The 122,614-nt window shown below is 38.1% G+C and overlaps 3 protein-coding genes and 1 pseudogene across 5 annotated transcripts; 1 reads left to right on the top strand and 3 right to left on the bottom strand.

Moving 5' to 3' along the window:
* Positions 1 to 11,348: 11,348 nt before the first annotated feature.
* Positions 11,349 to 28,771, bottom strand: LOC133773894 (prostaglandin-E(2) 9-reductase-like). The gene is made up of 9 exons (XM_062211439.1): positions 28,601 to 28,771; positions 26,066 to 26,233; positions 25,208 to 25,324; positions 24,378 to 24,455; positions 23,517 to 23,639; positions 18,262 to 18,371; positions 17,329 to 17,494; positions 14,366 to 14,448; positions 11,349 to 12,084 (listed from the first exon to the last, which is right to left on the bottom strand). Exons 1-9 carry the CDS (start codon positions 28,682 to 28,684, stop codon positions 12,042 to 12,044), a joined length of 972 nt encoding a protein of 323 aa, XP_062067423.1. The 5' UTR covers positions 28,685 to 28,771; the 3' UTR covers positions 11,349 to 12,041.
* Positions 28,772 to 37,452: 8,681 nt separating this feature from the next.
* Positions 37,453 to 75,582, bottom strand: LOC133773584 (prostaglandin-E(2) 9-reductase-like). Its single transcript, XM_062211007.1, has 10 exons — positions 75,498 to 75,582; positions 56,746 to 56,875; positions 54,123 to 54,290; positions 48,874 to 48,990; positions 48,111 to 48,188; positions 47,568 to 47,690; positions 44,525 to 44,634; positions 44,102 to 44,267; positions 41,483 to 41,565; positions 37,453 to 37,712 (listed from the first exon to the last, which is right to left on the bottom strand). Exons 2-10 carry the CDS (start codon positions 56,827 to 56,829, stop codon positions 37,670 to 37,672), a joined length of 972 nt encoding a protein of 323 aa, XP_062066991.1. The 5' UTR covers positions 56,830 to 56,875; positions 75,498 to 75,582; the 3' UTR covers positions 37,453 to 37,669.
* LOC133773468 (leucine-rich repeat-containing protein 46-like) lies at positions 57,349 to 60,348 on the top strand (annotated as a pseudogene).
* A 3,829-nt stretch (positions 75,583 to 79,411) lies between the features above and the next one.
* LOC133773585 (prostaglandin-E(2) 9-reductase-like) lies at positions 79,412 to 96,254 on the bottom strand. 3 transcript variants are annotated; one of them, XM_062211009.1, is made up of 7 exons: positions 96,172 to 96,254; positions 95,372 to 95,501; positions 86,619 to 86,786; positions 85,282 to 85,398; positions 84,092 to 84,169; positions 83,417 to 83,539; positions 79,412 to 79,551 (listed from the first exon to the last, which is right to left on the bottom strand). In XM_062211009.1, exons 2-7 carry the CDS (start codon positions 95,453 to 95,455, stop codon positions 79,438 to 79,440), a joined length of 684 nt encoding a protein of 227 aa, XP_062066993.1. In that variant the 5' UTR covers positions 95,456 to 95,501; positions 96,172 to 96,254; the 3' UTR covers positions 79,412 to 79,437. The 3 variants fall into 3 exon arrangements, with proteins under 3 accessions (XP_062066993.1, XP_062066994.1, XP_062066992.1); XM_062211010.1 differs by having other exon boundaries at positions 96,177 to 96,221; XM_062211008.1 differs by lacking the exon at positions 96,172 to 96,254 and having other exon boundaries at positions 95,372 to 95,630.
* Between the last annotated feature and the right edge of the window lie 26,360 nt (positions 96,255 to 122,614).

The following is a 122,614-nucleotide window of genomic DNA, read 5'->3' on the forward strand; positions in this document are numbered from 1 at the left end:
TATCAAAACATAATAACAAGAAATAGGAAGATTGTAGAGAAAACAGTACCCTAACACTGTTCTTGGGAGTGAAATTAATATAATCATCATGGAAAACATATGGAGAATTCCTCCAAAAACTACAGATGGGTCCACCATATGATGCAGCTAATGAACTTATGTTTCAGTGAGACCAGTTTTACCACATCCACGAGGAAATCACTTGTCTCTTAGCTCTCTGAATCAGCAATGTCAGGCATTCCTGAATTTCAACTACAAATTCAGTATGTAACATGTCAGCACAAGCCTTTATTTTCTTGAAATCCATTGTTTTGGAATTATGTTAACATTGGTCATTCTTGGTAATCTTCTATCTCAAAGGTAACAATCAAGGTCTTGAGTGGTACCTATGGTCCCCTGGTCTCTGTTTCCACTGGAACACCTACTTCCTCAAATTGTTTGGACCATTCAGGTTCACCTGTTATGCATGAGCATAATTGTCACTCCAGCTCTGAAGTTGGCACAAGGCAGAACACAGCCATCTCCTACCTTCAGATCTCTGTGCCTACATAAGGTTATAGAAGAGCAAGAAATTTGAAACAGCATTATCATAACTGCCTGAATGTATAGGCATGAATAAAAAATACATTTTACAATGAAAATCAAAAGACACTACCATTATCTGACTCTTGCTGCTTTCCACATTCTGTAAAACTTTCTCTTAGACAGTGATTGGAAGATGTCAGAGCACAGCATGAAAGTTTTAGCTTTTTTTAAAAAAAAATGTATTTATTTCTTTGAAAGTCAGAGTTACAGAGTCAGAGGCTGAGACAGAGAGTCTTCCACCACTGGTTCACTACCCAATCAGCATCAGCCAGAGCTGCACCAATCCAAAGCAAGGAGCCATGAACTTCATTCTTTCTCCCTCATGGGTGCCAGGGCTCAAGGACTTGGGCCATCTTCCACTGCCTTCCCAGGCACAATCGCAGGGGGCTGAATCAGAAGTGGGGCAGCCAGGTCTCTACTGGTGCCCATGTGGTAGGTAGCTTTACCTGCTATGCAGCATTGCCTGTCCCAGAAAACACTGGCTTTATAACACAAAGTGGTAAGGGACAGCAGTTCAGATGAATTGAAGTTTGTGTATAACTTATTTTACCATAAGCTTTTGAAGTTGCTGCAGCAAAAACAGTCATCTGAATAGACCTGTGACATGAATGGGATTGAATCAGTAACCAAAAATCCTAGAGCAGAAACACCGTGGACTTGCTACATTTCCTGTGGTTCTACCAAATACTTGAATAAATAACACCACTTCGCTTCATCGCATTGGAAATGAAATAGAAGGAAACAAACCTAACTCATTCTGTGGGACCAAGATTAATTTGACACTAAAGTCAAGAATCTCTATTAGAAATTATTGTTATTCTCTTAAAACTACATATATTAAATACATGGAATTTGGTCCCTCTGCTTAAATGGAAAAGTAAATAGAAAAGAAAGAACTGAAAACTACAGACTGATACTCTTTATGAATTAGTGATAATTCTCAAAAAAGTGTTAGCTCATCAAATTCAAGAACATATTTAAAAATTATACAGAACACCAAGTTGGACTTAATTCCTGATTTCAAATGTGGTTTAATACATTAGTTCAATCCACATAATAAACCACATTAAAAAGTGACAGCAAGAGAAAAATCCATATGATCATTTCAACTGATGCAGAGGAAGCATCTGACAACCTCAACATCTTTCCACAACTAAAACAACTCTGAGAAAACTAAGAGAGAGTGAAAGGCCATAGGTCAAATACCCAGGAATAATATGATAGTATGACATTGGTTATTAGGGACAAATATTCTCTTCTAAGCAGACTTAATCATCTTGATGAAGAAGTTCTTCATCACTGAGTAGGCTCTGTGTATTTGTTGAAACAATGAATGTAAAAGGGCAACACAGTTCTCACCATAACCATTCCTATGATCTAAGAGCTGTGGCCACAACTGAGATTCAGTTGACCATAACATTTTAACTACAATTCTTACACACAGATTTTTTAATCTAAAGAAAATTGCATTTTACTCTCATTATACATATAATTTATTATAAGATTGGGCTTGCCTGAACGGTTTTGTGCATGATCAAGCAATTGCATATTCATATTCTGGGATAGGAGTCAAGACCTGGTTATAATTCTAGACATTTTAGACTATCATAACAGTATCTTCTTTGATAACCTGTCTATCTAAAATTTTACCAATCCATGCTCCCCAATACTACCTATTACATATCCCTGCTTTTTATGTCAAGGTCAAAAATCATGAAATTATTAAAATTTTACTCAAACTATTTAACAGCAGAACTCGTCATTCATGGATTCTTTTAGATGTCATGAAATGTCTGAGTCAGGCAAGCTTATTAATAAAAATATTTGCAGCCAAAGTTACAGTATTGTGTCATTCTTTGTGAGACAAAATCCAGAATTGGATGGGTGCACTGGAGATTGCACATGCAGGTAGTAGAGATTTAGGAGAAAATCTTTGATATCAGGACACCTAATTTTTTTTAACATTTTTATTAAATAATGAAAAGAGATTTCATGGCATTCACAGGTACATTTCTAAGGAGAAAAACATACTTCCCTTCCTCCCCCCTCACTCTCCAAACCATCTTCTCACCTTCCATTTTTTCATTTCATTATTTTTGTGAAGATGTAATCTTAATCCGCTGTATACTCACAGTCTTAATTCACCAGGAACCATACAATCAAAAATTAAAAGCAGAAAGATCACAGTGCCAAAAACTATAAACAAGGGCTAAATATGACAATTATATCATAAGATGTCCATTTCATTCATTCCTATACATATTTTGTGTTCTATAATAACTGCCACATATCAGAGAAAATATATGACATTTGTCTTTTTGAGATTGGCTGATTTCACTAAGCATAATGATTTCCAGTGGCATCAATTTTGCTTCAAATGATTTCGAAGGATTTCACTGTGTAGTATTCCATGGTGTATATACACCACATTTGCTGTCTCCAATCATCAGTCGATGGATATGAGTGATTTCATATCTTAGTCATGGTAAATTGAGCTGCAATAAACACGGGAGTGTAACTCTTCATATGCTGATTTCATTTCTTTGAGAAAATTCCTACAAGTGGAATGGCTGGATCATATGATAGATCTATTTTCAGATCTCTGAGGAATCTCCTTACTGTCTTCCATAACCATTACATTCCCACCAACAGTGCATTAGGGTACTTCTCTTCTACATCCTCACCAGCATTTATTGTTTTTTGATTTGTGGATGATAGCCATTCTGTCTGGAGTGAGGTGATACCTCACTGTGATTTTTATTTACATTCCTCTGATGACTAATGATCTTGATCATTTTTTCATTTGTCTGTTAGAAATTTGTTCTCATCGTTTGAAAATTACCTGTTCATGTCTTTTACTCTATTTTTTAACTGGACTCTTGTTGTATTCTTGCTGAGTTTCTTGAGCTCTTTATTGATCCTGGCTATCATTGCATAGTTTGCAAATATGTTCTGCCACTATGTTGGTTGTCTCATCACTTCATCGAGAGTTTCTACTACAGTGCAGAAGCTTCTAGGTTGTATGTATTCCCATTTGTCTCTTTTTATTTTTATTGCCTGTGCTTCTGGTCTTATCTAAGAAGTCTGTGCCTATGCTAATGTATTACAGAATTTCTTTGATATTTTCTTCTAGTAATTTGATAGCATAAGATTGATCATAGATTTAGATCCTTGATCCATTCTGAATTCACTTTTGTATAAGGTTTAAGATAAGGGTCTTGCTTCATACTTATGCATGTGTAGATCTAATTTTGCCAGCATGATTTTTGAAAAGGCCATCTTTTCTCCAAGGACTGATTTTAGCTCATTTATCAAACATGAGTTTGTTGTTTCTCATGGATTAATTTCTGTGATTTCTATTCTGTCCTGTTAGTCTACATGTCTATTTTTGTGCCAATACCAGGCTGTCTTGATCATAACTGCCCTGTAGTATGTCTACCTCTGGCTTTGTTTTTGTTATTTTAGGTTGCTTTAGCTGATGGAACAAGGACCATTGTAGGTTCTTGCCAGAAAGCAGATAAAAGCCAATTTTATCCCTTATCTCTGCCTTCTTTCAAGAGACCAGTTCAGTCTCACATTCCACCTGCTACATTCTTTTTCAGGTTTGAAAGCCTGCAGGCTACCTGAAAAACCTGTGTGGAGAATCTCATCTCCCGCTATTGCTCCCACCCCACCTTCTGACACTTAGCGCACTCTAAGATCTATAAGGCCCGGTCCACTGAGTACTGTACCCTCTGCCATGTATTTGGTAGTGTGCATGCCAGCAGTTGGTCACCCAGCTCTGTGAATTTATTTTTCTTGAATGCATTCATTCCGATTTGAATTCGTATCCTACCTCTTTCTGTGTCCCTGTTTTCTGTGTCCCTTTTGCTTACATTATATTCAGGTCTCTTGTATTTCAATATGAAATTTAGCATCATTTTCTAGATCTGAGAACAATGTCATTGATATTTTGATTGTGATTTCATTGATTCTATAAATTGCTTTCAGTAGTATGGACCTTTTGATGATATTAGTTCCTCCAATCCATGAACACAGAGAATTTTTTAAAATTATTTTATGTCTTTTTCTATTTCTTTCTTTAATGTTTTGTAATTTTCATTGTATGTATCTTTTACCTCCTGGGTTAAATTTATTCCAAAGTATTTTTAAAAATTTTTGTAGCTATTGTGAATGGGATTGATCTTAAAAGCCATGGCATTGTTGGGGTATACAGAGCCTATTCATTTCTGTGTGTTGATTTTATATCATGCAACTTTACCCAACTCTCTTATGAGTTTCAGTAGACTATTAATGGAGTTTTGTTTTGTTCTGTTTTGTTTTGCCTACATATAGGATACTGCCATCTGCAAATGAATAATTTGACTTACTCCTTTCCAATTTGTATCCATTTGATTTCTTTTTCTTGGCTAATGGCTCTGGCTAAAATGTTCAAAGCTATATGTAATAGCAATAATGAAAGTGTGCACCCTTGTCTGGTTCCCCATCTTACTGGATGTGCTTACAGCATTTCCCCATTCAATATGATGCTGGCTGTGGGTTTGTCAGATATTGCCTTGATCATGTTGAGGAATATTCCTCTGTTCCCAATTTGCTTAAGGTTTTTATTTTGAAAAGATAGGATGTTGTCTTTTATTGAATTTGTTGTGCCCATCTATTGAGACAATTACATGATTTGTATTCTTCAATTTGTTAATGTGATTTTATCATATTTATTTATTGGGATGTGTGTGTGTGATGAACCATCCCTACATACCAGGGATAAATCTCACTTGATCCCTGTGACTGAGCTTTCTGATGTGCTGTTTGAGTTGATTAGATAGTATTTTCTTGAGGATTTTTGCAACTAAGTTTATCAGTGATATTGCTCTACAGTTCTGTTTCTTTTTGTATCTTTTTCTGGCTTTGGAATGAATCTGATGCTGGCCTAATGCAAACAGTTTGAGAGGTTTCCCTCCCTTACAATTGTTTTCAATATTTTGTGAATTGCAATGAATTTTTCAAAAGTTTGGTAGATTTCAAGAGTGAAGCCATCTGACCATAGACTTTTCTTTTTCGGGGTTGTCTTTATAACTGATTCAATCTCCAAACCGATTATTGGTTGATTTAGGTGTTCTATGTCTTCATGACTCTATTTTTGTAGATTGTATGTATCCAGATATCTATTCATACCAATTTGTTGACAATAGGGCTTTTTGTAGCAATTCCTGATGATTCTTTTTATTCCTGTGCTATCTTTTGTAATATCTCCTTAATCATATCTAATTTTATTAATTCGGGTTTTATTTTTTGATTAGTTGGGCCAATGGTATATTTTGTTTATTTTTTCAAGAAAAACAGCTCTTCATTTCACTGATCTTTTACGCTTTTGTGTTTCATTTTTATTTATTTTTTCTCTAATTTTAGTTATTACTTTAAAAGGCAGTAACATGACTATCATTTTACAGAATGCAGGAATTACATTATTTATTGGATAGTAAAAAGATACCTTACATATTCTTGGAGGGAGCTACCTTCTCTATCTTTCAAGGCTATGTGTTACTAAATCTTCTGAGAAAAGTAGGTTGGAATCAGTGCCTCTGTTTATCAATTTTCTGGAATGCTTCTAAAGCATGGAGATAGCCACCATGTCAACAGGTTAAATGAACATGAAACTGCAGCATGTGTTCTTTGCTTTAGCTGAAATCATCCATGTAAATACCCCCAGAGAAATGGGTTCTGATGTGTCAGATTTGTCCTAAGTTATTGATACAAGGATCGTACATACCCTCAGGATTACATCTGCATGTGGAAGAAGGAAGAGCCAAGAAGAAATGAGAGATGTTCTAGTCTTCACTGGACACTATCGAGAGTGTGTTCTTGTCCTAAACTTCTTATTACCAGGTGCCAAAAAAAGGAAAATTAAAGATGAATGTTTGACACAGAGATTACGATACTACTTGAAATACCAACGTCCCTTATCAGATGCTTGGGTTCAAGTCCTGACTTCGCTAGATTCTAGCTTCCTGCTAATGTGTAATCTGGTAGGCAGCAAGTGAGTTGCTGCCACTCAAATGAGAGAACTGGATTGAGTTTCTAGCTCTTGATTTGTCCTGGCCTGACCCCAAGAGTTGTGGACATATGGGTATGAATCGCTGCATGGGAGATCTCTCTCTCTCTCTCTCTCTCTCTCTCTCTCTCTCTCTCTCACTACCTCTCTCTCTCTCTCATCTCTATCTATCTATCTCTACCTCCACCTCTAACTCTATTTCTATCATCTCTCTGACTTCAAATAAATGAAAAGATAAAATGCAACTGAGGAGTTCTTGGGAAAACTGACATCATGCAAGTGTGCAGCTGAACTCTGGAGTTGAGCAATTTTGAATATTCCCACCTGAGTACACACAGACCTTGTGAACTAAATTGCAGTTTTATTGCTCTCAAACAATTCACTAGCCTCTCCAAGAGTTTTCTGCAAAATTTCCCTTGATGCCTGAAACTCAATTCAATCTTTTTTCACATGATCTTTAATCAGCAATCATAATTACTGTAACTAGGAAATGTAATTAACCACCACTCCCCTTGTAGTTTGGGCTAGAAAATCAGACAATATTTTCTGAAACCTTGGGCACGTTTACAAGGCTGATTGGATTCTATATCTCTAGGATTGCAGCCCAAGTAAATGCAATTATTCTTTGTTATTAAGAAGGGTTGGGGCTGGCGCCGCAGTTCAATAGGCTAATCCTCCGCCTGTGGCACTGGCACACCGGGTTCTACTCCTGGCGGGGGCACTGGATTCTGTCCCGGTTGCCCCTCTTCTAGTCCAGTTCTCTGCTGTGGCCCGGGAGTGCAGTGGAGGATGGCCCAAGTGCTTGGGCCCTGCACCCCATGGGATACTAGGAGAAGTACCTGGCTCCTGGCTTCGGATCAGCGTGGTGAACCAGCCATAGCACGCCAGCCACGGTGGCCATTGGAGGGTGAACCAATGCTAAAGGAAGACCTTTCTCTCTGTCTCTCTCTCTCACTGTCCACTCTGCCTGTCAAAAAATAAAATAAAAAAAAGGTGTTGGAAAACATCTCATGGAATTTAAGCTAATCTGCTTATATTTTTTAAAATTTTATTTATCTTATACAAGTTTTATGTCCTTCATTTATACAGATTTAGAAATATAATGACACTTCTCCTATTCTCCTCCCTCCCACCCACCCTCCAACTCTTCCTCCTTCTCCCTCTCGTATTCCCACTTTTAATTTTCACAAAGATCTAGTCTCAGCTTATTTAAAGATAGGTTAGTTAACCCTATAAAGAGTTCATCCAAATGAAGAGAGGGCCGGCGCTGTGGCTCGATAGGCTAATCCTCTGCCTGCAGCTAGGGCACATCAGGTTCTAGTCCCGGTGGGAGTGCCAGATTCTGTCCCGGTTGCCCCTCTTCCTGTCCAGCTCTCTGATGTGGCCCGGGAGTGAAGTGGAGGATGGCTCAAGTCCTTGGGCCCTGCACCAGCATGGGAGACCAGGAGAAGTGCCCGGCTCCTGCCTTGGGATCAGCTTGGTGTGCTGACCCCAGCTTGCAGGCCGCGGCCATTGGGGGGTTGAGTCAATGGAAAAATGAAGACATTTCTGTCTCTTTCACTGTCCACTCTGCCTGTCAAAAAAAAAATATATATATATATATATATGAAGAGAAAAATATATGCTGTTCCTCAACAGAAAACACAAGGGCTGTAAAATATCATCAAATCTCAAAATGTCTACTTGACTCTAATACAGGTACTCCATTAGTTCCTTCGGATCAGGGAAATTATATATCTGTCTTTCTGGTGACTGGCATTGACCCATCCCTATATTAATGAAAACAACCATCAAAGCTAATAATATTTTCTTTACAATCTTTCCCCCTTTGCATATTGTGCATATCCAGAAACGTTCTAAATCTAGTAAAACATTGTGTCATCACTCAAGACCACAGACCCAGTGCATGTAAGGGCTGATCCTAGTCTTCTGTGATAAGAAAGACAAATAATGCCGAACATCAGGGAAGTCACAAAGTGCCTCCATTGTCTCTTTGAGCATTTGGAGGGTACATTAAGCCACAGTGTCTTCACCCAAGAATATACCCCATGAATCAAGGGTGATCGAGGTGGGTTTACTGAAAATTCCATCAGGTTGTGAATTTCATGTAATACCATAATTAACACCTCGTAAGAATCCTCAGGAACAGCGCTGCTATTTCCCTCAAATTCCTCGCAGGGAAAAAACAGTGATTTGTCTCCCACCTACCCATATTTATATCCCATATCTTTCTTTCCTATGCCTCCTGTCATGCAGCTTATAACATCAGTCCCCTAGTCTTGACCACCAATTTTCAGCTCAGGTTCAAGTGTTCACTTGTTCATGTCACCTCCTGCAAGATCTCTCTATTCCTGTTACTTAAATTTGGTATGTTGTTGAATAGTAGTGTTAAAGTGGACATTATTGGTTATTCAACAACGGGAAATATCTATTGAGTTTTTGACACCAACAATTATGGTGATAGTGGGTTTTGTAATTGTGGACATAATTAAGTTGAGAAAGACTATTTTTCTTTCTAGTTTGTTTCAAGTTTTGAACACGAATGAATGTTGAAGTTTTCCAAATGCTTTTTCTGCTTGAATTGAGATATTCTGGAGGTTTTTCCTTCATCTTACTAACGTGTCATGGTGATTGACTGATGTTTGTGTGCTGGATAACCCTTATAGTGCAGGAATGAAAGGTCATGATTTTATTCTGTATTATACCACTGAATTTGGCTTGCTAGTATTTAGTAGGGAATATATGCATTAGTAGTGACTAGGATACTTACCTGCATTTTTTCTTTGATCATGTCTTTGCCTTACTTTCGTGGTTGGTAATGTTGGCTTTGTAGGATGCCTTAGGAATTGTTTCTTCCTTTGCAATTTTTGGGGAGATTTTGAAAAGAATTGATATTAACTCTCCTCTGAATTTTTGGTAGAATTCACTCGTGAAGACTCTGGTTATGGTTTTTCTTTTATTGGTTTGAGGGTGGGGTTTGTGCTTTGTTTCAATATCCTTGCCAGATAGAGGTCTTTGCAGGTTTTGTATTTCTTCATTTTCAGTCTTCAATATTGTATGTTTCTAGAAATTTGATTATTTGCTCTAGATTATTTAATTGTTGTCATATAATTGTTTAGGATGCTCTTTTTTTCTATGTACACATTGATCTACTACTTGTTCTAACAATTAGTATAAGTTGGATGTTGATATTTCTAGCTAGTATTGTAGTGATCCCTTTTTCTTCTTGCAGTTCTCTCAATACTTCATAAATACTTCATAAATTTTGGAGCTATGGTATTTGGTGCATGTTTGTTTTTACTTAGCTACATGTATCTCAATGGATTGACAAATTTTTCAACATGTAAGACTTGTATTTATTGTCACAGTTTTTAAAATAAATTATATTTACTTTGACATTAGTACACCTAACACAGTTCTCTTTTTATTACTAGTTGCATGAGCTATCTTTCCATTTCAGGTACAAACTATTGTGGCTTTAGATCTAAAGTGAATCTCTTAAAAACCAAGTAGTTGAATCCTGTAGCTGTCTATTCACTCTGTTGTTTTATCTTCCGTTTGATTTATAAGTTAAAGTCACTTACAATTAAAGTAACTACTGATAGTATTAAAGTTGACATTTATTTTTAAACTAGAAAAAAGTGATGGACATAGAGCTGATATTTGTGGCAATTCAGCAAGTCAATACATTTTGCTGTTCTTTTGCTATGTTTTGTTTTTGTTTTGACATTCTGGACCCCAAAAGCCAAGTAAGATCCCTGGATTTCCTGAAAATCGTAATTGAAGAATCTGACACTCAGCTCTGGCTCATCAATTAACTATGAAAACTCTTCTTTGATATTCAGGATACGATTATTGAAAGACCAATTATCAATATTTCGAAACATAGATGTGCTCAGTTCCATATTCGACACATTTTTCTCAGTCTAAAAGTAAATATAAATTTATAAAATTTATCCTCTTAAATGTTTTAAATAGAAAATAATGCAAACTTACAAATATGTGTGCAAGACACAAAACAGCCTTCTCTTCAACTTCCCCTGTGTCTAGTTCCTAGTCAACTAACCAAGTTGGCTCACATTCATTTCCCTAACCAAATTCAATATGGAAGGAATTGAAAAACATCACATTTAGTGAAATAAGCCAGTCCCCAAAAGACAAATACCAGATGTTCTCCCTGATCTGTGTCCTAAAAGGCAATCTATACGCGTGAAATTGACACTTTGCAATGTGGTGGTTTAATAGCCCTTGTCTTGACTTTTGAGGACCATTGTTTTGTTTTGTTTTTCCTTCATTCTATTTGTTAAACTTTTTACTAGGCATAGGATTAATCTTAAGAGTATAAAGTTAACTGAAATAGGTCTTTGTAAAAAATAAAAATTAGTTGGCTGGGGTTGTGGCACAATGGGTTAAAGCCCCAGCCTGCAGAACCGGCATTCCATATGTGTACCCGCTCCAGTTGCAACTGTCCACTTCTGATCCGGCTCTGCGGTAATGTGCCTGGGAATGCAAGAGGATGGCCCAAATTCTCAGGCCCCTGCACACATGTGAAGATGCAGAAGAAGCTCCTGGTTCCTGGCTTCGAATCAGTTCAGCTCCATTCCTTGTAGCCATTTGAGGAGTGAACCAGCAGATGAAAGACCACTCTCTCTATCTACCTCTCTCACTAACTCTGTCTTTCATATAATCTTAAAGAATATTGGAATAGCAGAGGGAGGAGGAATAAGGGTGGGAGTGTGGGTGAGAGGGATGCTGGGTAGAAAGTATAACTATGCTCCTAACTCTGTATATTTGAAGTACATGAAATTTGCATACCTTAAATAAAAGTTTTTAAAAAGAAGGTTTAAAAAATAAAAGAAAGAAAAAGAGAATATCTGTTTCCCCAGTTTCTGCACCTCTCATGCTTGAGCCTCTCAAAGGCACCCGTGGGTTCTTGGTCATCCTTGTAGTATTGCCTTACCTTCCAGGGTCTTTGCAGTGAGTTTTACTTTTCCTTGAAGCATTGGTTAAAAATTGACTGAAAAATGCCTACTAGCGGTTACTTCCCTACAGGTCAACAATTCTGCTTGCTTCTACTTCAGAAAGGTCAATGGAATGGCTGGAAACTCCCACCAATGGTTTTCAAACTTCCAGGAAAATCAGTTTGGGGAATAAGGCAGTCAAAGGAAAGAAATCATGTAAGTCAGAATCTTTAAAGAAGAAGTCAACATCAATTGTTTTAAAAAAGTGACAAAAATTCAGTGCACATGCTTCCTGTCCTGTGGATTTAATTCTAGCTTATTGTGAGGCGTTTAGCAGCATGGATTATCCAGAAGAGAGGTCTCTTATCATCAGCGTGTGAGATGTCTGCCATATCACAAGATGCGTGCAGGAGCTTCTGGTAGAAGTCATGATGAAGATCTCCATGCTAATATTCAGCAGAGAATGGGTAATTAGGGTGGCCATTCAAACTAAAATGAGAAAAAAATGCATAATCTGAATTTAATAACTCTACATACATGGTAATTACAAAGTGATTTATATGGAACTGGCATTAGGGACATTAATCATTGTATATTCTTATTGGTTAAAGATTCTGCATTTCTTACTCTCATGATGACTGCCTTATAATAAATACTTTTATAAGTATAACAAAAGTATTCAAATTACTTTTTCCTGGAATTTAACAAACAACACAGAGTCAAAATTCAAACATACTTCTCTCCCTAAGCCAGATTTGCCAATAAAGCCAAGTGATGTCAAGTGTTAACATTTACAAATTCAAGTTGATGTTAGAAAATTCTCTTCAATAAGAACATATTGGGGCCGGCACCTTGGCTCAACAGGCTAATCATCCGCCTTGCGGCGCCGGCACACCGGGTTCTAGTCTCGTTCAGGGCGCCAGATTCTGTCCTGGTTGCCCTTTTCCATGCCAGCTCTCTGATGTGGCCCGGGAGTGCAGTGGAGGATGGCCCAAGTGTTTGGGCCCTGCACCCCATGGGAGACCGGGATAGGCACCTGGCTCCTGGCTTCGGATCAGCGCGGTGTGCGGGCCGCAGCGCGCCAGCCATGGCAGCCATTGGAGGGTGAACCAACGGCAAAGGAAGACCTTTCTCTCTATCTCTCTCTCTCACTGTCCACTCTGCCTGTCAAAAAAAAAAAAAAAACATATTGGCCTGCGCCGCAGCTCTATAGGCTAATCCTCCGCCTTACGGCACCTGCACACCGGGTTCTAGTCACGGATGGGGCCCCGGATTCTGTCCCGGTTGCCCCTTTTCCAGTCCAGCTCTCTGCTGTGGCCAGGGAGTGCAGTGGAGGATGGCCCAAGTGCTTGGGCCCTGCACCCCATGGGAGACCAGGAGAAGCACCTGGCTCCTGCCTTCTGATCAGCACGGGGCACCAGCTGCAGCACGCCGGCTGCGGCTGCCATTGGTGAGTGAACCAACGGCAAAGGAAGACCTTTCTCTCTTTCTCTCTCTCTCTCTCACTGTCCACTCTGCCTGTCAAAAACAAACAAACAAAAAAACATATTAATTTTACTGACTGTCTACCTTATATACAATACCATGATAGATTCAGAATTACAAAGAATGTAATTTATAAGGGAGAGTTTCATGCCTATGGAGTTTACAGTATGTTTTTGATATGTTCATATTTGATAGCAACAACACAGTTAGAGCAAAAATATGACCAACATGACCAATAAATGCTACCAGTTAAAGAGGTAGTAGTATTACAAATGGTTATCTCTCTTTGTTTACATTCTGTCTCTAATGTTTCTTAATTTTTCTCTATAATAATGAAACTTCCAGCCTTGACAACCAAATATCCACAAATTTTCAGTACAATCAATTTTACACTATGCTAATGTCATTTCATAAATCATCCTTTTTTTCTATTATAAATCAAAATGACTACAGACAGAAAGAATACATATTAGTGCTTACCGTCAATAACAGTATATTCGTTTCCTCATATTCTATCATGTTCAATCTTGAAGAGTAAGTAACAATTTTTTGACTACAAAATCTTTCCATTTATGACTCTTTTGGTTATGTACTCTTCCATTCATTGTCAAATCTTCCCCATAACTTATCTACTAATTTAAGGTCTCTATACTTCACAGAATAAAACAAAGGGCTCCATTGACCAAATCAAGACCAACCTTTCTGCAGGCAATGAAGATATTTGGGGTCTTGATTGAGAATACAATGAAACCAAAGAGAAATATGACAATATTCAAAACATTAAATGGATAGATTCCAATCAATGATTACATAGGAGGAAAATGGGAATTTCAGGCATGGAGTACAGTGGTAATATAAATGCTTTCAATCTGTGAAAGAATTCATCAGGTTCCTCGAAGGTGCTATAAACTGGATTCTGAAAATACTGAAGAAGCCTCATTGATAATATCCATAGTGTATGCCTACAAAATCATTTTAGATTACAGAGATTTTTATGGAGATGTTGATTCAAGCATGGTGTTTCCTGATCTGAAAAGTTCCACGGAATGAGAAGCACAGCGGGGGATGTATAAAAGTCCACACTGACATGGACTCTCTCAGCTGGTTTCTGTGTCAGTAACTGGAGCTCTATTGAGAAACTGAGAAGACAATCCAGAAAGTTCCTGACTCACACCAGGCTCCTTGTTCAACTCTAGCTTTCCGATGTTGAAGTAACTTCCAACACTCATTCTACATTCCTGCTCAAAAAATAAGTTGTGGCAAGATATAAGCCAAAGGCACTTACAAACTCGCAGAAACATATCGAATATTTCTGTTCAGACCATCTAGGACTCTCATGTTCTCAGGAGTCAAGTGGAATTCAAAAACCTATCAAAAAGTAAATTTTTTAAATTATTTCTTCTGTGTCTTACTAAGATAGAAAATCCAGAGGAATTACATTGAATGGTGTAAGGACAATGCATAAATATCTCAGAAGTTTCCCAAACTTATTAAAGACATCAATAAAACATTAATGTGATTAATGAATATCAGCTAAAAGTAAATAGAAATCAATACCTAGATTTAGTTAATTTCAACTGCACAAAACTACAGATGAAAGATCCCAAAACAAGCTGAAGATGAATCAAAGCTGACAACGTACAAAGATAAATGGACCGTGTATCACAGAATCTAGAAAAATCTAGGAGAATACTTTTGAAATATGTAAGATATTTTAGCAAGTTGCATGGAGATAGTTGGATTTCTGTACTCCATCTATTAACATGTATAACATCAAAAATATTCTCTCAAGATAATTCAAATGCAGTGACATCAGGTGCAAAGGCTAGGAGAACATCCTTGGGATATGATTGTCTAAATTGGGGGTACTTTAAAGATCAAAAATATTGTCACTAATTCATAACATATTAAAACAAATGGCTGCCTGACAGGTTGTTTGTTAAGACCCTAACTTGAGGATCCAGAGAGAGAGAGAGACAGAGATAACTGAAATGTCAGAAGCTGAAAATTAAAAGAATCTAGCAAATAGACTTTCATTACTTTATTACTGAATCTCTTTTGCATATTTAAAATTCTCCTCTTAGCCTTTTTTGTTAGTTTTTGGAAATTTTTTTTTGTTTCATATTGCTTTTAAATTTACAAAACAAAAAATGTAGACTTGTACATATACTTCCCATATTACTCACATCCACCTGATATTAGTATGTGGTCACAATTCATAAAACCGTACCAAATTCAAATTTCCCTATTTTGTAATCCAAACTCCCCATATTCTTTCTGTTTCTGCAGGCTCTAGTAATCAACATCCGGTGTTCTTATTTAACTCTCCTAAGTTTTGTAGAACATGCAGCATATGTCTTTTTGTACATGACTTATCAACTAACATGGTATATTCTGGTTCCAGCCATTTTGGTGCAAATAATAGGATTTCATGGTGAAAACATACCACATTTTTTTTATAAATTAACCTACTCATGGACACTTAGGATCCACAGTATTGTCAATCAGAAACCAGTTCTTCCAAATAGATTGACAATCTCAATACACCCACCTAAGGACTTTAGGTGGAAATTGATAAACTCATTGTAAATTTTATATCACTGAATAGTCAGTGAAGAATAGCCCAGATATTCCTCAAAAAGATAATACAGAGGCTTGTTTTGTGGCACAGGAGGTTAAGCTGCCACTTGTGATACCACATCCCATTCTGGATGGTTCGGTTACAGTCTGAGCTGCTCCACATCTGAACCAACCTCCTGCTAATGTGCAAGGGAAGGCAGCACTCTCTCACTCTGCCTTCAAATCAAATAAGTAAATCTTTTTAAAAATAAATAAAAGGATATAGGAGAAAATTACCACTCTTCACAATATAATGTATTTTTCAATATAATTAAGATAGTACAGAAAAGTAAGTCAGCACACTGAAGAGAAGCAGAGTCCAGAAATGTTGTTGTTGTGAAGTATATCTGCTATTCATTTAGTAAACATATAGGTATATTTGTCTCATTATTCCAAGTAATATATAAATTCCAATGGAGTGAAAGTCTAAATTTGGAAGGAAAGACAACAACAATTTTGTAAGCTAATTTAGTATAATCCTACACATTTCCCATATAGGTCAAAACATGACACTTATTAACCACAAAAAAGGCATGAATAATTTGATGACACAGAGAAGTAACTTTTGTTCATAAAAATAGACTGTATAGAGAATGAAAACTAAGGCACATCTTGGAATAAAATGCGTCAACAAATACATCTGAGTCTAAAAAATGGTATACAGAATATATCAATGTGAAAGGCAGTTTATAGTAATGTCACTCAAAATTGCACACATCCCAGCATCCTTGCTCTTGTTACATGAAGCTGGCCCATCTTATAACTCACATTTAGGATAGTATTTAAAGAAGTAATCGTGCATCTGTTCCCAGGAGGCTTTGCAAATATGCACAGAATACCTTAGAATTCTGTAATGGGATGATATAAAGCCTGATAGAATTTACTGAAAGGGGAACAACCGTATGGGGAGAAGTGAAGTAGAACAGAGAGTGTCTCAATAAAAACTCTGAGTCAGAGCTCACGCACTGTCCAGCAAAGGCAGCAGAGACTCAATGAGAAATACATGAAGGTTGCAGACAAGAAGAGAAGCAGAGGACTGAGTGCAAATGGTCAAAGTTAACTGTCAAACTACAAAGCTGCGAATCATAATAAAACTTTTAAAATTAAATCTCTACTTTGGGAAGATTGTATTTTACAAATACGATAGCTACTTGTATTATAGTTGTCTCCTGTTTTAAAATAAAATACAATTCATTTAAGTAAGACTTGGGTAGATGCCAGACTAAAGAGATAAAACAGAGTGAAAAGCTATATAAATTTTAAACTACATGAGAACTAAGGGAAACACAAAATAAATCATAAATATTGTAGGCAGAATAATAGCCAATTCAACTACCTTATTTAAAGAATTTTTGAAAAATAGTTGCCAGATGACAGGACTACCCAAGAAATTTCAGAATTCATGCTGAAACACAAACCTCAGAATTCTGCACCCTTGCTAATTCAATCCAGGCATGTAGGCTTCCCTGCTCTACAGCAAAAGAAAACACTTACAAATGGGCAATAAGAAGAAACACACAGGAGATGACAGGGACACCCAGATACCACAAAGGTATCCTGAGTGCCTACAAAGAAGACACACATGATGGATACTGTAGGAGCCCCAGTGCCCAAAGCCCCACTCATCACCTGCAAATTCTCTTTGATTCGCTTCTCATTGAAACTCTTGGCCAAAACCACAAGCCCACGCTGTAGCAAGTAACGAAGAGCAATCAGTGCTGGACTTCGCTTGTGCTTTTTTGCCAGGGCACCAAGAACTGGATCATCTAAGAGAACTGGAGTGTTCTGATCCACCCTAGGAGGAAAGGCAAAAATGTTGAATTTCTGAGTTCATGTATTTGGTTTGTTAGGAGGATTCCAAAACAGACTACAGTGCCTACTCTAGACCAGTGCTACTCAAATGTGATCTCAGGAAGCAGAACCACAGTCATCTGTGATTTATAGAATGAAAAACTACTCATCCATCCAAAGCAATGAAATCCTTCTTTTGCAACCAAATGGATGTAGCTGAAAATCATTATACTTAATGACATAAGCCATTCCCAAAAAAGACAAATAGCATGCATTTTCCCTGTTCTGTGGTAACTAATAGAGTACAAAAAACATGTAATGTGTATGCACAAAATTGATATTTTGAGATCTCTTGATTGTTTAGAGCCCTTGTCCCTACAGTTGAAGGGCAGTGCTATTTTCTGCTTACTACTTATTGAATTATTTACTTATTTAGTAAATTTAGTCTTATGAGTATAAAATAAACCAAAAGTAGGTCATTGTAAAAATTAAAAGAAAGAATAAAAAAGGAAGGAGGAGAGGGTGCCAGTGTAGACGGGAAGGAGGGTAGCATGAGAAGTATCCCTATGCTCCAAAATCTATATTTGTAGAATTCACGAAATTTGCTCACGTTAATAGTGAGTAAATTATTTTTAAAAAAAGAAAAGAAATGCTAATTCTCCCCTTGTACTGCAATATTTCAGAGTTAATGCCAGAAAAGTGGTTATGCTATGAATACAAATGTTTCAACAGCAAAGGTGTTTTAGGTAAGTTTGCTAGTGTCTTCATTACCATTCTCCATATTTTTGACTTCCCAGAACACCATAGGCAACCAGAACAATGTCTTTTGACTTGCAGAAATCCAGTAGTTTGCTCTGGTTGAGATACAGATGACATTCCACCTGTAGATAGACAACACAGAGAATTTAAGATTACTGGATGTACAAATACTGATGTGAAGGAGAAATATTAAAATTGAAAAGAAACCAAAAAAAAACCTGAGTAACAAAATTTAAATTGACATTAATGACCTCCAGTGATGATATTTTTAAAAGATGTTTTTCTTCCGCAGACTCATAGTATGACAGATGTCCTAAATAGCACTCTGTCCTCAGAATCAGCCCTTAAGGCATTTGGATCTGGCTGAAGAGCCTATGAGAGTATTTTAGGCATGGAAAGCCAAGACACTCTGGGAAAAAAAAGATGAAGAAGAAGAAGAAAACCTAAATGAAGGATCTCAGCGAGTGTGATCCCAGTGGAAAGAATGGGGCCATCAAAGTAGGAGGTGCCTTTCTCTGAAGGTAGGAGAGAACTTCCACTTTGACTATGGCCCTGTCGGAATAGGATCGAAGTCGGCTTCCATAGCCTTGGCTACTCATGGCTAGAGCCTAGGGAGATTACTGATGCCATAAACAAGAGTGTTAAATTGTTAAATCAACATCAGGAGTCACTGTGTACTTACGTCCCATGTGGGATCTGTCCTTAATAGGTTGTCCAAGGTGAAGTAATGATATAGCTAGTACTGAAACAGTATTTCTACACTTTGTGTTTCTGTGTGGGTGCAAACTGATGAAATCTTTACTTAGTACATACTGAAGTGATCTTCTGTATATAAAGATAATTGAAAATGAAAACAACAACAACAACAACAACAAAAAAAACCTTGGTGTTAAATTGGAAATTACATAGAAATTAATCAATCTTTTTTAAAAAATATCATGCAGGATCTGTGTCATTAATGTGATGTACACTGTTTTTTAATGCTATAACTAGTACTCCAACAGTATTTTTTCACTTTCTGTTGCTATGTGAGGGCAAACTGTCAAAATCCTTATATATACTAAACTGATTTTCTGTATACAAAGAGAATTGAAAATGAATCTTGATGGGAATGGAAGGGGAGAGCGAGTGGGAAAGGGGAGGGTTGAGGGTGGGGGGGGTTGTGGGAGGAGAAGCCTTTGTAATCCATGAGCTATACTTTGGAAATTTATATTCATTAAATAAAAAAAATAAAGATGTGTTTCTTGTAAGCAGCAAAAAAGATGGGTATTGCTCCTTAACCCAATCAGCCAATCAGTGTCTTTTAACTGGACAGTTCAGGCCATTAACATTCAATGTGACTATTGATAAGTAATGACTTTGCCTTGCCATTTTCCCAAAGATATTTTCTAATATATACTTTGAGTTTCCTGTGATCTTTTGCTGTGAGGTTTCCTTCCTCTACCTTCTTTCATATTGATGGCCGTGTTTCTGTGTTTCTGTATGTAACACATCTTTAAGCATTTTTTGCAGGGCTGGACGAGTGGCAACAAATTCTTTCAATTTCTGTTTGCTATGAAAGGTCTTTATTTCACCTTCATTCACAAATGAGAGCTTTGCAGGATATAATATTCTGGGCTGGCAGTTTTTCTCTCTTAGTACCTGGGCTATGTCTCGCCATTCTCTCCTAGCTTGTAGGGTTTCTGATGAGAAGTCTGCTGTGAGTCTAATTGGAGATCCTCTGAGAGTAATCTGACGTTTCTCTCTTGCACATTTTAGAATCTTTTCTTTATGTTTCACTGTGGTGAGTTTGATTATGATGTGTCGTGGTGAGGATCTCTTTTGGTCATGTTTATTAGGGGTTCTGTGAGCTTCCTGTACTAGGATGTCTCTGTCCTTCTCCAAACCTGGGAAGTTCTCTGCAAGCATCTCACTAAAAAGTCCTTCTAATCCTTCTCTCTCTCACCATGCCTTCAGGGACTCCTAGAACCCGAATGTCGGGTTTTTTAGTAGTATCCTGTAGATTCCCAACAATATTTTTTAGATTTCTAATTTCCTCTTCTTTTCTTTGGTTTGACTGTGTACTTTCCTGCACTATATCTTCTAAGTCTGATATTCTCTCTTCTGCTTCACTGACTCTGTTTTTAAGGCTCTCTAATGTGTTTGTCATTTGATCTATTGAGTTCTTCATTTCATTTTGATTTCTCTTCACTATCACACTTTCCTGTTCTACTAGTTTCTGCGTTTCATTTTGATTCCTCCTTAGGATTTCATTTTCTCAAAGGAGATTTTCTATCCTGTCCAGTAAGGAATTCCATAGCTCAAGCATTTGTTTTTGAACTCTTCTAATTGTTCTTATCATAAATTTTTTGAAATCCGTATCTTGCATTTCTTCCATCTCATCATCTTCATAATCTTGGCTTGGGGTGTCTTGTTCATTTGGGGGTGTCATAATGTCTTCCTTGTTCTTGTTACCTTGGTTTCTGAATTCGTTGCTTGGCATTGTAGAGATATTCTTTAGATTTTCCTTCCCTTGCTGTGGTGTTTTTTTCTTGTTATACTATGACTGTATTAAGTGGACTGTCTGCTTTTGATGGAGCCTTAGAGGCTTGAGATGGGTGTGGCCTGAGAGCTCTGTTTGGTTCCTCAGGGTTAAGGTTGCGTCAAAGGTGACACTCCCAGGTGAGGCATGGTAAATCAATCTCTCTCTCTCTCTCTTTCTTTTTTGTTTTTCATTCAGAAGGGAAGTAATTCCACACAGCTGAGCTGAATTGAAGGTAGTTAGCAGGCGAATGAATACCCACAGGAGCGAGAGATTGGAAGCTCTTTCTCAAGGACCACACAGGGAATCTATGCTGCCCTCAGTGTGGGCTCAAATTCTCCTGCAGTCTCCCACTGGGTTGCCAAGGTTACTGAATTGTAGTGTCTCTGGAGAGTACTCAAGTGAATTCCATGAGTTCTCTCAATCACTATCTCTTTTTTTCACAGTCTCAGTTCATTAGCACCACACATTCACTAGGTCCTAATCTCCTGTTATTTCACCACCACCACCCCCAGAGTCAGGTTTTTCTGCTTGGCTGAGGGCAGGTGCAGTCCTGAGGTCACCCCGCTTATGACGTATGTCCAAAATGGCGCCTGCTCTTTGTCTTGCTTGCCTTTGAGAGGTGAGTGGAGAGAGAAATACTTGTGTACGTAGCAGACACTTTTTTTCCCCTCTCTCTTCTAGTTAGCTTGGTGAACTTTTCCCCACGGGGTTTCAAGTCTCGTTCCCTCTAGTCTCCTCTTTCCACTTTCCTGCCAGTGTCTTGGACTGTTGAGGTTCGGCTCACCTCATGTTCCAGCGTTGGTGCATTGATTCAGCCACTGGTGTCCCGAACCGTAGGCTCCCATGCCCTCCACGCAGGTCCACTGTGAATCACTAGTTCCTGAAGAGTTTCCTCTGCTGTTTCTTCCCCTACTCTTCCTTGAACCTGTAGTATCTCCACTTTTATTAAACTGTCTCTTCCAGGACTATCAGTGTGCTCCCTTCCTATTCTGCCATCTTGCCCCATATCAGAATGCCTAGGTTTGTTTCCTAAAAGCTCCAACTTTTAATTCTAATTTACTGCCAGTGCAGCTGTTGAGAAGCAGCAGGGACTTGGATTCTTGCCACAGGATGGGAGTTTTTGTTTGACTTTCCAGCACCTTGCTTTGTCCCAGTCTGGTACTGGACATTGTGGGTAAATGAAGAATCGAACAGTAGAGGAAGCCATGGGAAAACACCAGAAAATTTAAATGTGACTGTATTGTAAATGATATCAGATGACAATTATCACATTTCTTAAATCTGACATGGAAACGTAACATTGGGGGATAATCTATACATTCTTAGATGTTTTGGAGGTCTGTAGGGATGAGTAGTCATGTCTCCCAATTATTTTGAATGAGTTCAGTAAATTATTGTGCATATTTCTAAAATCTGCATTTATTTACACACATTTGACAACCTGGAAAAATGTCAACAATTTATCTATAAACAGGGAAATATGAATTTTCTCAAAATTGCTTCAAAACGTATGACTGCTTGAAAGCTTTTATAATAAAAGTGGAGTGGTAATAATATAAAAACATTTAATATATTATGCACATTTTTGAGATTTTTGTATTTATTTGAAAAGCAGAAATACAGAGAGAGAGAGAGGAGAGAGAAAGAGAGTGGGGGAAAGAGATATCTTCCATCTGCTTGTTCACTCCTCAAATGGCTTAAACAGCCAGGGCTAAGCCAGGATAAAGCCAGGATTCAGGAGCTTAATCCTGATGTCTCACATGGGTGCAAGTGCCCATCTGCTTGCGCCATCTACCAGTTTCCCAGATGCATTAACAGGGAGCTAGGCAGAAATGGAGGAACTCAAATTGGAGACCATATGGGATGCCAGTACTGAAGGTGGAGGCCTAATCTTCTAAGCCACAACACCAGCCATTAATATTATATTTTAAATCACCATCAGTAAATATAAAATTTATAATTTTTCCAAGCTATATTTTTTAAATTTGGAATCCTTACAACAGAGCTACCAGATCTTAAAAAGTAAGTTAGGGCACAGAATCAGAAACAAAATCGATGAGCTGGAAGAGATACTTGATGGCAAAAACAAGGGAGGGGGTACAAATTTAGATAGAGTCAGGCATAGGATTGGCTCTGGTTCTACTAAAAGTATGTGAGTATTCATGCACCACTGGTACCACCATAAACAGATTCACATTCTACCTCTAACCTGCATGAGTTTTTCAGTTTCTAGTTCACATGTCATGGATCTGTGACTGTGAGACATCTAAAAGCAGATGTCAAAAGAAAAACTCAGGCATTTGAATCACACACAAACCCTTCTGATTTCTCTACCTAATACTATTTTCAGTGTCTCCTAATTACTGACTATTCCAGGCATTTATCATCTTCCTTTCCCTCCACATCACATGCACACACCTGAACTCTGGTCATGCTTAATAACACAAGGGTAAGTCCACCCTCCCCAGAAGCTCACATTAAGAACTGCTAGCTTCCTTAACCATTTCACCTCCACGGATTCTTACACAAATTCCCATCTAAAGCTCTCCCAAAGTTTCAATATAGGTCTTCATCATGTAGAGACCCAAGGGAAGGTCCTATATTCCCTTCTAAATAGAGACATTGCTCTTAGAATCTGTCATTCCACAAATGTATAAAAAGGGGAGAGTAGAAATGAACACCAGGCCCTAGAACAGGAAGCACAGAATGAGAAACACAAAGAGAGGAGGCTGAAGGCCCTCACCTGGTTGCAAACAGGTTTATACTTGAGCCCTGGCTTGTTCAGGATCATCTCCAGCTGCCTGCGGTTGAAGATAGACACCCCAATGGACTTAGCCAGCCCTGCATCCTTACATTTCTCCATGGCCTGTAAAAGTGAAGAAGGATTGAAGAGGTTTTACAAATGCGAAGTGTTGTTAATAAGAACATTGTTGAATGTTGACAAGATAACTAACATAGAACATCCTGAAGAGAAAACTAATAAAAAAGGGGAGAGGGAGGAACAAGATGGGCAGTGTAAAAAAAATATTAGTATGTCCTCCTTATAAAACAGAGAAGTTGTGGCCGCTGCTGTGGTGCAGTGAGTTAACGCCCTGGCCTGAAGCGCCAGCATCCCATATGAGCACTGGGTTGACATCCGGCTGCTCCACTTCTCATCCAGCTCTCTGCTATGGCCTGGGATAGCAGTAGAAAATGGCCCAAGTCCTTGAGCAGCTGCAGCCACATGGAAGACCCGGAAGAAGCTCCTGGCTTCTGGCTTTGGATCAGCTCAGCACCGGCTGTTGCGGCCACTGGGGAGTGAACCATCGGATGGAAGACCTCTCTCTCTCTCCCTCTTGTCTCTGTGTAACTCTGACTTTCAAATAAATAAATAAATCTTTAAAAAAACTGAGAGAAGTGCAGATGGAGGAAAACATATGCTTAATCTTGATTTCCATTTCTTACTATTATATCACGGTAGTGTATTCCTTGCCAACACACAGCAAAACAGTCACTTTCAAAATCAGGAATTTCTTTTCCAGAATTGTGGATATCATTCAAAAGGTGGAAAATGACATGACTCTCCTTCCCCAGCATTCTCTTCTGTGTATCTCCTCAAACTCACCTCCCATGTGGCACAGAGATCCACAGTGTCATACATTACTTTTCCATTTTCATCTTTTGGAATTCGCTCTTTACTTGGCTGGAATAGAAGCAGTCCTTAAAGTGATGGTTAGAAACGCAAGTTTCCACCCATAAAATACTGCTGGGTATGCCTAGGATGAGACACTAAACCTTGTAAAGTAGATGCAACAACATCCCCTACACACACATTTAAAATATTTAATGTCTTTTGATGACAGATTTCCTCTATTCTCTCAGAAGTGTGTGTGTGTGTGTGTTTGTGTGTGTGTACTGTTTTCTAGAGCCTAATAATGTCTCCTGGCTGACTTGTTACTTTGCTTATTTCATCTCAGGAACTGTGTCTCTCTCACTAGGAAATAAGTTACATAGCCTTGATCCTCATTTATTCCAAGGACAAGTACATGACAAAACCACGGTCAATGAAGGTGCCATAAAAGATTAATTTTGATGCCGTAAGATTTAGAGAAGCTACCAAGAACCAATGTCCATGAGCCTTGAATATCTCAATGCCAAATTTTCCATCAATTTAAAAGGCTTTGTCACACTTGTGGTAATGCAGAAGCAAGGAATTGATATAAACAAAGTCATTTCTGAAGACTACTTCAAACCATGGTTTGGACTCAATAATCACAAAATCCAGTAAGCTCTTTTAATGGGATGTCTTGAGTAGTTTCTGTAAATTACATGAATTAAGCTCTCACACATTTATATCATTTTAATTTAATCATCGCTAAAAATGAGGGCTCATTACTGATAACTATCCATGCCAATAGCTGAAGTGCAATAGATTTATTTATTCAAATTGCCTACCTTCAAAGCCATTGGGAAATGAATAATGTAGAGGTCCACATAGTCCAGTTGAACTTTTCTCAATGTTTCTTTCAAGCTTTGCTGAACTAGCTCTGGTCGATGGAAAGTACACCAAAGCTGCAAAGGTTAATGTTTGAAAGCCATGCTGGATTAATACATTAATCAAATTTATTTTTCATTTCACCTGATATTAGGACATGAATCTATTAGAGACTGACCAGCACAGTGAAAAAATACTCTCTTCTGTATTGAATATCCTTTTATCTGATCTATTCAAGTGACATTACAATGCATACATTTGATTATTAATAATCAACGGAATAATTACTGAACAGATAAAAAATTTCACAAGGTAATACAATATCCACTTTTGAAAAATGTTGGATAGAATTTACAAAGTAATTAAATAGTTTTGCTCTTCCTTCTTTTTTACTATTTGGCAAAGAATTATTGTCAATATTATTTACATGACTGAGGGGGGAATGATTTGAATATTTAAACATGTGTTAAACACAATTACAAAGCACTTAGCAAAATCATGTTTAAATCTCAAAGAATTCTCTGATAGTGCTTGCTTTTATTGATACAGATGAAAATTTGCGTTCAGAATAATGAATTGAGGAAAGAAGATAAGGAGAGTCATAATCTGATGTTAGCTCTCTTATTCTGTGGACCTTTGTTAAATCATACTGCTATGAAGTAAGGCTCAGAAAAATAAGGGGACATCACTTTAAAGATTCAAAACTGCGCACATCTCTTATCAAACTGGATGTTATGTTATTATGTGTGAATGAATTTATGTGAGATTTAATTAAAACATTAATTACTACACACTTGAACAGCATATACAAAATATACCTTTGAAGTGTAGAATATGTCTTTTCTTTCCACAATGCCCTCTGCAATCTTGCTCCTGATGGCCTGTCCTATCTCTTCTTCATTATGGTACACAGAAGCAGAATCAAAATGGCGGTACCCAGCATCAATAGCTAATCTGGTGGCCTCTAGACCCTCACTTTTAGGAACCTAGGGAGAAACAAAAAATAGTATGTGGCTATCCAGGCATGAGAAGTGCCTCAATCAGACAGTGGTGAGGACTTCTCTAAGAAGCAGTTTTTCTCAAACTTTGAATTATTTCTACAATTGGGGTCAGTAATCCACTTCAGTTTGTCTGGATCTTTTGTCCTTTTTTTAAAAAAAATATTTATTTATTTATTTGAAACGCAGAGTTACAGAGAGGCAGAGGCAGAGAGAAAGAGATCTTCCATCCACTAGTTCACTCCCCAGTTGACTACAATGGCCCAGAGCTGCACTGATTCAAAGCCAGGAGCCAGGAGCTTCTTCTGGGTCTCCCACACTGGTGCAGGGGCCCAAGGACTTGGGCCATCTTCCACTGCTTTCCCAGGCCATAGCAGAGAGCTGGATTGGAAGTGGAGCTTGAACCAGCACACATATGGGATGCTAGCACAGCAGGCGTTGGCTGTATCCACTATGCCACAGCACTGGCCCATCTTTTGTCCTAATAGAAAGAGCTGGTCAACCCAGGAAACTTATCAGATTCAGGCAATACCTGACTGATAACTTATATCTCAGGTTTGCAGATTTGCTGGAAGAACTCAGAGAATTTTCATGTCGTTACTATTTACATGGTGAGATTACAAAGTAAAATTAGCACAGCAAAAATGCATATGGAAGGAAGTACAGAAGAACCATGGTACAAGCTTCTATGAGCTCCCTTACAGTGTAGTCGTACAAAACACCACATTCCTCCACCACGAAATTATGACAACACATAAGGATTGCTGCTTCAATGAGGTCTTGAGATTTAACTTAATTATTCACTGGAGACAGGTTATGTAGGCCTTCTGAACCAACCAAAATACCACTCTCCCACGGGAAAGCACAGCAACCAAAGTACCACTCTCCCACGGGAAAGCAGTTACACTTAAAACTCATTTCTCAAAGGAGTTCTGGTGCAACAACAACCTTATCAGTTAAGGAATGGGGTAAACTATGTCCACTAATCCTACCCAGGAACCACTATGATAATAATCAATTCAAGAGACAACAGTCATTTACGTTAAATATTTTCTACACAGACACTCCGTTTGCATGAAAACACTAAACATTAAGCATTATGCATAATCCTATCCTATACATTTATGTGTAAGAACTTAGCCATATCACACAAGAGTTGTTTAAACTAGGTGTCAGTCTTCAAATAAAAGGCACTTGTTTTAGGGTAGCTATAATTAGGACAAAATCAAAAAAATTTGGTTACATCTACAAAATTTCAATAAGGATTTGACAGTGTATTGGTTAAAGATCAGAAATGAAATCAGGCTTCATACCATTTGCTGTAAGAATTTGAGAAATTAATTACTTTTAATGAAATCCTAATGAACTAGATACTGGATGCCACTGTTCTCTCCTGACACCAATCCGGTGCTGACCTGGGGTTAGGGCAAAGAAATGAACTAAGGCTAAAGGTCTACTGGTGTCCTTCCTTATCCACGCCCTTCATGACACATTGCCCTGAAAATAACCAAGTCTTGTCACATGTCTCCAAAATGGCCCCTTTAAGATTTCCTTTTATCAAAGACATGAGAAAATGGGGACTTCAATTCTGAAGTAATTGGTCCTTTGTTACACAATTTCAGGACCTAGGGATGATATTAGTGCTAAAAAATTCTCCTCAGTCTAATAAATTATCTGCTATACTGACTTTCATTTAGGAGAGCCCCAGATACCATTTTCTTAAAAAGAGCATACATTAATCAGGACCAGTAATTTAGACATACTCTTATTATGTTCCAATTATCCTCTAACACATTATCTTTTCCTTTCTAGTATCTTCCCAGGTAAGACAGTAGTACTACATGAGAAAATCTGCTTAACCCCTGTCCGCTATTTGCAGCGTGATTCTCAGGGTTGCCCCAGAGCAGTTGAGTGTTCATGCCCTCTATCCCAGTAGTTTATCCACAGAAATGTCCATCTATGTAGTCTACTTGGAAGGAGAAAAAAATTCTTCAGCCATGAAATGGAAAAGAAACCACTCCCATGGCTGTCAACCTTTAAAAAGACAGCTTCTTGACTTGACTTTCATCTTTTCTGCCAAACTGGGAAACATTAAAAAGGGGGGAATCCAGTACTGGTGAGAAAAATCAATAGGTGATCAAGAGATCAGAACCCGATGCAGAACTATGTCTAAGTACCCTCTGTCTTGTGCTCCAGGCTGGTGAAACTTAGAACAAACCATCCCCCACCCCTGCTCAGAGACACTGGAAAACAGGTCTTTAAATGCAGAACTAAGTAACTCCAATACTGACGTTGGTTTCCACTAATATACATTCTATTTCATTTTACATTCAATCCTAAGAACACTATGTTTACCTCTATAGGTGCAGCAGTGCCAAATCCCAGTAGAGGTATGATGTTACCATCATTTAATTCCATAACGTAACGTCTGGGATCCATTGTCTCCTCTCGGTGACTGCACAGTTCCTTCTGTCTTCTCAGTGTAGCCAGTCACGCGTCTTGACTTCTTAGGCCTTCAGAAGATGGTACCAGTAAGTGAATGACCTAATACTTGTGCAATCATTAACCAATGGCATGTGGACGGAATGGAGCTAAAACAAATTCAACACTGTGGACAGTATTTCAATGAGTTAGTGGTTTTTTTTTTTTTTTTTTAAATAGAAGAAGGTTTTTTCTTAAATGAACTACATGGAAATAAGGAAAACACACATTTTCAATGAAATTTCTGTTTATAATATCGTACCTAGTATTGAAAATAATTAATAGTTTTAATAATTGCAGGCTATTGATTATACTAGAAAATTCTGGATATGTGAACCCTAAGTGACAGCAGATCATGGCTCAAGTACTTGGGTTCCAGACACCTATGTGGAAGACCCAGATTGACTTCTAAGCTCCTGGGTCATCCTGACCAACCTCTGTTGCAAAGATTCAAGGTATGAACTAGCGCACAGAAGATATATCGCTCTCTAGATCTCTGTGTATATGTCACATTTTTTTCTGTGTTTCTTTTAATAAAATGAAAACAAATTAAATAAATATAAAACATGTCTTCAGTCAAAGCCAAATTCCTCACTTAGAATCTCTCATCATGCAGTTTAGAGAATGATAATATAATCTATAATATGCATAATTTTCCCAGTATTTCCTGCATTTCAATTTGCTGTTGCCTAAATTATGATACTTTTATGTCTTTGGTGCGATTCTAGTAATTTTCATGACTTCACCTTTTAACTAGGTGTCTTGCACAGATTGGGCAATGGAACGCTAATCTTTTGTACTTGAAAATGACAGCCTTAACTGTTCCTGTTAGTCACAAATCTAGGATGTGCTGTCTTGTTGTATGTGAACTTTTCACAGATTTTTAAAAATATGAGCATCGGGGCCAGCCCTGTGAAGCAGTGGGTTAATGCCCTGGCCTGAAGCACCAGCATCCCATATGGGTGCTGGTTCAAGACCTGGCTGCACCGCTTCTGATCCGGCTCTATGTTATGGCCTAGGAAAGCAGTAGAAGATGGCCCAAGTCCTTGGCCCCTGCACCCATGTGGGAGATCCAGAGTAAGCTCCTGGCTCCTGACTTCTGTTGCAGCCAGTTGGAAAGTGAGCCATAGGATAGAAGACCTCTCTCTCTCTTCTCTGCCTCTCCTCTTTCTGTGTAATGCTGACTTTCAAATAGATGAATAAATCTTAAAAAAAATATAAGCATCATCTTCCCTTGAGGAGTGGAGAGTCTACTGGAGAACCAGTCTGGAACTTTCTCCATGAACTGCTCAATAGATATCATTTTTTTCCATGTGGTGGTGGTTCCCATTAATTATTATGGCATTAAAGTGCTCAAATGGAATATTACATGGAACTTTCCCATTTAAATTTGATCTAATGTTTTAAATAGAATTGAAAAAATGTATAAGTCAATCAACATATTAGCTAAGTTTTCCAACACATGGTATAATGGGATGAAGATAGCAAAGTATTATATATTTCCAACTTGCCTTTGGAGATTTGATGTGATTTTTTTTTTCAATTTCACATATCTGAAACCATTCATAAATACACAACTGATCAAAAAGACAGGGTATGTGTCAAGAGATTTCACAAATAAGGCCAGTGTAAGCAAATAATGAAGGATAGAATTAAAAGGGAGAGAATGATCCTGAGGGGGAAGCAGGACACACAGCAGACTCATAGAATGGCAAACGCCCAAAACAGCACTCCTGCCTCAGAATCAACCCTTGGGACATTCGGATCTGGCTAAAAGGTCCATGAGAGTCTCACAGGCATGGAAAGCCATGACACGGTGGCAAAAAACAATCTAAATGAAAGATCCTGGTGAACAAGACCCCAGCAGAAGGAACAGGCCAACAAGCATTAATTGATGCCACCTTTGATTCTTGGCTGGGCCTCTGTTTCCTCATCTTTCAAAAGTGGGAGGAACAACACGATTTCCAGTGTTTCCCATTTATCAACTCTTAGGGTTTTCTTCCTTCTTATTCACTATAATCATTATTGGACATTAGCCTTTTGGTTTCACATTCTTGAGTTGGTAAAAATCATATATTTTATCATCAGGACCCGGAAATGTTTGTATCATCTGAACCTGAGGTGCCTTAGGTACTTTGTTGATCATGATGGGCTCTCAAGTTTCCCAACAATTATTAAAAGCATTTTAATTGCTTTGGTTCTTTGTTACTGCTGTTTTTGTAAAATCCTTCTGGCCACATAACTAAAAACTAAGGATTTGTTTTCTTTAGAAGCAGGTTGAACAGAAATTGCTGTATTTTCAGAAGCATGTCTTCATTAAAAACTTAGATTTCAAGAGAAACTCAAACGATCCACTGACACGATTATTTCAAACTAGCAAACCTAGGAAATAAAATACTTCAAAAATACTTTATTGATTTAATTTTGCTAGGGAACACAAACACATTGCATCAAATAAGGTCATTCATGAATTAACTAAAAATGTGTTTAAGTTGTGTTGCATTAGAATTTTATAATTTTTAAAAATTTTTCTGGGATCTGTGAAATCTTACAGAATTAATTGCTCCCTTATACTCTTATTCTATTTCTACGGCTTCATTGTAGGTTAGTGCATATTGAATTATCATGTGTCCAATAAGCACAGGTTGAATTAATTCTCTTTGTTAATAATCATCTTAGTTAATTTACTGCAAATTGCTTTCATTTGACTTTTTAAGCATTACTTTTCAATATCAAATTAAACACTGTTTTGGTTGTTACTTTTGAGTAATTGTTACCTTACTATGTCCCTTCTTAACACGTGGTTACAAAAAATAATATGCATAGCTCAAAAATGCATCAATCTTCTTTTTTATTTCCCCATCCACAATGAAACTCTACCAATTTGATATTATGAGACAGATATTTAAGTCCTTGTGTACCTTGGCTTAACCTGGTTTGTGTTTCCAGGGCATTATATCCTTCTCTCAACTCTCCTGAGCTCATGATTTTTGGTTAATCCTTGTATTATGGATTAAATCCTTGTATTATGGTCTTCTACGTTGTCTACCTTCATATGGTATAGTATGTCTAAATATCTATTGAAATGCCATGCACACAGATTAGAAGGCTTTTGCTATACACACAAGCCTCATAGGTCAGTGTTTTACCACAACAACCTTTCCTATTGAACTCTGATTTCCTACTCTCCTCTTTATTATTTAACTCAAGTTTTCTATAGATACAAGAAAAGAAAAGACCTGGAATGATTCTCCAGATAGAATGATCATTAGTTCCAAGTGACTGCAACTGCAGAGCCATGATCACTTCATCCACTGTCTGTAGCTATCACTCTCCTTCTATGTTTCATAAATACTAACCCTGTTATCTTTACAATGGTGCATCATATAGAAGATACAAAGCCTTACAGAAAGACATTTTTTCCTATTTTGATATTATTACAGCATCAGGGTTTGAGGTGCATTGGCAGTGTGATCTCACTGTAAAGTGTTAATCAGCTGCCTGGAACAAAGAAGGCCTGGGACTGTGAACAATCCAACTGGCTCCAACATCACCTTCCTGCAATGACTCTAGCCATAAACATTCTATCACAACCATCCGGGGTGTCACTCTGGACTCTGGACTCCCAGTGGCACATTAACAGGGATCAAGTTTTCAATCCAAAACAAAGAGCAGTAAGAGATGGGAAAACATTCTCAGGGGACTTAGTAACAAGAGACTCCAGATGCGCAAAACTGAAACACAGGAATATGAACAAAGAAGGCAATGTGACTCTCAAAAAGAACACAATGATACATTAATACTGCACCATGAATAGGGGACATTGGCAATGTGTCTAATAAGGAATTCAAAACAGTGACTGTAAGGTACTCAGTAACAGTTAAAAGATATAAGGCAATCCAAACAAGGATGTCTGCAAAGAGAGAGATTGAAAAAGGAGAAACAGGCGAAAGTCTTAGAAATGAAGTTTTCAATAAGTCAAACAACAACAACAACAAAGCACTACAGTGGAGAGCATTAACAATACACTTGGTGAGGCAGGAGAAAAAAATATATGATCTAGAAGATAAGTCTTTTGACATAACTTGAGCAAAAAATAAGAAAGAAAGGAAGAAAGAAAGAAAGAAAGAAAGATAGAAAGAAAGAATAAGAAAGAAAGAAAATTGGAAAGACTGAAAACACTGCTTGGGATCCATGGGATAAAATCAAATGAACACATATATCAATCTTAGGACTTTTGAAAACTAAAACATAAAATGAATATCCTAAATTTGGAACTCCTCACCTTTAAAACACCAATTAGATTTATAGCAGATTTCCCATTAGAAACCCTACATTCAGGAGAGAATGGATTGATATAGTGTAAACCCTAAAAGAAAAAGTGACAACTCAGAATACCTTATCCAGGGACACTCAGTTGTAGTGGAAGGGGGAAAAAGACCTTCTAAGACAAGCAAAAATTGAATTTATCACCACCTAGTAAAACTAACAAATAACACTTAAGCATGCACTACACAGAAAACAAAGCCAACAGCATCATGAAAGAATGTGAAGGCAGAAACCCCCCTAGTACAATAACAAAGGAGATTCAAAAGAAATGATAGAAATATTTATGGAAAAATTGGTGACCAAGTGATTATCAATAATAACCATGAATTTAAATGAATGAAAAATAAAAATCTATCGATACATTGCCTACAAGAAACACACTTCACCATTAAAGTTACACATAGACTGAAAGTAAAAGGACAGAAAAAGATACTCCATGCAAATGGAAATCAAAAATAAGCAGGGCTAGCTATTCTCATATAAGACAAAATAGACTTGAAGACAAAAAACATTGAAAGAGACAAAGATGAGCATTGTGTAATGAATGAGGGATTGATCAATGCAACCAGATAATGTGACAACTGTAAATGCCTGTCCATCAATGTTAGGGCACTCGACTTTACCAGACATCAATGTATATAAAGGGAGACATAAGCTCCCATAAAAAAAGAATGGGTGATGTCAACACCACATTTTCATCAATGGACAGATCAGCTAGACAAAAAAACCAACAGAACGTAGCAAAAACAGTGTTAAGAGGAAGTTTTAAAGCAACCAACTAGCTCTTCATTTTACTGATACTTTTCATAGTTTTTTAAATTTCTGTTTTGTTCACTTCTCTAATTTTATTTCTTCTTTCATTCCAGTAATTTTAGGTTTGATTTGTTCTTATTTTTAGGTCCTTGAAATGTTTCGTTCCATAATTTATTTGGTATCTTTCAATTATGTGATGTGGGCACAAATGAATAAACATGATACATCACATCAACAAAATGAAGGCTAAAACCATCTGATTACCTCAGTAAGTGCGGAGGGTGTTTGATAAAATACAACATCATTTTCTGTTTTTAAAAAGAAACCTTTAAATTTGGATATAAATGGAACACACCTCAACACAATTAAGGCAATTTATGGTAAACCCACAGCTCGCATCATATTGAATGGGGAAAAGTTGGAAGCAGTTCCACTATGATCCGGACGAGAATGCCTACTCTCACCACAGTTATTGAATATAGTAATGGAAATTTTTGATAGAGCCATTTGGCAAGAAAAATAAATCAAAGGAATAGGAATTGGAAATGAGGACGTTAAATTATCCTTGCTTGCACATGACAGGATCCTTTACCTATGAGCACCAAAAGATTCCACGAAGAGACTATTAGAACTCATAAGAGAATTCAGTGAAGTTGCAGGGCTAAAAATCAACAGAAAAAAATCATTATCATTCTTCTACATCAACAATGTTCTAGATGAAAAAGAACTTGTAAGCAGTCCCATTCAAACAGCTATAAAAAAGATGAAAAATAAGACATGCCGGTGAAGATGTGAAGAACAGGGAAAACTAACACGCTGTTAGTTTGATTGCAAATCAATGTAACTATTACGGAGATCCGAATGGCAGTTCCTCAAAACATGAAAAAAAGATCTACCATATGACTCAGGTATCCCACTTCTGGGCAGATGTCTAAAATGCACTGTCATGTTAATTTCAGCATTATTTACAATAGTGAAGATACAGAATCAACCTAGGTGTGCACTGCTGGAGGAAACCAGAAAGTGGTGTTACTGCACATTCAGTGTGAATGAATATTACCCCAAAATAAATTATAAATTATAAAAAATGCTGGTGAGGTTCTGGAGGGATTGAGGGATAGAGGGAAGTAGGGTAGAAAGTATCATTATACTCTTAAAAGTGTATTTGTTCCACCTGTGACGTCGGCATCCCATATGCGCCCCAGTTCCTGTCTCGGTTGCTCCTGTTCTGACCCAGCTCTCTGCCTATGGCCTGAGAAAGCAGTGGCCCCTGTAGCCACGTGGAGAGCCAGAAGAAGCACCTTGTTCCTGGATTCAGATCGGCCCAGCTCCGGCCATTGCAAACATTTGGAAATGAACCAGCAGATGGAAGACCTCTCCCTCTCTATCTCTTCCTATGTTTGTAACAGTGTCTCTCAAATAAATAAATAAATCTTTAAAAAAAGAAAAAAAAAACTAGAAAATATATTTGCCATGTCACCCATCGACCCCGGTACTACCTGGTAAGCACATGAAGATGTTGTCACAAAAAGATACATACATCAATATGTTTATAGCACCACTGTTTCCCATAGCTAAACTATAGAATCAACCAAGGTGTCCATCATCAGATGGATGAATAAAGAAAATATGCTTTATGCACACAATAATTATTATTTAGCAATAAAAAATGAAATGCTATCATTTGCATCCTAATAGATGCAACTGGAGGACTTGTTGAGTGAAACAAGCCAGACAAATATCACATGTTCTCCCTTATATATGGGAATTGAGATTAAAAAAGAAAGAAAGAGAAATAGAGAGAAAGAGAAAGACAAAGAAAAAACAAAATGCCTGTATGTATCAGTATTGCTGCAAATATAGTTTTCTAAAACTTTTTTGTATACCTTTGTCAAACTGCTGGTTAATAATGTTACACTGTGGCCTGCATTGTGCTGTAGCCAGTAAAGCTGCCACCTACAACGCTGGCATCTCATATGGGCATCTCATATGTATCCAGGATATTCCACTTCTGATTCAGCTCCCTGCTAATGGCCTGGGAAAAACAGCAGCAGATGACCCAAGTGCTTGGGCCCCTGATACCCACGTGGGAGACCTGGGAGAAGCTCCTGGCTCCTGGCTCCTGGCTTCTGCCTGACCCAGCCCTAGCAGTTGCAACAATCTGGAGAGTGAACCATGGAATGGAAAATATTCTCTCTCTCTCTCTCTCTCTCTCCCTTTCTCTATCTCTTTCTCTCCCTGTAGCTCTCCTTCTCTATAATTCTTTCAAATAAATAAATAAATCTTTTTTTAAAAGAATGTTACACTACTACAGTTTTAATGATCTGTGATTAATTGAAAATTTACTCTATATGAGTGAAATGGTAATTTTTCCAGTCAATTAATATTTATAGTCATTGCCTATATTCCCATTAAATTAGGGTCTTTATTCTTTTTACTTTTTAAACTTCTTATTTGGAGAAGCATAAACCCTTGTTACTGTAATATAAATTTAAAATGTTTATTAAAAAGCAAAAGGAAAAAAAGAAAGGATGAAAAATGAAAGAAATAAAATGAAGGGGGTGGAGGAAGAGAGACTGAGGGAGGGTGGGATGGGTCATCACTATCTTCTTAAATTTGTATCTACCAACTATTTTGAATTTTAAAAACTAATTAAAACCTAAAAGAAAAAAACTAAAATTTAAAATATTGTCTTATATTACTTACACACTTTCCAAAAGACTTTTAGAAATCTGTACAGCCTGGTTCATTCTATGTATTATTCAGTAATTTAACATACTTGACATGTTAATGGCTTTAGGATGTTTTATGTATTTTAGTTTGCTTAATTTGGTGGTTATGTCTTCTAAGGGGATAAAATTAAACAATTCAAATTTATTTTAAATCCTAAAATATTGAGAAATGTGGAGTTGATATCCAGGGCATCATATTATTTGAGGATTTCTTTAATATTCAATGTTTTTTTTACTTACGGTAAACAAATGTCATGTAGTTCATTTGTACAAATTTGGGGACATAGTGTTAATTCCCACTGGACCCTCCCTCCTGCCTGTGCCCCCACCCTTCCTCCTTCCTTTCTTATTCTCTCTCTGATATTCTATATCAGTGCATCCCCAGGAATTTAACATTTTTCCAGGGAAACTCATGTAGTCAACGCCTAAAATAGGTGGAAACTTACCTTCTCTTTGAAGATATTGTTAATAAAAGACCTGCCAATATTTCCAGGCAGAGATGTGCTCGATTTCCTTTTTCTCCATCTTCCTCATACCTGACTCATCATGACTTTTCCTCTCAACCCCTACCCTGCGCCTAACCCTAGCCCAAGGATCCCAAATGCCCACATGTGCTCTGTAGCTCTGATCCACAACTGATGCAGGGGCACCCCTGAACCATCGGTCACCCTTGCACTATCGCCTCACCTCTGTGCTCTGTGCAGTGAGTTTCTTTCTCTCCGGAATGCACTGAATAAACAACCACTGAAAACCTTTGCTAAACTGTCCTACAGGCTGACAATTCTTCACCTCATTCCCAGGTGCATCTATGGACTAGCTGCTATCATATCTCACCGCAGGTCTCCAAATTTCTAAGAAAATCACTTTAAGTACTAAGGAGTCAGAATGAAACAAACCATGGAAGTAATAGAGTCAGTGGTGAACAAGAATCTTTAATAAAACAACATTAAAAATTGTGTTTGAAAATGGTAAAAGTTTGCTGTCCATGCTTCATGCCCTGTGGATGTAGCTGTAGCTGAGGGTGCATTGCTGAGCAGAAGAGACGTGCCAATCACCAGCATCCGAGACATCTCCTGTATCACATCCACACGCAGGAGATTTTTTAGAATTCATGAAAAAGTCCTCCATGTTAATATTCATCAGAAAATGGGTAATTTGGGTGTCCAGCCGCACTAAAATGAGAAAAACGTACAACTTAAAATCAATAACACATTTCTAGTGTATTGAAAGGATTGCTGTGTAGCAACCATGTTAGTAAAACTTAATATTCTTTCCTTTCCAGTTTCCAAATGTAACGTGTACGTATGAGTAATAATTTATTGTAAATACAGTCATACTCAGTGTTTTTTTTTTTTCAAATTACAGACCTTAACCTGGAGCTTAACATGCAGAACATGCAAAATAAGCAATTCAAACATATTACTCTGGCTTAACTATGTCTTTCAATAATGCAAGGTGATACCCAGTGCTGTCTTATAGAAGATTCTCAAGGAAAAGAGAAATGTATTTTGTCTGTTTTTGAACAAGGACACAGCAGAACACTGTTTAATACTAATATATTTCAAGGGGCATAGACTACTCCTAGGAAGCTGACAACATTTTTCTTAACTCTTTAATTGTTTACTCACTGACCCTCATGCATAGCACTGTATATTAAATTATGAAGTGAAAAGAATGTCATTGATAGAACAGACTTCAATGTCTAAAGGCTTTTTGTATAGTTCACACATTTGCATATCTTCTGAACTACTGAGAATACAAAGAGAGAACAATCAATGTTCATTAGAATATTTAAAGGCAGGAAGAATTATAAACTGATACTCTGTATCCTCGCATTATTTCCCTGGTGTATTCTTTATTTTTCTCCATACGAAGATAGCATTACCAATTATAACATATTGGCTAATTTTGAGTATATGCCATTTTACAATATGCTAATCTCTTTCATATATTATCACAATTATTTCTTTGTTTTAATGATTTATTTATGTATTTCAGAGTCAAGGCTGTAGACAGAGTGGGAGAGAAAGAGAGAGGTAATCCATCTGCTGGTTCACTATCAAATGGCCACCACAGCCGGAGCTGGGCCGGTCCAAAGCAAGGAGCTTCTTCTGGGTCTCCCATGTGGGCACAGGAGCCCAAGCAATTGAGCCAACATTACTGCTTTCCCAGTACTTCAGAGGGGATGCATTGAAAGTAGAGCAACCAGGACTTGAACCAGTGCCCATATGACATCCCAGTGACACTTATCCTACTATATCACAGTACTGGCCCCTATTACAATTATTTCTATCATAAATTTAAAAACCCACAGGTAGCAGGAAGGCATATTTCTTGTCATTCTTGTTTATAGTGTAGTTTTGCTTAAATTCTATAAGGTTAGAGCTCAAAAGGAGAGTAAAGATATATTATTGGAATAGCACTCTGGGCTCAGAATCAGCCCTTAAAGCATTTGGATCTGGCTAAAAAGCCCATGAGAGTTTCTCAGGCGTGGAAAGCCAAGACACTGTGGCAAAAAATTACCTAAATGAAAGATCTCTGTGAATGAGATCCTGGTGGAAAGAACGGGGCATCAAAGAAGGAGGTATCATTCTCTGAATGGAGGAGAGAACTTCCACTTTGACTATGACCTTGTCTAAATAAGGTCAGAGTTTGAGAACTCAAGAGGCTTCCACAGCCTTGGTAGCTCATGACAAGAGCCTTGGGTGATCACTGACATCATAAATAAGAGTGTCAATTGTTAAATCAACAATGGGAGTCACTGTGCACTTACAACCCATGTAGGATCTATGGCCTTAATATGTTGTACTATGAGAATTAACGGTGCAACTGGTTTTCAGACAGTACTTTATACTTTGTGTGTCTGTGTGGGTGCAGTCTGTTGCAGTGTTTACTTAGTATATACTAACCTGATCTTCTGTATATAAAGGGAAGTGAAAATGAATCTTGATGTTAATGGGATGGGAGAGGGAGTAGGAGATGGGATGCTTTGCTTGGGAATTAGTTTATGGGGGAAAACTGCTATAATCTAAAAACTGTATTTCAAAATTTTTATTTATTAAATAACAGTTTTCTAAATAATAAAAATAAAGATAGTCACATATACAGGTTGAAAAAAAAAGATGTATATTGGATATACATTGTCTCCCCTTGTGTGCTTTTGACCCCATTCTTATTCTTTTACTTTTATCTAACTTTAAGATTCCATCTCTGCATTAATGTCGCCATACTTCAGAAAATTATAACAAGTGTTTCTATTGACCTTTAAGGCCAAACTCCCTCAAGAGAAATGCAGTGTTTGAATCCTTAGCAAACACAGTGAAAAGGAAGGGAGAGATTTCAAACTACTAAAACATTAGTTGCAAGTATCTCAGGGGAAATTCCATAGGAAGGGTGAAGTCTTTCTGCCTACGTAAGTCCCAAGCTGACTTATTTTGTACTTCTTTTAATAATAGCACTTATGTGGCAGGTATATATTACTTTCATAGTTATTATTAGGGAGATATCTATGCTTTACAGACTAGGAGTGAGTGTTGCCAAAAGTATTCTGCAAACAAAGTACTGTCTCAAGTAAAGTGTGTTTTGATCTATTCCTGAAGTGATATTTATAATGAACAGCGTAAACACTTGTGGACCATTAGGTATTTCTCTTAGCATACCAAAAGCCATAAGATTGCCATTTGGGGCCTGCACCGCTGCTCACTAGGCTAATCCTCCACCTGTGGCACCGGCACCCTGGGTTCTAGTCCCAGTCGGGGTGCCGGATTCTGTCCTGGTTGCTCCTCTTCCAGTCCGGCTCTCTGCTGTGGCCCGGGAAGGCAGTGGAGGATGGCCCAGTACCCTTGGCCCTGCACCCGCATGGCAGACCAGGAGGAAGCACCTTGCTCCTGGCTTCAGATCGGTGCAGCCATAGTGGCCACTTGGGGGATGAACCATTAGATAAAGGAAGACCTTTCTCTCTGTCTCTCTCTCTCACTGTCTAACTCTGCCTGTCAGAAAAAAAAAAAAGTGCCATTGGGTTAGTTTTCCTTATGATTTCTTTATTAATGATTGTGTATCAAAATTCACCAAATAAATTTCACATTATCATAATACCCATTTGTCTGTCTTCATTCTCCAAGAAAATATGCTTATAAATAATCTTTCAAGACCTCTGAAAATAGTATTTATTTCCTTTAAAATGCAGATGAAACTTCTTTCTATGGCTTTTAAGTACTTAAATAAGTAATTTTAATTAATTAGGACACTACCAGAAATAACAGGCAATTCACGGGACCAATGCTGTGGCATAGTAGATGAAACATCCACCTGCATTGTCAGCAGCCCATATGGGTGCCGGTTTTTAGTCCCAGCTTCTCCTCTTCCAATCCGCCTTTGGATCAGCACAGTTCTGGCCATGGCAGCCTTTTGGGAATGAACCAGTAGATGGAAGACCTTCTCTGCAATGCTACCTCTTAAATAAATAAATAAATAAATAAATCTTTTTAAAAAAGAAAAAAGAAGGCAATTCACATGATGAGCATTATAAGCTAAAGTTTTCCAAATTCTCAAAGTTTCAAGACAATTTTGTTTAGAAAATATACCAAAAATAAATCAATCATTTACAAAGGTCCAGATTTGATTTGCACATTATGGTTCATTCAAATTTTAGTTTGTAAATTCTTGGAAGGAAACTATTCTTCTTGGCTTGTGAAATAAACCAATATGCTAATTAAAAAGAATTCTGCCTATGACCACAGATTTGTTGGAAATACCTTCAATCTGATAAGAATTGAGAAGGTTTGTGGGAAGAGGAAGGAGTCATCCTTTGCAGACATTTAATTAAGCGACACAGGGGTTCCCAGAGTTCATGCCTGCAGATAGTTGGAGAATAGAGGCTAATACCCATCCTGCATTCCTCTTCAGGAACTAAATGAAGGCAATGCCTTTACCAAAAACTTACATTTCACCATTAGCATAGCGAAGATTTCTGTTCAGACCATCTAGAACGTTCATGTCCTCTGAAGACAATTGAAACTGAAAAACCTATTAGAGAGCAGAAATTATTAGTATTTTTATACTGATAATCTGAAAAACCCTGAAATGTTTCTCAGCAATTCAAGACTTCACAAAAACAGTAATCAAAAACACTGGCCTAACATCTTTCCTCTTTTTATTAATATTACATTAAAATGAAACAATATAATATGACAAACAATAGAAATTAAAACGGAATGAAAAAATAAATAGTGACGAAAATAAAATATGCATTACTAGATTATTGATACTGTACAATCCTACAGATAGAGGACAGCTCAAATTTTGTAGTGGGAAAACAAAGCTGACATTATTTAAAAATGACTGGGCCATGTGCTTGCAAGATACAGAAGAATTTATAGCAAGCTTTGAAATATATGAGATAAATTAGTAGCATTCCTTAACACAGTTGGATTTGTATATTCCATAAATGAAGAAAGAACAAAAAAGAAAAGTTGACAGCTTGATTGTTTAAAAGGTCTTATTTTTCAGTAGAATAACGGCTGTTCCTCATGAGTATAGAAAAGGGCTATAAACAATAAATCTCAAAATGTCAATTTTAGGCAAGGCCGTAGTCAAAGTGGAGATTCTTCTCCTCCCTTCAGAGAAAGGTACCTCCTTCTCTGATGGCCCGTTCTTTCCGCTGGGATCTCACTCACAGAGATCTTTCATTTAAATCAACAACAGGAGTCACTGTGCCCCTGTTCCCCATGTAGGATCTCTGTCCTTAATGTGTTGTACTATGCGAGTTAACGGTAAAACTACTACTCAAATAGCACTCTCTACTTTGTGTGTGTCTGTGTGGGTGCAGTCTGTTGCAGTCTTTACTTAGTATTTACTAACCTGATCTTCTGTATATAAAGATAATTGAAAATGAATCTTGATGAAGAGTGAGATGTGAGAGGGAGTGGGAGATGGGATGGTTGGGGTAGGAGGGAGGTTATGAGGGGAAAATCTGCTATAATCCAAATCAAAAGTTGTAGTTTGGAAATTTATGTTTATTAAATAAAAGTTGAAAAAATGTCAATTTTGATAATTTCCATTACACTTTTTGTACTCTGTATATTAATTATCACAAACCAGAGAAAATACAATATTGGTTAATCATTATGGAAGACAGAGTGGAGATTCCTAAGAAATCTGAAAGTAGATCTACCGTATGACCTGTGAATTTACCCAAAAGAATTTAAGTCAGCATATGAAAGTTGTCTGTACTCCCATGTTTATAGCAGCTCAGCTCACAATGGCCACCATATGGAATGCACACAGATGTCCACCAACTGATGACTGAGTAAAAAAAAATCGTGGTATTTATGTATATTGTGGAATACTATTCACGCAGGACTGTGGCTCAAATCCAAGCATTTGAATATGGGCAATGGGCATCCCCAGCGAAGTCCCAAATTCCCTTCCTTGATATTATTTTTAAAAGTACACATCAGGTCAGTGGATTCTTATATGTATTTCAAACAGTATTTAGTAAATACTAGTTGAATTAAGAGCTTAATATAGAAGAAAAACGATAACAGTTTTATAGATAATGTAGTGGAATATTATTTTGTTTTCCCTTTATGAAAACACATGACACGTAAGTCATAGATAAATAAAGATTTAACTACACAAAAGTCGTAATTTTTGATCATGAAAATATACCAAGAAGAGAAGAAAAACTATAACCTACACTTCTTTCCCAGGTACTTTACCAGGGAGCAGGATTGAAAGTGAAGCAACTGGGACTCAAATCAGCTCTCCTATGGGGTGCTGGAATTGCAGGTAGGGGCTCACCTTGCTTCACCACAACATAACCCAAGAACACATTTTAACAACTGCATCTCATATAAAGGTAAAGTCCAGAATACATAAATAGGAACATGATAGAGTGATCAGACAAATATCTCCCGGTGTTTCATTTGGGTAGGCTCCATATGCATTGGGTCCATTGCCTATTACCCCATAACTTCATTATGGGTAGGCCTATTGAATGGTAGCTAGATCTTGCCAGAATGATGGTTTCCCGATTCTCAGATAAAAATAATACTTTCAAATAATCTTCTAAGTGGAAGGTGTTTGTTTTACAAATATAATAGCTGAGGGTATAATAGGAGTCTCTTATTTAAAACAGAGACATGATATATTTAAACAAAGACTAGAATACCTGCTTGACAAGACAGGAAAACCTAACTAAAAATATATAGGTATTAAACTATATGAATTCTGAGAAATTAAAAATAAAATGATCATAATTTAAAAACCAAAAATTATGTAGTCTGATGCCCTAATTTCAGAAAAGGAAAACAAGATGCCTCTTTGCAATTGACTGCAGAGTATACTGTCAATTTAATGCTGCAACACTATTCTCCGCTTTCTGTTTTACCATTAATTCTACTTAGCCCTGATGTGTCAGAAATATATACAAATCTCAAATGCATCATCAAAACCAGAGAAATAGACTTGGCCTAAAGATGTCTTGACATCTGGCTAAGAAGCACACAGTGAAAGATACTGTGTAGGATCTATGGTGCCTACAGCCCCCCATGTTCATCACCTGCATGTTCTCTTTGATCCGCTTCTCAGTGATACTCTTGGCCAGGACCACAACCCCACGCTGCAGCTGGTAGCGGAGGGCAATCTGGGCTGGAGTTCGCTTGTGCTTTTTTGCCAAGTCACAAACGACTGGATCTTCCAAGAGAACTGGAGCACTCTGGTCCACCCTGGAAGGAGAGGTAGAAAAGCTCACTTCTGAGGCTAAGTTTTCAGACTGTCAGAGGCATCAAAAAACAGATTAGGGGACCCATTCTGAACAAGTGTTTCTCAAAAGTGGTCCTTGGCCACCAAAATAATATCATCTGACCCTGCTTGAAATGCAAATTCTGCCACCCCCCTGAGCCAGTTGACAGGTAACTCTGCAAAACTAGTAATATTTCATCAACAATGATAATTTAGATAAACTTGCCTGTTTTTCCCTTACCATTTAGGGTCTCTATGTGATCCCAGAGCACTGTAGGCAACCAGGACAATGTCTTTGGACTTGCAGAATTCCAGCAGTTTGCTCTGGTTGAGATAGGGATGACATTCCACCTGTGGGTAGGCAGATTGACAAGTATGACTACATAAAAGATTAATGTTAAATTTAAGGGAAATTGTAAAAATAAATGTAGTTGAACTTAACAATGTAACATGACATTTAGACTGACAATATCAATGAATAACAATTTTCAAATTTTGTTTTAAATATTAATCTATTTTATTAGAAAGGGAGAGAGAGAGAGAGAGAGATTGAAGTTGAGACCTTCCAACTGCTAGTTCACTCCCAACAGCAATCACAACATTGAGGGCTGGGCCAAGCTGAAGCCTGGAGAATACATCTAATATGTGGGGGAAAGGCCCAAGTTCTACAGTGTCTAGTACATTTCCAGACACATTAGCAGGAAGCTGGATTGTGAATGGAGCCCCTGGGAATATAACTCTAATATGGGATTCAGGTATCACAAGCTTAGGCTCAACATGCAGCACAACGCTGGCCCCCAAGTCAGAATTTCTAAAGCAAATAAGTTAATATTTTGTCTTGTGGAAATGTGAAAATATGAATTCCTGAAAAGAAGCACTTACGTGCTCAGTTCTTGGGTGGCTAAATAATAGTTTCATGTTAAGCCGACAATCAGCAGTTCTGGGACAAGATTATCATTCTTTGAGCTTTGGCATTGAATATGCCACAAAGCAAGCATTTTTCAAAGCCTCATTAAGGCATCTCTGATGGACTAACATATCAATATGGTAGGAATTGTATTTATTACATTTGGATAGATTTCAGCATCCAAAGAATAATGAGTAAAAATAATTCTAACACATAGAGCATGTAAAAATCCATGATTCCACAGTTATCAATATATAAAAATGGAAGAGAGAAAGAGGGAATATAAAAATTTGCTCCTAGTGACAGTGATTATAACATTAACTTCTTTTTAACTAAAGGGAAAGTATTAATGCTACTCCTACCTTACAGGAACAATTACGGTTTATACTGATTTAAGGTGCAAATATTAAGTAACAAAAGCAAAAAGTGTACTTTAAATGCAATTAATTATTTACAAACAGCAGTTGAATCATCAGTTAAGACAAAAGTCATCAATGGCTACTTATCCATTGTGTTAAAAATCGGTTAAGGAATATTTCATTCTTTGTTGACTATTATCACCTAACTGACTATTGTTAATTACAATGAATTTTTTTTTCAAAAAATAAGAAAGAAATCTTAAAGCATTCAAATCTAACTTCTCATTTATGGAAAGTTAAAATAAAGAAACATTACTATAAGGCAACAATCTGAGAAAAAACAGAACATCTGCAACAATCTGTCTAGATATTACAGGAAGAAAAGATTGCTGACCATTCTAGAGAAAAAAACAAGCATGACAAACATAACAAATTCTATTTGTGAACTATAATTTTACTGCACTATTGAAAGACATTTGTGGACAACAAAGAAAAATTACAATATGGAAAATGTTAAATGATATGAAGAATTTGGAAACTAATTTAGACCCAATTGTGAAACTGTAACTATGTAGTATGGTGTCTTCTATCCCAGGAGATATTTTCTGAGGTCTGTGTGGAAGAATAGTCCTTTTCACCAAAGAGTTTCAAGAGGATCAGCAAAATGTTGTACATATGTATAAAGACATACTGCTATATGCCTATTAACATTAAACACATGAAAAAATGTCTTCAATTTTGGGTTTGGAGATAAATATGGAATATCTGCATTATCAAATATCCTGAAAGTTTGACATTTCAAATAAAAAATTTGGGAGTTGGGGCTGGTGCCATGGCTCACATGCTTAATCCTCTGCCTGCGGCGCCAGCATTACATATGGGTGCCAGGATCTAGTCCCACTTGCTCCTCTTCCAGTCCAGCTCTCTGCTGTGACCCGGGAAAAGCAGTGGAGGATGGCCCAAGTGCTTGGCCCCTGCACTCGCACGGGAGACCAAGAGGAAGAACCTGGCTCCTGGCTTCAGATCAGCGTAGCTCTGGCCGTAGTGGCCATTTGAGGGGTGAACCAATGGAAGGAAGACCTTTCTCTCTGTCTCTTACTCACTGTCTAACACTATCTGTGAAAAATAAAATTTTGGAGTAAAATTAATATTGAAAGCCATATTAATTTTACAATATTTTTTGCTGAGAATCAGTGTGCTTCATCATTATATGAATTATAATCAGATTTTGCAGTGAAAGGTCTTTACTGTGTGATTACAGGTTGTCAGATACAAAGTTAGATCATGGAACCAGACACAGAATAGATGTGGTTAAACAGCTGATTGGTGGCAAAAAAGAGAGGCAATGCAGACTAAAATGTGCTCAGGGATAAGATCACTTAAGTTTTGCTAAAATTTTCAGAGCACTGATGCAGCCGACAATACTATCACCATCAATAGCTAACTTCCAACTTCTTCCTCAGATTATATTCAGTTATTTTTTTTCCTCTATCTAAGTCTCTGTTCAAAAAATCTGAAGGAAAAGATACCCACTGGAAGGGTTCAGGTCTTTCAACACCAAACAAACCATCACCACCTAGTTTACATTCACTCTGTCTTTATTTACTACGGATCAGATATCTTCACGGAGTTCTTTCCTATATAGAGTTCTTTCAACATCATCTTCAGCAGTCAGTGCATCTGGTCATCCTCCAGGGTATCATTCATTGATCTGGGAAGGATTAATCTTCCCACTGAGGTTTCATTACTGACTGCTGCCTTTCTTGCTCATTGCTACCTCTCACACCTGCTCCATGTTCTTATGCATATTTCAGCATAACATCTCCTTGCCTTTTCACTAAGACAAGGACAAACACAGAAACAACTGAGGGCACTTCCTCCCCTTGCTTACAGAGGCTCTGCCTGCAGAATCTTCCGTTTCACACAGTAAGTTGACAGAAGTGGCAAACAGATGGACAACTACCAGAAGCACAAGGAGCAGGGAATCAAAAACAGAAGGAGAGAATGCGTGTTGTCACCTGGTTGCAGACAGGCTTGTACTTGAGCCCTGGCTTGTTCAGAATCATCTCCAACAGCCTGCGGTTGAAGTTGGACACCCCGATGGACTTGGCCAATCCTGCATCCTTGCACTTTTCCATGGCCTGGGAGGAAAGATTGTGAAGAAATATTTTCACAGTTGGGTAGAATAATACAAAGGCATTTAGCACAGTTAAGAGGAACATTATCAAGAGATTGTAATGAAGGTAAGGGGCACTGACAGACACCAAAGAGAAAAACTAATAAAGAGCATAAGGGAAGCCACTGACAACAAGACCAAGAATTTTGTGTTCTTCTTAGGAAACCAGAGGAATTACTGTACTTACACAGAAAAAGAAGCCTGCTCTCAAATCCACTAATTCTCCTTTACCTTTCTGTTTCTCCCTAGTATTGTCTTCTTACCCCATGCTTTAGTACATCAACCTTTGTGCATCCATGAATGAATGTCTCATTCGTTTAAGATTAATTGTGACCCGATTTTCCCTTTCCCTGCTTCCCCTGTACTCACTCCATCAAGTACTCACCTCCCAAGTGGCACAGAGATCCACCATGTCTAACATGACTTTTCCATTTTCATCAGTTGGAAAAATCTCTTCCCCAGGCTAGAAAAGAGCAGTTGTTTCACTATACCACCATATTCAGCTACCCAGACAACAGCAAGGCATCCATTGTATTTAGTGTTGGAACACAAACTTCCAAAAAATATGTGGAGCAACATTTTTTGCTCCACAGCATATGCAATGTGCACTGCATATGGACTAGTGGATAATGTCATTAGGCTATACTCCCCCTCTAACTGCTATTATGAGTATTAACAATTATTATTTTTCCAGCTCCTAGTAGGGTCCTCTGGATTTACATTACTTCATGTTCTCCTGTTCTTTGCTCCAAACAAATATCTGTTTCATTGTGAAGATCAGTTGTTACCTGACCTTGATCTCCACTGATTATGGATTCTAGTCTTGACCCAGGCGAGACAATCAGTGCTCTTTATTTTCCTGAAAATGTGTTCACCCACCCCCAGGCACTATTACCACAGAACTTGGATCCAGGGTCTATTCCATAATAATTTTAGTACTAGAAGATGCAGCGAAGCTATCAACATAAAGGAGCATGAATTGAGCTTCCCATTTACTGAATCCAATAAACTCTGCAGCTTTAATACCATGAGCAGTTTCTATAATTATGTAAATTATCATTTATCATTATCAGCATTGTTCACTCATCCATGATAATGATAGCCATTCTGACTACTGCAATGAAATAAATTTGATATGAACTGCCTATCTTCATAGATACTGGGAAATGAATAATATAGAGATCAACATAGTCCAGTTGAAGGTTTTTCAGTGACTTTTCCAAGCTTGGTCGGACCAGCTCTGGTCGATGGAAAGTTGACCAAAGCTGCAGGGTTTAAACAGCAGAAGTGGTACAACAATAAATACATTAGTTAAAATACTTGATTTCCTTTATTAATATTAAGATTTTTTTTACTAGTAAAAATGTAATGAACATGGAAGGACCATGATGCCTTCTTTTCGGGTTTCCTGAGTCCTGACCTATGTGTAAGAACTCTGTCATTTCTGGATATTACTCCTAAGTATCCTAATCCAAGGTGAATATTATACCAGAGATACAGACTTTATCAGATAAGTACAATGACAATGGTTTAGATTATATTGACAGAATTTAGAAAGTGAAGACCTAGAGGTATTGGAAAGGAACCAATCAAAAATATTAGAAATGTAGACCTCAATAAAGCAATTAATATTTCAGTTGAAAAATTTAACAGCAGATGTGAGAAATAGAGGAAAGACAAATGATCTAGAAGACAGGTCTTTTCAAATATCTCAGACCAAACAAAGTAAAGAATATAATTAAAACTAACGCCAACCTGTGTGTACTGATGGTCCTCTTCCCCACTTAATGCTGTATAATTGTTCAAACCTGGTAAATGCCACTCTTAGGATCATTGGTTACTATCCTCACTCTGTCTTTTATGACCTTGTCTAAATATGATCAGAGTTGGTGAACTTGGAAGGCTTCCGTAGCCTTGGCAACTCATGACGAGAGCCTAGGGTGGTTACTGGCGCCATAAACTAGAGTGTCAATTTGTTGGGTCAACAACAGGAGTCACTGTGCACTTGCTCTTCATGTGGGATCTCTGTCCTTAATGTGCTGTACATTGTGATTTAATGCTATAACTAGTACTCAAACAGTATGTTTCACTTTGTGTTTCTATGTGGGTGCAAACTGTTGAAATCTTTATACTAAATTGATCTTCTGTATATAAAGAGAATTGAAAATGAATCTTGATGTGAATGGAAGGGGAGAGGGGTCGGGAGAGGGGAGGGTTGTGGGTGGGAGGGAAGTTATGGGAGGGGAAAGCTGTACACTGGAAATTTATATTCATTAAATAAAAGTTAAAAAAAAAACTAATGACAATAATGTCTTAGATCACAGTGATACCATTAATCTACCCGAGACATGACTTTTGGAAAGTCATGGAGTAATGCAAAAATGAACAGCTAACAGAATCTAGACAATGAAATAATAGGCAGAAACTTCCCTAGTTAGAGAAAAGTATGCATACCCAAATATAGAAAGTTCATAGAATCCCAAATAGGCATGACTGGGAAGCAGTGTCACCATGGCATATTTTAATCAAACTTTGAAAAAGAAAGCATAAAGAGAAGATTCTAAAATTGATAAGAGAACAGCAGTATTAGTTTTTGAAATAAATTTCACAAGTTGACAAATTACTCAACAGGAATGCCACAAGACACTAAAGAATGAAGAGTTACAGTCCAAGTTCTGAAAGAAAAATTGCCAACCCACAATACTATTTGAGAACATAAAACTACCTTCAACAGATTTTAAAAATCAAAATCATATCTTGTATATTTTTAAATTTTCATATTTAATTCGATTTTTCTTGAAAACAGAGATATCAATACCACAACATGAGAGATTTGTGACAATAATAGCATCATGAAAGAAAGGTGTATTGTCTTTTATATGTTATGATTCAATGAAGCACTATTTATAATTACCAAATGACATAACAGCCATATAAATTGTATACTCTATACTAACTTCCACATATAAGAGCAAACTTGTCATGTTTGTCTTTCTGAGACTTGCTAACTCACTTAGCATAATAATCTCCACTTCCATTCATTGTATTGCAGATGTCCAGAATTTTTTTATGGTTGACTAGCATTCGACTATGTTATATATGCTATATTCCCTTTATCAAATCACTAGTTTGTAGACAACTTGGTTGAGTGAAAACCTAGATGTCCGTCATACATCATATATCTTCCATCCTTTTGTTCAAATCCAAATGGCCACAACAGCTAAGGCTGCTTCAGGTTGAAGCCAGGAGCTTCATCTTGGTCTCCCACATGGCTGGCAGGGAATCAAACACTTGGGCTATCAACCGCTGCTTTTCTCATGTCATTAAAATGGAGCTGGATTAGAACTGGAGCAAGTAGGACATGCGCTGGCACCCACATGAGATGCTGATGTTGCGACCTGTGGCTTTACCAGCTGCACCACAACCTGTACCCTTTATCGTGTATCTTTAATAACAACATGAAATGAAGTTGGAAATTCACAACAAAAGAAATTCTGGAAATTATGCAACTACATGGAGACTGAACAACATGGTCCTAATGCAACACTGGAGTAGAGAAGTCAAAAAGAACATTAAAAAATTCCTTGATACTACTGAAAATGAAAGATGGACACACATCCTATCCAAATCTAAGGCATACAGCTAAAGCAGTATTAAGAGGAATGTTTACAAGTTCAGAGTTGGTGAACTCAAGGGGCTTCCATAGCCTAGACAGCTCATGGCAAGAGCCTCGGGTGATTGCTGATGTCATAAATAAGAGTGCCAACTGTTAAATCAACAACGGGAGTCACTGGCTACATTCTCCCCACATAGGATCTATGTCCTTAATGTGTTTTACTATGAAACTTAAAAACACTACTAGTTGAACAATACGCTATACCTTGTGCAGTTGTGTGAGTGCAGCGTGTATATACCTGCTTAGTATATACTGTTGATCTTCTGTATATGAGGGTAATTGAAAATGAAACTTGATGAAGGGAGGGATGGGAGAGGGAGTGGAAGAGGGGAGGGCCACGGGAGGGAGGGAGGTTGTGGGGGGGAAGCCACAACAATACAAAAGTTGCACTTTATAAATTCACATTTATTAAATAAAAAAGAGTAATATTTACAAAAGTAAGTACCTACGTAAAAAAAAGGAAATGTAATTAACAAATAATTGAACAATGCACCTAGCAGACCTGGAAAAAGAAGGAAAAAATAAACAAAACCAAACTTAGTGGAGAGGAAGGAATACTAAAAATTAGAGAAGAGATAAACAAAATAGAAATTAAGAACAATAAAAATGATCAATGAAATGATAAAGTTTTTTTCTGGGAAAAAATTTAAAAACTGATATATCATTAGCGAGACTAACCAAAAAAGGAAGAAGACACAAATCAATAAAATCAAAGAAAAAGAAGATATTACATGTGATACCACAGAAATACAAAGAGTTGTTAAAAATGATTATAAACTATAGGCAAGAAATTGGAAAAATCTAGAGGAAATAGCTTACTACTGGACACAGAATTCACCAAAATTAATGCCGAAAGACAGGAATACTGAGTAGATCAATAATCAAGAGTGAAGTTTAACAAGTATAAAAAGTCTCCCAACAAAGGAAAGTCCAGGACCAGATGACTTAATTGCTGAATTCTACCAAACTTTCAAAAAGAACTACTACCAATTCTTGTCAGACTATTCAGAGTAATGAAAGTCAGGTAATCCTTCTAAGCTCATTCTATGAGGACAGCATTACCTTAATTCCAAAACCAGAGAAAAGTACTGAAGAAAAGAACTATAGGCCTATATCCCTCATGAACTGAGGTGTAGAAATATTCTAAAGTAGAGCAGCAAATTGAATCCAACCACACATCAAAATCATTAGCCACCGTGTCCTAGTACACCCTAGGTATGTGGGGATGGATACATATATGCAAATCAACAAACAAACACAGCATGTCACCTTAAAGAAGGATATAAACCATATGGAAATTTCTCAAAAAATAAAAATGGACCCACCATATAACCCAGTTGTCTCACTTCTGGATTTATATTTTAAAACATGACATCAGCATATAAAAGAGATATCTACAGTCCCATGTTTATAGCAGTATAATTAAAAACAATAAAAATAAGAGTCAACCTAGATGTGTATCAAATGATGACTGAAGAAAGTAAATGGGTGTATATAAATGATGAAATATAACTTGGTCATAAAAAAGAAAAAATAATCTGTAGGAGTGAAACTGGCACCTTGAGATGCAATGATATTGAACAGCTCTTGTCTTGGCTGCCATGGAACAATGGTTTCCTTGCCCGTTTGTCTATGTTCTTTTTTTTTTTTAAAAAAACAGTCAGGGTTAGACAGTGAGGGAGATAGAGAGAAATGGCTTCCTTCCGTTGGTTCACACCCCAAATGGCTGCTATGGCTGGCGCGCTGCGTCAATCCGAAGCCAGGAACCAGGTGCTTCCTCCTGGTCTCCCATGTGGGTGCAGGGCCCAAGCACTTGGGCCATCCTCCACTGCACTCCCGGGTCACAGCAAAGAGCTGGACTGGAAGAGGAGCAACTGGGACAGAATCTGGCTCCCCAACCGGGACTAGAACCCCAGGGTGCCGGTGCCACAGGTGGAGGATTAGCCCAGTGAGCCAAGGCGCCAGCCCTGTCTGTGTTCTTTTTGCTTCTTACCACACAGTGAACTCTCTACTTAGTGTACAGTTAATATTATGAGTATAAAATTAACTTAAAACTGACCTTTGTAAAAATAAGAATGGGAAAGGAAGAGAGAGAAAGAAGAAAGGGTGGAAGTATGAATGGGAAGGAGGTGGGGCAGAGGATAATCAACAGGTTCCCAAACTTGTATATATTAAAAACATGAAGTCTGTATTCCTTAAAAAAATTTTAAACAGTAAAAAGAATGAAAACATGACATCTGCAACAAAATTGATGAAACAGAAGATCATTATGTTAAGTCAATAGGCCAGATACAAAAAGACAAATGCCACATCTTCCTCTTATTTGTAGAAGTTAATATATATTGATAAAGCATAAAAAATGTGTGAATGCCATAAATGTTTGCACATAGATGGCGAAAATATTGCTCACTACCATCCACAAGACAATATACCTTTATTTCCTTATCTAGGGTCATTGTCATGAATTTCAGGTTTTGTGATAATTTCATGAAAAAATAGTATATATGAGTATTAATATATCTGTGTATGAAAGCAAATAAGGCAAATATCAAAACTGTCAAATCTTAAATTAAAACATATGAAAAGTAATAAAAATGCAATGCATGGTTAAAGTGTGCCAATAAGAAAAATTCCTCACAACTACTGACAAAATCATGTAATTATCATTAGCACACGTCACTTTTTATTAATTTTCACCCCAAGACATCAAGCACGCTATACCTTTGAAGTGTAGAATATGTCTTCTCTCTTCACAGTACCATCTGCAATCTTGCTTCTGATGGCCATACCTACTTCCACTTCATTTTGGTATGCGTAAGCAGTATCAATATGGCGATATCCAGCATCTATAGCTACTTTGGTGGCCTCCCCAGCCTTACTCTTAGGAACCTAGAGAAGCAGTCAAAAGTATTATCTACTGACCAAATGATTAGAGTTAGTTCAGGCATCATCAGTGATCTTCACAATAATCATTTTTTTCTCATGTCTTAGAATAAATCTGCATTTCTAGTGCATCAACACATTACAATTTGCCTGGATATCCCTCAGTTATTAGCAAAAAATAAACAGCTGAGGAACCTCCCTACACTGGGCAACTATGTTAATCACTGCTGGCAAAATTCCCTAGGAACTATGCCAGTTTTATAGATTTAATGGAAGGATTCAAATGACACAGCGAAAAAGTTAGTATCATGGTTATATTTATATCGTGAGTTCACAAAGGAAAGTTAACATAAGTGACAACATCTGATAACATCTTAATGGAAGATGTTGATTTACAGTCTCCATTCCTGAGCTTTTCATGGGGTTTGGTTACATACATCCTTCTACTAGGCCAAACATATGTTCCAGTCCCTCAGTAAAAAGCAGTGATAGGTAGCTCACTTGTTTGCACATGCAGTTTAGCTACAGCCAACATCCTTAAAGTTAGGGAATGCAGACGAATATTGCTTCAACACGGCCAAGATTGTAGATATGTAGTTCAGTGCACAGCAAGATAGCATGTTAATCCTTGTCTACAGAGCCATTCTATATGCCTTCTGCCACCCAAAACTAAAATTGATACTTAAGAAATATGTATTTTCACATGAGAAATTAACTGCATTATGTAAGGGATTATTATTATTGTCATCCCTTAAAAACAGGCCAAAAGTTTTTGACAATCTATAAAACATAGAGCAAAATTTTAAATTATTGGCTTTCCAAAACTGCACAGAGATTTGAAAAAATTTGTTAAAACACAAACAGGTAAGGGCCGGCACCGCGGCTCAATCGGCTAATCCTCTGCCTGCGGCACCAGGACCCAGGGTTCTAGTCCCAGTTGGGGCGCCAGATTCTGTCCCCATTACTCCTCTTCAAGTCCAGCTCTCTGCTGTGGCCCTGGAAGGCAGTGGAGGATGGCCCAAGTGCTTGGGCCCTGCACCCGCGTGGAGACCAGGAGGAAGCACCTGGCTCCTGGCTTCAGATCAGCACAGTGCGCGGGCTGTAGCAGCCATTATGGGGTGAACCATTGGAAGGAAGACCTTTCTCTCTGTCTCTCTCTCTCTCTCACTGTCTAACTCTGCCTGTCAAGAAAAAAAAGAAAACATAAACAGGTAAATGAAGCAGCTTTCCATTTATTTGGAGAATTAGAGAGGCTGTCTTTAATCAATGAACCAAATACTAGACCCCACTGCCCTTGCCTGGTAGCGGCCTCTAATTTCCTAAAAGTTGAGTGTACTCAGTTTTATCAGGGCTGAATCTTGGTCTGGTGCCCTTTTCCTTCATGCCACATCAGTCTGAACAGTACCCTATACCTTGTGCGGTTGTGAGAGTGCAGCCGGTTGAAATCCTTGCTTAGTATTTACTAAGTTGATCTTCAGTATATGAAGGTAATTGAAAATGAAACTCGATAAAGGGCAGGATGGGAGAGGGAGAAGAAGAGGGGAAGGCCACTGGAGGGAGGGAGGTTGGGGGGGAAGCCACAACAATACAAAAGTTGCACTTTATAAATTCACATTTATGAAATAGAAAAAATGAAATAAAAAAAAAAACAATGTTCTGGCATGTGTCTTTGAAATTCTCTTCTGTGATTTCCTTAACTCATACATGACAATAAAATAGAAGTTTAAATCTGAGGTAAACAGTCCCATGTCATACAATTATGTAATCAGAGGACAATCTCTTCATACAAAACTCCCTCCATGGTGCTCACTTTCATTTGAGGAAATCATACGCCATTTTCCTTTAACTCCAACTTGTTAACAAAATCAACAATTCAGCGTTGCTCTTCCTAGGTCCCATTTTCTCTTAACATGGAACTGTAGACTCCTTCATGAAAGTTTCCCCGAAGTGAGAGTAATACATGAGAAAATCTACTTTGGCTGTGTCCGGTAATTATTGCATGGTACTCAAAGTTAACCAGCAATAGAATAACACTACTCTCTCTTCACGTTCTATACATTTATTCTCTAGTAACAACAACAACAAGAAGCCTCTGAATCATTGCATATTGGAAGGAGGAAACATTTCTTGAATTATAGAGAAAAGCTGAGAAACTACTTCAACTGCCAACAAATACCCGGCAGGCAAACTGACATACAACCTTATTGAGCATGGACTTTTTTTTTTCTTTCCTAAAGTGAGAAATAGACAAATCGAGAAGCAAAATCAGTTCATCAGCAGGGGACCATAGGATATGTCATGCCGAACAAATTGTGAACAAGTTAGTTCCAGCCTTGTGAAATGGAAAATCAAGTGAAACCTGCAGAGTCACAAAGACTGGGTGACTTCACAAGGTGGGTCACCTACTCTTCCTAGGTCTGTTTTCCTTTTGCCCCCTCAGTCACAAAGCAACTCAGTTTACCTCTGCAGGTGCATAGGTGCCAAATCCCAGTACAGGAATGAAGTGACCATCACTTAGCGCCGCACGCTGAAGTTTGGGATCCATTGCCTTTGGCTCCACTGGCGGAGCACACTCTGCTTATTTCCTCTGCCTTCACGGGAATAACAGAAAGTCAGTGCTCAAAGTGCCTGTCTAAAGGTCTAGGATATTGGCATGAGGGAAGTTAAATAAACATTCCACTTTTAAGAAGAATCTGGTAATCAGTTCTCTATTTTAAAGGAAAGATAATTTTGTGACTAGTAAAAAATAAATCATTACATTTATAAAAAAATTCCCATTAGAATCTCGAATCTCTCACAAGTAATTATAATGAATTATAAGATACTGTTCAGATATTTATTGACTTTCTTAGACTTCAAACCTTCAGACATCTGTTTTCTTTTTTTCATTTTTGTCATGGTTACATCTTTTCTAAAGACAGATGCTTTATAACAATTAGCTCCCTTGTACTTCACACATAAACATACACAGAGCAAATTTAAAAATTGATTATTGAGCAATTTTTCAGACATTGACCCTCAATGAAAGATCAGAAGTTAAAATTGAGGAAGTCATGGAAATATCATGGCTCCAGTGATTGTATCTCAGAGTCATCAATTTGTACAGCTCTTCACTCATGAAAATACCTTCATAAGAGCTAAGGATGCCTGTATTGTAGTAAGAAAATATCATTGTATTTGTGGAATCATATCTATGAAATTCATGAAATCTGTTCCCTGTATATTAATATATATTATGAAAATAGAATAAAACTGCAAACTATTCTAAGGAAAAAAGATCCAAATTCCTAAAATCACAGATGTAAATGGAGATGTTACAACTGATGCCACAGAAATACCAAAAACCATTAGCAATTATTATAAACAAGTATAGAAAAACAAATCACAAAATCTAGAAGAACCAAAAAGATTTCAAACACATATAATTTACCAAAATTGAGCATGAAAGACATAGAAAATGTGAATAGATGACTAACAAAGGCTGAGATTGAATCAGTAATAAAGAGCATCCCAAGAAAAACAACAAAAATCCCGAGGACTGCATGGCTTCACTACTGAATTCTACCAAACTTTTAAAGAGGAACTAATACCAATTCTTCTCAAACTATTCCAAACCATTGGAAGAGAAAGATCCCTTCCAAATTCATTATATGGGGACAGGGTTACCTTACTCCCAAAACCGCATAAAGATACAACAAAAAGAGAAAACCTTTGACAAATGAGCTAAAATCATCCCACTTGGAAACACAGTCTCTTCAGCAAATGATGTGGGGAAAGTTGCATTTCCACACACAATTCCACATTCTCAAGACTCCTGCTTTACATTGCATACAAAAGTCAACACATCAGGACAGCACTGTGGCTCAGTGGGTTAAGCCTCTAACTACAATGCCGGCATCCCACATGGGCATTTAGTTTGAGAACTGGCAGCTCTTCTTATGATCCTGTAGCTAGGTGAGAGACTTGATGAAGTTCCAGGCTTCTAGATTTTCCTGGATGAACCCTGACTGTTGTGGCCATTGAGGAGTGAACCAGCAGATGGAAGATCTCACTCCCTCTGCCTCTGGCTCTCTGTAGCTCTGTCAAATAAATAAATAAATATTTTTAAAAAATTAACTCACATTGGATCAACGCTGTAATCTTAGGATCTGAATCCATCAGATTATTCAAGGAACATAGGAGGAACACTACAAGACTTGACCTAGGGAAAAAACTTCTTGGGTAGGACATCAAAAGTACATGCAATAAAAGTAACAACAGGCAAATGTGTTTGCATCAAGCTAAGAAACATCTGCACAGCAAAGAGAAAACCAACAGAATGGAAGAAAATATTTGCAAATTACACATCTGAGAAAATATAAATTTTTTGACAGGCAGAGTGGACAGTGACAGAGAGAGACAGAGAGAAAGGTCTTCCTTTTCCATTGGTTCATCCCCAGTGGCGGCCGGCGCACCATGCTGATCCGAAGCCAGAAGCCAGGTGCTTCCTCCTGGTCTCCCATGCGGGTGCAGGGCCCAAGGATCTGGGCCATTCTCCACTGCACTCCCGGGCCACAGCAGAGAGCTGGACTGGAAGAGGAGCAACCAGGACAGAACCCGGCACCCTGACCGGGACTAAAACCCAGGGTGCTCGCGCTGCAGGCGGAGGATTAGCCTATTGAGCCGCAGCGCCGGCCCTCTGAGAAAATATTGATATCTAGAATATAAGAGGAGCTCAAGAAATTAACATTCACAAAATAAATAAAAGGAAGAAATGATGATCAAAGGTTATTAAAAGACACTTTTCAAAGATGAGAATACAAACAGACAATGCTCAGGATCTCTAGCCATCAGGGAAAGATAACTGAAAGATCACAATGAGGTATCTCCTCATTCCATTTAGAATGGTTATTATCCCAAAATCCAAAAGCAACCAATGCTGGTGAGGTTTTGGAGAAAAGAAACCACTTGTAAATTGTTAGTGGAAATGCAGATTGGTAGAGCCATTATCAAAAGTATCATGGAGATTACTAAGAAAATGAAAAATAGATCTACCATATGACCCAGCTATCCCTCTACTGGGAATATGTCAAAAGCAAGTGAAAGCAGCATATGAAAGAGCTAATTGCACTCTCATATTAATTGCAACTCAATTCAAACTAGCAAAACATGGAATCTACGTGGATGTCCATTAACTGATGATTGGATCAAGAAAATATAGTCCACATACATGGTGCAATATTACTCAATTGTAAAAAAGAATAATATCCTAGGTGCGGCACTGCGGCATAGCAGGTAAAGACACAACTTGAAGTCTGGCATCCGTTTTGAGTGCTGGTTTGAGTCCTGGCTGCTCCACTTCTGATCCAGTGCTCTGCCAGACTGTCCACCTGGACCGGGAGAGCATTACCACCATCAAGAACCTTGAGGGCCTGCAGAACCTCAATAGCCTCTATCTGCAAGTGAACAAGATCCAGCGGATGGAGAATCGTGCCCTCCTTGCACTTCCTGTCTCTGGCAGGGAACTGAATCAGGCAGGTGGAAAACTTCCTTGGCCTCCTGTACCTCCAGTAACTGGACCTTTCCAAGACCCTGATAGAAACACTGAAGCTGGATGAGTTCCACATGGCCTTCTCTTCCTCAACCTGACCGGCAACAGCTGCACCACCCAAGATGGCTACAGGGAGCTGGGGACGGAGGCCATGCCACTTCTCCTGGACCTGGATGGGCAGCCTTTGTTGGAGCACTGGACCTCGGATGAGGAGAGAGCCTCAGGTGATGAGGACGAGGAGTTCTCAGAGCACAGTGGCCCATTCTGCTCAGAGTGAGGCTTCCTCAAGGAGCGGGAGCAGGAGCTGAGCAGCCACAAGGAGCGCAGGCAGCAGGCAGCCCTGACAGAGGGAAAGAGATGCCCCCTGAAGCCTCCTCCTCTTCCCTGGCCTCCTCTCCCACAAAGAAACTCTGTGCTCTGGTTCCCAGGGCCCAGCAAAGCTCCCAGGCAAGGCAGTGCCCCCACGCAGCCGCATCCCCCAAGACCTTTGGGGTTGGGGCCACCAGAACTGTGACCAAAAGAGCTAAGAAATAAAGCCCCTGCAGCGGCAGCCCTGCCCAGTAAAGTGAAAAACAAAAAAAAGCGGGGGGAGGGATGTGGTGGAATGAGAAGGCCTCTGGCAACAAAATCTGCCTGGGAATAGGCTGTGATTGGATGGTTTTGGAAACCACATGACAACAGAGCCTGACTGGCAACAGGCTGTGATTGGTTAGGGCATAGACCACCCCTTGACCGGATTGGCTGCTTTGGCTATATAAGCTGCTGTAGCAACTGAAATAAACGAGTCTACAGGCTGCTTGCCCTTGACCTGCTTTCACCCAGCTCCCAGGGTCTGTGTGGTGACTCCACCCCCCTTGCCTCCACCATGCTCCTCCTCTCAGAATGAATTCACCTCAACAGCATAAGTCCTTGGGCTCTTGCATCCAAATGGGAGAACCAGAAGAGGCTCCTGAATGCTGGCTTTAGGTTGGCCCAGTTCTGGTCATTGTGACCATTGGGGAGTGAAGCTGAGGATGCAAGATTCTCTCTCTCTCTCTCTCTCCCCTCCCTTCGTCCCTCCCTCCCTCCCCTCTCTCTCTGCCTCCCTGTAACTCTGTCATTCAAATAAATAAAGAAATCTTTAAAAAATATGACATCTTGAAATTTAGAACAAAATGGATGGAACTGGAGATTGTTACACCAAATGAAATAAGCCAAACCCAAAAAGACAAATATCACAGGTTTTCCTTTACTTGTAGAAGTTAAGAAACATAATATAAAAATGGTTTGGTACTAGAAATGTGCCAGGAAATTCCAATTCAATCCCATCAAGGTGGCATGTACCAATAGCATCTTACTTGTTAAAGTGATCAGTTTAAGTTCATAAGTGATCAAAAACATAGGATTATGTGTCAAAAGGATTACATAAATAAGACCAGTGTCTGCAAATAATAATTGATAGAATTAAAAAGGAGAGAATGATCCTACATGGGAAGCAGGATACACAGCAGACTCATAGAATGGCAAATGCCCTAAACAGCACTCTGGCCTCAGAATCAGCCCTTAAGGCATTCGGACCTGGCTAAAAAGCCCATGAGAGTTTCCCAGGCATGGAAAGCCAAGACACTCTGGCAAAAAATGACCTAAATGAAAGATCTCTATGAGTGAGATCGCACTGGAAAGAACGGACCATCAAAGAAAGAGGTATCTTTCTCTGAAGGGAGGAGAGAACTTCCACTTTGACTATGGCCTTGTCTAAATAAGATCGGATTTGTGAACTCAAGAGGCTTCCATAGCCTTGGCAGCACTTGACAAGAGCCTTGGGTGATTACTGACATCATAAATAAGAGTGTCAATTGTTAAATCAACAACAGGAGTCACTGTGCACCTGCTCCCCATATAGGACCTCTGTCCTTAATATGTTGTACTATGTGAATTAATGGTAAAACTACTACTCAAACAGTACTCTATACTTTGTGTGTCTGTGTGGGTGCAATCTGTTGAAATCTTTACTTAGTACATACTAAGTTGATCTTCTGTATATAAAGAAAATTGAAAATGAATCTTGATGAAGAATGGGATGGGAGAGGGAGTGGGAGATGGATTGGTTGCAGGTGGGAGGGAGGGGATGGGGAGAAAGCCACTATAATCCAAAAGTTGTACTATGGAAATTAATATTTATTAAATAAAAGTTAAAAATAAAGCAAGAAATGTTCTTTGGGTAAAAACAATGGTTTGGATGTCATATCATTTGTTATAGTGTTATAAATATTGCTTCGCAGAATCATAGCATTTCTTTCTCCAAGTTGTGATCATTATCAAGAATCCCTCACTTCATAATATTAATAATCTCTGCTTTAAAACATTAGCATATAGGTGTTTGTAAATAAGTAATTTTTTAAATAGAAGGAAATTAGTATTTTTAACTTTCTCATTGGCAATATATTTCCCATAGCTTCTTTCTTGGCTTTGTAATAAAAATACCCAATCCTGATGAGCTACAATCCTGGGACAATGAGAAAAGGCATGAATGAAAACTGTATTGAGGCATGCTGCTTAGTGGTGGGTAAAGAATTAACGATGGTTATGTACCAATCTGCAGTATGCAAACAGATGTTTAGCATTCATAGTGTCTTTCACATGATATTCAACTTTAGAAAGCTATAGTTAAGTATACCAAAATGTAAATAAATATTTAATATAATTTATTGTCTTGTTCAACAATACTTATTAAAAAAAAAAAAAGAACATACGTCCAGTGCCGCGGCTCACTTGGCTAATCCTCCGCCTGTGGCACTGGCACCCCAGGTTCTAGTCCCAGTTGGGGCACCAGATTCTGTCTCGGTTGCTCCTCTTCCAGTCCAGCTTTCTGCTGTGGCACGGGAAGGCATTGGAGGATGGCCCAAGTGCTTGGGCCCTGCACCTGCATGGGAGACCAGGAAGAAGCACCTGGTTCCTAGCTTCAGATCGGCGCATCATGCTGACCATAGCGGCCATTTGGGGGGTGAACCAATGGAAGGAAGACTTTTTTCTCTGTCTCTCTCTCTCACTGTCTAACTCTGCCTGCAAAAAAAAAAAAAAAAAAAAAAAACAAAAAACTAAGAATATAGTAAATTATGGACTTTGCCATGATTGGGTAAACTTAGATGCATTGAGAAAATGGGACTATTGTTAAAATATTAAAATAGTACATATGAATTTTGTATTAACAATTAATTTTCTGCTATAAGACTGAGGATTAAAGTGCCCTGGTCAATTGCTCCACTTCCTTCCTCTGGTACCTGCATTCTATGTTTTAGAGATTTTTGCTCCTTTACCTCCTGTGCTGTATGTTTTACAAAGAAGTAAAGACTGGGAGCACAATAAATCATTTTATTTTCACATTTGTAATATCATTTGAAGATTGATTAAAATCACAGAAAAATATGCATCAAGTTACAAAGCAATAAAATGTTATGTCACCATGTAACAGTTTTATTTTATACAGGTCTTACACTAACATATTAGAAAAATTCTCAGATTCTCAAAAGAGGAATGCCATTTAGTCTTTTTTATAATTTTTTAAAAATTTATTTGACAGGTAGAGTTAGACAGTGAGAGAGAGAGACTGAGAGAAAGGTCTTCCTTCTGGTGGTTCACCCCGCAAATGGCTGCTACATCAGCACTGCGCCAATCTGAAGCCAGGAGCCAGGTGCCTCTTCCACAGTCTCCCATGAGGTTGCAGGGGCCCAAGTACTTGGGCCATGCTCCACTGCCTTCCTGGGCCACAGCAGAGAGCTGGACTGGAAGAGTAGCAACCAGGACTAGAATCCAGTGCCCATATGGGATGCCGGAGCCACAGGTGGAGGATTAACCAAGTGAGCCATAGCACTGGCCTGTCATTTAGTCTTTCTCCTGCAAAGTTCTAGTATTCATTCAGCCTGTGCTTCATTGAGACCAATTTTACAGTGTCCCAGGGCAATCTACACTGTTTTTTGTTCTCAAAGCTATAAATGCCATTCCTATATTTGTACCAGAATGAATCCACAAATTAGATTGGCTAACAAGTCAGTATAGTTTTTTTTTTTCTGAAATTCCTTGTATTGTGATTAATTTCAGATTGATTTTTAGAAAATAGTATTAGAGGAATCTACTGCCTCAAAGATCAAAACCAAGGTCTTCAGTGGGCCCTAATGTCACTTTCCATTGATACAGCAACTGTCTCGACTGCTAGATCCATTCCAGTCTACCAGCCATCCACGTCTATGGCTGTCAACCCTCCTGTGTGCGGTGAGGACCATGTAGAAAACAAAATGTTCTCGGTTGAGATCTCATTTTCTTAATATGGATACAGAACAACAAAACACTGAAACACCTTATGCTCATCACCTAAGACAGTAAGCATGAACCCAGTGTTGGAAAAGTCTCTACTAACAGAGGATTCTCTTCTTATTCTCCTGACAATGGAGACTTTTGCTCAGATAGTGGCTGGAAGACGTCAGAACACAATTGTGTCAATACTGAAAGTAACAGCCTCATCTAGTTCATAAGAGTGGTTCGTGTGTTTAATTAATGTAAAGAATTAGTGTAACCTACATAATTTGCTCATGAGCTTTTCCTTATCTGCTTATCCAAGAGGCAGAGAGACAAAGCCTTTGAAAGAGAGTGAGGCCTCCAATTCTGTTTTTCATTTCACAATTGTCCTCAGTAGCCAGACACGACTTTGAGCTGGAGTGAAAATTCAGCAACTCAATCTGGTCCCCCTCATGGCAAAGACCCAAGATGATACCTCCAGACTTCAACCCTTGATCCAACAGAAATATGAGTAGGACCCAGGAAAGACCATCAATACTACTGTCAAAGTTAGTATCATTAAAAATCCACTTATATTCTGCTCTTACTACCTGTGTCTATGGCACTTCATTCAGAAACCACTTACATATTAAACACAGAAGGCACATTGTCTATACCCATGAAACTTGTAGCATTCATGAAAATAATTATTTTATATTTGCATTAAAATCAAAATAATAGTGAATAAGTGTTAGATGGAATAAAATACATTCTCATTTATATTTCTTTGTAAATTGATTTAACAATTTTTCTTAGTTTAATTAAATTTTAGTTTAATACTATTTATGCAGAATTGGTTTATGAGTTGAAATGTGCACAGATCTTATGGAAGGTCTGTGTCACTCTGCTTCCACTTCTTGCATTGAGTTTCCTGTGCCATTTCTCCTTAACCAGCATCTCTTTCTTCCAAACTGATCTCTTCCTTGGCTCTCTTTCCCTATCACAGCTTCAATTTACTCACTTATCTAATGTTATCAGACTTAATTTTAAAATGTTTCTGGAATTAGTTGGTCCATAAGTGTTAATGGATCATGTCTCCCCAGCACATATGCCAAGATAAGATTTTTTGTAATTTCTCTGGATCCTCAAGTCAAAACAGTTTGTCATCTCTGTCCATCATAAGGCTGCCTCTGAGACTTTCTACAACCCTGGTCTTTGGATTATCATAAGCTGCATTTTTTATTATTTAAAAAATCTATTTATATAAAGGAATAGATTTCACTTATTTCATACAGTTTTAAGAACAGTATGATACTCTAAACTCTTCTTATTTTTCTTTTAATTTTTTCAATGACATACTCTCAATGTACTCACATTCCTGCAAGACATGGGGCTTGAAAAGAAATGAGCCTAGCCATGCTGAAAGAAATTTCAGTTGGAATTTGGAGATGAGGAGAAATAAAATATGAGTGATAAGAAAAAAAAATTCAGTCTACAGAGAAAGATCTGATCCTCATCCTAGTTGTAAAATCATATGGAATTCTTAATAGACACATATCAATGAGAAAAAAGTGGGAAGGAAATCTATCCACATACTTTATAATGGGAGTCAATCCTTTTGTTACAGCAGAGGCCAAATAATCAAAACACCTCTCATTATATCACATCTCCCTTAGGGCCAGAATGGTGTCGCAGCAGCGTAAGCCCATATGAGATTTACAGTTTGAGTACCAGCTACCCTGTTTCCAATCTAGCTCCCTGGTAATGAACCTGGGAAAGCAGCAAAGACCTCCATGGTCTTTCACTGAGAGAACCAGTGGGTAGAAGATCTGTCTATTCTCTCTCTGTCTGGAAGTGAAACAGCTAGACAGGAACCTGTGCCCATATGGGATGTCAGCAATACAGGCGTAGGCTTAGTCAACTACACCACAGAGCAGACCCCAATAAATACTCTTTTGATAACTATATTCTGCTGATCAAATGAAAACTTTGCTCATATATTATCCATGAGTGTGATTAGAGTCAAACATAGAATGTTCTTGAGATCCAGGGAGTTGGTGCAGTGGGTCAGGAATCCAAGGAAACAATTGACTGACCAAATTTCTCTGAATATCTACTTCACATTCATTACATTTGTTTACACTTGTTAATAAATTAGAAGTTTTTATATCTGATCCTTTTAAATATTGCAAATATAAAACAACAAAGATTTATAAATAAAAACCCCAAATATCCCACAGCTACTAAATATTGGCATCAAATTCATATTAATCAAAGAAGGAGGTACCCTTCTCTGAAGGGAGGAGAGAACTTCCACTTTGTGTAAATAAAATCGAAGTTGGTGAACTCAAGAGGCTTCTATCGCCTTGGCAGCTCATGACAAGAGCCTAGGGTGATTACTGATGCCATAAACAAGAGTGTCAATTGTTAAATCAACAACAAGAGTCACTGTGCACTTACTCCCCATGTAGGACTCTGTTCTTAATGTGTTGTACTATGTGAATCAATGGTATAACTAGTAATCAAACAGTACTTTACACTTTGTGTTTCTGTGTGAGTGCAAACTGTTGAAATCTTTACTTAATATATACTAAATTGATCTTCTGTATATAAAGAGAATTGAAAATGAATCTTGATGTGATGCGATGGGAGAGGGAGCAGGAGATGAGAGGGTTGCGGGTGGGAGGGAAATTATGTGGGGGGGGGGGGGAGAGCCACTGCAATCCAAAAGCTGTACTTTGGAAATTTATATTTATGAAATAAAAGTTAAAAGAAGAAAAAAATCAAAAAAATTCATATTGAAATAATAAGTAAAACATCAAATCAACTAAATTCTCCAAATTAGCAAAAATGTTTTCAAGTAGAGTACATAAAATGATTCTTTTCAAAAAATATAAACTTCTATAAGCATCCATTACAAGTATATGCAATTATTTTAAGTAATTTATATATATAGAGAGAGCATTTGCCACGTGGTTATAAGGAATCAAATTTAAATTTCAGGTCATTTACCCAAAAGTTGAGAAAATGTCATAGATTGTTGGCCAAAGAACTCAGAGACAAACAGAAACAAACAGATGTTCAAGGGCTTTCCAGTACTTAAATCTGTATTTTTATTCTTCTGCTCCCCTTCATCCTATTAGAGAGACTTTCTCAAGCCATGCCTTTCATCTGAGCTATATCCAACCAACACATGCAACTACAGTTTTCTCTCAAATTATTCATTTATTAAATTAAAGGTCATGAATTCCAGAGGGCTCTGAAGCCATGTCTTGTAATTCTTTTTGGTGTTCTATATATTTATTGGTTTATTGTACATTTCCTTCAATGAAAAACATATTTCATGATAGAAGATATTAAGTCTTTTTAATTATTATTTTGCTCATAATGTCTACCATGGTGGTTCTTTTTTTTAAGATTTACTTATTTTATGTGAGAGAAGCAGAGTTATGGACAGAGAGAGAGAGGGGGACAAAGAGAAAGAGAGATCTTCCATCAACTGGTTGGTTCACTCCTCAAATGTCCGCAATGGCTGGAGCAGGGTCGACCTAAAGCCAGAGCCATGAGCTTCTTCCAGGTCTCCCAGGTAGGTTCAGAAGCCCAAGCACTTGGGCCGTCTCCCACTTCTTTTCCAGGTCATTAGTAGGAAGCTGGATTGTAAGTGCAGCCAGGACTCAGACTGGCACCCATATGTCATGCCAGCCTTGCAGGTAGAGGATTAACCTACTACTCCACAGCACTGGCACCTACCATGGTATGTTGAACATTACACTTATTCAAAAATACTCATTTATGGAAAAACAACTCATATACTTCTGAATATTTTACACAAGAGTAATTGTAAGAAAAAAATGAAAGGACAGATATTACAACTGATTACCATTGAAGTACAAAGATCATGACACTGGTATAAAAAATCATGTGTCAAGAAAATAGGCAATGTAAAACATTAGAGAAATTAAAATAAATACGCTATATAAACTGATAGAACCATGACAACATAGAAAGTATGGACAGATCAATAACAACGAGATTTAATTAGTAATGAGGACAACTGAAGGGAGGAGAGACTTCCACTTTGACTATGACCCTGTCGGAATAAGATCAAAGTCAGCGAACCCTAAAGGCTTCCATAGCCTTGGCAACTCATGACTAGAGCCTAGGGAGATTACTGATGCCATAAACAAGAGTGTCAAATTGTTAAGTCAACAACAGGAGTCACTGTGTTATTACGTCTCATGTGGGATCTGTCCTTAATGTGTTGTCCAATGTGAAGTAATGCTATAACTAGTACTGAAACAGTATTTTTACACTTTGTGTTTCTGTGTGGGTGCAAACTGATGAAATCTTTACTTAGTATATACTGAATCGATCTTCGGCATATAAAGATAATTGAAAATGAAAAAAACCTTGGTTTTAAATTGGACATTGCATAGAAAATTAATTAATTTTTAAAAAATATCCTGTAGGATCTCTGTCCTTAATGTGCTGTACATTGTGATTTAATGCTATAACTAGTACTCCAACAGTATTTTCCTTTTTTGTTGCTATGTGGGGGCAAATTGTTGAAATCTTTACTTAATATATACTAAACTGATCTTCTGTATGTATATATATATATATATATATATATATATACACACACACATATATATATATATATATATGACAACTATATTGAGGCCAGCTCTGTGGTGTAGCGGGTAAAGGCACTGCCTGCAGTGTGAGCATCCCACGTGGGTGTCAGTTCGATTCCCAGTTGCTATCTCCCCACCCAGCTCTCTCCTATGGCCTAGGAAGGTAGTAGAGGATGGCCCAAGTCCTTGGGCCCCTTCACTCATGTGGGAGACCCTTAGAAAGCTCCTGACTCCTGGTTTCAAATCAGTGCAGCTCCAGGCATTGCAGCCATCTGGGGAGTGAACCAGCAGATGGAAGACCTCTTTCTCTCTCTGCCTGTACTTCTCTCTCTCTGTAACTCTGACTTTCAAGTAATTAAATAGATCTTTAAAAATAAGTAAATAAAAATAAAAAAAATAAAGACAACTGTAATAGGAAAGCCAAGAACCTGATGGCTCATTAACCTCAGTCTTCCACACATTTTTTTATTTATACATTTATATGTTTTGTGTATTTTATATAAACAGATTTAGGAGCATAGTGATCTTCTTACTATTTGTTGAATATTTAGTAGAGGGCTGATCTCATGATTATAAAATAAACTAAAAGGATGTCATTGTGAGGATTAAAAGAAAGAATAAAAAAGGTAGGAGGAGGGAAGGTGAGAGTATGGGTAGGTGGGAGGGAACAGTAGGAAGTCTTCAACACATTTGAAGGATATCTGATATCAATCTTTACCAAACTTTTTCAGAATTGATGATAAATAATACTTCCAAACTTCTTTTATATGGTGAACATTATTTTAATAACAAATCCAGATAAGGATGCTATAGGAAAATAAAAACAGAGCCAAACATCCCTGATGAAGATAGTTATGAAAACCTTCAATAAATACTGGCAAACAAGATTCGTTGGCAATCAGACGATCTGTCTTTGTGATCAAGTGGGATTTATCCCTGGGATGCAAATATTGTTCAGTATACAGAAACAAAAATGTGTGATATGCCACATTAACAGGAAGAAGACAAGTGATATGGTCTTCTACCTAAATGTAGAGAACACATTTGAAAAAATCAACACCAACATCTTCTCAGAATAAAAACTTACAGTGGATTAGGTAAAGAAAAAAATCTGCTGCACCACAGCAACACTATAATTGGAAAAAAAAAACCACAACCATATTTAATGGAAAAAATTAAAATGTTTCCTCTAAGTTCAAGATCAAGACAAGCTTGCCCATTCTCGCCAATTATATTCAAAACAGTACTGGAAGCCATATTCAGAACAAATAGAAGAAAGAAAGAAAAGCATTCAAATTGGAAAGGAATAAGTTAAATTACCTCCAGAAATGACATGATATTATAAGTATAAAACTCTAGAGACTCTAATAAACACTATATAACAAACAAATACAGTATAGTTGCAAAAATAAAATCAAAACACAAAAGTCAGTAGCGTATTTGTAAACTAATAATGAATTGTTTGAAAATAATCCCATTTGCAGCAGCTAACAAAATACAGAAAAATTTAGGAGAAATTTTAATCCAGGCATAGAATCCTGTACACACAATAAAATTTTCCTTACTAGACACTTTTAGTATGAAGCTTAGGAATATTAAATATATTCACATTATTGTGCAATATATATTTAAAATGGTTTTAGCATGCAAATCAGAACACAAATCTATTAATCTCCTATTTTCACCTTTCACCATCCTTGGTAGTCATGGTTCTAATTTCAGTACGAGTTTGAATGATTCAGATAACTTTTATGAGTGGCATCACACTCTATTTATCTTTTAAGGAATGAGATACCTAGTATAATGTTCCCAATCTGAAAGAATTTTCTTCCTTTAATAGTATGAATAACAATTTATTGTACATATATAATACTTTTTGTCCATCCATCTGCAGATGAACATTTAGATTGTTTTTACCTCTTGGCTGTTATGAATAATGCATTATAAACATTGGTGAGTAAATATTCATTGTAGATGCTGTTTTCAGGGATTTGTAAATAAATTTAGAACTAGATTGGCTAGATCATATGGCAATTCTAGTTTTAATTTGGATGAGCCATCTATTGCTTTCCATGGCAATATACCATTTTTCATTATCACAAACAGTGCACAGGTGTTTCAATTCCCTCAAATCCTCACAGAGACTTATTATTTTCTGAATTTTGGATAGTAGCCATTATAGTAGTATAATGAGTTTAAAATGATATTCTATCAAGATTTTCATTTCCAGTTCTTAAGTGATTAATGATGTTTTCATGTTTAGTGTTTCTGCATAAGTTGTTGGCCATTTGCATATCAGCTTTGGCAAAGGTCTATGTAGTCCTCTGTCAGCTTTTAATTAAATTTTTATGGGCTTTTGTTTTTGTTGTTCTTGTTGAGTTATAGAAGTCTTTTTATATATTCTGAATATTAACCCCTTATAATGTATATGATGTGTAAATATTTTTTCCATTATTCTGGCTGCCTTTTCTTTCCATTGACTTTCTTCTTGCATGTATACAAGGTTTTAAGTTTGATCTGTCCCATTTGTGTGATTTCAGTATTGTTGCTTTTGCTTTAGGTACTAGCATTTATTTTTAATACACATTTTATGAAATAGTTAAAATATGATTCACATTTTATTGAAACAATCACTTTAAAAACTTTTCAAAAAACACATTTTTAAAATTTCAAAAAAGTTTTAAATTTACAAAAGGAAATTGTGAAGTAGTATAAGAAGTTCCTATATGTCTTATATCCAGATTTTCCCATTATCAATATCTGACATTACTATGGTGACCACACCCAGTGTGCCATTTTTTATTCTTCTTTTCTTTACTTAACAAAGATTTTGAGGGCAGGGAATTCAGATATAGTAAGATAAGACAACAGAGGTTCTTAGTTCTTACTTCAATCTCTTCTCAAGACATACACCCACACAAAGAAAGAATGTCTGTTTTCATTCTTTTAATTTTTACAGTTACATACTTTCAGTTTAATTTATAATAATAAGCTTAAGGTTCCAATAAGTAAAGAATTCAGCATTGTTCAATTCCACACTGTCCTCAACAGTAGAGACAGGGCTGTACACAATATTCAAACCTTAAAATGTCAATTTCATTCATATATACATTACATTTTTTGTGCTCTATTAGTTACTATGGAATACCACTCATCTGTAAAAAAGCAATGAAATTCTGCCTTTTGCAACAAAATGTATGCAATTGGAAACCATTATACTTAGTGAAATAAGGCTATCCCCAAAAATACAAATATGTTTTAAAAGATTTTATTTATTTATTTTACAGGCAGAGTTACAAACAGTGTGAGAGAGAGAGACACAGAAAGGTCTCCCTTCCTTTGGTTCACTCCCCAAGTGGTCGTAATGGCCGGAGTTGCGCTGATCCAAAGCCAGGAACAAAGTGCTTCCTCCCCATTCTCCCATGCGGTTTCAGAGGCCCAAGCACTTGGGCCATTTTCTACTGCTTTCCCAGGCTACAGCAGAGAGCTGGACTGGAAGAGGAGTAACCGGGACTAGAACTGGCGTCCATGTGAGATGCCGGTGCCACAGGCAGAGGATTAATCTAGTGTGCCACAGTGCCAGCCCCTGAACTTATTTTTTTTTTTAAAGATTGATTTATTTATTTGAAAGGCAGGCTTACACACACAGAGAGAAACAGAGAGAAATCCACTGGTTCACTCTCTAGATGGCAACAACAGCCAAATATGGGCCAGGCAGAAGCCATGGACAGGAGGCAGGGGCTAATCCGGGTTCCTATGTGGATGAGGGCCCAAGCACTTGGCCATCTTCTGCTGTTTTCCCAGGCACATTAGCAGGGAGCTGAATAGGAAGTGGAAAGCTTCTGGAACTCAAACTAGTACCCAAATAGGATGCCGGCATCACAGATGGTGGCTTAGCTTGCGATGCCACAAAGCCAGTCCCCAACATGCCTATTCTTAATATAATATCTTACCCAAGCCCTCCAAACCTCTTGTATTACAAAGGCTATGAGTTACACTTTTGTTAGCATAGGTCCTGGCTAAAGAACATGGCATTGGACACCCTATTTGACAGGACAAAAGTAACCACAAGAATAAAAATAGTGGAAGATTTAAACGTTTGAAAAAGTGTATCCAGGTCATGAACCATCGTCAGTCTCTGAGTACCTGGGCCAGCAGTCCATGACATTGTCTCAACTTTTGAAAACGTTCTTTGTTTGGAGTTTGTGTTTTCTATATGACATTCTGATTATATTTGTGTCACTAAAAGCTACTCAAAATAATTCTACACCTTATAAAAGATGTTTCAAAGAATGAACACTTTTTAAGAAATATTTATTTTATATATTTGAAAGGCAGAGTCAAAGAGAGAGAGAGAGAGAGAGGAAGAGACAGAAAGAGGTCTTCCATCCACTGGTTCTTTTCCCAAATGGTTGCAATGGCCAGGAGCCAGAACCTTCCTCTGGGTCTCCCACGTGGGTTCAGGGCCCAAAGCACCTGGGTCATCCTCCATTGCCCTCTCAGGCACACTAGCCAGGAGCTGGATCAGTAATAGAGCAGCTGGACTTAAAGTGGCACCCATATGTGAGGACAGCCCAGCAGGTGATGACTTAACCGGCTAACGCCACAGTGTCATCCCCCAAATGAACACATTTTAAAGCATTATGCTGTACTACATATAATGTTTCCAAAGATGTTTGAAATTTTGGATAAGCTGCAGAAACTTTATAGAATTTAGCATTTTAATATTACTTAGCACTAATATTTCATGGCTGTGGGATATTTTGTGTTTTGTATTCTTATCTATAAAATTTCATGTTAATGTAATTTAAGACATTCAAATGTAATTAATCCAAACTTATTTGAAATCCCAAAAATATTTGAGAAATACGGAGCTGATAGGGGTATCTTATTGTTAGATTGTTTCTTCGATTTTCTATTGCACCTCAGGCCCAGGAATTTCAGTATTTCTCCCAGGAAACACTTAAAAGTGAATTCCAGAGCCTCAGTCTGTCTCTGATAAAATGTGTGGAAAGTTACCTTTTATCCTCAGTTTATTATCAAAAGACTGTGGCCAATATTCCCAAGCATGATGTGCTGAACTCCTTTTCCTCAGTCTCCCTCATGTGTGACACCTGATCACTGTTTCTGGCTGAATCCTCTCAATCTTCCATCCCTACAACTAAACCCCTCCTTGAGGATAGCAAAATACCCAAATATCTGCAGATCTGCTGGAAGAGTGCCTGTCCTATCGGTCATCCTTGCAGTATTGCCTCTCCTTCTGGGCTCTGTGCAGGGAAGCACTGGGGAAATAGGACAGAAACGTCTGCCAAGTGCCCTACTGACAGACAACTTTCCCCAGCCCATTCCCAGCCACCTCTTTGGACTGGTTGCGCTCCTCTCTCACCACAAGTCTCCACACTTCCAGTCAAATGAGTTAGAGGGACTAAGGAGTCAGAAATAAAGAAGGCAAACAAGTAATAAAGTCAGCGATAAATAAGAATCTTTAATAAGTCAACATCTTATTTTTCATTAAATGACAAAATTTCACTGACATGATTTATCTCCCGTGGATGTAGCTGTAGCTCAGCAAAAATTAACAAGAAGAGAGGCGCCCAGTCACCAGTGTCTGAGATGTCTCTGGCATCAGGATCCACTTACAGGAGCATGTGGTTGAAACTTGAGAAAGGCCTCTCTGTTAATATTCATCAGAAAATGGGAACTCTGGGTGTTCAGAAGTGCTAAAACAAGAAATGTACACAATCTAAACTCAATGACCAGATTGCTAGAAGACTAAAGAAATGATTTCTGTGTCACTAGCACTAGAATCAAAATGAGTAACTTACATTAGTTAGATACTTACGCTTACAAACCAGGATTGTTACCAGGAGAATTCTAAATCCTAAGAAGCTACTTTAGGAAGTAAAGTATTGTCCCAGCCCAAAAATGATGTATTTTGGTCTACTCCAGGAGTTATACTTAATATGGATATCACTGATACTTAAAGACAATTTGGCATTTACTTGGCATAATCCAAAGTCATTTGAGTATTAGTGTATTTTTTTCCATATGATTCCATTAGTACTGATGTACTAATCAAGAAAATAAGTTTTTCTTTATTGTGATAATACTCATCTGTTTTGTTTCCCAGAAAATATTCCTCTTAGTAAACTTTCAAGACCTTAAAATTATTACTGGTTTGTTTGTTTTAAAATGTACATTAAACTTTTAACTTTTATGGTTATTTAATGTTTATGTACTTAAGTGCACAATTTTCAGGAAGAGAGTGGTATCTAATAAATATATTAATATAAATAAAAGGCAATTCACATGTTGAATATTTCAAGCTACAGTTCTCCAAACTCTCAAGCTTTCAAGACTATTTTGAACAGACAACATAGCAAATATACATCAATCATGTAAAAATAAGGACTCAGTTTACACATTAATAAATTCAGTGGAAGTGGATAGTTTCCAGATTCTATTCCTATAATTATTTACTCCATTATGTCTATAAAATCTTGGAGGCAGTTTATCCTAATGGATAATGATATAAATGATTATGAAATAAAAAATACTGATTAGAAACAGAACTTCTACCTTAGACCACAGCATTATTGGAAATGATCCAATTTTGATAAGAGTTGAGCAAGTTTGGAAGAAAAGGAAGAAAATATCATTTTGCAAAATTTAATTAGGCAATCTTAGTGAACCCACATTTCATGTCCATAGATATATGGAGAGAGTGGCTAATATCCATCCTTCATTCTTCCTCAGAAAACAAATGGAGGCAATGTATGTAGCAATGTCACTTACATATCAGCTGCAAAGTACCGAATATTTCGGTTGAGGCCATCCAGTGCATTCATGTCCTCTGAAGACAACTGGAATTCAAAGACCTAGTAGAACATTAGCAAATGTTTATTACGTTAATATTGCTTATTTGTCAGTCTGGAAATCCTCAAAAGTTTCTAATCATTTTGACGTATATAATAAGGGACTCAGACCATCAAAAAACAGTAAGTGAAAATTATAGAAATGCATTACTAGATAAGATATATCGAAGCTTCACGACACTACAGATAAAAGGAGGTATCAAAGAACAAGCAAAGCTGAAATTATTTAAATATCATAGGATCATGTGCACACATGATTCGGAAGAATCTAAAATGCATAAGACAATTTAGAAAGTCTCTTCATACAGTTGATTTTTATATCCCAATAATGAAGAGTTAACCTGACAGAAGGGCTTTTTTTCCCAAAATAATTTAGGACAGCAATTGTCCAAACATAATGATATTATGTACAAAGGACACAGGAACTTCCTTAAAATGGATCCCACACTCTATTATTGGGAATTTTAAATTGCAAAAAAATAATTACTGTTTGGAACATATGAACTATTCATGGATCCATAGCAATACTCAAAAATAATAAGAAGAAATAATTTTTCAAAGTCTATAATTTCATAGTTGATGAATCAATGAACAGCTTTTAACTGCCTTATGTTCTGAAATTTTCTGTACATTTAAAAACTGTCAAAAGAGGAAGTAAAAAAGTGCACTACCAAAATTACCAAGTTTCTCTGTATCAGCCTAACAATATATACAAATGCCTTATTGAAAAAGGTATAAAATGTGTTATTGATTATTAAAAGAACACATAAATAATTAGAAATGTGTGGATAGGAAACCTAAACATTGTTGCAAATTTACCACTCAGGGCAGACATTTCGTTATGGAGTTCAGAAGCTACTTGAGACATCTATGTCTCCAATCAGAATGGACTCCTGCCCTGGCTCCACTTCAGACTCCTGCTTCCTGTCACTGTGCACCCTGGGTGGCATCAGGTGATGGCTTGAGTACTTGAGACCTTGCCACCCACATAACAGACCCTGATTTGAGTTCTGCACAAGACTGTGGCCTTGCCTCTTCTGGTTGTTGTGGGCCTTTGGGAATAAAGCGGTGGCTGGAAAATACCTCTTTATCTCTCACTTCAGCCCCACTCTCTCTCTGTATCTCTCTCCCCCTTCCCCTCTCACTCTCCCTTCCCCATTTTAACAAGAAGAAAAAAAGGAAGGAGGGAAGGAGGGAGGAAGGAAGGGAGGAATAAAGAAAGAAATCACAAAGAAAGGAAAATTTGACAATTTGATAAAATAAAAAAGCTTCTCAAAAGTAGTTTCATTACAATATCAAGCAACTACTTAAAGACTTAATCTATGTGTAAGTTGAAAAGTTATTTTAAAACCATAAACTTCTATATTCCAGACATTTCTACAAAGAATAGCCAAGCCCTGTTTAAATATGAGGATTTAGAAAAATTTTTAAGGTTCTGGAATGCAACTCTTCATTTTCCAACACAATGATGACACTACAGAAAAGAAAATGAATCCATTGAAGGGAAGAATGAAGGCAGAAATGTACTTTGTGTATGTGGGGCAGACAGACTTTGATGTGTCAAAGTTGGATATTATAGAGTGACAGAGAGAAATTCAGAGATAGAAAGACATAGATCTCCCCTCTCCCAGTATGTGTGCAAAATGTATGTAGAATCAGGGTAAGGGCAGGCAGAAGCCTTGAGCCAGGAACCTCAACCTGAATCTCTCAAAAGGGTAGCAGAGATCAAAGCAGTTGGGTCATAAACTGTTGCTTCTCTGGGTGTGCATTAGCAAGAAAGTAGATCTACAGCACAATGGGGTTCAAACCCAGGCACTGCAATATGGGCTGTGGACATCCTTAGCAGTGTCCCAAAATCTTCTCTGTGATTTCATTTTTAAACCTGTAAGTGTATCTTTGTGGCTATTTAAAGATGTTTCACATAGCATTGAAAAATATGCCAGTTGAATTAAAGACCAAATTTAGAAGGAACTTTCAAATAAATGTAGTAGAATATTGTCATGTGTTCAATATAGAAAAAGATATGACACACATCAGCTACAAACAAATGCAGAAGATTTAAGGATATGAAGAGTAGGAACTTTTGATCATGAGAATACACCAAGAAAAGGTAACCAAAACACTGGTATAAACTTTGAGGACATACTTCAACAAATGTATCACAACCTAAAAATAGGGTCCAGAATACATAAATATAGTAGAACGGTTAGAGAAATATCCTCCAAATCTTCATTGTGCTTGACTCCATGCCCTTTGGATCCAGTATCCAGTACTGTACCATTTCAGTGTGGCTTGGCCTGTTCAGTGGTCAGTAGAACTCACCAGAAGCAATAGCTTGCCAGTTCTGAGAAGGCTTTGCAGGTATAAACTTATTCCCTTTACATTGTTGGATGGAGAATGAAAAAGTGCCTGTAGGAGGACTGAGACACCCCAGACTATGTTCAGCAAATCCTGGAAGAGAGTGCTCCTATTTACAACTGTGTGAGGGAGTTGATTGCAAGTACCTGAGAGAGCCCAACATAGAACCCAACTTAGGTGAGTTGAGTCTGAGCTTAGACTAATTTCCAAACCACATAATGATGAGATATAAAGTTCTTTTCAGGGCCAATGCTGTGGCTTAGTGGTATAAACTTTTGTCTGACTTGCTGGCATCACATATGGGTGTCAGTTTGAGTCCCAGCTGTTCCAGTTCCATTCCATCACTCCTGCTGATGGCTTGGGAAAGCAGTGGAGGATGGCCCAAGTCCCTGGGTCCCTGCACTCATGTGGGAGACCCAGAAGACACTCCTGGCTCCTGACTTCAGCCTGGTGCAGGCCTGGTTCCGGCTGCCTTTTGGGGAGTGAATCAGCAGATAGAAGATCTCTCTCTCTCTGTCTCTCACTTTCTTTCTCTCTCTCTTTCTGTCCATGCTTCTGTCTCTGTAATTCGGATTTTCAAATAAATAAGTAAATCTATTGTTATAAAGTTCTTTTCATGTAATCTGTCTGGAAGGTGCTTTGTTTCACAGCCACAAAATCTGATGATTAATAATGATCTCTCAGAATACAGACACTTAAATGGCAAAGATTTGAATAGGTGCTTCAAAAAGTAATGAAAATCAATGGCTAAAAACTTTGAGTGTTGAAATACATGAATTTTCTTAGCAGCACAAAATACAATGATAACAGTTTATTATCAAAAATCACCTAATCTAACGCCCTTATTGCAGGAAATGAACAAAGGTTGTCACTTGCAGAAGGCTACAGATTATATTGGCAATTTAATGCTGAAACATGATTCTCTGTTTTCTGTTGAGTCATAATTCTGTCTAGCTATTATGCCTCAGTGATGGAGACAAATCTTAAATGCATGAGCAGAGACAGAAAAAAAAATGTGACCCCTGAGTGCCTTGACATCTCGCAAAGGAGCACATGTGTGGGTCCTAGATGCCTCCAGCCCCACATGCTCATCACCTGAAAATTTTCTTTGATTCGCTTCTCAGTGAAACTCTTGGCCAGGACCACAACCCCACGCTGCAGCTGGTAGTGAAGGGCAATCAGGGCTGGACTTCGCTGGTGCTTTTTTGCCAGGGCACAGATGACTGGATCTTCCAAGACAGCTGGGGTGCTCTTGTCCACCCTGAAAGGAAAGGCAGAAAAATGAACTCCTAAGACTGAGTATGCAGTTCTTGGGAGGCTTCCAAAACTGACTAAGGGACACACTCTAGACCAGTGCTTCTCAGACGTGCTCCTTAGTCCAGCAGCATTAACATCATCCGCACGTTCTCCCCTCCTGCTGAGCCACTTGACTATAGAACTGAGTAGTTTCCAACCAAAAGTATTTCCTCAAAAGAGCGTTTTGGTGGGCTTTCATTTTACTTTCACCATCTTGCTTCTCGATGTGACCCCAGAGCACTATAAGCAACCAGCACGATGTCTTTGGACTTGCAGTATTCCAACAGTTTGCTCTGGTTGAGATAGGGATGGCATTCCACCTGCAGAGAGACAAGACAACACATTTTCAGCATACATGACATGCAAATATTAATATAAATGGACACTTTAAAAGTTGCTGAATTTAAAAATGAAACATGAAAGTTAAACAGAAAACAGTGTTATCAATTAAGGATCTCTTACTTTGTAACAATTATTGATTGATTGATTTTAAGAGAGTGAAACAGTGAGAAGTGAATACACACACACAACAGGGTGGGGGGTATCTTCCATCTGCTGGTTCACTCCCCTAATGACTCAAATGGTGAGTGCTGGGACAGGCCTCAGCCTGAGCTCAAAGCTCAATCTAGGTCCCCCCTCTCCCCAGGTGGGTGGCAGGGGCCCAAGTATTTGAGCCATCATCCTCTGCTTTCCCTGGTGTGTTATTGCGGAGTGGGAATGGAACTGGTGCTCCAATATCAGGTACCCACATCGCAATCACCTGCTTAATGTACTGCACTGTAATCTCAGCACACAAGTAAAGACTCTTCAAAGCAATAAATTTAATTTTTTTTGTCTTGGGAAGTTAAAAAATATGGCATTCCAGAGATCTTGTTTGCCCAATAATTTTTCTTTGTTAAAGATAGGTGGAAAATACCGCATCTGGAACAAGGAAAATATGCTTTGAGCCTTGGACGTTGAATGTGCCTGAAAGTAAAAAAAATAAATTCAAAGACTCATTAGGGGGGCAGCACTGTGATGTAGTAGGCTAAGCCTCCACCTGCAGTGATGGCATTCCATATGGACAGCGGTTTATGTCCCAGCTGCTTGTCTTCTCATCCAGCTCTGTGCTAATGTCCTGGAATGGCAATGGAATATGACCTAAGTGCTTGAGCCCCTGTACCCATGTGGGAGACCCAGAATAGGTCTTGGCTCCAGGCTCCAATTGGCCCAGCTCCAGCTGTTTCTGCCATTTGTGAAGTGAGCTAGTGGATGGAAGGCCTCTCTCTCTGTCTCTCACTCTCTCTGTAACTCTGCCTTTCAAATAAATAAATAAATCTTAAAAAAAAAAAAGACTCATTAGGGATACTCCAATGCTTTAAAAAGTTAGTATGCTAGGAATCTCTCTGATTCCACTGTGGGTGGATTCCAACATCCCAAAACCAATTATAGCACATAGAATAAATAAAAATCTAATGATTTTGTATTTCTGAATATCTAAAAAAAAAGACAGATAAAGAGAGAGAATAAAAATATTTGTCCCTGCAATGGTGGTTATTACAGTAAGTTCTTTCTTTTTTTTTTTTTTTTTTTTTTTTTTTTTTGACAGGCAGAGTGGACAGTGAGAGAGAGAGACAGAGAGAAAGGTCTTCCTTTTGCCGTTGGTTCACCCTCCAATGGCCGCCGCGGTAGCGCGCTGCGGCCGGCGCACCGCGCTGTTCCGATGGCAGGAGCCAGGTGCTTCTCCTGGTCTCCCATGGGGTGCAGGGCCCAAGCACTTGGGCCATCCTCCACTGCACTCCCTGGCCACAGCAGAGAGCTGGCCTGGAAGAGGGGCAACCGGGACAGGATCGGTGCCCCGACCGGGACTAGAACCCGGTGTGCCGGCGCCGCAAGGCGGAGGATTAGCCTGTTGAGCCACGGCGCCGGCAGTAAGTTCTTTCTAAGTAAAGGGAAACTAAGAAATTTAATGCTGTCTTTAAGGACAAATTATAGTTTATAAGCACTTAGTGCAAACATCAAGTATTAAAAGCAAAAATCTAGCCAAAATGCAAGTAATTATTTACAAACTCTAAAGACAAAATGAAGACAAAATACCATCTATATAAAAATTTATTAATGCCACATTTTTTGAATAGTAACACCTAACAGATTACTAGTAATTGCTGTAGGTGAAAATATATGTTTGCACAAATGACATCTGGCTCTGAAAAATTTAATGAAGTGATCAAAATATACATCACTAAACATGAGAACACCTGCAAATCTGTGCTGCTTTTTGGGATACAATATGATGAATACACCATTTAAAGCACATTTTCAAAAAAATCTTTAAAAATTAAAATCAAGCGGCCAGCGCTGCGGCTCACTAGGTTAATCCTCTGTCTGTGGCGCCAGCACCCCGGGTTCGAGTCCCGCTTGGGGCGCCGGATTCTGTCCCAGTTGCTCCTCTTCCAATACAGCTCTCTGCTGTGACCCGGGAAGGCAGTGGAGAATGGCCCAAGTGCTTGGGTCCTGCACCCGCATGGGAGACCAGGTCGAGGCACCTGGCTCCTGGCTTCGGATCAGCGTGGTGAGCCGACTACAGCGTGCCAGACATAGTGGCCCTTTGGGGAGTGAACCAATGGAAGGAAGACCTTACTCTCTCTCTCTCTCTCTCTCTCTCTCTCTCTCTCACTGTCTAACTCTGCCTTTCAAAAAAAAAAAAATTAAGCACATTTAAAAAAATCTTCAACCTTAACATCAGAAAACATTGAAATCTTATTTATAATTTATAGAGTTGAAGTAGAGAAACAAATGATCTATTATTAAACAATGATAACCTGACAAATCCAGACACCTGACAAAATCTGTCAGAATATCCAAGAAAAAAAAAAAGATTGCTGACTATTCTAGGAAAATAAAAAAAATGAGAAACACAGCATAATTCTATGTATGAACTACTATTTTGCTGTGCTTAAAATGGAAGATATTTGGAGGCAAAAAATTAAAAAATCATGATATGGACAGATGTTAACTTACATGAGGGAATTGTTAACTCCTTTAGATCCAATAATGAAACTATAACTAAGTGGGACAGTATCTTCAACAAGAGTTGTTTCTGAGGTCTGTAGTGATGGATAGTCATGTTTCCCACAAGCACCATGAGGTTTGGCAAAATATTGCACAGATATATGAAGACATACTCATGTATGCCTACTAACGTTTGACACATGAAAAGCAGTAAACATTTTTGGTTAGAGTTGGGAAACGTTTGAAGGTCTGCATTTTTCCTTCAAATTGTCTGGTTGTTTGAAAGTTGTTATAATAATAAAAAATGGAGTAAAATGAATACTGAAAGCCAAAGTAATTTTGTAATCTTTTTAATTGAAGATCAGAGCCCCTGGTCATTAAATACACAAGGTCTAGATTTTTCTAATCCATATTTCCAGTCAAGACCATGACTGGGTGGATGAAACTGTTAGATACTAAATTACATCATGAAACCAGGCACAGAATAGATGTGCTTAAATAGTTGATTTGATGCCCAATAGCAGGTAGGAGAGGCAGACTAAAATGGGCTCAGGATCATGATCAGCTTAAGTTTTTTAAAATTCTGTGAGTGTTGACGTTGGCCACCACACTGTCACCATAAGTAGGTAACTGCTTCCCACTTTTCCAGATTATTCTCATTTTCTCCAATTAAATTTTGTTATATGTAAGGCTGTGCAAAAAGGAGAGATAACAAAGGGAAAGATTCAGGTCTCTCAACATTGCAGAAACCTTTATCATGTATCTTCTACTTTCACTCTGTATTTATTTACTTGCCCTCAGATGTCTTCATGGCTTACTTTCCTATATACAGTACTTTACACATCACCTTCAGCAATCAAGACACCAGGCAATTTTTCAATGGATCCTTCATCGATCTGGAAAAAAGCCACCTTCCCACTGAGGTTTGATTCTTGACTGCAGCCTTTCTAGATCATCTTTACCTCCCAGGTTCTTACACAGATTTCAGCACTAAAGTCTGCTCACGTTTTCACTAAGACATTAACAAATGTATGGACATTGGAGAGTACTCCCTGTCTTTCCATACAGAGTCTCTGCATGTGAATCTTCTGTCCCACACAGTACGTTGAAGAAGAGTAGAGATCAAACGAACACTTGGGAGTAGCAAGAGAAGGAGGGAATGCAGAACAGAAGGAGAGGAGGCTGAGTCCTCACCTGGTTGCAGACGGGTTTGTACTTGAGGCCTGGCTTGTTCAGAATCATCTCCAACTGCCTGCGGTTGAAGTTGGATACCCCGATGGACTTGGCCAGTCCTGCATCCTTGCACTTTTCCATGGCCTGGGAGAAAAGATTGTGAAGAAATATTTCCACGATTGGCTAGAATAATGTTTATTATTATTGTTATATTATTATTGAAATTATATATAATATTAATATAATATAAATTATTAAATTATATATAATATATGGTGTAATATACTGCACATTATATTATTTTATTTTATATAGAGGCTTTTAACACAGTTAAAAGAAATATTTTTAAGATATTATATTGAAGTCAATGGGCTCTGATTGACCACAAGAGAAAAACTAGTAAAGTAATTAGGTAAAGACAGTTACAATGAGAAAATGAATTCTTGTGTTCTTTGAAAATCAGAAAAATTATTGAACATAAATGGGAAGATGTTTCTGCTCTCATTGCCCTAATTCTTTCTGTTTCTTTCTGTGACATTCCACTGTTGTCTTCCTCCCTAACAACTGAAGTACAGTAACCACCACAAAGGGCATGAATTTTACATCCAGTGATGCATATCCCATACTTTTAAGTTGAATTTTGATGTAATGTTCCCTCTTGATTCTTCCTTTCTATTCACTCTTCCAAGTACTCACCTCCCAAGTGGCACGGAGATCCACTTTGTCAAATATTAATTTTCCGTTTTCATCTGTTGGCATAATGTCCTCCCCAGGCTAGAATACAAGCAATCATTTTTTATATATTTCACCTTATTCAGATATCCACCCTATAGCGTTTGAACACCAAACTTCATGAAATATGTGGAGCAAAATTGCATATACTTATATTTGCCATAGATATTACATAAGAAGTGGTAAAAAGTCGTGTGACGCTACCACTTCCTCTCTTCCCAATCAGTTATGTGTATGTATTAAGGAATCACATGAATTTATGCTACTTTGCATTCTTCTGCTCCCTCCTCCACCCTCCTCACAGTAAAATGACTCTTTCACTATGAAAATCAAGAGTTTCATGGCCTTGATCTCCACCAATAATGGATTTTGTCCTCATCTTGCTGAAAACATGTGGATCACACAGCAGTCACTTGGACTGCAGAAGATGGATCAAGGTTCTGTCCAATAACAGTTCAATACTAGAAGATTACGAGAAGTTATCAAGTGTTAAATGCCATGAGATTGGAAATCCCAACAGCTATATATGCCAACAATGAAAAAGCTCCAACAAAAATTAAATAAACCTAGAATAGTACAGTGGAAGATTACTGATATAAAAAGATATTTGCCAAGGTGACTTTAAATACATACATCTAGGGGCCAGTGCTCTGGCACAGTGGGTTCAAGCCCTGGCCTGCAGCACCAGCATCTCATATGAGTGCCAGTTCTAGTCCCGGCTGTGCTGCTCTTCTTCTGATCCAGCTCTCTGCTGTGGCCTTGGATAGCAGTAGAAGATGCCCAAGTCTTGCGCCCCTGAAACCATGTGGGAGACCCGGAAGAAGCTCCTGGCTCCTGGCCTCGGATCGGCGCAGCTCTGGCCATTGAGGCCATCTGGGGAGTGAACCAGCGGATGGGAGACCTCTCTCTCTGTCTCTACCTCTCTCTGTAACTCTGTCTTTCAAACAAATAAAATGAATCTTTAAAATATATATTTATATACATCTACTCATGGCTAAAATCCCCAATCAAATAAAATCTATTGATTAAACTAGTTGAGCAGTTTCTATAATTTAGATGATTAATAAATTTGTTAGTACGATTTAGTCATCCATGTGAATGATGATTATGCTCACAGCTAAAGTGAAATAAATTTAATGATGGTCACTGCCTACCTTCAGAGCTGCTGGGAAATGAATAATATAGAGATCAACATAGTCCAGTTGAAGTTTTTGCAGTGACTTTTCCAAGGCTGGTCTGACCATCTCTGGTCGAAGGAAAGTGCACCAAAGCTGCAGGGGAATTAAACAGGGGAAGTTGTGCTGAATGAATGCATTTTTTCAAATTTCTTATTTTCTTTCATCTTTTATTGAGATATTTTTCTATTACATGAGAAGTGATTAGCACTGGGGCCTGCATTATGACGTAGCACGTAAAGCTGCTGCTTGCAATGCTAGCATCCCATATGGATGCTGGTTCATGTCCTGACTGCTTTACTTCCAATCTAGCTTCCTGCTAATGGCCTAGGAATAGCAGTGGAGGATGGCCTGAAAATTTGGACCCCTGACACTCATATGGAATTTTCGGATGATGCTCATGACTCCTGACTTTGGCCTGGCCCACTTCCAGTCATTGTGGCCACCAGGGACAGGATAAGTAGATGCAGTATCTCTCTCTATCAATACTAGTATTGATAACAAAGGATGACAGTTTGTGTAGAAAAGGATACCCTAACATACACTGTGGGAATGACATTAATACAATCACTATGGGAAACACCTTGGAGATTCCTCAACAAACTACAAATGGGTTAGCCATACGACTCAGCTATTTAACTTCTGGGAATATATCAAAAGGAAACAAATTCAGTATATGAAAGAGATATCTGCACTCCCATGTTCATAGCACCCAATTCACATTAGCAAAAATGAGTCAACCTGCACGCCCATTAGCTAAAGACTAGTGAAAGAAAATGCAATATTTGTAAACTATGAAATATTATTCAGCAAAAAAAAAGAAATTCTGACAAAATTGATAGAACTGTAATCATTGTGCTAAGTGAAATAAGTCAGATTCTGAAACATAAATATCACACTTTCTGTTATATCTAGAAGTTATTAAATAGAAAGCATAAATGTTGTGTGGATCTCATATTTTTGGTATAGAGATTATATAGATTTTTAAAAAAATATTGTATTTACTGCATTATACCATCTACATAACGATATATCCTTATTTCCTCACTGCGATCATTTTCATGGATCCTACACTATGTGATATTTAAATCCCTGTTTTCTAAAAAGTAGAATATATTTATATTTATATATCTACATTTGAAGTGAATATAGCAAATATCAAAAATTGTTAAATTTTAAAATAAAAAATATAAAAGAAAATGCATCAATAAGTGTGACAATAAAAGTAATTAATAATTACTGATCAAATTCTATGATCACCATACCCATACATCACATTTCATTAGTTACCCAAATTCACATTCAATATACTATACCTTTGAAGTGTAGAATATGTCTTCTCTCTTCACAGTGCCATCTGCAATCTTGCTTCGGATGCCCAGACCTACTTCCTCTTCATTTTGGTACAGGTAAGCAGCATCAATGTGGCGGTAACCAACATCTATAGCTATTTTGGTGGCCTCCCCAGCCTTACTCTTAGGAACCTAAATAAGCAAGCAAAAGTGTTATTTGAAGATTCAAGTGATTTGAAGTAGCTCAAGCATGACCAATGACTTTCACAAAAATCATTTTCATCATGTCTTGGGATAATTCTTCATTTTGAGGGATGAAGCCGGGCTGGTGCTGTGGCATAGCAGGTAAAGCTGCCACCTGAGTGCTGGCATCCCATAGAGGTGCTGGTTTGAGTCCATGCTGCTCCACTTCTGATCCAGCTCTCTGCTATGGCCTGAGAAAGCAGTAAAAGATGACACAAGTCCTTGGGTCCCTGTACTCACATGGGACACCCAAAAAAGCCTCTGACTCCTTGATTTGAATCTGTACAGCTCCAGTCATTGCGGCCAGTTGAGGAGTGAACCAGCAGATGAAAGACCTTTCTCTCAATTTCTCTGCCTCCCTGTAACTCTGTCTTTCAAATAACTAAATACACCTTTAAAAAAAAAAGAAGAAGAACAATGCCATTCTCATTTGCCCGGACCGTTCTAATTAATAACAAGAGTTAGGAACCAGGTGACCACATCAATCTCTGGTGTCAAAGGTCCTCAGGAACTATGCCTGTTTTCTTGAGTGGATGGAATGATTCAAATGACACAGCAAAAAGTTTATATCAAGAATGTCATTTGTATAGAGAGTTCACTAAGAAAAATTAACAAGGGAAAAAAATGGAAAGAAAAATGGAAGAAATACAGTGCAAGCTTCTATGAGTCCTCTGCCAATGAAATAAACAGAATACATTCAATTGTGTCAGAACTGAATTTGATGACCTTTGAAGATGTATCTGTGAAGAAAGCAGCTTATTTAGAGTCTCCATGCTTAAGATTTTTCATTGAAATTTGGTCACATAGATCCTCTCTGCTAAACCACACACATATTCCAGTCTTTCAAATAAAAGCAGAAATGCATACAGTCTACTGTTGCACAGGCAGTGTAGCTACAGCCACCATCCAAATAAGTTGGGAACCGGTTGCAACAATGTAGGTTGCTTATTGCCAATTTGGAACATGTTTAAAAACTGACATTTCAATGGACAATAGGATATAATGTTAATTATGTTCTACATACCCATTCTGTCTGCTTCACCCATCAAACAAGCTAACTAAAAATACTAGTAATCAATAGACATATACTCAATGTGTATGTCTTTTCCCATGAGAAATTAATTACATCATATAAGTGATTATTAACATCATTTCACCTCTTTTTTTTAACTTTTATTTAATGAATATAAATTTCCAGTGTACACCTTATGGATTATAATGGCTTCCCCCTCCCATAACTTCCCTCCCACCCACAACCGTCCCCTCTCCCACTCCCTCTCCCCTTCCGTTCACATCAAGATTCATTTTCAATTCTCTTTATATACAGAATATCAGTTTAGTATAAAGATTTCAACAGTTTGCACCCACATAGAAACAAAAAGTGAAATATACTGTTGGAGTAATAGTTATAGCATTAAATCAAAATGTACAGCACATTAAGGACAGAGATACCACATGAGGAGCAAGTGCACAGTGGCTCCTGTTGTTGACCCAACAAATTGACACTCTACTTTATGGCGCCAGTAACCACCCTAGGCTCCCGTCATGAGTTGCCAAGGCTATGGAAGCCTTCCAAGTTTGCCGACTCTGATCATATTTAGACAAGGTCATAAAAGACAGAGTGAGGATAGTAACCAATGATCCTAAGAGTGGTATTTACCAGGTTTGAACAATTATACAGCATTAAGTGGGGAAGAGGACCATCAGTACACACAGGTTGGGAGTAGAGCCATTGGTGGTAGAGTAGAGGTTATGATTACAAAGGAATGAGGCCCAAGAACGCTAGACAGGGTCTAGAACAAAGGACAGAGTCATTATTAGAGGAGCTAAGAAAGGTGCTGTCTAAGCTACAATTAAGTTTTCTAATTGAGAGGCAAATAGAACCTGATAGAAGGGGCTTGATAATAATCTGGTGGGCTTTAGGCCTTGTAAGTTAAGAGGCCCAGACCTATCTATCTGTTCACATGGGGTATATCCTAAGGGAGGTGTGAACCTCCTAGGGGAAGGCACCCTGTTGACTTTCATTACTTGGCTGGCCTGGGAGGAGAGCTGGCCAGGTAATGGCAGGGGGCATCTCTAACAAGAAATTTACAGTTCTGCCTGCAATGTTGCTGACCCTACTTGACCATCCCCTCAGCTGCAGTGGTCACTTTGGAAGTTGGGCTGAGTGAAGGGCTTTTCAGCTTAGAGCCAATAAGATCTATGGCTCTGACCTGGGCATCCTTCGACTCCAGGGCAGGTCCATTTCCAGTGATCCAACTCTTGGTAGAGCTGCCAGGGCTCTTCACAAGCTGACTTCTGCTGAAGCCCAGGCTTACCACATTGAAAGCCACTGCAGTGGACTGGCCTGTTGGGTCTCCTTGAAGGCAGATCACTGTACAGATCAGCCATTAATAGGCCTGCCACCCATTGCTTCTGATGCCTAGCTTTCTTTTCTTCCTGGTTTGTGTTAAAGCAGACCAGAGGATGCAAGTCAAGGGAGTGCCCGTGTCCCATCTCTAATCTTTGGTGGCCTGAACTACAAGTCTATAGTCACAGGCATGTTCTGTAGTAGTTTTTCTATCTTTTTTTTTGTTTCTTCTTTTTTTTTTTTTTGAAAGGCAGAGTGGACAGTAGAGGGAGACAGAGAGAAAGATCTTCTTTTTGCCATTGGTTCACCCTCCAATGGCCGCCGCGGTAGGCGCGCTGCAGCCGGCACACCGCGCTGTTCCGATGGCAGGAGCCAGGTGCTTCTCCTGGTCTCCCATGGGGTGCAGGGCCCAAGTACTTGGGCCGTCCTCCACTGCACTCCCTGGCCACAGAAGAGAGCTGGCCTGGAAGAGGGGCATCCGGGACAGGATCGGTGCCCCGACCGGGACTAGATCCCAGTGTGCCGGCGCCGCAAGGCGGAGGATTAGCCTGTTAAGCCACGGCACTGGCCTCTGTAGTAGTTTTTCTAAGGTAGACAATGCCCATGAGGAAAATTATATTCTCACTTTAAAACTTTCTTTCCCTTTGGTCTGAAAGGGAGGTTTTTTCTACTTACTGTATACTTCGCTGATGGCGAAGTGAATCTAAGCTATGAGATTATTATTTAAGTTCTTATTTTGGCTATGCTATTACAGAAAACTGTTAGCCATCTCTTTTATAAGGTCTAAAGATTCAATTGTGCATCCTACAGATTTCTTCATAATAGAATTAGTTTCCTACCTTGAAGAGAATAGAGAAATGAAAGAACAAGTTGGGCTTAGAATAGAGAAATGAGGGAGCAAGTCCTAGATCGCTTGCTGACAATAGAAATATCACATCAATACTTGGCAAACAGTTTCAACCACTAGATAACAACTTAAGAAAACATTTACCAGAAGATTCGATGCCTTCTATAAATTTTAAGAATCAAGTATTTGAAAACACCTCTTAAATATCTAACATGGTATAGTTTGTTTAACCAGTGAACTTAAGCACAAACATATAAAATGTTTTTAGTTTCTTTCTACCAACTAGTTTAAAACATATGATACAGAGATTCAGGTCACAAGAATTAAAATGTATCTTTGATTAATTTTAGCAGCTTAAAATTATGGACAATCTTATCTATAAGCCATTTAAAGTAAAACACTTAAAATTTCCCCATGTGGACATACAATATGTACACACATATAACATAGCTTAATAGACCAATATAGCAATTTTAATAATAGCTTTTAAAATCTTTAACTCTTTTTGTAGATTGCCAATTGATTTGAATTGCTTTTTGTTTTTAGTAACCTCAGTTAACCACACTTTATCTCTGTTGGTACTGTTAATACATTATTGGCTTCATCTGTTTACAGAGCCGTCCCAAAGTACTGAATACAATAGAAGTGGCTGGAAAAAGTCCATAGGAAGCTATAGGAGGACAGCTAAACACAGAACCAACAGCGCTTTAGTTTTATGAGCAGCAAATCATATATAACTGTGGATGACAAAAGACTTTAAGTTGCCATGTTTAAAATTATAAACTCATCAACCAACAAGAGGCACTTGCTTAATTCACAGTATTTTTGAAAGCACCTGTAGGATTTTACAAGTATTTAACCCTTTAGGCCTATGGGGCTTTCTCATTAAGATAACTATCATGTCTAGTAACACAAGATCATTAGACTTTTTAATTCTCAAACATTTGTATTAATAGCATTTTCCATTATAGAAACTTAAAGTTTGGTACCACATCACATCTTGACAGTACTTCTAATATAATCCAAATAGCCTGATTAGTTGGTGTCTCGATAAGATGAGAGACATAGGTCCTTTGATTTTTCAGTTGGGCCCAAACTGGAAAAACCAAAGTCCAGGATTTACTGGAAATTTTAGAGTCCAGATTGTTTGAAACTTTGATTTTTTGAATGCCTGTCAAGAATGCCAAGAAGGCTCAAAATCCAAAATATCTGGTTGAAATACGATTCCTTAAAATCATGACATAACATAGACCAAATTTGATCATTGTTACAAGGTGATTATTCAAATCTTTGAAAATAAGCACATATTTAAATAACCCATAGCTCTTAATAAAAATTCAGCTGTTTTTGAACAATTAGAATTTAACAGACATCAAGAGAACATAATAGATTACTTTAACACATTGCTTTAACAGAGCATCAGAGTTTAATTCTATGTCAAAGAGAAATTGAGCTTCCTGTGATCTTTTGATGTGAGGTTTCCTTCCTTTACCTTCTTTCGTATTGGTGACCATGTTTCTGTGTTTCTGTGTGTAACACATCTTTAAGCATCTTTTGCAGGGCAGGATGAGTGGCAACAAATTCTTTCAGTTTCTGTTTGCTATGAAAGGTCTTTATTTCACCTTCATTCACAAATGGGAGCTTTGCAGGATATAATATTCTGGGCTGGCAGTTTTTCTCTCTTAGTACCTGGGCTATGTCTCGCCATTCCCTTCTAGCTTGTAGGGTTTCTGATGAGAAGTCTGCTGTGAGTCTAATTGGAGATCCTCTAAGAGTAATCTGACGTTTCTCTCTTGCACATTTTAGGATCTTTTCTTTATGTTTCACTGTGGTGAGTTTGATTACAACGTGTCGTGGTGAGGATCTCTTTTGGTCATGTTTATTAGGGGTTCTATAAGCTTCCTGTACTAAGATGCCTCTGTCCTTCTCCAAACCTGGGAAATTTTCTGCTAGTATCTCACTGAAAATGCCTTCTAATCCTTTCTTCCTCTCCATGCCTTCAGGAACTCCTAGAACCCGAATGTTGGGTTTTTTAATAGTATCCTGTAGATTCCTGACAATATTTTTTAGATTTCTAATTTCTTCTTCTTTTCTTTGGCTTGCCTGTTTCCTTTCCTGTTCTCTGTCTTCTAAGTCTGATATTCTCTCTTCTGCTTCGCCCATTCTGTTTTTAAGGCTCTCTAATGTGTTTGTCATTTGATCTATTGAATTCTTCATTTCATTATGATTTCTCATCACTATCACAGTTTCTTGTTCCACTAGTTGTTTCATTTCATTTTGATTCCTTCTTAATATTTCATTTTCACGATAGAGATTTTCTATCTTGTCCATTAAGGTTTTCTGGAGTTCAAGAATTTGTTTTTGAGAACTTCTTAATGATCTTATCAATTTTTTGAGATCCACTTCTTGCATTGCTTCGATCTCATCATCTTCATAATCTTGAATTGGGGTGTCTTTTTCATTTGGGGGCATCATAGTTTCTTCCTTGTTCTTGTTAGCTCGGTTTTTGCGTTTGTTGTTTGGCATGTTGGAGATATTTGGTTTCTTCACTGTGGTGTTTTTTCTTGTTATACAATGGCTCTAGATTAAGTGGACTGTCTGCTTTCAGTGGAGCCTTAGAGGCTTGAGATGAGTGTGGCCTGAGAGCTGTGTTTGGTTCCTCAGGGTTGAGGGTGTGTCAAAGATGACACTCCCAGGTTAGGTGTGGTAAATCTCTCTTTCTTTGATTTTTTTTTTATTCAAAAGGGAAGTAATTCCGCACAGCTGAACGTAATTGGAGGTAGTTAGCAGGCAAATGATATACCCTCAGGAGCCAGAGATCGGAAGCTCTTTCCCAAGGACCATACAGGGAATCTGTGCTGCCCTCAGTGTGGGCTCCAATTCTCCTGCAGTCTCCCACTGGGTTGCCAAGTTAGATGCTAATCTTCTGTTATTTCACCCCGCCCCCCAGAGTCAGGTTTTTCTGCTAGGCTCAGGGCCAGTGCAGACCTGAGGTCGCCCTACTTATGACATATTTCAAATGGCGCCTGCTCTTTGTCTTGCTCGCCTTTGAGAGGTGAGCGGAGAGAGAAATACTTGTGTCTGTATCGGTCACTTTTTTTTCTCTCTCTCTCTCTCTCTTCTAGTTAGCCTGGTGAACTTTTCCCCATGGAGTTTCAAGCCTCGTTCCCTCTAGTCTCCTCTTTCCACTTGCCCGCTGGTGTCTCGGGCTGTGGAGGTTTGGCTCACCTCGCGTTCCAGCGCTGGTGTGTTGAGTCTGCCACTGGTGTCCCAAACTTGGGCTCCCACGCTCTCCACGCAGGTCCACTGTGAATCACTAGTTCCGGAAGTTTCCTTTCTGTTTCTTCCCCTACTCTTCCTTGACCCTGCAGTATCTCCACTTTTATTAAAGTGTCTCTCCCCCGGACTAATAGTGTGCTCCCTTCCTATTCTGCCATCTTGCCGCTCTCCCATCATTACACCTCTTAAAACAGCCTTTTTATTTTTGATAAGATATCAAGTTGTTAAATTTAAAATTAATGGTTTTTACAAATTGTATAAAGATTTGAAAATATTTGGTAAAGGATAAACATATAAACAAAACAAACTCTTTTCCATTTATTTGAAGAATTTGAGAGGCTGCCTTATTCAATGAAATAATAATGAAGCTGTTAGTAGATCTTCCCACTCTCTCCTGATACCAGCCCTCTACTTCTCATAAGTGTGAGATCACTAATTTACTATGGTGTCCTCAATCCTTTCCCCTCCTTCACATCACCTCACTTTGTAAAATAAGTATGAAAGGGACTGGTGCCGTGTGGCATTAGGTTAATCCTCCACCTATGGCGCCGGCATCCATATGGGTGCTGGTTCTAGTCCCAGTTGCTCCTCTTCCAATCCAGCTCTCTGCTGTGGCCCGGGAGGGCAGTGGAGGATGGCCCAACTCTTTGGGCCCCTGAACCTGGAAGAGACCCGGAAGAAGCTCCTGGCTTCTGATCAGCGCAGCCCCAGCCTTTGCAGCCATTTCGTGAGTGAATCATTGGAAGGAAGACCTTTCTCTCTGTCTCTCTTTCTCACTGTCTGTAACTCTGCCTGTCAAATAAATAAATAAAATCTTTTTTTAAAAAAAAAAGAAGACGTATTAGGATGACACTGGGGCATATGGATAAAGCTGTTACTTGTAGTGCCAGCATCCCATATGGGCACCACTTTCCATTTTAGTCCCTGCTATTGACCTAGGAAAAGCAGAAGATGGCCTAAGGGTTTGAGCACCTGCCACTCATGTGGGAAACCTGGATGACCATTGGGGCAAACTAAAGAGTGAACCAGAGAATGGAAAGTCAGTCTCTTTTTTCTCTCTGTGTCTTTCAAAATAAATAAACTAATTCTAGAAAATGAAAAGTAAGTTTGCCTTGGCACATGTCTTCCAAATAGACTTCAGTTATTTACTTAAATCTTGCAAAACAATAAAGTAGAAGTTCAAGTTTGTAATAAACATTCAAATGCCATACAACTATGTAATCAAAAAATGATAGTGTGCCAAATTTCCTCAATAGTGTTCACTTTTTTCTTATAATTTTTTCATGATAATGTAATATTAATAGAAAGGAAACAGATTCAATAAAGTTCATAGATAACTGTAGGAATGTAAGGATGTACCCTTCCTCACTCACGCCCTCCCATGCTCACTTTTATTTCATAGGCCCATACACTATTTTCCGTTAAGTCCAACATTTGTTAACAGCATGAATTATTGAGCCTTGTTCTCATCTCATTAGATGCCCATTTTCCCCTAACATAATACTTTATTTACTCCAGGTTGTTTGTCAGAGGTAAGAGTAGTATAATCTTCTTTATTCAGGTTAGTGATTATGCTGTAGTGCTAAAGGTTAACCCACAGCATGAACTCTTTCCATGGCCTATGCATTATATTTCTCTATCGTGACAAAAAGTTCCCTGCATCATTCCATTTTAGAAGGAGGACATAGTTTTTGAAATAAGACAAAAAAAAAGGAGAAACCACTCCAGTTGCAAAGAAATACCAAGAAAATGAACTAATGACCAGTCTTGCTAAGTATTGAGTTATTCCCCTTAACCAAAGCAAGAAGTAAATGGAAACAAGAAGCAGCATGAACATCCTTGTTCATCAGCAGAGCACCACAGTACCTGACTGTCACACAGAATAAACTGTGAATAAGTTCAATTTTCTGCATGAAATAGCTCCAGATTGGGGAAATGGAGAATTAAGTGAGTCCTGCAGTCACACAGGAGCGGGCTGACTTCACATTCATGTCATGCTGCACCCTTCCTAGTCAACTCTCTTTTGTCCCCCCAACCACAGAACAAAGCTAGGCTTACCTCTGCAGGTGCATAGGTGCCAAGTCCAAGTACAGGAATGAAGTGACCATCATTTAATGCCATACGCTGATGCTTGGGATCCATGGCCTTTCCCTCCTCGGGCCAAGCACACTCTGCTTATTACTTCTGCCTTCAAAGGGATAACAGGAAGTCAATGCCCCACTGCCTATATAAATGTCTATGACATATGGGAAGCGTGAAGTTAAAGCAGCACTCCACATTTAAGTAGAGACTTGGAACCAGTTTAATAATTTATATGAAGCTAAACATTTAATCACTGATAAATAAACCATTGCATTTAGTAAAGATTTCCTTCATAATCTCGTACATGCTGTAAAGTATTGCAAAACATTGATCAAGCGACTATTGACTTTAGACTACAAACATCCAGGCACCTCCTGTTTCATTTGTTTTATTTTTCTCTTGATGAAATCCCTTCTAATCACATATCCTTTGAAGCAATTAGCTTTCTTATACCACACACACACACACACACACACAAAGACTCACATACAGAGAATTAAACGATTACTGAGCAATTTTTCCAACATAGGCAGTCAATGAAAGACCACAAGTTAAAGCTGAGGAGTTCACAGCAAAACGGTTGCTGAGTAAGAGGCCCCAGTGATTGTCTCCCCAGAGACATGGTTTGAATAGCTATTCACTCACAAACCCACCCCAACAAGAGCTAAGGAAGCCAGTAGTGCACTGACAGAACAGCACAGAGACTCCTCAATCCAGCAGAGAGAGAAGACATAAACACCGTCCTGGCCACTGGCACCAGCAGATACAGGCCTTACCTCACCTCCTTTTGTCTGCAAATGCCATATTAAATGGAAAAAGGGTAAGAGGTGTTTCAACTCCCGCCAGCAATGCAGACCAGCAGCCCTGATGTGGGAAAATTCTACAGTTCTCACTGGTTTTAAGTCCAGCCCACAAACATGTGCCTGCATTCTCACTGGGCAAACTGAGCTCTAAGGTTCCTGCAGGGCACCAGCAAGCCATACATGGCTTGCCACTGTCACAGAAGGGGAACAGAGCAGCTTAGAAACACAGCTCCTAGGAAGCTGAAAATAATTAGAACTGGGGATCATACTCTTCCCCAAGGCCTCCCCTCCTTCCCCAGTCACTTGAAAAACTGCAGATTGTGGCTTTGTTCCTGTGTACCCATCCAGCCTGACTATAGATGCACAGAGCTCACTACACATTGGGGATGAATCTCACAGAAGACTGGAAGAGCACAACACAGTGTGAGTTAGTGCTTACATCTGGGTGGGTGAAGGGGCTCAGAACCACCAGGCAGCTCCAGCATCCCCTGCCTCCACTGATAGTAGCTGGAGTTACTCCATGACTTCTGTATCAGATACCCCTCTGAACTGTTGCTCCACCCATGAACTCTAGCTGGATCTCGCTGGCCCTACCTGGGCACATCTGATAGGAACTCCCAAGGATGCCCTTTGTTCTGAGCCTAAACTACACACAGAGAGTAACTCAAGGCAGCTTATTTCCTGTTATAAAGCCAAAGTCACTCTCAAGTATATAGCCATTCCCTTGGACAGGATCTGTGGGTTGCACAACTTGCACTCAGTATTAAAGTGACCATTGGAGCTCTGGAAACATACAAAAGTGAACATCTGAGCCTTGATGTTGTCTCTCAACAAAAATTTCTGGAAATTTGCCTTTTATCTGCAGATATTGTTATAAATAATCTGCTGAGGGATGGAGTTGTGGCATAGTAGGTTAAGCTGCAGCCTACTATGTCAGATCCTCTATGGAAATGCTGGTTGAATCCCAGAAGCTCTACTTTCAATCCAGCTCCCTGCTAATATTTCTGGCAAAGTAGTGTAGAATGGCCTGAGTGCTTGGGACCCTTCACCCACATGGCAGGCAATGAAGAATTCCTGGCTCCTGACTGCGCTCTGGCCCAGCCCCAAAAGTCATGGATATTTAGAGAGTGAACCAACAGATGGAAGATTTATCTATGTGTGTATGTGTGTGATGTGTGCGTGTGTGTCTGACTGTCTCTGTCTCTTCCTGTCTCTCTCTCTTTCCAATAAATAAAATAAATCTTGAAAAAAGAAGACCTTGCTTATATTCCTAAGAGAAGATGCACTCAAATTCTTTTCCTCTGTCTCCCTCATACTTGACTCCTCAGACATCTTCCTGCCTCAAACCCCTCAATATCCCAATTCCTGTGATTCAACATCCTCCAAGGAGATATTATAGCCTAAGCTCTTAGCCAGCATTGCTTGAAGGGAGTGCCTGCACTGTTGGTCTTCCTTGGGTATTGCCTTGCCTCCTGGGTCCATGCAGTGAATCTTCTGTTGAAGACAATGACAGAAAAAATATTTTCCTACTGTCCTCCAGGCTGACAACTCTTCCCAGCCATTGCCAACCACACACAAACATGTAGAATTAGAAATTCAAACATACTCCTCTCACTTAGCTGCATCTTTCAATAATGCAAAGTGCTATCATATATGAAATTCTCAAAGAAAGTAGAAATGTGTTTTGTCAGTTTTGAGCAATGACACGTCATTATACTATTTGATACTAAAACAGCATTTAGGTTACTTCAAGTCATTTGACATGGTTTTTTAATCCTTTAATTATTAACCCATGACACAGCATAAAATATCAGATTAGGAACTGGAGAGAATGGCACTGATAAATAGAGTTCAATGTCCAAAGATTTCTTGCATAATATGTGTAGCTCTATATTTTATAACTACTGAAAATATAAAGTGATAACAATGGATATTTACTAAAATATTTAAAGACAGTAGGAATTAATTCTTGCTTGGTTCTCTATCTGCATTGTGTCTCTGCTGAATTCTGCATTTTCCTCTATACTAATAAAACATTAGCAATTATAGCCTATCCATTTTGAAAAATGTATATATTTATATTATACTAATCTGAAACACATTATCAGATTTGCCAGTATCATGAATTAAAAATCTCACAGGTAGAGGAATAGGTAATCCTTGTTACTCTCACTTTATTGCTTTGCTTAGATTCTATAACCTAAGAGCACAGAAGAACTGTAAAGACCTTAGGCTGGCTGTAAATTCTCTCCCATTGTGAAATTTCTGACTAAATTTTCATTCTTTGGATTTAAATCTACTTTGAAGACTTCATCTTCTGCATTGAGATCATTATATTTCAGAAAATCATAGCTAATTGTTTCTAGTGCCTCTTCTACAACCAAACCTTTTCTAGGTAAATGTAGTGTTTTAGTCGTTAACACCAATGAAAAGGAAAGGAGACTAATCCACTGCTGGTGGTAATGTAAACCACTGCTGGTGGTCCAGCCACTGTGGAAGACAGTATGGAGATACCTTAGTTATTTTCCATTATTCCATTATTAGTCCATTGTTAGTGGTGAAGTATCTAAATTCATTATTATTGCTAGTCCATTGCTAGTGGTGAAGTACCTAAATTCACCACTAATTAAATTTTACCCTGTTGTGGTACCACTCCTTCATCTATTTCCTTTCCCACAGAAAATGTTCCTATAAATAAATTTTCAAGACCTCTGAAATCAATGCTAATCTGTTAATTATTAACTCATAATTATTAACTCATTTTGATTCAATAATGAAACTGAAACCATGTGGGAGAGTAAATTGAACCACAGGAGATGCTTTCTCAGGTGTGCAGGGTTATTTAGGCATGTTTACCACATACTATCAAGAAGTTCTACAAAATTTTGCTCATATGTATGAAGACATACTTATATATGCCTACTAACTTTGGACGTATGAAAAGCTGCCAACAATTTTGAGTGTGTGTGAAAAAGCATGCAAGCTTTGCATTAATGCCTTCAAATGTTCTGAACGTTTCAATGTGATTATGATAAAATAAAACTTGGAGTAAAACTAATATTGAAAGCTCTAATAACTTTATATTTTATTTAAAAATTGGAGTGCTACAACATTAATTACCAAAATCATGTTTTATTTTTTATGATTCATTCATTCTTCTTGAAAGACAGAGTTACAGAGAAGAAAGGAGAGGAAAAGATGGAGAGAGAAATCTTCTGCCCTCTAGTACACTCTCCAGAAGATTGCAATGGCCAGCAGTGGGTCAGGCTGAAGCCAGGAGCTTCATTTGGATCCTCGATATGGGTGACAGGAGTCAAATATTTGTTCACTTTCTGCTGCTTTTCCCAGGCCTCTAGCAGGGAGCTGGATCAGAAGTGGAGCATCTGGGACTCTAACCACACTCATATGTGATGCTGGCATCTCAGGAGTTAGCTTAACATGCTATGCCACAATATTGGCTGTATGTTCACAACCCAAAGATCTGTACTGGGTGACTGCAAGTTGTTAGATAAAACACAGAACCACGCACCGACATATGTTGATTTGATGAGAGATAGTAGGGAGGAGACGCAGACTAAAGTAGGCTAATGGACAAGATCTGCTTAAGTTTTACTAAAATTTCATGAGTGTTGATGTTACTCACCATACTATCATCATAATTTGATAACTTGCTCCCTACTCCCCAGATTATTATCATAGTCTCCAGCTAATATTTTGTGTATCTAGCTCTCTGTTCAAGACACCTAAAATCAGAGATGCAAAGAGGAAAAGACTCAGGGATGAACACCACACAAACCTTTACCACCTATCTCTTCCCGTTTCACATGTCTTTATCAACTGCCCATTAGAGGTTTTCATGGACTTCTTCCCTGTAAATGGTGCCTTCCGCATTACCTTAACAGTCAATATATCAGGTGTCCTGCAATGGATCTTTCTTTAACATGAAAGAAATCCATCTTCCCACTGAGGTTTATGCCTGACTGCTGTCTTACACACATTTCAGCACGAAAATGTCCTCACATTTTCATTGAGACTTTTATAAGCATAGATACAATGCAGGCCCTCTCTGCCCTTTCACATAGAGGCTCACACTGTAAAATCTTCATTTCACAAAGTAAATTGAAGAAGGGCTCAAATGGACATGCCAGGAGAGAAGAAGAAATGAATGGAAAGCAGGAGAAGATGTTGAGAGTCTCCACTTGGTTGCAGACAGGCTTGTACTTGAGCTCTGGCTTGCTCAGAATCATCTGCAACTGCCTGAGATAACGTTGGATACCTCAATGGGCGTGGACAATCCTGCATCCTTGAACTTTTCCATGGCCTGGGGGAAATATTGTGATGGAGTATTTCTACCATTGGCTGAATAATATAAAAGCATGATAACACAGTTAAAAGGAACATTGTTAAGAGATTATAATAAAGCTAATGGGCACTGACTGACCAAAAAAGAGAAAACAAATGAATAGCATAAGGAAAGACAGTGATAAAAAGAAAAGGAATTCTTATGCCCTCTGTAAGTAACCAGAGAAATTGTTGTACATGAACAGAATAACGTGCCTGCCCTCCTTGTCCCTATTTCTTTCTGTTTCTCTCTGTTACATGCAGTGTGTCTTCCTCACTCAACACTCCAGCAGATTAATCCTTATCAAGGATACTAAGTATGATCTGATACTCCCTCCCCCTGCTTTTTTTGTACTCACTAACCCAGATTGTCACCTCCTATGTGTCATGGAGATACATTATCTCAAATATTAAATTTCTATATTCATCTGTGGGAAAACTCTCATCCACAGACTGGAACACAAGCAGTCATTTTCACTCTATCACCCTATTCATTTTTCTACCCCAGAGTAGTACAGCCAGAAGTATCTAGGAATTGGAATACTAGACTACCATGAAATATTTGGAGCAACATTCTGCATACTTATGTTTACAATGTTATTGCATATCAAGTGGTAAGGAATGTCATTATGCTCTATACTTCCTCTCTTCTCACATCTATTATGTGTATTGATGAATGCTATTTTCCAGACCCTAATAGGGTTCTATGGATTTACGTTACTTTGGGTGGTTCTGTTCTTTCCTCTAGAGAAATACCTCTCTTTCACTGTGAAAGTCAATAGTTACATGGCCTTGGTCTCTACAAATAATGAATTTTAATCTTGATACAGGCTAAACCGTCAGTGTTCCTAAACTCTCTGCAAGCATGTGGATCAATCAGTATGTACTTGTACTACAGACCCTAGGTCAAAGGTCTATTCCATGATAAGTGTAATGCTAAAAAATGCAGAAAAGCTATAAAATGTTAATGTCCATGAGTTTATAATTGCCTCACAGTCATAAACACCATCAATGAAAAGGCTCTGGCAAAAAGGGGTAAATTTTTGGTATTATTGTAAAAATTACTGAGAAAAACAAAGATATTTCCTAACATTATTTCATTATTGCTCTGACTGGATACATATCCAATATACTTGAATTCTTTCATCTCATACTGAGGGTTTTTTACTAGTTAACAATGATGAATCTGATGAGGCCAGCACTGTGGTTTAGTAGGCTAAGCCTCCAGTTGTGTTGTCATCATCCCATATGGGTGCCTGTTTGACCCAGATGCTCCTCTTCCAATCCAGCTTGCTACCTATGGCCTGGTAAAGCAGTGGAAGATGGCCTAAGTGCTTGGGCCCCTGTAACCACATGGGAGACCCAGAAGAAGCTCCTGGATCCTGGCTCCTGGCTTCTGATCACTCAGCTCTGGCCATTGAGGCCATTTGGGGAGTGAACTATCGGATTGAAAACCTTTCCCTCTGCCTCTCCCTCTCTCTCTCTGTAACTCTACCTCTCAGGTAAATAAATACACTTTTAAATATGATGAAACTGAGCTTTCAAGTCATCTCAAGGATCTAGAAAATCTGCAGCAAACCAAACCCAAACCCAGTAGGAGAAGAGAAATAATTAAAATCAGAGAAGAAATCAACAGGATTGAATCCAAAAAAACATTACAAAAAATCAGCCAAACGAGGAGCTGGTTTTTTGAAAAAATAAACAAAATTGACACCCCATTGGCCCAACTAACTAAAAAAAGAAGAGAAAAGACCCAAATCAATAGGATCAGAGATGAAATGGGAAACATAACAACAGACGCCACAGAAATAAAAAGAATCATCAGAAATTACTACAAGGACTTGTATGCCAGCAAACAGGGAAATCTATCAGAAATGGACAGATTCTTGGACACATACAACCTCCCTAAATTGAGCCAGGAAGACATAGAAAACCTAAACAGACCCATAACTGACACAGAAATTGAAGCAGTAATAAAGGCCCTCCCAACAAAGAAAAGCCCAGGGCCAGATGGATTCACTGCTGAGTTCTACCAGACATTTAGAGAAGAACTAACTCCAATTCTTCTCAAACTATTCAGAGCAATCGAAAAAGAGGGAATCCTCCCAAATTCTTTCTATGAAGCCACCATCACCTTAATTCCTAAGCCAGAAAGAGACGCAACATTGAAAGAGAATTACAGACCAATATCCCTGATGAACATAGATGCAAAAATACTCAATAAAATTCTGGCCAATAGAATGCAACAACACATCAGAAAGATCATCCACCCAGACCAAGTGGGATTCATCCCCGGTATGCAGGGATGGTTCAACATTCGCAAAACAATCAACGTAATACACTACATTAACAGACTGCAGAAGAAAAACCATATGATTCTCTCAATAGACGCAGAGAAAGCATTTGATAAAATACAACACCCTTTCATGATGAAAACTCTAAGCAAACTGGGTATGGAAGGAACATTCCTTAATACAATCAAAACAATATATGAAAAACCCACGGCCAACATCCTATTGAATGGGGAAAAGTTGGAAGCATTTCCACTGAAATCTGGTACCAGACAGGGATGCCCTCTCTCACCACTGCTATTCAATATAGTCCTGGAAGTTTTGGCCAGAGCTATTAGGCAAGAAAAAGAAATTAAAGGGATACAAATCGGGAAGGACGAACTCAAACTATCCCTCTTTGCAGATGATATGATTCTTTATTTAGGGGACCCAAAGAACTCTACTAAGAGACTGCTGGAACTCATCGAAGAGTTTGGCAAAGTAGCAGGATATAAAATCAATGCACAAAAATCAACAGCCTTTGTATACACAGGCAATGCCACGGCTGAGGAAGAACTTCTAAGATCAATGCCATTCACAATAGCTACAAAAACAATCAAATACCTTGGAATAAACTTAACCAAAGACGTTAAAGATCTCTACGATGAAAACTACAAAACCTTAAAGAAAGAAATAGAAGAGGATACCAAAAAAATGGAGAAATCTTCCATGCTCATGGATTGGAAGAATCAATATCATCAAAATGTCTATTCTCCCAAAAGCAATTTATACATTCAATGCAATACCCATCAAGATCCCGAAGACCTTCTTCTCAGATCTGGAAAAAATGATGCTGAAATTCATATGGAGACACAGAAGACCTCGAATAGCCAAAGCAATCCTGTACAACAAAAACAAAGCCAGAGGCATCACAATACCTGATTTTAGGACATACTACAGGGCAGTTGTTATCAAAACAGCATGGTACTGGTACAGAAACAGATAGATAGACCAATGGAACAGAATAGAAACACCAGAAATCAATCCAAACATCTACAGCCAACTTATATTTGACCAAAGATCCAAATCTAATCCCTGGAATAAGGGCAGTCTATTCAATAAATGGTGCTGGGAAAATTGGATTTCCACGTGCAGAAGCTTGAAGCAAGACCCATACCTATCACCTTACACAAAAATTCACTCAACATGGATTAAAGACTTAAATCTACGACCCGAAACCATCAAATTATTAGAGAGCATTGGAGAAACCCTGCAAGATATAGGCACAGGCAAAGACTTCCTGGAAAATACTCCAACAGCACAGGCAGTCAAAACCAAAATTAACATTTGGGACTGCATCAAATTGAGAAGTTTCTGTACTTCAAAAGAAACAGTCAGGAAAGTGAAGAGGCAACCAACAGAATGGGAAAAAATATTCGCAAACTATACTACAGATAAAGGATTGATAACCAGAATCTACAAAGAAATCAAGAAAATCCACAACAACAAAACAAACAACCCACTTAAGAGATGGGCCAAGGACCTCAATAGATATTTTTCCAAAGAGGAAATCCAAATGGCCAACAGACACATGAAAAAATGTTCAAGATCACTAGCAATCAGAGAAATGCAAATCAAAACCACAATGAGGTTCCATCTCACCCCGGTTAGAATGGCTCACATTCAGAAATCTACCAACAACAGATGCTGGAGAGGATGTGGGGAAAAAGGGACACTAATCCACTGTTGGTGGGAATGCTAACTGGTTAAGCCACTATGGAAGTCTGTCTGGAGATTCCTCAGAAACCTGAACATAACCCTACCATACAACCCAGCCATCCCACTCCTTGGAATTTACCCAAAGGAAATTAATTTGGCAAATAAAAAAGCCATCTGCACATTAATGTTTATTGCAGCTCAATTCACAATAGCTAAGACCTGGAACCAACCCAAATGCCCATCAACAGTAGACTGGATAAAGAAATTATGGGACATGTACTCCATAGAATACTATACAGCAGTAAGAAACAACGAAACCCAGTCATTTGCAACAAGATGGAGCAATCCGGAAAACATCATGCTGAGTGAATTAAGCCAGTCCCAAAGAGAAAAATATCATTTGTTTTCCCTGATCGGTGACAACTGAGCGCCAAAGGGGAAACCTGTTAAGTGAAATGGACACTATAAGCAACAATGAACTGATTAGCTCCTGTCCTGACTTTAGATGTACAATGTAATACTTTATCCTTTTTAGTATTTGTTGTTGTTGTTGTTGTTCTAGTACTATTGGTTGAACTCAGTAATTAACACACAATTATTCTTAGGTGTTGAAATTTTAACTGAAAAGTGATCCCTGTTAAATCTAAGAGTGGAAAAAGAGAGGGAGGAGATGAAGAGCTATGGGTTATTTAACTATGTGCTTATTTTCAAAGACTTGAATAATCACCTTGTAACAATGATCAGATTTGGTCTATGTTATGTCATGATTTTAAGGAATCTTATTTCAACCAGATATTTTGGATTTTGATATTGGTCTATTATGCTATGTTATATGTGCGTACATATTGTATGTCCACATGGGGAAATTTTATTAAGAGTTTTATTTTAAATGGCTTTTAGATAAGATTGTCCATAAATTTAAGCTGCTAAAATCAATCAAAGATACATTTTAATTTGTATGACCTGAATCTGTGTATCATATGTTTTAAACTTGTTGGTAGAAAGAAACTAAAAACATTTTATATGGTTGTGCTTAAGTTTACTGGTTAAACAAACTACACCATGTTAGATATTTAAGACGTGTTTTCAAATACATGATTCTTAAAATTTATAGAAGGCATTGGACCTTCCGGTAAATGTTTTATTAAGTTCTTATCTAAGGGTTGAAACGGTTTGCTAAGTATTCATGTAATATTGCTATTGTCAGCAAGTGATCTAGGACTTGCTCCCTCATTTCTCTATTCTAAGCCCAACTTGTTCTTTCACTTCTCTATTCTCTTCAAGGTAGGGAACTAATTCTATTATGAAGGAATCTGTAGGATGCACAATTTAATCTTTAGACCTTATAAGAGATGGCTAACATTTTTCTGTAATAGCATAGCCAAAATAAGAACTTAACTAATAATCTCATAGCTAGATTCACATCGCCATCAGCGAAGTATACAGTAAGTAGAAAAAAAAACCTCCCTTTCAGACCAAAGGGAAAGAAAGTTTTAAAGTGAGAATATAATTTTCCTCATGGGCATTGTCTACCTTAGAAAAACTACTACAGAACATGCCTGTGACTATAGACTTGTAGTTCAGGCCACCAAAGATTAGAGATGGGACACGGGCACTCCCTTGACTTGCATCGTCTGGTCTGCTTTAACACAAACCAGGAGGAAAAGAAAGCTAGGCATCAGAAGCAATGGGTGGCAGGCCTATTAATGGCTGATCTGTACAGTGATCTGCCCTCAAGGAGACCCAACAGGCCAGTCCACTGCAGTGGCTTTCAATGTGGTAAGCCTGGGCTTCAGCAGAAGTCAGCTTGTGAAGAGCCCTGGCAGCTCTGCCAAGTGTTGGATCACTGGAAATGGACCTGCCCTGGATCGAAGGATGCCCAGGTCAGAGCCACAGATCTTATTGGCTCTAAGCTGAAAAGCCCTTCACTCAGCCCAACTTCCAAAGTGACCACTGCAGCTGAGGGGACAGCCAAGTAGGGTCAGCAACATTGCAGGCAGAACTGTAAATTTCTTGTTAGAGATGCCCCCTGCCTTTACCTGGCCAGCTCTCCTCCCAGGCCAGCCAAGTAATGAAAGTCAACAGAGTGCCTTCCCCTAGGAGGTTCACACCTCCCTTAGGATATACCCCATGTGAACAGATAGATAGGTCTGGGCCTCTTAACTTACAAGGCCTAAAGCCCAACAGATTATTATCAAGCCCCTTCTATCAGGTTCTATTTGCCTCTCAATCAGAAAACTTAGTTGTAGCTTAGACAGCACCTTTCTTAGCTCCTCTAATAATGACTCTGTCCTTTGTTCTAGACCCTGTCTAGTCCACTTGGGCCTCATTCCTTTGTAATCATAACCTCTACTCTACCACCAATGGCTCTACTCCCAACATGTGTGTACTGATGGTCCTCTTCCCCACTTAATGCTGTATAATTGTTCAGACCTGGTTAAGGCCACTCTTAGGATCATTGGTTACTATCCTCAACCTGTCTTTTATGACCTTGTCTAAATATGATCAGAGTCGGGGAACTTGGAAGGCTTCCATAGCCTTGGCAACTCATGATGACAGCCTAGGGTGGTTACTGGCGCCATAAACTAGAGTGTCAATTTGTTGGGTCAACAACAGGAGCCACTGTGCACTTGCTCCTGATGTGGGATCTCTGTCCTTAATGTACTGTACATTTTGATTTAATGCTGTAACTAGTACTCAAACAGTATGTTTCACTTTGTGTTTCTATGTGGGTGCAAACTGTTGAAGTATTTATACTAAATTGATCTTCTGTATATAAATAGAATTGAAAATGAATCTTGATGTGAATGGAAAGGGAGAGGGAGCGGGAGAGGGGAGGGTTGCGGGTGGGAGGGAAATTATGGGAAGGGGAAGCCATTGTAATCCATAAGCTGTATACTGGAAATTTATATTCATTAAATAAAAGTTAAAAAAAATGATGAAACTGATCCCCCTTTTTGGATTTCCTGTGTCCTGAGATATCATCAGAACTTCTATTATTTATTGGTTGTTGTTTATAAACACACTAATCCATGGTGGCTAGTACACCAGAGGTGAATATGTCATCAAGTAATGATAATGATCATTTTTTGGATTGTGTTTGACAGAGTATACAAAGCAAATAGAGATACTGAAAAAGGCTTAGCTCCAATTTTTTAATACTGGGATACAGTAACACCCAACATTCATGAATGGACAGATGAACTAGAAAATAAATCAATTAAGAGGCAATAGAGATAACCTACACTGTAGATCAAATGGACATAACAAACAGCTACAGAGTATCCCATATCATAGCTGCACAATACACATCATTTTCAACAGGACACAGAACATTCCCTAATGTAGAACGTATACTAGACCGTAAAACAGGTCTCAATAAATTCTTAAAAATCATAAAATGTATCCTTTCTTTATTTTTTATAATTTCATATTTTTAATTTAATTTTATGAAAACAGAGCTATAATATCACAAAGTGAGGGATTTATAACAATTTTTACAGAATGGGGCAAGAAGGATATATTGTCTCTTACATGGTATGATTTAACTAACAATTTTTAGAACTATATGGGAAATGATAGGATGTCCACAGTTTTATGCTCTCTACTAACTTCACAAAAAAGATAATGCATGTAGTGTTTGTCTTTTTCAGATTGGATTATTTTATTCAACATAATGACCTCCAGATATGGAGGTCTGGATTTCCTTCATTTTTATGACTGAGCAATCTTCCAATGCTTTACCCAATCATCAACTGACAGACATACAGATTGAGATTAATTCCAGATAGCTTTCAAAGAGCTTTATGACGACAATGAACAAAACTGAAAATTTGCAACAAAAGAAATTATGAAAATAACTAATGATTGAACAACATGTTTCTGAATGATCATTAGTCATAGAAGAAGTCAAAAGAGACATTAAAACATTGTTGGTGCTTATGAAGATCAAAATTCAGCATATCAAAATGCGTAGAATACAGATAACACAGTGTTAAGAGGAGGGTTTTTTACAACAGTAAGTGCCTCCATAAAAAATGAAAATAAATAATCTAGCAATGCATCTTAATGACCTAGAAAACCAAGAACAAAGCAAAACCAACATAAATCAAAGGAAATAAATGATGACATTTAGAGAAGAGATAATGAAATAAAAATTAAAATGAAATGAAGAATGGATTTTCTGGCAAAATTAAAGAAGATTCAGAAACCACTGAGCAGGCCAACCAAAAAAGAGAGAAGACTCAAATCAATAAAATTAGAAGTAAAAAAGGAAATGTTACATGCAATGCCACAGAAACTCAAATTATCATTAGAAATGTTTAGGAAAAAACTATCTGCAAAAAATTGGAAAACTTGGAAGAAGAAATAGATAGATTTCTGGAAAAATATTTTACCAAAATTCAAGCAAAAACATAAAGGAAACCCAAGCAGACCAATAACCAAGATGGAGATAGAATCAGAAACAAAAGGCCTCCCAAAGACAAAAGCTCAGGACGAGATGGATACACTACTGAATTCTACTAACCTTCCAAGGAAAAGCTACTATCAATACTTCAATAGTTCCTTGAAAAAAAAAATACTTCTCAAAATATTCCAAACAATGAAAAGATAGTGAACCCATCCAAACTCATTCTATGAGACCAGCATACCCTAAATACCAAAATCAAGGAAATGATACAAATAAAAGAACCATAGATCAATATTACTGATGACCAGAGATGAAAATATTCTGAAAAAAATAGCTGCAAATAAAATCCAACAATGTATGAAAAAAATTATCCACCCTGACCAAGTGGAGGTTATCTCTAAAATGCAGGGACGGTTCAGCTTTTGCAAATCAATAAATAGGATGCAGTAGATCAACAAAATGGGGGATAAAAACCACATGAATGTCTCAATAGATGCCAGAAAGCATTTGATAAAATACAACACCTTTCATGATGAAATCCTTTTAAAATATGGGTATAGAATGATCACACATTAAAGGGCCATATGAAAAGCCCACATCAATATTATACTGAACAGAGAAAAACTGAAAGCATTTACAGTAAGATCTAGAACAAGATAGGAATGTCAACTCCTATCACTTTTATTCACTAGAGCTCTGGAAGATTTAACTCAAGCCATTGTGGGAGGAAAAAAAAAAAACAAGGGGATACAAACTGGAAAAGAGGAAGTCAAATTATCATTTTTTGCAGATTATGTGCTTCTCTACATAGCCTCTACCAAGAGACAAATGCAACTGATAAGAATATTTAGCAATGGCCGGCGCCGCGGCTCACTAGGCTAATCCTCCGCCTTGTGGCGCCAGCACACCGGGTTCTAGTCCCGGTCGGGGCGCCGGTTCTGTCCCGGTTGCCCCTCTTCCAGGCCAGCTCTCTGTTGTGCCCAGGGAGTGCAGTGGAGGATGGCCCAAGTCCTTGGGCCCTGCACCCCATGGGAGACCAGGATAGGCACCTGGCTCCTGCCATCGGATCAGGGCGGTGCGCCGGCCGCAGCACGCCAGCTATGGCGGCCATTGGAGGGTGAACCAACGGCCAAGGAAGACCTTTCTCTCTCTCTCTCTCTCACTGTCCACTCTGCCTGTCAAATAAATAAATAAATAAATAAAGTGAAACAACAGATGAAAGACACCTCTCTCTTGCTCTCTTTATCTCTCTCTCACTCTCGCTCTCTCTCTGTTTTCAAATAAAATTCAAAAAAAAAACCACAAAGGAAACACTGTAAGAAATTGGCATAGGCATGAATTTGTGAGTCAGACTCCAAAAGCACATGGAATAAAAGTGAAAATAAACAAATGGGACTTTACCTAACTTACAAACATCTGTACCACAGATAAATGTTTCACAAAGCTAAGAGACAACTCACAGATTGGTAGAAAATACTTGCAAACTATGCGTCTGATAACAAAATCAATACCAAAATGCATAAGTACAGGAATGAAATCAACAACATTGAAAAATATTGCAGTTAAGAAATGGGCAAGGGGCCGGCGCCATGGTTCACTTGGTTAATCCTCCGCCTGTGGCGCTGGCAAACCATATGGACACCAGGTTCTAGTCCCGGTTGCTCCTCTTCCAGTCAAGCTCTCTGCTGTGGCCCGAGAGGGCAGTGGAGGATGGCTCAAGTGCTTGGGCCCCTGCAACCGCATGGGAAACCAGGAAAAGCATCTGGCTCCTGGCTTCAGATCGGTGCAGCGCTGGCCGTAGCAGCCTTTTGGGGAGTGAACAAACGGAAGGAAGACCTTTTTCTCTGTCTCTCTCTCACTGTCTATAACTCTACCTGTCAAATAAATAAATAAAAAAAAGCAAGAAAGAAATGGGCAAAAGACTGTGACAGCATTGTGATGGAGCAGGTTAAGCAACTGCCTACCATGGCAGCGACCCATACATGAGCCAGCTGCTCTACTTTCCATCCAGTTCCCTGCTAATTGCCTATGAAAAGCGGCGGGATATAGTCCAAGTTTTTGGACCCCTGCCATCCATGTGGGAAGCCTGGATGAAACTCTTGGCTCCTGGCTTCTTCCTGGGCTAGTCTGGGCAGTCACAGCCATCTGGGTGGTGAACCAGTGAGTAGAGCATATCTATCTGTCTGTCTATCTATCTATCTATCCATCTATCTATCTATCTATCTTTCTATCATCTATTTTTCTATCTCTATCTCTTTTTAATTTTGACTTTCAAACAAATAAAGATGTACTAAAAAGAAAATAAGTTGGCAAATTATATGAATAGACATTTTCCAAAGATGAAAAAGTGATGGCCGATAGACACATGAAAAAAATGCTCAGGATCACTGCGTGAAAATAAAAGCCCAATGCAGTATTAACTCACCCCACTGACAATGGCCATTATCAAAACATAATAACAAGAAATAGGAAGATTGTAGAGAAAACAGTACCCTAACACTGTTCTTGGGAGTGAAATTAATATAATCATCATGGAAAACATATGGAGAATTCCTCCAAAAACTACAGATGGGTCCACCATATGATGCAGCTAATGAACTTATGTTTCAGTGAGACCAGTTTTACCACATCCACGAGGAAATCACTTGTCTCTTAGCTCTCTGAATCAGCAATGTCAGGCATTCCTGAATTTCAACTACAAATTCAGTATGTAACATGTCAGCACAAGCCTTTATTTTCTTGAAATCCATTGTTTTGGAATTATGTTAACATTGGTCATTCTTGGTAATCTTCTATCTCAAAGGTAACAATCAAGGTCTTGAGTGGTACCTATGGTCCCCTGGTCTCTGTTTCCACTGGAACACCTACTTCCTCAAATTGTTTGGACCATTCAGGTTCACCTGTTATGCATGAGCATAATTGTCACTCCAGCTCTGAAGTTGGCACAAGGCAGAACATAGCCATCTCCTACCTTCAGATCTCTGTGCCTACATAAGGTTATAGAAGAGCAAGAAATTTGAAACAGCATTATCATAACTGCCTGAATGTATAGGCATGAATAAAAAATACATTTTACAATGAAAATCAAAAGACACTACCATTATCTGACTCTTGTTGCTATCCACATTCTGTAAAAATTTTCATTTGACAGTGATTGGAAGATGTCAGAGCACAGCATGAAAGTTTTAGCTTTTTTTAAAAAAATGTATTTATTTCTTTGAAAGTCAGAGTTACAGAGTCAGAGGCTGACACAGAGAGTCTTCCACCACTGGTACACTACCCAAGAAGCATCAGTCAGAGCTACACCAATCCAAAGCAAGGAGCCATGAACTTCATTCTTTCTCCCTCATGGGTGCCAGGGCTCAAGGACTTGGGCCATCTTCCACTGCTTCCCAGGCACAATTGCAGGGGGCTGAATCAGAAGTGGGGCAGCCAGGTCTCTACTGGTGCCCATGTGGTAGGTAGCTTTACCTGCTACACTGGCTTTATAACACAAAGTGGTAAGGGACAGCAGTTCAGATGAATTGAAGTTTGTGTATAACTTATTTTACCATAAGCTTTTGAAGTTGCTGCAGCAAAAACAGTCATCTGAATAGACCTGTGACATGAATGGGATTGAATCAGTAACCAAAAATCCTAGAGCAGAAACACCGTGGACTTGTTACATTTCCTGTGGTTCTACCAAATACTTAAATAAATAACACCACTTTGCTTCATCACATTGGAAATGAAATAGAAGGAAACAAACCTAACTCATTCTATGGGACCAAGATTAATTTGACACTAAAGTCAAGAATCTCTATTAGAAATTATTATCATTCTCTTAAAACAACATATATTAAATACATGAAATTTGGTCCCTCTGCTTAAATAGAAAAGTAAAAAGAAAAGAAAGAACTGAAAACTGCAGAATGATATTCTTTATGAATTAGTGATAATTCTCAAGAAAGTGTTAGCTCATCAAATTCAAGAACATATTTCGAAATTATACAGAACACCAAGTTGTACTTAATTCCTGATTTCAAATGTGGTTTAATACATTAGTTCAATCCACATAATAAACCACATCAAAAAGTGACAGCAAGAATAAAATCCATATGATCATTTCAACTGATGCAGAGGAAGCATCTGACAACCTCAACATCTTTCCACAACTAAAACAACTCTGAGAAAACTAAGAGAGAGTGAAAGGCCATAGTCAAATACTCACGAATAACATGATACTATGTACATTGCTTATTAGGGACAAATATTCTCTTCTAAGCAGACTTAATCATCTTAATGAAGAAGTTCTTCATCACTGAGGGTGCTCTGTGTATTTGTTGAAACAATGAATGTAAAAGAGCAACACAGTTCTCACCATAACCATTCCTATGATCTAAGAGCAGTGGCCACAACTGAGATTCAGTTGACCATAACATTTTAACTACAATTCTTACACACAGATTTTTTAATCTAAAAAAAATTGCATGTTACTCCCATTATACATATACTTTATTATAAGATTGGGCTTGCCTGAACGGTTTTGTGCATGATCAAGCAATTGCATATTCATATTCTGGGATAGGAGTCAAGACCTGGTTATAATTCTAGACATTTTAGACTATCATAACAGTATCTTCTTTGATGACCTGTCTATCTAAAAAGTTACCAATCCACACTCTCCAATACTACCTATTACACATCCCTGCTTTTTATGTCAAGGTCAAAAATCATGAAATTATTAAAATTTTACCCAAACTATTTAACAGCAGAACTCGTCATTCATGGATTCTTTTAGATGTCATGAAACGTCTGAGTCAGCCAGCTTATTAATAAAAATATTTGCAGCCAAAGTTACAGTATTGTGTTATTCCTTGTGAGACAAGATCCAGACCTGGATGGGTGCACTGGAGATTGCACATGTAGGTAGTAGAGATTTAGGAGAAAATCCTTGACATCAGGGCACCTAGTTTTTTTTTTTAATTTTTATTAAATAATGAAAAGAGATTTCATGGCATTCATAGGTACATTTCTAAGGAGATAAACATACTTCCCTTCCTCCCCCCTCACTCTCCAAACCATCTCCTCACCTTCCATTTTTTCATTTCATTATTTTTGCGAAGACATATTTTTAATACACTATATACTCACAGTCTTAATTCACTAGTAACCATACAATCAAAAATTAAAAGCAAAAAGATCACAGTGCCAAAAACTATAAACAAGGGCTAAATATGACAATTATATCATAAGATGTCCATTTCATTCATTCCTATACATATTTTGTATTCTATAATAACTGCCACATATCAGGGAAAATATATGATATTTGTCTTTTTGAGATTGGCTGATTTCACTAAGCATAATGATTTCCAGTGGCATCAATTTTGCTTCAAAGGATTTCACTGTGTAGTATTCCATGGTATATATACAGCACATTTGCTGTCTCCAATCATCAGTCGATGGATATGAGTGATTTCATATCTTAGTCATGGTGAATTGAGCTGCAATAAACACGGAGGTGTAAGTTACTCTTCATATGCTGATTTCATTTCTTTGAGAAAATTCCTACAAGTGGAATGGCTGGACCATATGATAGATCTATTTTCAGATCTATGAGGAAACTTCTTACTGTCTTCCATAACCATTACATTCCCACCAACAGTGCATTAAGGTACTTCTCTTCTACATCCTCACCAGCATTTATTGTTTTTTGATTTGTGGATGATAGCCATTCTGTCTGGAGTGAGGTGATACCTCACTGTGATTTTTATTTACATTCCTCTGATGACTAATGATCTTGATCATTTCTTCATTTGTCTGTTAGCAATTTGTTCTCATCGTTTGAAAATTACCTGTTCATGTCCTTTGCTCTATTTTTTAACTGGACTCTTGTTGTATTCTTGCTGAGTTTCTCGAGCTCTTTATTGATCCTGGCTATCATTGCATAGTTTTCAAATATGTTCTCCCACTATGTTGGTTGTCTCATCACTTCATCGAGAGTTTCTACTACAGTGCAGAAGCTTCTAGGTTGTATGTATTCCCATTTGTCTCTTTTAATTTTTTTTCATTTATTAAACTTTTATTTAATGAATATAAATTTCCAAAGTACAGCTTTTGGGTTACAATGGCTTCCCCCTCCCATAACTTCCCTCCCGCCCGCAACCCTCCCCTTTCCCGCTCCCTCTCCCCTTCCATTCACATCAAGATTCATTTTCAATTCTCTTTATATACAGAAGATCAGTTTAGTATATATTAGGTAAAGATTTCAACAGTTTGCCCCATATAGCATCATAAAGTGAAAAAACTACCATTGGAGTACTAATTATAGCATTAAATAACAATGTACAGCACATTAAAGACAGAGATCCTACATAATATTTTTTTAAAATTAATTAATTTTCTATGCCATTTCCAATTTAACACCAGGTTGTTTTTTTTCATTTCCAATTCTCTTTATATACAGAAGATCAATTCAGTATATAATTAGTAAAGACCTCATCAGTTGTACCCACACAGAAACACAAAGTATAAAAATACTGTTTCAGTACTAGTTATAGCATCACTTCACATTAGACAACACATTAAGGACAGATCCCATATGGGGTACACAGTGACTCCTGTTGCTGACTTAACAATTTGACACTCCTGTTCATGGCGTCAGTAATCTCCCTAGGCTCTAGTCATGAGTTGCCAGGGCTATGGAAGCCTTTAGAGTTTGCTGACTTTGATCTTATTCCGATAGGGTCATAGTCAAAGTGGAGGTTCTCTCCTCCCTTCGGAGAAAGGTACCTCCTTCTTTGATGGCCCCATTCTTTCCACTGGGATCTCACTCACAGAGATCATTCATTTAGGTCTTTTTGTTTTTTCCATGATATTTTGGCTTTCCATGCCTGCTATACTCTCATGGGCTCTTCAACCAGATCCGAATGCCTTGAGGGCTGATTCTGAGGCCAGAGTGTTGTTTAGGACTTCTGCCATTGTATGAGTCTGCTGTGCATCCCACTTCCCATGTTGGATCCTTCTCTCCCTTTTTGATTCTATCAGTTAGTATTAGCAGACACTTGTCTTGTTTGTGTGATCCCTTTGACTCTTAGACCTATCAGAGCCATCAATTGTAAGCTGAAATTGATCACTTGGACCAGTGAGATGGCATTGGTACATGCCACCTTGATGGGATTCTGTTGGAATCCCCTGGCACATTTCTAACTCCACCACCTGCGGCCAGTCCGATTGAGCATGTCCCAAATTGTACATCTCCTCCCTCTCTTTTTCCACTCTGAAATTTAACAGGGATCACTTTTCAGTTAAAATTTTTTGGTTTTAAAGAGAAGAGATTTAATTACAAAGAAAATTCCAGTGATTGTGCAGAAATACTGGTTTCTACACCATTCTAAAGAAAAATGAGGGTTTTGGGAGTAGAAAAAGTTATAAAAGTTGGGATCTTAAATTGTAAAAAAAAAAAAAACTATTGAGTGTCGAAGTTCTAAAAGCAGAACTCATTTGTGCAATGAACATAAGGAAAGACTACTGTATAGTTTTTTTTTGTTTGTTTGTTTTCTTTTAAATGAAGAAAGGCTTTGCTTAAGGGTTGCATACTTTTATTGGAGTAAATCTGAATGATCCTACTCCTTTGGAGTAAAACTAATGCTTACCAGTTTCCAATTGTATTTAGCTTCTGGTTGGAATTTGAAAAAAAATGAAAACCTAAATAAAATAGGTGAAAGTTCCCTGACTATTCAGGTGAATACACACACACACACACAAAAAATTTAAACACCTAAGAATAATTGTGTGTTAATTACAGAGTTCAACCACTAGTACTAGAACAACAACAACAAATACTAAAAAGGATAAAGTATTACATCTTTTTTATTTTTATTGCCTGTGCTTGTAAGAAGTCTGTGCCTATGCTAATGTATTACAGAATTTATTTGATATTTTCCTCTAGTAATTTTTTAATTATTATTATTTTTTTGGGCAGGCACAGTGGACAGTGAGAGAGAGAGAGAGAGACAGAGAGAAAGGTCTTCCTTTTTTGCTGTTGGTTCACCCTCCAATGACCGCCGCGGCCAGCGCGCTGCGGCTGGCGCACCACGCTGATCTGATGACAGGAGCCAGGTGCTTCTCCTGGTCTCTCATGGGGTGCTGGGCCCAAGCACTTGGGCCATCCTCCTCTGCACTCCCGGGCCACATCAGAGAGCTGGCCTGGAAGAGGGGCAACAGGGACAGAATCTGGCACCCTGACCGGGACTAGAACCAGATGTGCCGGCGCCGCAAGGTGGAGGATTAGCCTATTGAGCCGCGGCACCCGCCCACTTCTAGTAATTTGATAGCATAAGATTGCACATAGATTTAGATCCAAGATATATTTTGAATTCACTTTTGTATAAGGTTTAAGATAAGGGTCTTGCTTCATACTTATGCATGTGTAGATCTAATTTTGCCAGCATGATTTTTGAAAAGGCCATCTTTTCTCCAAGGACTGATTTTAGCTCATTTATCAAACATGAGTGTGTTGTTTCTCATGGATTAATTTCTGTGATTTCTATTCTGTCCTGTTAGTCTACATGTCTATTTTTGTGCCAATACCAGGCTGTCTTGATCATAACTGCCCTGTAGTATGTCTACCTCTGGCTTTGTTTTTGTTATTTTAGGTTGCTTTAGCTGATGGAACAAGGACCATTGTAGGTTCTTGCCAGAAAGCAGATAAAAGCCAATTTTATCCCTTATCTCTGCCTTCTTTCAAGAGACCAGTTCAGTCTCACATTCCACCTGCTACATTCTTTTTCAGGTTTGAAAGCCTGCAGGCTACCTGGAAAACCTGTGTGGAGAATCTCATCTCCCGCTATTGCTCCCACCCCACCTTCAGACACTTAGCCCACTCTAAGATCTATAAGGCCCGGTCCACTGAGTACTGTACCCTCTGCCGTGTGTTTGGTTGTATGCATGCCAGCAGTTGGTCACCCAGCTCTGTGAATTTATTTTTCTTGAATGCATTCATTCCGGTTTGAATTCGTATCCTACCTCCTCTCTTTTCTGTGTCCCTTTTGCTTACATTATATTCAGGTCTCTTGTATTTCAATATGAAATTTAGCATCATTTTCTAGATCTGAGAAGAATGTCATTGATATTTTGATTGTGATTTTATTGGTTCTATAAATTGCTTTCAGTAGTATGGACATTTTGATGATATTAGTTCTTCCAATCCATGAACACAGAGAATTTTTTTTATTATTTTATATTTTTTGCTATTTCTTTCTTTAATGTTTTGTAATTTTCATTGTACGTATCTTTTACCTCCTGGGTTAAATTTATTCCAAAGTATTTTTAAAAATTTTTGTAGCTATTGTAAATGGGATTGATTTTTTTAACTTTTATTTAATGAATATAAATTTCCAAAGTACAGCTTATGGATTACAATGGCTTCCCCACCCCCCATAACTTCACTCCCACCCGCAACCCTCCCTTTTCCCACTCCCTCTCCCCTTCCATTCACATCAAGATTCATTTTCAATTCTCTTTATATACAAAAGATCAGTTTAGTATATATTAAGTAAAGATTTCAACAGTTTGCCCCCATCTAGCAACACAAAGTGAAAAAATACTGTTGGAGTACTAGTTATAGCATTAAATCATAATGTACTGCACATTAAGGACAGAAATCCTACATGATATTTTTTTAAAAAATTGATTAATTTTCTATGCAATTTCCAAATTAACACCAGTTTTTCTTTTTTTCATTTTCAATTATCTTTATATACAGAAGATCGATTCAGTATATACTAAGTAAAGATTTCATCAGCTTACACCCACACAGAAACACAAAGTGTAAAAATACTGTTTTAGTTCTAGTTATACCGTCACTTCACATTAGACAGCACATTAAGGAGAGATCCCACATGAGATGTAAGTACACAGTGACTCCTGTTGTTGACTTAACAATTTGACACTCTTGTTTATGGCGTCAGTAATCTCCCTAGGCTCTAGTCATGAGTTGCCAGGGCTATGGAAGCCCTTAGGGTTCACCGACTTTGATCTTATTCCGATAGGGTCGTAGTCAAAGTGGAAGTTCTCTCCTCCCTTCAGAGAAAGGTATTGATTTTAAAAGCCATGACATTGCGGGGGTATAAAGAGCCTATTTATTTATGTGTGTTGATTTTATATCATGCAACTTTACCCAACTCTCTTAAGAGTTTCAGTAGACTATTAATGGAGTTTTGTTTTGTTCTGTTTTGTTTTGCCTACATATAGGATACTGCCATCTGCAAATGAAGAATTTGACTTACTCCTTTCCAATTTGTATCCATTTGATTTCTTTTTCTTGGCTAATGGCTCTGGCTAAAATGTTCAAAGCTATATGTAATAGCAATAATGAACGTGGGCACCCTTGTCTGGTTCCCCATCTTACTGGATGTGCTTACAGCATTTCCCCATTCAATCTGATGCTGGCTGTGGGTTTGTCATATATTGCCTTGATCATGTTGAGGAATATTCCTCTATAGCCAATTTCCTTAAGGTTTTTATTTTGAAAAGATAGGATGTTGTCTTTTATTGAATTTGTTGTGCCCATCTATTGAGACAATTACATGATTTGTATTCTTCAATTTGTTAATGTGATGTTATCATATTTATTTATTGGGATGTGTGTGTGTGATGAACCATCCCTACATACCAGGGATAAATCTCACTTGATCCCTGTGACTGAGCTTTCTGATGTGCTGTTTGAGTTGATTAGATAGTATTTTCTTGAGGATTTTTGCAACTAAGTTTATCAGTGATATTGCTCTACAGTTCTGTTTCTTTTTGTATCTTTTTCTGGCTTTGGAATGAATCTGATGCTGGCCTAATGCAAACAGTTTGAGAGGTTTCCCTCCCTTACAATTGTTTTCAATATTTTGTGAATTGCAATGAATTTTTCAAAAGTTTGGTAGAATTCAGCAGTGAATCCATCTGACCATAGACTTTTCTTTTTCGGGGTTGTCTTTATAACTGATTCAATCTCCAAACCGATTATTGGTTGATTTAGGTGTTCTATGTCTTCATGACTCTATTTTTGTAGATTGTATGTATCCAGATATCTATTCATACCAATTTGTTGACAATAGGGCTTTTTGTAGTAATTCCTGATGATTCTTTTTATTCCTGAGCTCTTTTGTAACATCTCCTTAATCATATCTAATTTTATTAATTTGGGTCTTATTTTTTGATTAGTTGGGCCAATGGTATATTTTGTTTATTTTTTCAAGAAAAACAGCTCTTCATTTCATTGGTCTTTTAACTTTTGTGTTTCATTTTTATTTATTTTTTCTCTAATTTTAGTTATTACTTTAAAAGGCAGTAACATGACTATCATTTTACAGAATGCAGGAATTACATTATTTATTGGATAGTAAAAAGATACCTTACATATTCTTGGAGGGAGCTACCTTCTCTATCTTTCAAGGCTATGTGTTACTAAATCTTCTGAGAAAAGTAGGTTGGAATCAGTGCCTCTGTTTATCAATTTTCTGGAATGCTTCTAAAGCATGGAGATAGCCACCATGTCAACAGGTTAAATGAACATGAAACTGCAGCATGTGTTCTTTGCTTTAGCTGAAATCATCCATGTAAATACCCCCAGAGAAATGGGTTCTGATGTGTCAGATTTGTCCTAAGTTATTGGTACAAGGATCGTCACATACCCTCTGGATTACATCTGCATGTGGGAGAAGGAAGAGCCAAGAAGAAATGAGAGATGTTTTAGTCTTCACTGGACACTATCGAGAGTGTGTTCTTGTCCTAAACTTCTTATTACCAGGTGCCAAAAAAAGGAAAATTGAGGATGAATGTTTGACAGAGATTACGATACTACTTGAAATACCAACGTCCCTTATCAGATGCTTGGGTTCGAGTCCTGACTTCACTAGATTCTAGCTTCCTGCTAATGTGTAACCTGATAGGCAGCAAGTGAGTTGCTGCCACTCAAATGAGAGAACTGGATTGAGTTTCTAGCTCTTGATTTGTCCTGGCCTGACCCCAAGAGTTGTGGACATATGGGTATGAATCGCTGCATGGGAGATCTCTCTCTCTCTCTCTCTCTCTCTCTCTCTCTCTCTCTCTCTCTCCCTTTCTCTCACTACCTCTCTCTCTCTCTCATCTCTATCTATCTCTACCTCCACTTCTAACTCTATTTCTATCATCTCTCTGACTTCAAATAAATGAAAAGATAAAATGCAACTGAGGAGTTCTTGGGAAAACTGACATCATGCAAGTGTGCAGCTGAACTCTGGAGTTGAGCAATTTTGAATATTCCCACCTGAGTACACACAGACCTTGTGAACTAAATTGCAGTTTTATTGCTCTAAAACAATTCACTAGCCTCTCCAAGAGTTTTCTGCAAAAATTCCCCTTCATTTTTGAAACTCAATTCAATCTTTTTTCACATGATCTTTAATCAGCAATCATAATTACTGTAACCAGGAAATGTAATTAACCACCACTCCCCTTGTAGTTTGGGCTAGAAATCAGACAATATTTTCTGAAACCTTGGGCACATTTTCAAGGCTGATTGGATTACTATGTCTCTAGGATTGCAGCCTAAGTAAATGCAATTATTCTTTGTTCTTAAGAAGGGTTGGGGCCGGCTCCAAAGTTCAATAGGCTAATCCTCTGCCTGTGGCGCTGGCACACCAGGTTCTACTCCCGGTAGGGGCATCAGATTGTGTCCTGCTTTCCCAATTCCAGTCCAGCTCTATGCTGTGGCCCGGGAGTGCAGTGGAGGATGGCCCAAGTGCTTGGGCCCTGCACCCCATGGGAGACCAAGAGAAGCACCTGGCTCCTGCCTTAGGATCAGCGTAGTGAGCCGGCCACAGCGCGCCATCCGCAGTGGCCATTGGAGGGTGAACCAACATTAAAGGAAGACCTTTCTCTCTGTCTCTCTCTCTCACTGTCCACTCTGCCTGTAAAAAAAAAAAAAAAAAATTAATAAAAAAAGAAGGTGTTGGAAAACATCTCATGGAATTTAAGCTAATCTGCTTATATTTTTTAAAATTTTATCTTATACAAGCTTTATGTCCTTCCTACATACAGGTTTAGAAACATAATCACACTTCTCCTGTTCTCCTCCCTCCCACCCACCCTCCAACTCTTCCTCCTCTCACATTCCCACTTTTAATTTTCACAAAGATCTAGTCTCAGCTTATTTAAAGATAGGTTAGTTTACCCTATAAAGAGTTCATCAAAATGAAGAGAGGGCTGGCGCCACGGCTCGATATGCTAATCCTCCTCCTGCATGCCGGCACATTGGGTTGGGGGGGGGGTGCGCCAGATTCTGTCCTGGTTGCTCCTCTTCCTGTCCAGCTCTCTACTGTGACCCGGGAGTGAAGTGGAGGATGGCTCAAGTCCTTGGGTCCTGCACCCGCATGGGAGACCAGGAGAAGCACCTGGCTCCTGGCTTCGGATCAGGGCGGTGTGCCAGCAGCAATGCGCTGGCTGCGGCCATTGGGGGCTGAATCAACGGAAAAATGAAGACCTTTCTGTCTCTCTCTCTCTCACTGTTCACTATGCCTGTTAAAAAAAATTATATGAAGAGAAAAATAAATGCTGTTCCTCAACAGAAACCACAGGGGTTGTAAAATATCATCAAATCTCGAAATGTCTACTTGTCTCTAATACAGGTACTCCATTAGTTACTTCGGATCAGGGATTTTAT

This window comes from Lepus europaeus, chromosome 14 (assembly GCF_033115175.1).
Source record: "Lepus europaeus isolate LE1 chromosome 14, mLepTim1.pri, whole genome shotgun sequence".
NCBI classification, from domain to species: domain Eukaryota; kingdom Metazoa; phylum Chordata; class Mammalia; order Lagomorpha; family Leporidae; genus Lepus; species Lepus europaeus.

What these genes read in the sequence shown, in the direction of transcription:
- LOC133773894 (XM_062211439.1), bottom strand. Translation starts at nt 28,684, where the DNA reads ATGGATCCCAGACGTTACGTTATGGAATTAAATGATGGTAACATCATA. An exon ending in ATTTCCCAATGGCTTTGAAG is followed by an intron (nt 24,456 to 25,207) that starts GTAGGCAATTTG and finishes CTTCTATTCCAG; the next exon opens with CCAAGTAAAGAGCGAATTCC. An exon ending in ATCTCTGTGCCACATGGGAG is followed by an intron (nt 23,640 to 24,377) that starts GTGAGTTTGAGG and finishes TCACTTTTACAG; the next exon opens with GCCATGGAGAAATGTAAGGA.
- LOC133773584 (XM_062211007.1), bottom strand. Translation starts at nt 56,829, where the DNA reads ATGGATCCCAAACTTCAGCGTGCGGCGCTAAGTGATGGTCACTTCATT. An exon ending in ACAAGCCTGTCTGCAACCAG is followed by an intron (nt 44,635 to 47,567) that starts GTGACAACACGC and finishes GCCTACCCACAG; the next exon opens with GTGGAATGTCATCCCTATCT. An exon ending in GGATCAAAGAGAACATGCAG is followed by an intron (nt 41,566 to 44,101) that starts GTGATGAACATG and finishes GCTCTCTAATAG; the next exon opens with GTTTTTCAGTTTCAATTGTC.
- LOC133773585 (XM_062211009.1), bottom strand. Translation starts at nt 95,455, where the DNA reads ATGGATCCCAAGCATCAGCGTATGGCATTAAATGATGGTCACTTCATT. An exon ending in GCACCTATGCACCTGCAGAG is followed by an intron (nt 86,787 to 95,371) that starts GTAAGCCTAGCT and finishes TTGCTTATTTAG; the next exon opens with GTTCCTAAGAGTAAGGCTGG. An exon ending in ACAAACCCGTCTGCAACCAG is followed by an intron (nt 79,552 to 83,416) that starts GTGAGGACTCAG and finishes GTCTCTCTGCAG; the next exon opens with GTGGAATGCCATCCCTATCT.